General features: G+C 38.0%; 11 protein-coding genes across 12 annotated transcripts; 5 read left to right on the forward strand and 6 right to left on the reverse strand.

Moving 5' to 3' along the window:
* Nucleotides 1-12421: 12421 nt before the first annotated feature.
* Nucleotides 12422-15510, forward strand: cox4i2 (cytochrome c oxidase subunit 4I2). Its single transcript, XM_084098455.1, has 5 exons — nucleotides 12422-12636; nucleotides 14021-14149; nucleotides 14383-14550; nucleotides 14936-15067; nucleotides 15166-15510. Exons 2-5 carry the CDS (start codon nucleotides 14050-14052, stop codon nucleotides 15297-15299), a joined length of 534 nt encoding a protein of 177 aa, XP_083954581.1. The 5' UTR covers nucleotides 12422-12636; nucleotides 14021-14049; the 3' UTR covers nucleotides 15300-15510.
* A 61-nt stretch (nucleotides 15511-15571) lies between these two features.
* bcl2l1 (BCL2 like 1) lies at nucleotides 15572-41253 on the reverse strand. 2 transcript variants are annotated; one of them, XM_084098454.1, is made up of 3 exons: nucleotides 41113-41253; nucleotides 38028-38708; nucleotides 15572-18861 (listed from the first exon to the last, which is right to left on the reverse strand). In XM_084098454.1, the coding sequence occupies exons 2-3, from the start codon at nucleotides 38577-38579 to the stop codon at nucleotides 18718-18720; spliced, it is 696 nt and encodes a 231-aa protein (XP_083954580.1). In that variant the 5' UTR covers nucleotides 38580-38708; nucleotides 41113-41253; the 3' UTR covers nucleotides 15572-18717. The 2 variants fall into 2 exon arrangements, with proteins under 2 accessions (XP_083954580.1, XP_083954579.1); XM_084098453.1 differs by lacking the exon at nucleotides 41113-41253 and adding an exon at nucleotides 40207-40549.
* Nucleotides 41254-41859: 606 nt separating this feature from the next.
* On the reverse strand, nucleotides 41860-74877 carry arfgef2 (ADP-ribosylation factor guanine nucleotide-exchange factor 2 (brefeldin A-inhibited)). Its single transcript, XM_084098694.1, has 39 exons — nucleotides 74516-74877; nucleotides 70816-70846; nucleotides 70361-70484; nucleotides 70087-70233; nucleotides 66856-67035; nucleotides 66369-66684; nucleotides 64367-64513; nucleotides 64169-64287; nucleotides 61806-61939; nucleotides 61198-61432; nucleotides 60946-61045; nucleotides 60697-60836; nucleotides 59975-60083; nucleotides 59705-59894; nucleotides 59514-59625; nucleotides 59218-59423; nucleotides 59040-59124; nucleotides 58654-58825; nucleotides 58397-58548; nucleotides 58002-58130; nucleotides 57739-57897; nucleotides 56340-56487; nucleotides 56102-56198; nucleotides 55967-56007; nucleotides 54190-54359; nucleotides 53644-53795; nucleotides 52568-52740; nucleotides 52311-52471; nucleotides 52098-52228; nucleotides 51538-51667; nucleotides 50666-50801; nucleotides 50295-50433; nucleotides 49085-49142; nucleotides 48745-48859; nucleotides 47473-47612; nucleotides 47032-47203; nucleotides 46791-46929; nucleotides 46326-46443; nucleotides 41860-43446 (listed from the first exon to the last, which is right to left on the reverse strand). Exons 1-39 carry the CDS (start codon nucleotides 74679-74681, stop codon nucleotides 43282-43284), a joined length of 5538 nt encoding a protein of 1845 aa, XP_083954820.1. The 5' UTR covers nucleotides 74682-74877; the 3' UTR covers nucleotides 41860-43281.
* Nucleotides 74878-77145: 2268 nt separating this feature from the next.
* pard6b (par-6 partitioning defective 6 homolog beta (C. elegans)) lies at nucleotides 77146-97157 on the reverse strand. The gene is made up of 3 exons (XM_084099007.1): nucleotides 96832-97157; nucleotides 93907-94129; nucleotides 77146-81183 (listed from the first exon to the last, which is right to left on the reverse strand). Exons 1-3 carry the CDS (start codon nucleotides 96892-96894, stop codon nucleotides 80312-80314), a joined length of 1158 nt encoding a protein of 385 aa, XP_083955133.1. The 5' UTR covers nucleotides 96895-97157; the 3' UTR covers nucleotides 77146-80311.
* A 2784-nt stretch (nucleotides 97158-99941) lies between these two features.
* On the forward strand, nucleotides 99942-104354 carry fkbpl (FKBP prolyl isomerase like). Its single transcript, XM_084100039.1, has 3 exons — nucleotides 99942-100001; nucleotides 100217-100617; nucleotides 103057-104354. Exons 2-3 carry the CDS (start codon nucleotides 100237-100239, stop codon nucleotides 103804-103806), a joined length of 1131 nt encoding a protein of 376 aa, XP_083956165.1. The 5' UTR covers nucleotides 99942-100001; nucleotides 100217-100236; the 3' UTR covers nucleotides 103807-104354.
* A 5292-nt stretch (nucleotides 104355-109646) lies between these two features.
* Nucleotides 109647-112490, reverse strand: ebp (EBP cholestenol delta-isomerase). Its single transcript, XM_084099229.1, has 5 exons — nucleotides 112293-112490; nucleotides 111826-112132; nucleotides 110569-110605; nucleotides 110349-110479; nucleotides 109647-110212 (listed from the first exon to the last, which is right to left on the reverse strand). Exons 2-5 carry the CDS (start codon nucleotides 112130-112132, stop codon nucleotides 109989-109991), a joined length of 699 nt encoding a protein of 232 aa, XP_083955355.1. The 5' UTR covers nucleotides 112293-112490; the 3' UTR covers nucleotides 109647-109988.
* Nucleotides 112491-113627: 1137 nt separating this feature from the next.
* Nucleotides 113628-116759, forward strand: vma22 (vacuolar ATPase assembly factor VMA22). The gene is made up of 5 exons (XM_084099231.1): nucleotides 113628-113866; nucleotides 113996-114099; nucleotides 114188-114291; nucleotides 116073-116249; nucleotides 116481-116759. The coding sequence occupies exons 1-5, from the start codon at nucleotides 113750-113752 to the stop codon at nucleotides 116600-116602; spliced, it is 624 nt and encodes a 207-aa protein (XP_083955357.1). The 5' UTR covers nucleotides 113628-113749; the 3' UTR covers nucleotides 116603-116759.
* An 823-nt stretch (nucleotides 116760-117582) lies between these two features.
* Nucleotides 117583-121020, forward strand: LOC311073455 (zinc finger BED domain-containing protein 4). The gene is made up of 2 exons (XM_084099230.1): nucleotides 117583-118089; nucleotides 118461-121020. The coding sequence occupies exons 1-2, from the start codon at nucleotides 117940-117942 to the stop codon at nucleotides 120201-120203; spliced, it is 1893 nt and encodes a 630-aa protein (XP_083955356.1). The 5' UTR covers nucleotides 117583-117939; the 3' UTR covers nucleotides 120204-121020.
* Nucleotides 121021-122955: 1935 nt separating this feature from the next.
* On the forward strand, nucleotides 122956-127487 carry apobec2b (apolipoprotein B mRNA editing enzyme, catalytic polypeptide-like 2b). Its single transcript, XM_084099994.1, has 2 exons — nucleotides 122956-124030; nucleotides 126272-127487. Exons 1-2 carry the CDS (start codon nucleotides 123735-123737, stop codon nucleotides 126804-126806), a joined length of 831 nt encoding a protein of 276 aa, XP_083956120.1. The 5' UTR covers nucleotides 122956-123734; the 3' UTR covers nucleotides 126807-127487.
* Nucleotides 127488-127996: 509 nt separating this feature from the next.
* oard1 (O-acyl-ADP-ribose deacylase 1) lies at nucleotides 127997-129964 on the reverse strand. The gene is made up of 6 exons (XM_084099995.1): nucleotides 129860-129964; nucleotides 129553-129628; nucleotides 129075-129243; nucleotides 128932-128990; nucleotides 128673-128785; nucleotides 127997-128483 (listed from the first exon to the last, which is right to left on the reverse strand). The coding sequence occupies exons 2-6, from the start codon at nucleotides 129574-129576 to the stop codon at nucleotides 128381-128383; spliced, it is 468 nt and encodes a 155-aa protein (XP_083956121.1). The 5' UTR covers nucleotides 129577-129628; nucleotides 129860-129964; the 3' UTR covers nucleotides 127997-128380.
* A 1023-nt stretch (nucleotides 129965-130987) lies between these two features.
* On the reverse strand, nucleotides 130988-133214 carry guca1b (guanylate cyclase activator 1B). Its single transcript, XM_084099996.1, has 4 exons — nucleotides 132554-133214; nucleotides 132205-132354; nucleotides 131781-131895; nucleotides 130988-131634 (listed from the first exon to the last, which is right to left on the reverse strand). Exons 1-4 carry the CDS (start codon nucleotides 132752-132754, stop codon nucleotides 131495-131497), a joined length of 606 nt encoding a protein of 201 aa, XP_083956122.1. The 5' UTR covers nucleotides 132755-133214; the 3' UTR covers nucleotides 130988-131494.
* Between the last annotated feature and the right edge of the window lie 10965 nt (nucleotides 133215-144179).

Consider the following 144179-nt stretch of genomic DNA (forward strand, 5'->3'; position numbering starts at 1 on the left):
GCTATAAAGTACCTACTCTTTTAGCGCTCGTTAAGTAAGTACTCATTGAAATTAAGTACCTACTCAATGAGTATGCGGTTTCGAACGCAGCCATGCTCAAATTTCCCACGAAAATCCACCAGTACCACTGGAATTAAAAACATTATTACAAGCTTACCGTTTTGAATCGACCTAAGGCCAGCAGATAGTTTTGAGCACTGGCTGGTTATGTACTTGCTCAAAAATGTATTTAGGACAATTTTTAACCCAAAAAAGTTACGGAATGCAGCTTTAAATGCAGTGACGCGAAACCCCTCGTGGAAGAACACCGTCATGTTTACAACTGTGACAATGAGCGCTCATCAGGATCAACTGAAGGCTTGATTTTCAAAAGTACGTGAGGTTCGCGGCTCTATTGTTGCAGTAAACTTGCACAACGTTCACTATTCTCGAATGAATAATTTATTAGATGTACTCCGGTCTGTTATTGTATGGACATCGACATTTTCACACTAAACATGACGCGGAACAAATAACGAACTGTGATTGGTTGCGTTATGTCAGTCAGTCCTTGGTTGATATTTTTATTCTTAAATACTGTACATGTAAGTGAATGTGTTTTGTCATTTAAGAAACCTTTATAATGATCATGATTCATGTTAGCTGATCTATAACGAACAATTAGCCAACGCACCACAGTTGACAGAGAATTGTATCTGTCAACACGTCAATTCATCCACTTCTCCCGAAATACATTTAGGCTACTTTAATGTTTTTCGGGAGAAGTGGATGAATTGACGTGTTCATGGCTGGTGAAGTGTGAGAAGAATAGAGTCAATTTTATAGTTACCAACACAATGTATCTAAACACGTCATCAATTTATAATTTAAAAACACTGAATAGTTGTGATATATGACAGCGCTGAGAGCGTCTGTCTCTGGCTCAGCGCCAGCCAACGCGCGAACGCAGATTTGAATTTAGAAGTTGATGATCACGCGATCTGAACGTTCTAATCACAGCGGTGTGAACGATTGTACGCGTCAAGGGTTAACTAGCGATCACATGCGGTGATGATGCTTCTTACGTCCGTTTTGGAGAACCAGAGGGCAGATATTTCAACCGACAGCTGAAGCATTTAACTGGCACTGAAATCTGCGTTTTGATTCGGTCTGGTTACATACCGGTTACTTAAGTGGTACCGGTTTCATATCGGTGCCCGGTTTCGGTACCTAACCCTAATTTTAAGCTTTTTGCAATATGTTTTATTATATTATATTGTGCTGAAATGGAACCACTTCAAGTACATTTAGTGCATTTAAGTGTATTTCTTTACAGTTAATTTAAAATATACTTTCATATTTCTTAAACTACAGTTATAATATATTTGAAGCTTCATTTTAATGTACTTCAAGGACATTTAAATAGCATTTTAGTGCATTAAAATGTATTAGCATTACACTAAGTTTATTGTAAAGCTGTTGTATTCAGTATTCAAAATGGTGTGCAAAAATAATTAAATATAGCCTAAATGTTAAGACATACACAGACTTTGAAATCAAGAAAACTTTAATATACTATCTTGTTGTGTACATTGCGAAATAAATACATAAGAGTACATTAAAAAAGTACAGCACCATATATAATCTCTTGAACAAAATACATTATAACAAAGATCATTGAAATGCTATGGCAGAGCTATATTTATACATTTTTTTTTGTAGAACATTTCAGTTATACCTGTATTACTGAAAAGTACACTATATTACATCACTAAATAAATAAGCATCACAATGCAATTTTCTGAAAAAATGAAAATAAAAGTTACGGAAAAACAATGTGCAGAAGTGAATAATGCATTATTTATTTACAAACTTAGGCCTACAAATGGCTGAACCAAAGAAACAGAAGAGTTTGAATGTCACATCTTCATCTTCAAGTGGACGGTCACTTCTTTGAGTGCGACTCATTTTCTGCAACTGAGGGCTTGTGGTTCAGACACTGTAGTATTTGAAGACCGCTTTATCACAGGAAAAAAGTACAGAGAAGTAATTCTTCTGAAAAGGAAGAAGAATTGTTCTAAAATTAACCAATGATTAACATTTTTGTAATCATGTTTGAATAAATGTATAATAATTTGCATAGAAATGCATTAGAATTCCGTTGACTTCTCAGTTTACCTTTGAAAGCTTTGATTATTTCCTCATCAAGCTAGACATGAGTGTCCATTATTATCCTCTTGTTTGTCGTCACTATACAGCACTCGATGAGTTACATTGAACATGAGATTAGAAGAAACCCAACACAACTTACAGTCAGCAGAGTTCAATCAAAAAGTCACTGATATAGTTATTTGCAGCAATAAAGCAACCTGTAAGTATTAGAGGGTATGTTGTATATTGATAATTGTGGTTTTATTTAAACCTAGGGTATTTCCCATGAACGTGTCTATTGTGGTCATGCACTCTCTTCACCTCTGTTAAATAGATTTAAGGAAATTGGAAGTTGTGCAAAATATTGTATGCCAGGACAACTAGGACAAATGATTTGCAGCTTTACCATAAAAACAATTAAATAAACAGATTTTTACATGAATGACTCAAAGGAAGCACAAATTAGACACCTGAAATGGACACGTTGCTAACATTTTCCTACCAAGACTGAATGAATAACCTTTCAATAGGCCTGATTCAAAATTCTCTATAACAGAAGTGATATGAGCTTAAACCATACTACTCTCTTCTTCGCTTGTCTCTGCACTCAGATTTCAGTTTTTCTTCTAGAGCAGCTGGTCTGAAAAACAACAAATATTAATATAAAAAAAAGAGATATTAATATTAAAAAAAGAGAACCCTTCACAGACTCAGCAGTTTCAAATGTATGCTCATAAGCATCCCTTTTAACAATTTAATATTTGTACTTATTTGTAATAAGAAATATATATTAGAAAGTAATCAAAAAGGGAATAGGGTTGTCAAGCTTGAACAAATATAAAAACCAATCAACAAACACTATAAGTGGGTGGTCAGCTCAAGACAAAGTAACTTTATGTTCATAACACGTTTGTACTTATAAAAGACAACAGGCTTTTAAGTAACCTTTTACAAGTAGCCTACAAACAAGTAAAAAGTGAACAACATTCATTTTAAGCATGCTTATTGCAATGCTTAATAATAGTTGACAAATGTTTATAATACATTATAAGTTGGTACATTGTAAATGAAAAAATGTTTTTCAAAATATTAAAATGATAAATACATAAATATTTAAAATATATTGCAGTAGGCCTAAGTGTTTATAAAGTACATATTTTAAACACACTAAAAGCTTAATCATTTTGCTATGTTCTTACACAAAGTACACAATGTACTTTAAAGCAACACTAAGGAACCTTTCCTCTTCGGTCGCCCTACAGGTTGGAAGCAGAATTGTCTATTACCGCTGTCGTAAATAATTTCGCCGCCCGCAGCCTACCGTCGCACGCACACTCGCTGTTTATCTAGCACTGGCTTTGGAATGAACGATGTCCACAGACAAGGTAGAGTATGTTGCATGATTTCATGAAAGTATGATGTATTGCGACGAAGGAAAACTAAATAATGACTATTGTAACACTTGACGTAAAGCAAGTCAAATTTGTAGTTTTCTTATGTCTCATTCGAACTACAGAAACGCGACACGGTTTGGCAAACTTGCATAGTGTGGTTATAGCAGATATAGGGCTGCAAAGCGAATCCAGAACTGCCTTTCACCCTTTTACGACTTGATGAACCACAGACACGATTTTGGAAACATTATTTTAAGGTAAAAAATGTTACTTAGTGTTGCTTTAAAGGCACAATATGTAACTTTTTTTTAGTTGTGTACTTACATTATCCCGACTGTTTCCAACAACTTTCAAACCAGGAGAAATTTTAATTTAATTTTTAGACACGGCACGTTTCTTTATTTCCGGTTTGTCGCAGTCAATGGCGTCATATCCGCGTTGTCCCTGGTTTCCGCCTATGATTTCCGCTTGTACTGCCATGGTAACCAGAGCTATGAGCAGAGCCCTCTGATTAACCAAAGCGACAGACGCAGACAACTGGAGTTCGCAATGTCTATTTGCACGCTGTTGTTGTTTCGTTCAAACATTATGGACCATGGCAAGCAGACTTTGGATAAAAAAGGAGAACTAAAACGAGAATCAATATCAGCGCGGTGTTTTCGAGATGCCGAGAGCTCCCATAGACAGTATATAAACGAGAGCTCCACGTCCGAGACTTCGACCGCTCCTACATGTACTTTATTAAACAGGTGAGCACATTTACATAAAACTAATCAATGTTATATAGTTCAACAATGATAAAATGTCAGAATATGATCTGTATGTTATTCTAATGTTGATCTAGTTTACTGCTAGTCTCATACAGACAAACTAACACATAGCCTACATTACAACACATTCAAATGCAGTTTAGTGTGATAGTGTAGGCTAATGTTAGACCAATGAAACAGCGCTGCGTTACCTCACAAGTTTAATTTGTCTAATAAACTGACCTGTGAGTTGTAATTCTGCTCTTGCGTGTAGTTCGGTAGAATGAAATGTCCATTCCTTTTATATCCGCGGGACTCGCGTCGCGTTTGGAGCTGATAGCTGTCTCTTAGCAATCCCGAACTGCTTCATATCACAGTCATGATAAAAGCATCGATGTATTCAGTCATCCATAAACATTATTAGATCGGTCGGCTTGACGTTGACGACAATATCCATAATTCTTAGCATGTGTTGCGTCATCAAACTACGCCTTTGTTATTGTACAGAGGTTAGCGACCCCTAGTGGAGAAAAATTCCATACTGTGGCTTTAAGTAAAACATAAGTATGTTTTCTTTAAATACACTAAAACTTCACTAAAAGTATGCTTGTGTTTAGCATATTTCTTAAAAGTGTAACTAAGCATATATTTATTACCAATGTACTTCTAGTATATATTTTTTTGAAATATATTAAAATGCAATTCAATGTATTTTTAATGCACTTCAAATAAGCATGTTGGGAATACAAATGTATTATAAACACTACTTGAATTTCAAGTATATTTTTAATACATTTAATACTACGTGTCGTGTTTTTCACCTGGGATAATAAGCGGATTTTGATTTCTCTAGCTCAAAAATAAAAAGGACAGGATTTTTTTTCTTAAATGTAGAGAAAACCATCAGACATGCTTCGAAATGTAATGTTTATTTGTTCTGTTTGTCAGAGAAAACTTGTTAGACCGGCAAATGGTGCATTTTAATGCCTAAAAGATTTGAAGAAAGATATCTCATCGTGAATAATTCACTTAAAAATTTAAATTCTGTCATTATTTACTCACCCTTAAGTTGTTTCAAAACTGTATGGATTTCTGTGTTCTGCTGAACACAAAGGAAGATATTTTAAAGAATGTCAGTAACTAAACAGTTAATGTACCCCATTGACTTCCATTTCAGAAAAAAAAATGACAATGGAAGTCAGTGGGATGCATCCACTGTCATCAGTACACGACACGTACACGTAGATGTAAGGATTTTTTAAGATTATGTAGAAATGATTTGCATATGCATGAAAGAAATCTCTTTGGTATGATGTTGAACTTGTTGCTTATGTTCACAGTGGTTCTTTAGGGGGAAGGGCGCTAATGTTACACCCTGAAGCCAAATGCTTAACCTCATTTGCCTCATTACATCTCCTGCCAACAGATAATATGGAAAACTCTAAGCAAGGTAGCTCAGCCTGATAATCCTGTCACGATACTAAAACTGAAGGCCATTATTGTCGCCAAACGTTTGGCGGTGCCAGTTTGAATCGAGAAAACAAACAGTGAGAAGCTCTAATTGGTGTGTAATGCAGGTCATTGTCCCATCATCCATCAGGGCCATCATGGAGTGCATCACCTGACATAATGTGCACTGTTCAGAAGCATAACATCATTGAACAAGAGCCAGCAGAGGAGGAGAGGGTGCAGATCAAACACAAAGCTGTAACCACACATGACATGAGCGGCAAAAAGAGCAGCCACGCTTCTAACGAAAGGCGGTGGGAGAATGACCCATTTACCCAGCATGTCCTGGAGGGCTGAAAGGAAAAGACTGTCTTATGGTGCCAGTATGCAAAGTAGGTTGGATGTGAATGGAAGAAGGAAAGGAACAGGGAGAGAGGTGTCTCAGGAAACCAGGACACTGGCAGAAGAAGGTCTAGGTCAAAGCTGGCACTGTATGTATGGCATCCGCCCTTGGCCATATTTTGAGGGCAGAGCTTGTTAGGTTCACCCTCATATTTATGGCCTCCCAGGCGTTGGCGTAAAGAGAGGGAATGATATATCATCACTAAAGTAGTGCTCTTGCAGATTTTGGCATGAGAAGGCATTTCCCTACAAGGTTGAATGAACCACACACAGAAAGTAATGAAGCATCTCTTTAAATTTGACAAAAAATATCTCATTGCTAGGTCCATTTCTCAGCATGGTGAAGTCTGTGGTCATTTTGCAGTTAAAATATAGCTTTAATAACTCAGTGTTTATAACATACATTCATACGTGTGTGTGTGTTACATTATATAATTTCACCAAATTTATCTGCTACAAATTTGAATAAAGTTTTAATATATATAAAATTATATAAAATTTATCCGTAAACATGAACATAAATTACTGTCAAATATATGCGCTGTACTTAAACCTCAGTTTACATTGTTCAAAATGATTTTTATACCCACCTCCTTCCCCAAATTGCTCCCCATTATGCATTTTCATTTACAAATTTACAAAAAGTAAACATTTTGTTCTAAAACAAACAAGTTATAAAAAGATATCACACACTCACACACTCGCTCACTCACTCTCTCACACACTCACACACACTCACTCACTCATATTGTGTGTTTTTTAACTGATTAAGCACGGTCACAATTAAAAAACATAACAGACGGTGTATGTGTGTTAGTTTCTTGATTTAGTAAATAACTGATAAGCTTTTTTTTTGCAGATAAACTGTTAGCGAGTTTCATCTGTTTGGATGTGGACATATATGGGGAGCGCAATGATTCAAGCTAACGGTCAATAGGGTAATTTCTCCGTCAATCTTCATCTTTGGCTTTTTGTTGTTAAGGGACAAGACAATGCAAGAAGCATTGAATGGGAAGGGCAAAGACAAATGGCATATGAGTTTTCTCTAGAGAGTAAAAAATGCAAAATTTGAGCATATAATAGGACTGAGCTGGAGGAAGGGGTCTAGGAGATAACAATGGTGTAACGACAATAGCAGGGGGGATGTGTCCTCTCGTTTTAAGCTGTGTTTAGTTGGGGGTGCGCAGGGACACGTGCCACTCTTGGTAGGAGGGGACCGGGTGGAATTGAGGGAGCACAGCCAGTGGTGCCCGATCCGGCCCTTTGCTTTGTTCTGCCAGCTGTTGGTGTCACGGTCAACACCCAAGAATCAATAGACCCACAAAGGGACAGTCACCACCTTAATACTCATTAACACACAGATCTCTGCTAGGGAGGGGTTGATTAATCTTGAAATAGTGAGGCTTCCAATTGAAAAAAATTATCAAGCATAAATGTTTTATTAAAAGTGCTCTACAGGAGATTTTTAGGGCAAAAATAATTATAAAATTACATTACTGAGTGTTCAAAAAAACTGCTCTGCATGTAACTTGCAATTTTATGTTTCAACCACAGATGGCGATAGTGAGGCCAAAGATCCATAGTGCAGCAGTGATTAATGATTATTTATCTAGCGTGATCATACATTTATATTATAAATTTAAGAATCACAAGAAAATATGTACTTTTGCACATAGTTGTGAAAGAAAAGACCTATGTTCCCTCCACTCTTTTCAGCATTTAAACAGAGATTGCAGTGCAATGACAACGAAAAGAAGCATCATCTGGAGGTGTTTCAATTAACTAAATAAATAATAACCTAAACGAGGCATTTACTGTAGGCTTATAGGTTTGCATGCTGTTTGGTATAACTTTAAACTTTAGAAGTTGTCGAATGCTTGACAGTGTTTTATAATCGTAGTTAAATGGAAAGAGCATTAAATGGAGGTATCATTTAAAGTTTGCAGTCATAAAATCGTGAAGACTGTTTTCATTTTCCAGACATGGAATCCCTCAGGAATTTCCTATGGGTTTTTGAGCAGCAGTTTTGATTTACGAGTGAAATAAGATCTGTGGTTAACATTAGCCTACTTGAAGACTTTAAGGTTTTTCTATAACATAAATTAGACAGTACCTCAAGCTTTAATTTTGCGATTGTTAAAAATGTAAGTTGGTAAGTAAATAACTAGGCTACCACAAGAATGTGAGATTATGTGCTTGAAAAATCAGACAATCAGTGTAGTCCTTTATAGCAACTCAACACCTAACAGTTTCAAATTTCACATTTGAGATTGGACTGTGTGTAATTTATGTTGTAGATCTAAATGTCAAAGTCTGATGTCTTTTTTCCTGTCTGTGTTCAAAGTAAACAAGCCTTAAAGCCCATCTTAACCATAACAATGCAGCTCCTTATTTGTTCGTCACATTTGAAGACATGCTCAGCATGTGAGGCTTACTGCTGCCATCTAGAGGCTTCTGAAGCTTTTCACAATCGCACTCTTACTATTTCTGTCAAAAAGACCTTAATGCCCTGTTCTCTTTAATTTAATCACTGTCTTGTTGACAGTCTGCAACTGGTGTGACAGCTTTAGTTTGAGTTGCATCCAAAGAAAACTGTCCCAACTTGTCCTGCGTTTTTTTGTCGTTGGTTTGAGGTAATAGTAACAGTGACAGCCCATATTCAAAAGTTGCTGTCATCAACACACAGTAGCTCAGTTTCAGCATGCTTGAATGGCTGATGAAAACAGATAAAATTCAGTTGTACACACAAATGCTAGCTTATATGGGAAAAGATAAGCACTGAGCAGGTACTTTCAGGTTAATCAGAGTTCAAGCATAAATATCTGCGCATGCTTCAGTTTGTTTTTTAATTAACACATGGTTATGAAGAGTAGATTAGTATGTCTATAAACCAAGCACTGTAACATAAATATGCTAGTTTAAAACTAACTTATGCTCTATCAATATCATCGGTGACATTCTGCTGATATATTAGGCTACGTTCACGTTGGGATATTCTGGTCGTTGGGAACTTGTGATGGGTGGAGTATGACAAGGTGAAACATTTCAAAAGAAAAGGATTGCTGCTCTCCTGGTTATGAGGTTATGGTTAACGACTTTATTTATTTTATTTTTATTTTATTTTTACTTTTTTGGTTTTTGTAAAAAGTAGTTTACATATATTACATATTTTAGCTCAACTTTTTGCCATTTTCTAACTTAGCTTAAAATTTCAATTGTCAACATCATAGCCTACTTTTTTTTTAAAGAAATATTTTATAGGCCTATGGATTTTCTAAGACTGGTAATTACTTTCTAATACTTTATTTATAATATTTGTAATATAAAAATACAGCATCACATGGAATCACAGTTTTTATAGATATGGGTTATTATTAATTTTAAATCAATATATTTAAGATTGCACATTGCAAATAGTTACATCACATATTTTCTTTGGTATTCATGTGTGTATCATTTCCTTAACCCAAAGACTTACATTGATTTTTTTTTCTCTTTTCACAAATAAAAGGATGCGTGTGTGTGTGTGTGTGTGTACCTGTTTTTCTATCCAGGTGGGGACTTCAATCTGAATGCACACAGACTCATGGGAACTCGTGTCACAGTGGGGCCCTAATTTGAGGTCCCCATGGGTACACAAGCTTATAAATCATACAGAATGAGTTTTTTTGTAAATGTAAAAATGCAGAGTGTTCTGTGATGGGTTTAGGGGTCGGGTTAGTGTAAGGAGATAGATTATACAGTTTGTACAGTATAAACACCATTAAGTCTATGGAGAGTCCCCACAAAGATAGTGTGTGTGTGTGTGTGTGTGTGTGTGTGTGTGTGTGTGTGTGTGTGTGTGTGTGTGTGTGTAAAGCCCTATTCGGACGGGACTAGTTTAGAGGTGGGGTAAAGTAATAATTACCAGAGCTTCTCTGTGATTTTAGTCCCGTCCAAATGTGCCATCTCAGTAGGGGAGCGCGGGGCACAACGTAACATGGGGCTAGTTGTAACACACTTGTTTTAAATACTTCCACGCATGCTAGGATGACGAAACTTAGTGTATTTACTAGTTGCCATATCAACACTATATAGAGAAAAAATTGCACCAAAATTATAATTTTTTTGTAAAATATCCATAGACATTTATTAAACCATAGCAAAAGTACATTTCTTACTTAAGATAATTTTTCATCTCTATTTTTTGTGTTTATTTAAAATTAGACAAATCTGATATTATTTTAATCTCCAATATGTTATTTAACAGTTGAGATAGTTCTTTAATGCTTCGCTAACTAGCAGAAGACACTAGCAGGGTTTAAATCCCAGTTGTGCAGGCGGGGCATGTTGTAACACTGCGTTACAAAGTGCCCCTATTAGAAAAATGCTATTATATTCTATACTTTTATTAATTTTATTGAGAAAACGTGAGAAAAAGGTGAATAAAGACTGAGAGTCAATGTTCAGAAATTACTAATTATTTATTTGTTTTGAATTGTGTTGTATAGCTGTGTTTTCCTGTGTTCGTAGTCAAAACTCAAAAATGAGTTTATATTTAATTATTAAAAATTGGCATTATTTTATATAAAATAGTTTTTTAATTGTATTTTATTTAGAAAATATTTTAGTTTGTCTTGTATATTTTTTTTATTAGATCAGATAACATTTTAAGCTGTCATATATCATGTTACAATGTGCCCCTCACATGTTACAATGTACCCCACCTATGGGGCATGTTGTCACATTTCACTTCCATTCTTTCAGGGTATATCCAGAAAAAAGTATATACTGTATTAATAAAACAAAACCACATAATTGTACTAGACGTGGGAAATTAATGTGGGAAAAAATAAATACTCTGAACCATAAGTAGATTTACACAAACTGAGAAAGTCAAAAAGCTTACTTTGTGCCCCGCTCTCCCCTAATCATTACGGACAATGTCAGTAAAGATTATGGCGACTTTTACCTTAAGTAAAAATGTCGGAAAAAATTACCTCAGGAAGCCTAATACTAATCCCGTGCGAATAGACCTGCTGTAAATATGTACGTAAATATTTCGTCATTTCGTGTTTAAAAGTAGTTTTCCACGGTTTCCACGGAAAAAGCATTCAGTTGCGTTCTAGACGCTGGGACAAGTCTGTGGCAATAACATAGCCTACCATTCAGATCAGAAAGATCGAAAGCACTTGTTAGAGGCACGAAACATCTTTTAGCGTTAGGTAATTGGTGCCTATTACCAACACAATCCAATCTGAAATTAATTAATACATTGTTCGACCGGACATAACTGTTTTTTATATATATAAATATAGGTGATATGTGTTTGCGCACGTGATATCAGGAAGCAACGTAATACGCACATGACGACAGGAGGTTGACGGCAATACGCATCGAGTTACTCTCCCACTTCTGCTAGTTTTACTGAGATATCTTATCCCGTGCGAATTGGCCATTAATAGTAGTCTACAGAGTGACGTCCTGTGGTAAAATTACATTACTCCATCTACCCTTGTAAAGTTAATCCCGTCCGAAGAGGGCAGATGATGTTGATAGAGATTCAGTTGTATTTAACAAGGCATTGAGCTTTTTCAAATGTGTCACAACAAAAATGTTGCATAAAGCAGAAGAGCATGAAACCTGCAGTTATTGCTAACAAATTGTCACTTTTCTAAAACACTTATAGCCTAAATTACAGTAAAGCAAAGGATTTTTTTATTTTTTTTTTACTGATAATAGGAAATTTGAAGAAAGGACAATTAAGGACACAATTTTACCATATTTGTTTAATAACATCTTTCTCTATATATCTTTATTTGTGCTGAGGGGTTGAAGGCATGTGCTGGAGCAGATGGATATTTCACAGCAAGGTTGTCCTTATTTGACCTTTAACAGGGAGTATTCCTAAAAAAATTCTGATGTCTTTCTCCATCTTTCACAGCTAGTTGAGCGTTGAAGTATTCCCATTCGCAAGCTCACTGCCAGACTTCTGAGGCAGACTTTAGTTCAGGTTGCATTGGGCTAAACCTAGATCAGGACTGGACATGAGCCAGATGAACTCCCGCCTCTCTCTCCCCCTCATGTTATCTTCAGGGTTGCTTCCATTTCCTGTTCTCTGAAAGTTTGATTCTGAGAACTATAATCATAAATGAAATTGCCTATGGATTCAAAAACAAGTCTTTTGGGGATGAAAACTAAAAACTGCCAAAAAAGTAAAAATCACCAACAACAATCAAAAGACACAGAGTTTTGGATACTAAGAGTTAAACTTCAGCACTGACGTCCCAGTGAACAGTAAAGTCACATGCTTGTTTTAGATTGTTTACTTGCACAGTCTCTCACAGTTTGAAATCCCTACTAAACTCAATACCTCCCACCAGCTCTCTCTCTCTCTCTCTCTCCTTTCTCCACCCACCCTGGTCAGTCTTGAAACAGCCCACACAGTGGGAAAAAGCATAAAACGAAGTGTGCACGTTTTCTTTTTTGCACATTTTTGTGATTTTGTCATCATCTAATCTCTCAGGAAAACTGTGAGTACGATGAGGGAACTTTCTAGAAGCAGCAGGGGGAGAAGGGTAGTAACCGTGGACTGAAAAACGGGGGGAAATGCATCTGTGCACTTAAATATGAAAATTGTGTAGAACTGAAACATATGAAAATATATTTTAGAGCAAAATACTGTAGATTCCTGTCTTTATAAATCACTTGTTAATTTGTGTGAGAGTTCAGAGGGATCATTGTGAACTGTTGGCTTGAGCTTTTGCCAGTTTCAGCCATTTTAATGACAGCATATTTGTGTCTCTCCCACTGCACATGGAGGGTGCAGAAAGTTTCAGCTTTGATAATAAAGCATTCAAAAAAAGTTTAATCTTTGCACAGATAAATAAAGAATGTTGTATTATAGCATGACCATTTGCATTTTAAATAAAATAGGGAAAAAAACATTCAATAAAAAATATGGTAACACCTTACAATAAGGTTCTATTGACTAACATTAACACATGTATTCTTGTATTCTAACACGTTAATCTTTGATAATGTTAGTTAATAAAAATACAACTGTTCATTGTTAGTTCATAGCTCAGATCCATTTAACAATATTAACAGATTTGTTATCTCTTGTCAAGTATTGTAGTTAACTAACAGAACCTTATTGTAAAATGTTACCAATAATTAATATAAAGATTTTTATATGGCTCTGTTCAACCGAACTCCAGACTTCCCACCCAACTGCGTATATAGCAAGACTGTGTATCATGAACGTGTGGATGGTGGAGACTTACTGTAATTAACAGCAAAAGATGATTATGTGACCAGACTGTACAAGCTGGGATTTGGATTTGATCCAGAGCAGGAGAAACTAAAGGATCATGGAGTTTATATATACCTTTATCGACAGTATATGCAGAAATAAATAGCAAAAGGTCCTAAACTCAAGACCTTTCCCTTTACATAGGGCTTTGACAGTACTAAAACTACTGAAGACAGTAGAATTATAGTCAGTCCACAAAGATGAGAGTAGTCATACATCAAATAGTCAAGCAAATTTAATAAAATAACAGCAGGATCAACATAACATTATGTGTCTAAACAACACCAGACAATGAACAGAAAGAAATGAAGGGCTTAGATACACAGGCTAATGAACTAGGTGCAAAACAGGTGTGCTCTAATTAGCAACATACTTAGTAGCCATGACAACTAATGATGGTGGGAATATATAAGAACAAAGACAAGCAAACTAAACGTCCACGAAAAACAAGAAAGTGAAACAAAGGTAAAATGTGACAATGTAATATGCAAGCATATGGAAGTTAAGAGGATGACATTCAACGTGGTTTTAAGAAGATGCAGGCTCCAGCTAATAATGTATAGATCAGTCCATTTGTATTATATTTAACCTCAATCTGCCAGGTGCCGTGGTCTTTCTGAGTGGTTTTGAGATGCTGCACTTGACAGCGGGACGTGTAGGGGGGCTTTTGTCCAGACGGGGAGTGGCTGCATTCAGCGCCAGCAGTGTCAAGATGGCCAGCCACGGGCATGGTAATGTCAATGTCCTTTTGAAGCCAAAAATATCATACAAATTTGGAAATAAAAATAAAAAGATGATTATGATTAACAACTTTGACTATGTCAACTTGTGTAATCAATGAGTGGCCACTGCATCAGTATATTTTTATAAAATGCCACTTTCTTCAAGAGATTTCTACTTCATGTCTGAAATGCCTGCATTTTTCTCTCAATACTCAATTGATTATTTCTTTCTGTTCTCCCAGGTGATGTGACCGAACAGGCGGACATGTCTGTACCCATGTACTGGGACCGTCTGGACACTCCTCTTCCAGACAAACCATACCAAGACCCCCTCAGTGATGCAGACAAGAGCCTGAAGCAGAAGGAGAAAGGCCCCTGGAATAACCTCTCCAAAGAGGAGAAACTTGCCTGTTGGTATACTTCTTCCTTATTGTCCGTTCTCCTTCTGGTTCTGTGTCTTTTATACTTGTATTCGAAGGTAAACGAACATATAGAGAACACATTTTATGTGACTTTCCATCTATAGTTTTGTGAGTCCATCTAAATTCTTGTAGTTGATAGATCAAATCCTGATACGTGACACACCCTGGTTCGTGGTATGTGATGTAAACCCAAGGCTATTGGCTAAAAATCACAAAAGCAAGCCCTTTGACGCATCCAACGTCAAGATCTGGCCATTTTATTGGGTTATTAAGGGAAATTTTCCTGAGCGGGCAAAGCACAGTATAGATAAAAATCATGGAGAACAATTTAAATGTTGTATTTTTATTTATCTATTGTGATCCTCAATGGCAGTGTACAGGATGATGTTTAAAGAGTCATTCGCTGAGATGAAGAAGCCAACGGGTGAGTGGAAGACTGTGATGGGTGGCATCTTTTTCTTCATTGGTTTCACTGGCCTGGTTGTTCTGTGGCAAAGGTACTATGGTAAGGGATCATCGTAATTTTTTATTTTATTTAATGATTGTTTAATATTAGGATTAAAATAAGTGATAGTTTAGGTTCAACATTTTTTGCTTTCTCAGTGTATCCTCCTCATCCTCGTACCCTTGATGATGAATGGCAGGCCAAGCAGGTGCAGCGGATGCTGGACATGCGGGTGAACCCTGTGGAGGGCTTCTCAGCCAAATGGGACTATGAGAAGGGCCAGTGGAAATAAGTGTAGGGAATGCAGCTGTGAGCATCACGTCAACCCCTTGCCAATTATCTGCCATTTGTCTCTGGCAGTCTTCATGCCATCCTTTATGCAAACGTATGAATATTATCCAATGGGCATCAATGTAAAATATGTATCAGTGACACCGTCCATAACACTGAGTGAGTCAGTGTTAATTCTTGACTAAACAGACATAAAACCTGAAAGAATAACGTATTGTGTCTTTGTATTCATTCAACAAGATAAACAGACGCATAATAACCACAAGAGAGGTCTTGTGAATTCAAATGGGTCTTTATTTAATTTAAATGATATCAGACATTTAAAAAAGTCTTAAGACATAAAACAATTCAGGGGTGAAGCGTTTAAATAAACCCAAAACCTTAAAAAAATAGTTTTCATTTTTGTCCCCTTATGTTGAAGGTTAAGTTGGCTAAATACAAACACAATGAGCAACAAATACACTTCAAAAGAAATTATGGAGTTTAAGGCCATAGGAAGGAACAATATGCGTTTACACGAAATATCATAAATAATTTCAAATCAACAAACGCCTTAAATATTTTTACTAATCTATGATGAGCTAGTCTAATTGTTATTTAAGTTAACTAGTTTACATAGTGTCGTGCCAATGCTGGTACATTTCACTCTTAAGCATACTGTCAAACTCCGTAACCACCACACAGCGCGCGCGCACACACACACAAACATGACAGACAAACATAGACTAAGCATGCAAGCAGCAAATTTCATAACACGGAATGTATTCTGTGAAATCAGTGTCTATAGAGCAGCAAAAGGTGTACATCTCGGCAATTTCAATCTGCTAAGACTCGCCAACTATAAATGTTTACATCGTTATTTAAACAGTTCACTCGCGACTTTGGGATTCAAAGGTGGCTTACCGGATCTAATGTTGCCATATACAACCTTTACATTTCTAACTTTATTTACTTTAAGTCAACATAACAGCAAACATAATAGCAAATTCAGATTGTAACAATTTTCAAATGCAGCCTTAGTCTATTGTATGTTATTGTACATTATCGTCATTGAGTTATTGTAAACAATAAAGCAATTGGCCATTTCAGAAAAGCTGTATTTATTAAAAGAGAAGGATTGAATAATTAGCAAATGACCATTATTCCCTCTTTGGATTAATGAGCACTGATTAATCGTTGACAAAAAAAATAAAAAAATTGTTGATGTTAATTTTAAAACAAATCCCTCGAGCTGAGAGAAATTTAATTTAGTTCCTCTGGGAGTAAATCGGGAAGAATAAATCTTTTCTCATACCTGCTTAATGTTAACTTCCCGCGGAGCCCTACGGCAGACATCTCTTTTCTAGGTTAGGTCTCAGAAGACGTGACGTTTAGGATTGGTAACTTATCTTTTGATTGACGCACCAAAAGATCTCGGCTTTCCCACGTGATCTCAAAGCAGGGTTGAAGGCTGGAAACACACCTGTACCACCACTGCTTTCATCACTTCTGTTTGAATTACCCCGCTCGTCAATCATTACTAGTCGAAAAAAGGCGATGAATATTCAAGTTGACGTCCTGTTTGAATAACTAATGGTTTGAAGCCTAAAGATCATTTCTCCACATCTCCGAGAGCTTAAACGAGTGTGACACGAGCCGAGTGTAAAGCAGCAGGTGCGCGCGCGGAGTGACACTCGCGCTTAACGTCCCTGACAGGAAAGCGTTTAAAATGAGATTCGACAGGAATCAGGAGCTGTGAGAAGACAGAGAAGATTAGAGAGCTTTATCCCAACTATTTCTAAGGTTTGCTTTTGAAAACATGAATTACAATAATAATAATAATAATAAAAAAACAATAAAAAAACGATGAAGCATAAAATTTACTCTTTAACGGTTTAAAACAATGAGTTTAGTCAAACACTATATTTTTTGTTTGTTTTTCCATGGCAGCACCATGATGTTATCTGACCCAATATATGTCTGTCAGCCAGGGTTCCAAACATTGTGGACCGTTACACAGTAAGACCCAACTCAACAAATCTATGAATGCTCTAATATCTGTGGAAATAACATTTACACTTGGAAATGTGAATGCTAAAAGACCAGAATTGAGATTAGCATTTTAGCTTGGCTCTGTACATTTAAATGTGCTGCAAGTGTCAAACTAACTTTTGCTTACTGAAAAAAACCCACTGCATATATCATTTCATACCTCAGATTCCAGATAAAACAAAAACTCAATGACTATTAGCTTGTTACAAATGCTAGGCCAGTATTCCCAGAACTGGTTGCATCCTCATTCCAAAGACCATACAAGACACCAAGCACTCTTGTGGCAATATGGTTTAATCTAATTACTTTCAGCTTAAAGTGTTACATTTTCTGTGTATAAAACACAGTTAAGTGTAGTCACAGATACAACAGGAGTGATCTACGCACTCGTTGTGTATCCGTGTCTCTTCTAGCTCTAGTTACAACAATCTCAAAGGTATAAAGAGTTATACGTGATACCACATCTGAAGCTGAAACTTAGGTTTAATAAGGTTTAATAAATCAAACGGCACCAAACATACAGAACTTTCTCTCAAACTGTTGGCCGTCTCATAACTGTTGGTCCCTCAGACAATTTAGATGCTTTAGAGGATTTCAAACCTGCCCATGCAGGTAGTCACACAGTTAACGCTCATCAAATCCGAAAAAGAAACAGAACAATAATGGGAAAACAACAACAACAACAACATAAAAACACTCAGACATATTTTATCTGTTCTCCACATTTTTCTATAATGGTAGAGAGATTGCAGAGGAAGCAGGCGCTCAAGTGTAGTGAGATGCCTCTGCTCTCGAGCTAATATCTGGCACTCCAGACAGGAATAACGCTCCTCAGAAATGTCAGTGCTGATTTACCGACTGAATACTTCAAATTCAGTTCAGATTAAACTTCTTTATCATTCGGTTAACTCAAGAATTACAAATGAGCTTAAATTAGATTTAAAGATAAAATTTTTGTATCCTTGTCAGTTTTGCAAGTCTCTTTGAAAATGAGAGAATAATAAGGATACTTAAAAGATTAATGATAGAGATGAAAAAAAAAAAAAAAATTACAGACAAAGAAGCAAGATTTGAAACTTTTTTTCTCTTGACTGTTTTAGTCATTTTTCTCATTTCGTTGAACATGGTGTAAGGATACGTGGCTTTGCCTTTTCCAAGTCAGCTAAAACCAAAGCACCCTCATGCAGTCTGGGTCATGTGATGTGACATCACAGATGCACTCCACTCAGTCAACAGTACACGGTGGGACGGGGGATGTAAACATGACATTTCTTGGCAATAAAAGGGAAACAAATAAATCCAAAACAAGTATTTTTGAAGTTCCTTCATTTCAGCTGGAGGTCTAAATGAAGCAGTAGGTATATTTGGATCTTCAGTAATTCTGATCCTCACAGGCGTTTCTGTGCAATGAGTGACCCGACCACGACACCTGTGAGCAAGGTCATTCCCGCCAGCAACCACTTCTTGAAGCTTTCTTGTGACTTTCTGCTCTCTGCTGCTGCATCTTTTCCAAAGATCTCCGCGAATCGCTCCTGCACAAAACACACAGAGAATATAATCAGATTTATTTCTACAACAGCGAATCTATGAAAATATCCACACATGTACTATATTATGTTATTAATGACTGAAATTGGCAGAATATTTAGATTTTGGGGTAAAATCTAATTGACAGGTTATGACAACTTCCGCTTCTGAGAAATCCGGAAATGTGAAAAAGGTCAATTGTCAGTAGATATTCATAAATCAGAGGAAAATATTACAATGATCAACCACCCAATAATTACACTTCAGATACTAACCGACAAGCTCATTCCAGCCAACCACTGAACTCCTTCAAGTGTCCCTTCCCATCAGGCCTTTCATTAATCCCACCCTTCCTGTGACAAGTGTGTGTGCAATAATGTGTTCATGCAATGACCACCAGGGGGCGAGATTTACCATGCCTGTTTCAAAGACTTCACTAACCTCATTTCTCAGCAGGATTCTGTAGCAACCCCAATTTTATTTGAAAAGCTGAGAGGGGATTTCAGGCTTTATAACATAACCCGTTTCCTCAGGGAACACGCACAAAAGTAGAGCTCACCAACTGCACATGGAGGCTGAAATAACTCAACCAGAGCGCTGCAGTAAAAAGCAAATATGACTCATAAAAATGCATGAGTTCATACCACCCCGACAATTTCTGAGGACAGAAATGTTTTTTTCTTTTTCAATTGGATCTTCAGTGTAGATTCAGGGTCAATACGATTTGTTTCACTGACATTTTTGTCAGCGGTATTACAGCAATGCAGTGATCAAGCCAAAAATAATTCAGTGCATGCAGTCGATTACAAAACACACACACACACACACACACACACACACACACACACACACACACACACACACACACACACACACACACACACACACACACACACACACACACACACACACACACACACACACACACACACACACACACACACACACACACACACACACACACACACACACACACACACACACACACACACACACCCCTCAGACGCCCACCCCTGTTTTCCACTCAAGAAGACTGATGTCATCCTCCAGTCTTTCCCTTTGCCCTAGTTATCTACACAAGCTTGAAAATATGGGAAGAAGAATGTGGAGGACTGGGTAAAACCATCCGACACTTAACACGTGCACTGTGGCAACATTTGTCAGTCACAGCAGAACTGGGTTTCTCTTTACAGTGAAACAAAACTGAATGTCATAGCATGTAGCAGAATGAAGTTTTGACAATTTATTTAATTTGGTATTTTTAAGCATATATTTTTTAGCCTTTTTAGTGCATATATATATATATATATATATATATATATATATATATATATATATATATATATATATATATATATATATATATAAACTTTGTATATTTAAAGGCTAACAGAATTATAGGAATTAAGATTTAGGCCTACATAAAAAAATACCCATATGTGTTGCACATCAGTTTAGTTGTGTTGAGAACATGTTTACCACTAGGCCACAGCTCCAATACTTTGTGGCCATTTTTCTGCATATTAATACTCATCCGTGCTAGCTAGCTACTAAAGCAATCTGTCATGTTTCATATGAATTGAGAAGGATTGCTAAAGCTGAAACATTACAAATATAAAAAAGGAGCAGCTAGGAGAGGTCAAATGGGTGTCTGTCAGAAGGACAATGCACAACAAAAATGCAAATGACCTATGGTAAATGACTGCATTCCACAGTGTGTATAATCTGGGGAGGAGTTGTCAAATTTGTTGACGGGTACATTGTTTTAACTGACAAAGAGGATGAAAGGGAGATTAATAAGAAGGAAGTAATAGACAGAGTCAAATAGGCTTGTTTTGGATATGAAATGTGTGACATTGTAGTCAAAGTGATGTCAGGCACATAGTGTGCATAGGAACAAGATCAATTTCATAGGAAATGATATCGTAAGTGTGAGGGAGGGGTGATGGGAGTGGCAGAAGCTGATAACAGACATGCAGTTCCAGAGCAGAGGGGTTATCACAACCAGTGACGCAGCACATGACATCACAAGTCAAGACTGTAACTCACTTTCACTTACGGTTAACACAGATACCTAAAAACCACCTCAAAAACACCTTATGCTCAAATCTATGATAAACAACAACAAAAATAATAATAATATTTGATTAGAATTATTAATATAGCTAACAACTACTCATGGCCCGAGTGTTTAGAAAAGTAATACTTCTCAACAAATCACACAATTGGATGTATGATTCCTATCAGTAGCATGAACAGTGCGGAATGAGTGTCAAACAACCCCTCCAATAGGATAGTGATGCGCGAATTGAGCAAACACCACATAAAACACACACACACACAATCCAACACAAAACTGTACATCCTACAGAGTTCAATATCCTACTAGAACAATTAACCATATAAGCAAACTACCGTTTCACCGCACAGTGACTTGAGTAAATATCATTTCTATCATGCACTTCCTCAGGCACACCTTTGTCAACCTTGGGTAGTTTAAACATGACCCATGCCGACCTGATCATGAATGATGAACAGAGAAGGCGTGCTACAGTCAATACAATCAGACGGCAGAGGAATTTGCATCATGCTTTAACAGGTACATGAGTAACCCCTGCAGGAATGCTAACAGTATGACTTGGCAGCAGAGCCAAGCCTAATGCACACACGTTAGAGAGTATCAGTGTGAGAAACTGTGAGAACAAGGTAGGAACAATGTACACTGGTATGACAAGAATGTGGCTCTTTGATTACAGTCCAAATCATAAATCTAAGACCTGTTAAGGCATGCTTGTTGGCAGTAAGATTATGGTGCAACGCATAGCCTAGGCTAAAACACTGTAGGCTATGTGCAATCATGTACAAGCACAGGCTATACGTGATGGGTGAATCCAGGAGGGGCACATATGGAGGTGTGTCTTAACCTTTTGAGCAGACATCTTTCATGCTGGAGTGAGTAAGCAAAATATTTGTCATGCATAATAAGCTTTAATTAACTAATCATCAGATGAAATATCACAGGGCTTTGTCTAAATATCCAAGAATAAGCAATAGTGATGCTTGCTTTAGAAAACTACTAATAAGCCTCTGTGTTCCAATTAGATATTGCATGAGTAAGCATTACGCAATTAAAAGTATCTCTCATGTTCAAACTAATTTCATAATCATCTTTGTATTGTCCTTTGTCAGTTTCTTAGTTTCTATTTCACCAGGCAGCAGGGGTTATTTCTGATGCTTCCATCAAAAGTGAATGTTGTCTGTGTGTTCAGATCTTCCCGATGTTTAACCCTCCAAGACCGACGTGTGTCTGTTTAAGAGCCTATAGAAACTGAAACCAAATGGCTAGCTCAATAATTCTTTTTGCATACAAAACCAGAGATGTAACATGTTCAGATCAAGCCTCCAACATGCTCCTGTTGCGTTGTTTTCACCCTCTAATGAGTCTGTACAAATTGCGTAATATGCGTTTACAAAAAAACCCACAAAAATGCATTGCACGTCTTTGCACACATGTTCTGTAGATCTGCGATTGATAGTTACATCTTCCGATGCTCATTGACGTATCACGTTCTGTGCACTATGACCCCAGGAGTTGTCACATGTTGTGACGTCACAAGCTGCGTCATTTGACCATGCATTTGACTCCCGTTTGACTCCCATTTGCTGTACCGGTATGTTTCTTTCTTTTTGTTATTGTCTTTTTATCATTGCTTCATTTTATCATTTATTTCTCCTTTACACACTCACAAATACACTTTTACAAATGCAAGCACATTCACACGTACACATGCGCGCGCACGTAACGTTATGTCTAGTCTAAACGAAAGTACACGGACGCGGAGGTTTTGGCAATTACTAATTGCGTCCGATGACGATGAACTCTCCGTCTGCTCATCGGCTCCAGATTCCATTTCAAGGACGAAACCGACTTTCTTGAAGGAATAGATCCGTCCCAGGAAGAAAGCCAGGTGTGCAGCCAAAGAAAGAAATGACGTGCAATGCATTTTTGTGTTTTTTGTTTTTGTTTTTGTTCTGTATTTGTAAACGCATATTACGCAATTTGTACAGACTCATTAAATGAGTGTATATCAAAAACTAATTTATGTAAACAGTTCAAATCAATTCTGTATAGTTTTATGCACGGTTTTCACATTGACAAGTTTGAGGTTGACATTTATCAAATTTCTGTATTGAATAAAATATGTAGAAAAAAAATATTAAAAATTGTTTTTCTTTTTGTTTATTGCACTTTTGAGATATTTATCTAGTTACTATTGATTTATTACAAACATAGCCTTCAAATTGGGAGAGTAAGGATTATTTTGATGTATGGCATACGAAAATGCTCAAAAGAATGACAGCACAGCATGTAAAAATACAAAGATATACTCTGGCAGAACTGTTCTATGGTAGGTCATAAAGGGTTACCATTATTATATTAAAAGGATTGTTCACCCAAAATTAAAATTATGTCATCAGTTTCTTACCCTCATGTCTTTCCAAACACATAAGACTTTTTCAGTTTTGAAACACAAATGAATATATTTTTAATGAAACCAGAGAGATTTCTGTCCCTTAATTGAAAATCCATTCACCCAAAACTTTGACACATCAGTTATGATCATAAAATAGATCATACAAGAAATTCATATGAATCAAGCTGTTAATCCATTTTCTGAAAAGACACTATGACTTACATGACATACATGGCTTAATCTGCGAATCATTTGGATTAGATTCATATGGATTTATTTAAGTTTTGGTTGCATGGGCTTCCAATGGAGGGACAGAAATATCTCAGGTTTCATTAAAAATATCTTAGTTTCTCAAAAATGGATGAAAATCTTATGGGTTTGGAACAACATGAGAATGACTAACTGAATTTTCATTTTTGGGTGAACAATGTAGGGGCTTATTAATCCCATCCCCACCAAGCCAGGTACAGCACATGCCCTAACATGTCTCTAACAACACTGCAATATGCCTGACCATCATGACAACATTTATGACTCAGTTTTTGAACAGTTCATTAACTAATGTGACTCTTTGTATATCTTGCAACTACACCTTAAAAGATCCACTCCAAAACTCACACTGATTCACTATAGGTGTGACCAAGTGAAAAGCATTTGTACACAAACACAATCTGTCAAGAAAACCTGACTTTGCTGGCTCCAAACAGTGCTGAGGTTGTGTGAATGCTCCCAAGAGACACCGGCTGCTAGGCAGCGGGGACTGCCAGGCGTTTTCCACAACCCTATCTAAACAAAGAGCACATACAAACCTGGCCCTACAGGACAGAGTGAAACCAGGTGCAAGGTGCCTACGTTTGTTAGTTAGCATAGGCTAATATCCAAATAGAGGCCAAGAAAGGGGCTGATTCTGATCTTAAAAGGAGCACGGTGGATGAAGGAGTTACTGGAGGGGTATAAAAGCTGGCACAGACGAACAGAGGTGGACCACAGAAACACAAATTCATCCTTACCACTGTTACTACAGTTATAATACAGACTACTGAGCTACTCTGTTGACATCAATGTATTACATCAAGTACATCCAACCTCATCCTGTTGAAGATGAGCAATTTGTATGTGTGAGAGAGAGTAGTATGTGTGTTTGGGAAGTTATGAGAGGATCGTACAGAGAGTTAAGTTTGGTTCGGTTGAGTCAGAGCACTGGGTTTCTCCACTGTTACACCATCCTGACCCCTTAACCCTCACCATGGTGTTTGTGAAACCAGTGACTTGCTTTCCAGAATAGCCTGTCCGGTTTTTAGCCAGATGATTGATGATACACACACTCAGAACATAACACGTTTTATTCAAAACACAGCATGGTGTGTATGTACAGGAGCTAGTTTCTTATCAATACTTCTGTTTTAGCCTTTTCTCACTTGGTTGACCAATAAGAGTCATTTGAGAAACAATGAGAACAACATATTGTACATAAAATGCCCATGCAAGCCTCTATGCTGGATGTTCTGAAAGGTTGCTTATTGACGCAAGTCCCATTATAGCAAATCCCCAGGAAGCTATAATCTATGTGGGTAATAGCAGCTGTACTTATATACCTATTTCAGTGAATTACCGAAAGCTCCAAAAATGTCAAAGCAACTTTTAAAATGTGTGTCAAATCTGACAACAATGGTATCATAAATGCATCTTTTAAATCACACTAAAAAACTATTTTGCAGGCTAGTCCAATTAATATGAATGAACAAGTAAATAAACTCCGGTAAATTATAGAGTAAATCCAAATCATATAATAACCTCTTATAAAGAGCAGGGGTTTTCAAAAGCGGGGTCTGCGGACCCCCGAGGGTCCTGTTGCCAGGAGGTCTGCGAAATACGATTTATATTCCAAAGTGACTTATATAGTGCATATAACGTCAAATAAGCAAAACGTAGACACTTCAAGATTTCTATAGATATATTTTTTTTCTTGTCTGGTGACAAGTAGGCAGTAATCTCTGCTGAGTTTTGGTTCATTTGTTATGTGCTTCAGAAAGTTGTTCACAGAGACCAAAACGGCAAGCGCATTTTGTTGGTTTTCTTTATTTTACAAAAGTACAACGTTTTGCTGTTATTTTGAAGGTGCACAAATAAAAATACACTCTTTACCATTTTGAATGATGCCTTACTCTTATCTGATGGAGTATTTTAAGATGTTTGCAGTGCACTGATATAATCCAAGCGATCGCACTGGCGCCTCATGCGCACACCCAACATTCGAATAGTTCTCCTCACATCGCTAACTTAAAGGCTGTATCAACCAATCACCGACAGGGGTGGGTGTTGTGAGGTTTTCGCATACAGCCATCATAGGCAGCCGTGCACGAGCGCAAAACCTCACAACACCCACCCCTGTCAGTGATTGGTTGGAACACTATTTATTTTGGTTTTGAGTGGTGGTGAAACCAACTGTTTTTGTGTGCAGATCTCAGAGCCTAGGCTGCCTACAGAGACGCGTTTTTTTGACGGCATGCTTATGGCGGGTAGCTAGCGGATCGTTAGGAAAGATTAGATGAATGTGATCATTTATGTTTGGGCATGAAATCGCTGATACAACCTTTAACATGACATCGCAGCCTCTTATGAGACAACTAAACAGAAAAGTTATTCGGTTACTCTATTTAGTCTGTTGTACAGTATGTAGGATGTGTCGGTCAGCGGGAGCATGCTGTGGTGTTTTTTCAAACACTTTTTTTGTGTGTATTTGAAGGAAGCTATTTTGAGTGGATATTGGGAGACGAGAGAAGTACAAAGCCTTCTTTACATAATACATTTAGCAACCAAATGTTACACTGCGACTATTCATTCATGGAAACGATTCATGCCGAATGAGAGGTACGCGAGCAGTTTCACTTTCACTTTCACTTAAAAAAAGTTTGTTAAATGCCAAGTTATAGCTTGGCATTTAAAATAAATGGTGTTTGTAATGAATGGCTGTTACGACCTGCGTAACAATGGAACTAAAATTTATTTAAATTTTATCATGTTTACTTCAATTTTCTTTAGAGAGAAGTATTATTTTTCATATTTTTACCCAAAATAGGGTGTGGTGTGAGCATTGAGCACTATAAACACATGCAATGTTGGTTTCATTCATACTGGAAGCCAGAAAGCTTACTTTGTGCAGAAAGAAACACCAGCACAGTGCAGAACAATTACAGACAGACCGGAAGGGCAGGATTTCCTAACAAATCGCTGAGGAATGCTGGACACCCTCATTCCTGTGTGGAAATCAGCTGATTTGAAACGTGCTTTAGGATAGGGGGGGGGGGGAATGAATTCCAACTGTGTGGCGTCAATAACTGGCCTTGCTGTTTCTCACTCAATCTCTGCTGAGTCATTCAGACTTCAAGCTGAAACCAGAAATTTCCAGTCCTTGATTAAAGGGATGGTGGAGAGAGTGAGAAAGAAAGAAAAAAGAAAAGAGGTAAACAAAAAAACAAACAAATGGACAGAAGCAAGACAAAACCCAGTTAAACATTCACAAGGCATGTAACAGTCACGGTGAATTTGAAAATTACACAAATGTTACAAAACAAACAGGATGTCAATTTTTTTGGAAGGTGAAATCACGTTGCAACATTTTTCAGTGTAAAAAGAAACAACAAGAGGGTCAAAGACTGTATTTGCCAGTTACTTTATCTCGATCTCAATTTGAGTCTGATCAAATTGATGGTCATCTCTTTGGTTCATGACGACAATGTGATCTCACTTACTCTAAGAGGGAGGCAGATGCTTCACAGCAAATGGGATTTCTGATGTCAGCCTGGTTATTTACCATTTAAATGTCAATGACATCAGCCCACACCTACAGGCCAGGGAAACATTTATTATAGAGTCTCTCACTTTTTATAGAGAGCTGTCTCTCTCTGGTTTATGACATGTGGTTTTAGTGGTTCACAGTTAGAGTAGCACATTCTGCATCCTCTCCTTAATGGTCCCTTAAATCTCAATAAAATGATTGAAAGACAGTCAACCTTGTTCAGGCCACTTCTGGCCACTCAGGCCTCGTATCCTGGGTTAAGATCCTTTTTTTTTTTTTTTTACACTTGAAATTTTGAAAGGATGTTAGCACTGCTTTTAACCCGTTGAATTTTGAATGATCTGAATTATCCTGAATTGTGTTGCCTAATGTATAATGTGAAACAAGGAATGCAATGCTAAATGTTGAGTTGTTTACTGACAGACAACCAAATATGAACTGCCTCAGCCTCATTCATTTTTAAGTTCAAACAACCCCAAGATTAACATTTTAAGACCAAAAGATCAAGTTCTAAATAGGGATCCACAAATATTAAATACAAATATTATAATACAAATATAAATAATTATTTTCATGTCATGGCTAATATTAAAATACTATACTATTTTGTCCGAATAAAAAAAAAAAAAAGAATGATTATAAACTAAAATCAATTGCTTTAAATGCTACAAGTGAATTTAGGCATCATATTATAAATGTACAGTATGCAAAATGGTTATTCAGTTCCTAACGATTACATTTAACAGTGGTCTTAGATGACAGTAAATGTAATTAGTAAATTGGTGATTTTAGATGAAAGACAGTAAAAGTAAGATTACTAAATGTAAAAACGGAAATAAGCAAGCCAAATGAAATATCCAATATTGACCAATAAACAAATAAATAGATAAAAATATCAACCAGTTCTGAACACTTATAGTCTGGCAAAACAGAAGGAAATCAATGGAAAGGTTCTCTAACTGTTCACCATTTGTTAATTAATCCAAATACAGGAACCAGCACCCTTGATGTAAACCAAACATCAGTTTCCCAAGCACAGCAACACTGGTCTGGACAGATGATGTTTCATGCAACTCTATTGCTTCATTCACATTAACCGTACTAACTGTTCTCAGCATGTACAGACTTTATTATCTATTCTCCTACATCCAATTTTCCTAATTACATCAGTCTTTGTCCAGAAACATTAGCGTTTCATTATGTAATAATTTAGTGTGAGGACACCTGATACATTAAACTGGTTTAAAACCCTCCGCCTGAAATTTTGCTGACAATTAGAGCAACAAAACAGACTCCACTAAACCCTCAGCCCAAATTAAATTTAGATCACAGAACATCCAATCAGATCACAGCATGTAAAGTAATTTGAGCAATACACCTCCCCGTTTTATTTTAGGTCATATATCTGGAGGATCTGTCTGTGGCAGGTGTCCTTTGTACCCGCCTGGCAATGTGGCCATGTTTGTGCGTACCGTAAATGAATTAAAGAGAAGATTAATGAGTCAGGAGAGTGGGGCTCAGACTCCAATCTGTTCCGTATCTCATCGGGGAGACATCAGCTCCCATTCTGTCAAGCAAATCCCAGTGAGCTGGGACACACACAGACCACATACATCCACATACATACAGACCAAAGCATTCATGCATGTTCTTGGACACACGTGCAGCCAGATTTACCAGTCTCTGACCTAAACCGGCGCTTAGAGGCAGACACGGCCTCTGGGGATATTTGTCAGGAAACAGACTGCAAGACTTATGCATATTGGATGGCGCACCAGCCTGAAACAGAGCATGCAAGTACATGAATGGTATGGTGCCAAGATATAGTCATGATTTTCAAATCACAAACGTTGCACCATCTTGGTCAATTCCATTTGTAGGATGATTCCCCTAAAAAGTAAACACTGTGGTAGTGTTAATTTCGTTAACAAAATCCATGACGAAAAATGGTCGTTAATGACCTTTTTTCCCCATGACTAAGATGAGACGATGATGAGATGACACCAATGTCATTGAATTTTGACTATATCATTTGAGTACATCAACATGCAAGATCGTTGACGAAAAAAGACGAGACTGAAATGTTATCATCTTTCATGCTTTCAATCTTTCATGTAGTTATCTTTCATTACTTTCATGCTTGCGGTTACCAGATGTCAAGATTTTAAATCCCCAAATCAGAACTTTTCGGTTTTACTTCATATTTGCATTCTGGCAACCATGTGCATTTGCTCTCTCTACACTGCGGAAGTGATGATCAGATGATCAGAAAACACAGACAAAAACAAATAAGCTGGAGTTTAGCGATCTCCATTGAGATATTTTGGTTAAATGGAAGTATCATTCTGTGTTCTGTCACGAGCCGCTTGCGCTGTTTGCTGCAACAAAATCTGCGATCCAACCTTCTCAATGATGAACTGTAATAAATCCAAACATGGATCTCGACTATTGTTTGAGATTGTAGTTGAATAATTGCACTTGATTATGTAACCTTTGTGTGACAATACAAGTCTTTTTTGCTGTTGTTTTAAAGGTAGGGTAGGCAAAGCCACGCCTCCTTCAAAACTTATGAACGCACACAGAGTCTGCACAGGTAGAACATCGTATCATTGCATTCGGACTGATTCAATGATTGGACGAAAATGATTTGGTCTTGAGACTGGCAGACGAAAGGAGAGTTCGTTAAAATTGTCCTGTTAAAAATTGTCATTATTTTTGCAATTCCATTTGGTGATGTTAATGGAGCAGAATAGATACATTTCTGCAAAATCTTAGGTGGTGAACAAGGTGGAACCTAGAAAAAAACAACATGACTGATGGCAATCAGAGATAATATCAACACACTTTATCAGTAACTTTGAATCCCTGCGACTCCATCGTCATGGCCTTTATTCACAACTTCATCCTACTGATGATGATAATCTGATCTCAACTAGAAGCTATACAAGAATGAGAGAAAGCCGAATAGAAAGAGAGAGGCTTTACTGAAGACAGAGAGAAAGAGATGGACAGAATATAAAACAGAGGATAAATAAATGAGAGAGAGAGAAAGTGAGAGTGAGAGAGTGAGAGAGAGAGAGAGAGAGAGAGAGAGAGAGAGAGAGAGAGAGAGAGAGAGAGAGAGAGAGAGAGAGAGAGAGAGAGAGAGAGAGAGAGAGAGAGAGAGAGAGAGAGAGAGAGCGGGGGGGGGGGGATTGCTCATGACCTGATTTTCCAGCATAAGCCAGTTCAGTCAGAGCAGAGCAACAGTCATGCTATGTCCAGAGCGGCACAGGCGAGAAGATGATCTGAGCTTTAGCACCCCCAGCTCCTCATCTGCTATCAGCCTGGCGTCACACACTCAGACTGAGCTTCCATTCTGAGTTCTCTTTCAGTCCTACCTGAGACATCTCTGAAGCACTGTGGTGATCTCATGACTCAAATGACTCCATCTCTTCATCTCAAAACTACAGACATGCTTATACAAACTCAAGTGCAATCATACTATACTGACTGATGTCGGTTAATTGATTTTAATCAATCTTCAATTTGTTTTAATATTGATTTTTAAATCTCAAGATCAATCTTTGCCGTTTTCAGTTGACGCATGAACAAAACATCACTTGTAACTTTTAATATTAAACAAAGGTCTTAGCTTTCAAATTCTGTCAATTTTATCACAAAATTCAAACAATTAATGTCGTTTTGCCGCTCTTTTAATGCGACGTGACAGATCGCTGTAGCCACCACAGTTCAAGCAGCAGCACAGAGTGCGATTTGAATTTATACATATTTATTTATTATATCTAGTGCTGATATCTAGTGCTCAATTCAGACTATATTGTTAATTTTAACCTTTAATATTATATGCATCAACTGACAGGGTTCCCTGTATAGTTTACAGCATTGAGAGATCAAAGATTGAGATTGAAAAATTTGATATGTACTGTACCTGACATATCTAAATGAATTGAAATCGAATCAAGAGCTTGTGAATTGAGATTGAACTGATTTGTGAAATCTGTCAATAACCAGACCTATTATTTTGCGTGATTTACACTAAAGACATAATTTTCAAATATGGCATGCTGAATGACTGAATAAATACTTTATGTAAGCATATGACTTTAATAACAAAATTTAAATTTCTTCCATCCATATTTCTGAGTCGTCGTCCTCTTCCTCCTTAAATAGTCTACTATATGATTCACACATTTGGACCCTGCGCTCTGTCTAGCTAGAGGCTGTTCAGAGCAGTACATTATGAGCTAAAGTGAAGAGGCAGACGAGTCGACCCATTACAAAAACATAAAACACAGTTGCTTTTTAAAAGTCATAATTCTGTCAGATGAACAAGGAGCTTAATGTCGTCCACCGCTCAGTGGAATGGCGACAGAGCCACTAAAAGGTTGGCCGTTATTTGTGTTATTAGAGGCTAATTGCAGTGCGGTTCGATGATGCTGGCTAATCTTGGCTAAAGTGCATTAGGAGAACTGGGCTTAAAAGGTGCAGGTCGCTCTTCCACATGATTGACCAACACACCAAGTGTGTGTGTTGTTAAGATTTTTAATTAGCTAAGAGGAGCTGCAGTTAAGAAGCTAAATCCACTGGAATTGAACATCACACATGTAAACAAACACTGGCAGCGTAAAAGAACAAGAATGTGGGTGAAACTTTGCTAAAAATACACTAGGTGTATTCACAAACACTTAGGTGAGAGAAAAACTAGTGACAAGACCGATAATTGACTCAAATGTGCTTAAGTTGTGCACGTGCACTTATGCATTTTCATGCATTCAAACAGACAGTTCACCCAAAAATGAAAATCCTGTCATTTACTCACTCTCTTATTGTTTCAAACTATCTTTCTTTACTCCATGGAGCAAAAGAAGAACATTTTTGAAAAATGTTGATGCTGCTTTTTTCCATACAAACGACTGGAGTTCATACTGTCATACATCTCCTTTTATGTTTCACAGAAGTCAAATGTTTGGAAACAATTAATTCACAGAATTTTCACTTTTGGGTGAACAACCTCTTTAAAATCTCTAAAAATTCAACATAATTTTGCCTCTACTATTAGCTACATGGACCAAAACAATCCTTCTCTCTCCCTCTCCAAACATTCCGTTTGGGATGCTCCGTCTCCCCCCGTGACCCTGGCAGAATGGAACAGCCCAACCTTCCTTGAAGGTGAGGCCAGAACCCCCCCGCCCCCCTCTCCCCCTGCCCCCCTCTCCCCCTGCCTCCCTCTCCCCCTGCCTGTGACATAAGAGGAGTGCACTACCATAGCATAAGTCCTTTTCTCATTCTCTCTCCTCCCTCTTTTTCTCTTTTGCTGGTGACGAGGCTGCTGGAACAGACTGAATCCCACCATCTGTTTACTGCCATTTTCACTCAGTCAGCCACACATAAACCAAGCACACATATAAAGACATGTGCATGTAGTGCAAAAATGGAATTGCCCTGTGAAATCATTTCAAATGCTGGTGATGCATAAATCTGAACCAAAAGGTCAGGGGTGAACTACAACCTTGAAGATAGCAACATGAGGCGCCACTGACAACAGCAGCAAATACCACAAACATTATCTTAAAGCACTAACTGACTAGGGTATAAATGATGTATCTTAGCGTCTATAGAGGACAACATCAAATCTGGATCACAGTCTCCACTGCTGTCATCACTGTGTGTTTACAGCCAAGCTCCTCACCTGGCCTCTGCAGGCGTGCATGTGTGTGTTCACCCGCAGCTCCATTGTTTAAGGTAATCACATGCTCAGCGTGTGCTATACCTTCAAATAATTGCACAAATGAGAGGCACATGCGTGTAAACATGCATGAAATGGAACAATAATGCACATATTGCATTTTAAATGTGATGTGTTTGATCACAAACTCAGACACAATTGACCAAGGAGCACAAAAGCAGATGTATAGTCTGTCACGCGACAGACACAGGCGCAGAGTGGGTGGTGCTGATGTATCGAAGCTTGACGAATGATTGCGGGAGGCGTGCCACAAACACGCATGGTCTTTGCGCCTGCCAAATCAATAGAGATGACCAGTAAGGTGGAGGGATGATGGATGGATGGATGGACGTAGAACGAACGAGACCGAATAAAGGGGTGAACGGGGACACTATCGGCGGTGACGCTGGCATGTTGTTGCATGTCTGATCTGCAACACGTCCGACCACGTGAGACCGAGGGAAAGGCGGGGGAGAGCGACCGAAAGAAAGAAAGAAAGAAACAGAGAATCGAAAGAAAGGAAGGACACGAGCTGGAGGCGGGAGAAAAAGTAAAAGTGATGGAGGATGGGGAGTAAGGGGTGGTCCCGTGGGTGTTCCTTGTGCAAACATGATAGACAATGGGACGAGGGTGTGTGTGTACGGTGTGAGCATGTTTGTATTTGCACGCATATACGTTTGATGAAACCCCCGGTAATAGCCCTACGTCACACAAAGACTTCTGTTGTGGTGACAGTGATTAAAACGTGATAAAGGCGGGCCATTGTTTATCAGCATGCATGAGCGCTTTACTGCTAAGTGTGTATGTGAAGTTTGTGATTAATGATTCGTTGTGTTTGGAAGTCACTGTTATAGTTAGGTGCAGACTGATAGTGAAGGAACCTTTGCTGGACGCTAATGAGGGTTTCTGAGGGACTACTGCAACACACACACACACACACTAAAACAGCAATAATGAACAAAGCAGGTGTAATAAGATTGAAAAGGTATGGACCCCCTCCCCCTCCCCCTCCGTATCGTTATTTTGCCCTCAACTCTCATCGACTACAAATAATTTATCCTGTACTAGGCTAGCCTATCTGAACAAAGGCAGTTACCCTGAGCATTCACATATAATTCAAGCCTAATTGGTAATATCCCCACCCCCTCAGGCACCGGACTCCACTAGTGGCAACTAGACTAGACTCATTTACGTCAGTCAATCCTCTTTCTACATCCCTCTGTAGAATAGGACTTTTTTTTTTTTTTTATATCAGAACCGAATGACTTGCCAATGCATTCTTCTCCAGATGCAGACAGTGTAGGAAGAGTATTTTAGTACAGAGTTCTATTTATTCAGAGGTACCACAACAACGCTTCTGAACGTATGGCACGAAACAGACAGTGTGACAAATTTAGAGCGATTACAGAACAAATGACTTATGAACAGGTTAATTTTAGTGAATCAATAGCATACAGTGCAACTAATCCAATTCCTTGATTTATGGAGTTGACTGTAATGCAGTGTTTTATTAAATATTTTGAATTAGCTTTTATTTTAGTTTAAGTTTTTAATTATTTTGTTTGTGCTTTTGTCATTTATTACTTTGTTTTTATTTAGCTTTAATTCATTTTTACTTCAGTTTTAGTAATTTTAGATCTTCAACTTATTTAATTTCAATCAGTTGCCAAGGCAACATTTGTGATTTTTTTATTCATTTAATTTAAGTCTAAGTTTTTCCATTTAATATTTTTTTAATTTCAATTAATAAAAAGGATTTTTTAAATTGTTTTAGTTAATAACACTACTGCTCCGAGTCTGTTCTTTTTAGTAAATTAAACACATACGGCTTTTAACTAACTGTGAGACTTCAGTGTAGATACCAACTGGTTATACACAACATGTATTTAGATACACATTTTGTTTTTGGTTAGTAGTATAAGGAACTGGAATAGTAACTGAACTCTTTAGAATTCTTATCTATATGCCTCCATGTCCTTTCTGTATATGTCAACTTTACTCAGTTTATTCCCATTCACAATTTTCTGTCCAACGATCTTTACCACCACTCACCAAACCATCATGGCAAACATACAGAAGGAAATAGACCTGGTGTGGCCACACCTCTGGGCGTTATTACAGTATAAGAGCAGATCTCCCCAAAGCAGGAGAGAGACCCAGTAATAACACAGCCTGACGTGTGGTTACTGCCATACACCTGCATCATACAGCTGCCAGACACTGCGAAACTCTGCGTAGGCAAAGAGAATGAGATCAAAAAGTGGTTGAAAATGTGCCTGCATGTGGGAGGGGAGAAACACACGCACAAAAAAAATCTTGAATATGCGAGAAATGTTTGAGTGAGAACTAAACTTGAAATGGGCATTCCCAGCTTCTTCCCGCACCGAGGGGACGTCCTACCGATGGTACCCTTTGGTTTTCGTGAGAGCTGCTTTTAAATCTTACTACAAAGCAGAAACTGAGATGAATAAATAGCATGAGAACCCACTGCCACCGCAACGCTTCGATGTGTGGTAAATGCTCACTAGAGAGACTATTCTGTTCGACCATGAAATCGAGCGTGCATGTGTGCTTATGCGTGCCCCCCACCGCCACAGCACACAGATGAACTACACTGGCCTGATTGAGACCGAGCATCCGCAAGACAACCGAACTGAAATTGATGCCGAATGCAACCGAGATGAAGAGGGTTGAGTGGGAGTCTGCAGAAAGGCGGCCTACATTCATGTAACACGTGCACGTCTGCTTTTTGTATGACACGCAGACCTCATTTTCCTTCCCCATTGAGGAAGTGACATAAAGAGAACGCTTTTACAATTTCTGCTCAAGATGAACCAAAACTGCAGCTGGGTGCAAAACCTCAGGATGTGAAACCTCAAAACTTCATTCATTAGCCCACTGTAGTGCCATTCAAAATCAACTCTCGAACTCAGCATAATAAATCGCCCGACACTTCCCTCGTCCTAAACAGTCCACAGGGTGGCGTCTAAAATGGCATAGATGCAAAGATCTTCTTAAAGCTAGACTGTGTAATTTTTTAAGTTGATTCTTAGCAAAAAACACTTTGTTCTTTCAAAATATGTGCTCATTAATGTGTAATTACTTCTACCAACTAATCAAGTATTCTCGTAAGCATAGAATCTGCCATTTAGAATACGAGCGAGTCGCTTGAATGGCGGCAGCCATGTTGCGCCTCCATCTTGAAAACACATTAGCCAAAGAGGGACATACCTGGAAATTCAAGCTTCGCCTTTCGCATTTTGACACTCAGTGGCACCGTGACGAATGCGAGGGGGAGATTACTCACGACTGCCGGCAGATTTGAAATAATACGGCCACCGTAGGAGACATGACAATAATTATGACAATAATTAAACTATTTTAATTAATACATACTGCTTAGTGCTGACAAAAATATGCAAGATAGTAACAATGCATTCATGTTTTTAAAGAAGAAAAATCTAGGTTAACAACAACAAAGTTTTTAAATGTTGTTGTAAAATTTTGAGATTAATAAATAAAATGTCTGAATATTTGGTTTATTTATGCACTGGCAACTAAAATGTTATTTTTGTAGACAAAAATGAGATGACCTGTTAGTCCATAAAATTGAATTAAATATTAATTGAATTCTATTCGTCAGAAGTTGTCAAAGTTACTTTAGAAGTTAAAAAACGTACAAATAAAAAAGATAAAATAGACTGAAGACCAATGGCAGAGCTCAGAAAACATGTTTAAAACTCTTTTTAATTGCTCAATCTTTAAGGACTGTTTGTTGTGTTTCATAATGTTCTCATTCCTGTGATCACATGATGAGAGATTCAAGATCCAAATTTAGATAATGACGTGTTGACTTATGCTTTCTACACAGTTCCAGATTTTTTTGTGCAATCAAGACATCACAAGATAGCAAAGATGAATGTCAAGGGAAAAAAAAAAAATGCACGTCTCAGACAAAACAAGATTTTGTAAAATGACACATTGGCAAATGAAAATAAGCGTCTAATGTTGAATAAACAACAGTGACAAAACCAACCTGCCAATCAGAGAGTCTGTTCTCTGCACCATCCAATAAACCAGCTGTGTTAAAAAAATGACCTTTACAATCCACTTCCACATCTCACCCCCCCCCCCCCACCCACCCAGCCAATCACATCACAGCCCTGATCACAAAGAGAAAAAGCTGACTTGGCCAGGACCTCTCCATTACCTGCCACTCATCCAGCATACATAAAGAAGAGAACCAGCACAAAGGGTTTTCACATGACTTTACTCATTCCTGCCTTTCATCTACTGGAAAGCTGACCGACGGGGAAAAAACATGAAGAGAAAAAGTGAAAACAAACAAACAAAACAAAAACAATGACCTATCAGTGCATCCTACTGCATTCTCAACCATATGTCTCATCTCCCACACGCTCTTGACTCTTGACTTCTTGACTCTTATTTTGGGAAATAAGACTACGGAGATCAATAATCAGCTGACCAGTGGTTGTGGCTCTGCTATCTTATCTCCCATTCCTTTCCCCTCCGCAGAGTTAGAGCATCCCCACCCAGGCCCAAGAGAAGACAGGCGCTAAAAACAGCCCCCGTCTGGACCCAAGGGAAGCAGCTGATTTGGCAATGCAAAACACACTCTTTCATCAATAACATCCACATTTCCTGGACTATTACAGTCTTTTAAAAGCGTCACAAAGTATTTGAATCACAAATGACTACAGAAGTCTTGAAGTGATACCCAAATATTAATCATATCTCTTCGCAAGACTTTATCTATGCTGCTTTATTCATATAGATTCATTTTATGATGCATTTATGACCTTTTTGGAGCTTCTAAGTTTTAGTTACCTGGACTTTAAGCAGAGGGACAGAAATCTTGGTTTCATTAAAAATATTTTAATTTGTGTTGTGTTGCGAAGATTACCCAGAATCTTCATTTTTGGGTGTGAAGTTGAGTCTGTTAAAGAGACTTTTTTTTTTACATCAAGGTTGCTAAGGGAGGTTTAAATCCAATTAACAGATAGGCTATCTTCTGATCAAACAGGATAAGTTGAGGCATAAATCATTTGAGATCAATCATAAACCTAAACAGGTTAACAAAGGCTGTTTGTGATTAAACTGAAGAAAGCTAACAAGGCAGGAGAGAAATTAAAGTCATTTTCCACTCACCCATCCTCCTTGGCTCTGGATCCAGGGCTGAATGTGGTTGTCCAGGTAGACGGTCATCCATTCTGCAATGCGTCCCACTAGTGGGCTCATCTCCTTCTCCACACACTCGACGCACAGAGCCCCTCCGAAGGCAAACAGTCCCACGATGCGGCCCCAGTTGACGCCGTCGCGGAACACCTCATCCATCACGCTCTCGAAGCTCTGGTATGCTGTGGCGGGTGTGATGTGGAGCTGTGAGGAGAGGTCGTTGAACGCTCGGGAATAACGCAGCTCAAACTCGTTGGCAGAATCACGGAGCGCCTCCTTCACCGCGTCCAGACCCCCAGTCCCGTTTGTCTGATGCTGTGGGGATGAAGCGGGGGATCGTGGTGGGGTTCTGTTCATGGAGCCGTTAACAAGGGTCGTCGTTCCTGCCGCCCCCTCACCATTCTCTTCGGCCCCATCAGTCCGATTTGTGTCTTCTGTAAGTCCAATGTGGTTGCAGGGGTAGTTCCTCTGTGAGAGTTTATATTTAATAAAAAATACCACCAGTTCTCGGTTATAGTAAGACATAATTCACGTCGTTGCTTGTCGCTCTCCGATGTCTGGATATCCACTTGCTTGTTCTTAGAACAAAGTGCACACCCTTGCGTCCTTCTCAGGCTTCTGCCGACGCTCAGGGATGGTGCAATGGCTCATACCCTGTTGTAAGACAACAGTGCAATGAATTGATCCGTAAATACGCAATCATTTTCACAAACAGCAAGAGGAGGGGGTAAGGGTGAAACTTTGGAAGAGGTTAAGGGGCATTGAAGATAAACAGCTTTTTTTCGCCCTCTAAAACCCTCTTACTAAATGGAGAAGCTTGATCAAAGAAACAGATGGTAGCGCCTCATCACCTGCCTCCTATGAAAAACATGGACAATTTCCCCTCTCTCCTTGTCCAAGACAAGGCTAAATGTACACTGACCTTGACATGAGTGAATTTTAAACAGCAGGGGGCACGAACAGCCAGCGTGGCTAGAATTATGATTCCCTCATTTAAACAAATCTATAATGGATCGTAACTGTGGTGCCAGAAGAACCAACCAGGAGTCACAGACAAAAGATACCCAAGTGATTCATGGCATTTTTCATTAGGAACTCCTTTTAAAATGTTCTGACAACTCATGTCTAACCTATTTACTCCTTAATTTATTTGATAGAATAGACTCATAAATGTATTATTATAGATCAAATCTATACAGTAATCTTTTACAATTATAATTTCTGATCAATAAGATCACTTATTTTGAGCCTACAAATCTGGATGGATGCATGCTGTAGATAGACAGACAGATCTAACAAGTAAAGAGATTTTTTTTTTACTGAATTATTAAATAAACAGATTAAGTGACTAATTTCTGCTGATTTCGTATTTTTGACTACATCACGAGCGCGGGGTGTTCACGCGCTGCATTATTTGATCCCTAGTTGGGAAGAGCGCGAGAGTTATCAGGAAACACTGGATCAGCCAAACACGTGCTGACAACAACGAGGCTTCGAGCACAACACATGGCCGTTTCAAAAGCTCTGTCTGTCGCGGGAAAATGACTAATAATATATATATATATATATTATTATTATTATATACACACATTATATTAATTCGCATCTTTGGTACTTAACAAGAAATTACTCATTCTCAGTCCGAATATGACGCACACTGTCATTATCTAAGAACCACAACCTTTGTTTCACGTTTATATTACATGTATGTGTAATATTATGTGTATTCAGTGATGTTGTACCACTTATTGTCTCTGGACTGATCAGCGCACACTTCCAGAAGTGAATTCATTAAAATTCTATTTCTAATCATAAGGCTACACGCAGTGTTTACAAACACAATGTCAAAAACACATTCCTACACACAGCACATCCGCAACAGCAAGCGTGTATGAATATCTCCTTGACGAACACAAAGCTATTCAGTGTTTTATGAGTAATCTCGAGACACAACACTTAAAAAACAGAATAGTCTAATACAGTAGTGGATAATATAGTACATTTACTGAACCAAAGTTTGTATCGACCAACTAGTTAGAAATTAACAGAAACAAAGTCTAACGTTAGCATTTTCTACTTTATCTTACGTTATCGTGCTTATTGACAATGTTTACGATACTGACAACACAGAGTAAAAGAGCATTCAGCTTACCATCCATAACACAATCTGCTTACTGTTCTCGTAGATTAAGCCAACCAAGCAAACAACTCTTGAGAGTCTGTGTTAATGTTAGCTATGGATTAAGCGACAATATCAAACGGCGGTAGATCAAAAGTAATACTGTATGTGAGGAAAAATTGAGCAAGTGCTGGATATTTCTCTTTAAAAACAGACCTCCCCTCTCTGTGATAGGATATGATCATCTATTCATGACGCTCGCTCGCGCTGCCTACCAGCCATTACGTAATAATAAACCTCCATTCTACTAGGGCCCATTACATAGGCCGATCGGAAACAACCAGTCAGTTCTGTTGGGCAAGCAACCGCAACACGTATCAGTTTCAGAGAAGTGATCGCACAGAATCACTCCAGCACGAGAACACGCACATAAAAGGACAAAATCCAGAATGATTAGCCAAACATTGCCGCCAATCAAAGGCAGAGCGCGAGAGCTTTCCAAACCTCGCGCTGTCTATGCTGAGGGGAAACGCTGGATGTAGATTATTTCATAATTTCTACATTTTATCGGTCATACAATTTGCATAAATGACTTTACGCATGTAAATAAAATTAAACACCCCTTCATGTTTTATTTACGAATGAATGCAATACATGCACTGCATTTCTGCACGCATTAAAATCACAAAAACACTAGCAAGAGGGCAAATTAATATCAAGCCCTATCTGATGTAACGTTAGGGTTCTTTCTAGCCAAGAATGCATTTCCTGTAAAATAAAAACCAACTACGTCAATCTTTCCTCCCTTCGGCTAGTTAGCCGTGTAGCTAGCGTCATGGAACATGGATAGGCTGTACAGGGAAACACGGAATCATTTGGGAAGCTGCTATAAAGATAAAGCTCCAATTTCAAAACGCATCACAGACCTTTGGTACTTACTCGGATATTTGGAAAGGCAAATTCGTGATTTCCCGCATGATCGATGTCGGCGTGTTTCTCCTCGATCAGAGTGCAGTCGGTGTAGAGAGAGCCGCTGTCAGCAGCAGCGCTCAGTTCAGTTCCGCCCCTTCACAGCTCTGCTCTTTAAACCAAGGGCCTATTCATGTTTTACAGCAGCTACATCTGATGTGGACTTAGTTTCTGGACTAACTATTTTACTCACTCACTCCAAAGTCTGTTAATTAAAGCTTAAAATCATTCAAAAAGCAACACTCTTTTCGACATGTTTCAAATTGTTGAGACGCGCCATTCAGCGTAACTGCTACTAAATACTGAAGACTAAATCTTAACGAACTTTTACACGTAAATTACTGATATAAAGTCCACCCTAATAATTTTCTTAATCTAACTACAGGTATTTTGATATACATACTTAACTGCGTTGTGAATGTAAATGTTATAAGGCTCGCGCTCACTAAACAAAGAGTGGCAGAATTACTATGGTAACCTTTGTTACCCAAAAACGCTCGTTATGCCTCTAACTGTTACAGCGACATCATGTGGCGTATTCAAATGAGTACAAATAATCTCTTTACTAACATCACACTTATCCTTCCTTTATTGGAAATGTTGTATTTTGCCGAGATAAAGCTGTAAAGATATAAATATGTTTTTTAAAAATCCGTTTTAAATCTTCACAGACCCCTCAGTGAAAACCTTAATATAGAAGAATCAAAATATAGAATATTTAATGGTTCAGAATTCAAACTTTATTGATTACTTCACCAAATGCTTTGAAGATTACATCACAATATGTATAGAGTTGAACATTATTCTGTATATTTTACATGAAAACTTTACACTGTATTTATTCATATACTATGTATTTATATTTCCCAGTCTCAAGGGAGGCGAAGTAGACATCCATAGTTGCAAGGGAAGGAATGCTTTTCAGAAAATATTTAAATGCACTTCAAGAATGAAATACATCCTTAATGAAAATGAATTGGGATTCAAATCTACACTGGCAATACACTACTAAGCCATATGCTGCTTGGGTTCAATGAAGATATACCTGGATTATACAGTACATTTGTATTCCTGTATTTCTCCCGCTTCACTCATTTTTTTTATAATGACATCATCAGTGACTGCCGTCCATCGCGTAAACTTGCCGATTCAGTCCGACTCCGAATCAAGAGCGAACAGCACTCACAAAAATTCAAGATTAAAAAAAAAAAGATCAATTGATCAACTTTAGTGCACTAAAATAATATTCTTTAGATGTCTTAAGATTTAAATGATAAATATGAAAAAAAAAATTAAACCTCTCAAAAAATAAACTGGAAACTAAACGAGCATGGTGTATGGCATGTAAGGAATGGTAGTGTCTGCCTGGTCTGGATTAACAAGCGTAAGTACCGACACATGTGAAATAAACACCAAATGCTTTGAAAGCAGCTATTACATTCTTAGGACAATTTGGGTTCTTTTTTAATTTGGGAAAATTCAAGTCTTTTACCCCAAACTAAAAGCATTTTAAATGCAAAAACCTCTGTGGGGTTGCTTGAATGAATTTGATTCAGAAATTATCGTTTAATTGTATGATGAATCAATAAAGGACAACGACAATGGCCGTTTTTGGACCAATCGGTAAACCAATATATCACTGCTTACTGGCACAAGCCCATTGCACACTGGGTGTCACTTACAAGCTCTTAATAACAGGGGTAGATCTCAGTTTTTTATGTTTTTGAGATGTCTAGATTTGTTCAGCCTTTAAAAGACAAAAATTTAACAGATAGGACAAAAGCCAACAAAATGAAGTCAACAGACGATCAGAAACCAGATATACAGCAGTACTGGTAATAAATTATTGTCGCAGTCATCCAGAAAAAGTGTCAAAATAAAAATAAACAAATATGACTCATGACACTAACACAGACGGATGACACAGCAGAAGCGGCACCCTGCTGTTCACTCATAGGGAAGCGACCGACGGCTGATGAGTCAGGACTGGTAGAGGAAAGTACTGGACAGTCAGTTCTGTGTTCCTGTACAGTCCTTCAGATCACAGGAGAGCCTTATACGCTCTGACCATACATTCACTCTACAGCCCCGCTTTCCCCCCAGTTCATCTCAGAGCTGTGTTCCCAGTTCTGATCTACTTTATGATGACGAAGGCTGCGCTCGGCCCAATTCAGGAGCGGCGATGTGGAAGACGGAACCGATGCGGAGGAAAAATCGCCGCAAAGCAGCACGGAGCTCTGGAATGAGGTCGAACTGCATCATCTCGCACAGATGGTGGTAGTAGCAGGAGGCATGAGGCTTGAACTGAGGGAGAAATGACAGTGTTAGACGTTCATGGAAAGATGCTTCGAGTCATTTTAAAATAAAATGTAATTTTAATTTAAGTCTTTTTGTTCCCTAAAGACCTTTATGGAGTGTCAGTATGGAGTGGAACGTCGCTGGGAATGCCTGATGTTATCAACAGTGATGAATGGAAAAGCATATTTTAGTTATGAACAGGGAAGATCCCCAGGGCTGCCAGTGGTCTGACTGCGTAATGGCACAGGTCTCTTTTACATTTAAAGGTCATCACACTGACAAGCTGACATTTCAGCAGGATGCTTCCTGTAATAAAAGCCTTAACTCAGACCCCTGAAGGATAAGAGAAATATCCAACACATTGTCTTTTCCTACAGGAAATAACACCTATTGGGTTAATTGGGTATCAGCCCACCTGTATGGTTAATAAGGGCACTATTTTTACAGTCTGTTTCTTCTCATTCTTAATTGGGACATGTCAATATTTAACATTATAAAACCAAGATCAAGATCAAGGCTGAACCCAAGCGGATGTCTACTGAACATGAAAGATAAAAAGTGTACTATTTTTAACCTTCTAATTAGGGACCTTGAGTTGAACTAAGATAAGAGATTTAAAGGGATAGTTCACCTAAAAATAAGAATTGTCATCATTTACTCACCCTCGTGTTGGAACTCTTTACTGTCAGAACATGACAAACACTTGCCAAACAGGTGAACATTTTACCAGTCTGAGGTAGAACATTCAAACATTTTCCTTAACAAAATAAATATCTTAATAGGAAAATGAATTTCTCAGATTCTGCATGTTCTAATGGATGATATTGTTTCAAATCATGAAACAGATTTGTGTTGCCTGGTTTTTATGGCACGTATCTTCAGCACAGTTAGCAGTGCAGGCTGCGATCTTAATAATAATATTACATTTCCTATGGTATTTGTATGAAAAACAATGCATAAGGCTGAATTAAAGCGCATCCCACTGGATCTCACTGCACTGTTTATTGGTCACGTGATCAAGACCAATCAGCGAGTAAACGCATCCGCTCTAGTAAACTCGCGCTGCGCTGCCATTTGAGCCGAGCGGATAAGTAGCGCAGTTACGTTCTGCTTTTGGTGCATAAACATATCGACATTTTGTTATTTTATCGAGGAAAATTATATCATGATAAGTATCATTATCGTTTTAATCGCCCAGCCCTACCTCTGACCTTTTCCTCTTTGGTAATATCTCAGCTTTCTCTCTTTCTACAGTCCCGCTTGCTGATTGGCTACAAGACTGTTTTGGTGCTCCGCAGATCAGTCCGATCCACTTAGTTTTTTCTCCTATTAATATTCTTTTTTCAGCACACACACAGAACAAAAACAGCAAATATTCACAAAATTGTTTGCTTAGGTTGATCTATTGCGGTCAAACATAACTTTAGAGCAGTGATCTCAAACCCTTCAATTCCATCCCTGCTCCAACACACCTGCCTGTAATTATCAAGTTACCCTAAACACCTTGTTTAGCTGGTTTAGGTGTGTTTGATTGCGGTTGGAGCTGAAATCTGCAGGACTGTAGCTCTCCAGGAGCAGGGCTGGTTATCAAGTCTGATACTTTCTAGGCACCGACCGAATTGCCTCGATTCCATCGAGTATCAAAAAATGTCTTGTTGTTCGGTACCAAATTTCGATACCTAAGGGGTTAATCTCGTCAGTGAGCCAATAAGCATCCAGCATGATTGGCTGTGGTGAGGCATCAAGGAAAAACACTAGTTTACACCGGTTACGCCCAGAGACATGGCTGTAGTGTGTAAGCGTCCCAACCCCATAGATGGAAAAGATGTGGAAAAGAAAAGTGTGGCTACATTTTACCAGGCTCAATGCCAACACTGCGCAATGCAATATTTGAGACAAAATAATTGCTGCCAAGACCAGCAACACAACAAATCTGATGAAGCACTTGACAGTGCACAGAATAAGCTTAAGACCAGAAAGTTGCTCCGTCTTCAACTGCAAGAAGAACTGGAGCGCGTCACAACTGAACCGAAATTTAGCAAATAGGCTACTTGCCTAGGCACATAGAAAGCTTGAAGTGTCTACTTTTAAATGAACCAATTTGAATAAAAAAACCAAATACTCTCTAATTATGTAATCCAAATGAAAGGTGCATTTCATTCTATAGGCGCGTGTTCACTATACTGCGGAGATGAGGAGTCAGCAACGTCAACATCTTTGTAGTCAACACTGACTCAGAAAACACTAGTTTATTAATAAACAATTAAAATGTCTCCTTGCTATTTTTTCCAGACACATTCATAATCATTACTTTTGCCAGTTTGCGGCAAGCTTTATGCGTATTAAGCGCGAGGCATATAGTCAATTGAGTCTGTAAAAAGTCAACAAACCAAAGTTTTTTTTAGGTAATATGTAATGTAATCTTGTTAAAACGGATTTCATAAAATTGGTATCGAAAAAAGTATCGTTCAGGAACAGGTATCGAAGTCAAGGTATCGGTATTGAAAATATTTTATCGATACTCAGCCCAAGTTGGAGACCCCTGCTTTAGAGTAAACAAACATGGTGGATGATGGGCAAGAATACATGGTGATAATAGTGTTTGGATTGCTTCTAACAGAAAATTCACGGAAACAAGTTTAGATGAAGACGTGTAATGCTTCCGTCTTCTTGTGTTTGTCACAAATTTTCAAGGAAAAATAGCGGAATCATTTATTTAAATAAAACTATATTTTAAATATAATTATTTGAATAAAAATAGGGGAAAACCATTTCATTGCTGGTAAAAAGTATTTGTTGGCACACAAGACAAAAAGTTCATTCTGATCCCTGTGTCCAATGTTCTGGATCAGTGAGAGGGTGTGTTTGTTTATGCATGTTATTACTTTGTCATCAGGCAGTCTGAGTGTCCGGGTGAGGAGCAGCAGAAGGAGACTTGTCCAGGCTTCCCGGTGGCTCTCTGAGGTAAGACTGATGAAGTAAGCCAGCGCTTCACTACAAACTCTAAATAAAACACACACATGCACATCATTACTGTCCAAAAACGGTACAGCACATGTAAATCTATGATGTAAAACTTGATTATGTGACTCATCCCTCAGTGTTTTACATAAAACAGTTCCTTTTTTTTTTTTTTTTTTTTTAAGAGTCATACATCTATTTTGTATGCATTATAGTGATGAGTGTAGCATCTATATTTAATGCTTTCTAATTGTTAATAACGTTAGTGTAATTTAAATAATCACAGAATAATAGTCAATCAACTGAAGTGCAATTTCTTCAAATAATAGGTGCATCTGAACACATAGCACAGATGCACTGTATAGAACCAGGCAGACGGCTGCACTCACTGCAAAAGGCGTGTCTGGATATCTAGCCAGGAGTCTTGCAGCTGCGTGTCGGAGTACATGCGAAAGAGGATTCTCAGACTGCAGGCCAGACTGCTGGTCTCCTGTTTTAGCAGATTCGGTTTTGACTTCCCCTTAAAGCCTACACGAAAGATTAATAAAAGAAATGCATAATAAAAAAAGACTGTCTCCTATAAATGACAGCATTACCACAACCCAGACGATGAAATAAAAGAGTCCAGACCTGCTCTCCAGAGCGCAGTCCTCTGCTCATTGTTGGAGTTGAAGTCCTTGGCAAACCTGTGAGACTCAAGGAGGCAGTCAAGCAGTTTGAAGAGGTGCTGTGACGACAGGTGTCTGTACATACCCTGATCGGGCTCCGTCTCTCCCTCCTCTGCTTGCTCAAGTGCATCTCGCTATTAGGAAACACAAAGAGATGGAACAAATGACACTTAAAGTTAGCATGCTACGAAGTCGTTCCTTGGCTGATTTCTCCAAATCACTGTGTATCTGTTTCAATACCGCTGTGTATTTTGTCAACACCATAAGGAGCTGTTCACACAGGCCACATTGCTGCCACATTTGTCTGTGCTGTTTATTAGTTATATTTCAATGTAATCATGTCAATTATCAGTTATACTTTATAAAGCAGATATTTGAACGGATTTGGGTTAAGTGAACAAACCTGAGCAGCAGCCATGTTCTCAGCATCCTCCCTCTTGCTGGTAGCCGGGTAGAATACAATATTATCTATGGTCTGAATCAACTCCAGCTGTACGACGCACTTTATTAGCAGCCCTGCAAACAGCTTGTGGTCCGAGACCCCTAGGACAGAACATGTAAGAGAGTTATAAGTCACAGAAGGACAGAGAACTCTGGACAGAAAGGTGAAGTGTAAAATGGCTCAAGAGCTGGGCAACAAGGTCGTCCAATGGAGTTTTAATCCACATTCAGATATGCTTTCATTTAGTTCATTTAACTAAGTGTTCCAATCAAATCTTGATAAAAAATTTTTTTTTACTGGGACTAAATTTAAACTTTTTAGATTTGGAAGCAGTTTTACTTAGATAAATGCCACAATAGGGAACAAAAGTTGTGACGTCAGTTTCATGATGACTTTAAAAGAGGAAGAGGTCATATAGTTCAAAGAGAATGTGGCTGTAGGTGGAAACTCTAGATGATTAGGTTTCGTGGGCAGCTTATCAGACGTCTTTCTACTTCAGACAAAGTAGGCAAGTTGAGTGGCATGAGGTCAGGTTACGATGTTCTGCGGAAAACTAAGAAAAACTGATGTAGTCATATGGTGGTTTCTCAGTACAGGGGCGAATCTCATGAAAATTCCAAAGGGGTTTTCTGTTTTAAGACAAAAAAACAAATAGCTTAAAAAGAAAAAGGTTAAAATTAATTAGATTTTTTTGCATTACGCCAATGGGAAAATTAAGGCTTCATTTTCTTTAGGCAAATATAATTTTTAAATATACTTTTTGGGTCAATAGGTTTTTTAAATGTTTTTGAAAGAAGTCTCTTATGCTCACCAAGACTGCAATTATTTTGAAATATTTTTATATTATTTATTACAGTTTAAAATAATTGGGGTTTTTTTGTATATATTTTAAAAAGAAATGTATTCCTGTGATGGCAAAACAGTCTTCAGTGTCACATGATCCTTCAGAAATCATTATACGGTAATATGATGATTTGGGGCTCAAGAAACATTTCTTATTATCATCAATGTTGAAAACCGTTGTGCTTTTTTGGAAACTGATTTTTTTTTTTACAGGATTATTTGATGAATAGAAAGTTCAAAAGAACAGCATTTATTTGAAACAGAAATCTTTTGTATTTTCTGTCACATTTAATGCATCCTTGCTGAATGAAAATAATGGTAATGAGTGACTCAAACATTCTCATGAGAATCACCATAAAAGTCAGAGAGAGGCATTGCAGCTGTACATACTGGTGTGGGACCTTCCTTTCCAGGTTTCATCACTGGCGGTGGACATCTGGCTATGGCCTCTCTCTGATAGAGTCCTCTCAAAGCTGCTCTGCGACTGAGAATCTACCTCAACATCCTAAAAAACACAGAGACAAACACACACACAGACGCATATGAAAACCAGAGCCTAATATGCAAACGACTAGTATAAATAGCAAGCAAAGTCTGATGGGTGTGTCAGTGTTAACAGAAGGGTAGGACACAACAATGTATAACAGAATAAGGGCTTAGTGGTGCTTGATTATGGTTTATTTGTGTGTGTATTCGCAATATTTATTTATTTATGTGTTTGTGATCTCACCATGTGTTTCCCCTCTCCCACCTCCTCCTCCTGTCCAGCTGGTCGCCATGTCAGCAAGCTGTTAAGAGCAAAGTCAAAACCAAACTGAGAGAGCATTTCATAAGCAGAACTACTGGAGCTTGAATCTGTTTAAACAAGCTCAGATTTCAATATCAGTGATTAAGAGTGGGCGATATACCGGTAGAAATTTGTCAACCGGTAGAGATTTTAGACTATCGTCTCTATCGTGGTTACACTCACATAAAGTCACTGTGCTGCGCAGTCACGAAAGCTTATCATCTGCATGCGTTTTTAAGCATTGCTGTTTAAAAACAAGTGATTTTGAACCATTGAAGCGCAATAAGCAGTGAAAGATAACTAATTTCGGTATACGCGCATAGTCATTCATGTTTTAAGAGTCTGTAAACAGTTGAGAAAGAAAGTGCATGTGTATCCATATATTGGATCTGTGCATTCTGTCTTAAAGTTACAGCAGCCTAATATTCCTGCTGTCTTTAATGTTAATCAAACAACAAAAGACAAGAGAAAATCACTCACTGTTCCTGTTAAATCACTTTCGTAACTTTAGTAAGAATACAGTTTGTATTTAATGTATACAGTGAAGACTATGCAGTGTTTTTGTACATATAATTACTTTATACAATTTATGTAGTATTTCTTATTTCTAGTGCTCGAGTCTACTTCATCTTTTTCTATTGTAGTTTGTTTTCTTATATGTTTGTAATTAGTTTCTTTGTTCTTATTTCATCACTGACTGTTTACTTGTCTCCAGTAAGCTTGAGAGTTTTTACTTAGGCTAATTATGAAATGTCAGTGGTTTAAAAAAAAAAAAAAAAATCATAAAAAACCTTATTTAAAGCAAAAATAACTATATTATTGTATCGTCTATATCGTTATCGTGAAATAAAATTACTCATCTCGTAATCATAAGATTTTGATCATATTGCCCACCCCTATCAGTGGTCATATCAACACCTGTCAAGAATTTGATACATGTTGGCACGTCTTACAGACCAAAAAAACGTGGGAAAAAAACTCTTTTAAATTATGCTAAAAAAAATTTATTTAGACATGGTATTAATTAGCATACCTTATAATTTATTTGATAATTAGATTTTTTTTATCGATTGACAACTCTAATGAAAACGCATCCAGATGGAAGGCCATTAAGTGTCACTGAAACAGATGGTGGTGTGCAAGAGTGTCATACGCATGAGGGCTGGTGGTCTGGAAGATATCCAGCATGCAAGCGCAGGTGACGTCCCACACCTCCGGACTGAACTTCTCCCCGTTCAGGATCACCAGGTTCTCCAGACAGTTTGTGCCTGACCGCGCCAGCTGCTCATTATCTAAAAACAGAGGCGAAGTTTTAAGTGTAACACTTTCCCTGTGTCACCACACCCTGATGATTTAAAACACTACCACCCACTGGGTCAATATGTTTCCCCAAATGTGACATGTGTAGGCGTCACATTTGAATTGTCCATCTGGAATAAAAGTACAGCAAGTAGCAGGACAGGTTTTAAAATTGACAAACTCTCCTTCCTCATGATTAGCGCAACAGATTAGCAAAATCCCCACCTTGTTTCACACACCACTGCAGCTGTGCAAAAATGTCTGCCAGCAGCACCTCGCTGAGAGGCTCGTAAAATTGCGTGAAAACATCACAGATAGCGTAGAGGGCGTGGTTACATGTTGTCGTCATCCACTCCGTTTTCTATGAAAGAAAAAAAATAGAAAATTATGAATGTGTGAATGTGTTTTTCTTGTGAATTCATTAGCCGCTACAACTAGAAGACTAACAAAGTGCAGCAAAACTATTTGCGCAACAAACCAGTATGATTACAATAATACATTACAATAATGTATTATCGTATTATACCAGACAGCAACATCAAGATGTTTTAGTACCGTTAAAATAACTGGAAGCAAACGAGACCAGAAGCCTCAACATTTAAGTTACACATGACTGTGTCTGCTCTTATGTTAAAAATATGGTGGATACAACTAACAAAAAAATTCAAATCATCTCGCTACATTCAAGCTAGGGAAAAGCATAATAATAATAGCAAAACATAATTTTTTTTTAAATGTATATAACTAAATAGCAAAATTTTAGTGCAGGGACTTCTAGGAATACAAATGAGACCGTTTTTTAATCAGTTCATTAAAAAGAACCCACCGAACTAACAGACTCTAAATGAATCAGACTTTTCAATGCTACTACTCTAGTAGACAATAGACATGCTACTGCTAGTAAAGAATGTTTGATTATTACTTCAGCTCGCTCGGTTGCAAGCACAAAATAATGTGACAAAAACAGTGATGTAACATCTTGTGCTGTTATACTGCTATTGGTAAAAAGTAGCTTGTTATTGGATAAGCTCAAGTAGATTAAATATAATGAACAAAAATGTAATGTTGGGAGTATTAAAGTTGTGATTGACACTCACTTCAGTTTGCTGCTCAGGGAGCTTCATGTTGTCGAATATTCGAAAGATGATCCGAAAGAGGTCATGCCACCAGTGCTTCTCAAATGTGTGTCCGTAACTCTTCATGATCTCAAACATGACAGTCAGACCCCTGAAACACCAAAACACACCCTCTTGAATAAGCTTTAAATGTGTTATTTAAAGTCGTCATGGAATCAAAATTTACTTTGTTTGCACATTACTAGTCTTGTGGTGAACAAATAAGATGTGCAAGTTAATACACAGATTTTTTTTTTGTTATCTTGAATCAAAATCTGAACATTTGGAATGGAGTTCCTTCTCTGATGACGTCAGTTTGACGGCTTGGGTTGAATATCCTTAACCACTCCCCTCCAACCGTCAGTTTCCTTTGAGCGAGGGATGGAGAGGAGGTGCACTAAACTAAAACCCCACCCTCTATTCAATATTCCTTTTCACTTGGAAATACGTCACTACAATGGAGAAAAGTCGGTTGCAATTTGTGGTTCACAGGGACTTTAAAAGATATGAAGAGAGTAGCAAGGTTGATGATGGGGACCCACCTGGTTCTGACGTCTAGTTTGCAGCGGTTGATTATGCAGGAAAGCTCAAACAGGATGGGGAACCAGCCTCTCACCCAAACGCGGTCACCAGGGGCAACGTTCATATCGTCACTAGTGTACTCCCTCAGAGCCTAGAAAGGGGAAGAGTGACTAAAATGTAATCTTTGAAGCTCAGATGTCATGGGTAACAAAGACTGAGCTGACAGCACTCACCTGCGGCCTGTCAGACACGTATTTAGCGCAGTGGCGGATGAGCCGAATGGCTTCCATACTGGTGTCGGGAAATGCAGCATTACACACAAACTCCGACAAACACTTCACTGCATCCTGGAAAGAGTCAATGGCCGCCGCAAAATGCTGCTGAAACGTGTTCACTGTGAGGAAACAGAAAGGATAGACATGAGAATGAGTTTTTTATTTTTTATATTCAAGATCAAGTTTGAAAATAATGTGCAATTGCCGGTACTTACTAACAATGTGCCCCGTGGTCTGAAATGCGAGGTCCACAATGTTCTCATCATGATCTGACGCTGCTTGATGGAACACAGAGAAGATGTTCTTCCAGCCAGAGCGAATATTAGCAGCCTGGGAGTTCACCATCTGGGCCACACAACGTATCACCATGTCCCGGATGGTGGGCGACCTTTAGAAAGGATGTGGGAGTTAGTGTAGAAGAAAGCAAAATGCATGGTTTAAAATGGAAAAATATACTAAAATAATGACTTCAAATAGGTTTCCTGAACACTTTATCCATCTTTATAATGGTCAGACAAATAGCTCGTTCTGCCCCGAACTCATGCCATTAATTGAGCTAAAGTTGCTGTGTCAGACAGGTCGAGTCTCTCTAACAAACATAATTTTGATGGCACCACATTTGATGGCAGCCAGAGTTTGGGCTGCATGATTAATCGATATAAAACCGAAATTATGATATGGCTTAGTGCGCTCGTCAAATCGCAAAGACTGCAATTTATTTAAATAAATATATGCACTGTGTAAGGGTTCCCTGCATTTTTCTGCAAGTTTGAAGGCTTAACGTTTTGAAAATGAAGAAATTAAGACAACCACAAATATTAGTATAGTAATTTTTTTGTTGTAATTATGATTTTTCATAAATACTCAGTTTTTTATTTATACAGTGAAATATAAAATTTTCTAATTTTTTGTTTAGTGACTTATATTTTTATTTAGTAATAGTAGTAATTATTATTATTATTTTAACAGCCATATTTATATATAAACACAAAAGTTTGGCCAAATTGTGCAGTGTTGCAAACAAGCACAGCAAATATGGAATTATTGCATTTTAAATCACAAATCAAAGTTTTTATCAGAAAATGTGACTTTTTCCAACGAAATCATGCAATCCAAGCAGTGTAACACTTTTTGGGGAAAACAACCTACAAATGGCCTACTTATAGTTGCTTCTGCATAATAAGCTGGGATTGCAGGAAGTATTTTAACTCTGACACAGTTAACCTCAAGTGTTTCCTCATTCTTTCTTCATCTCCTCAATCACTCACATTTCTAACTCCCTCCTCCTCACCTGTTCTTCTTCATGATGTGTTCAAATGGCCTTAAAAAGTCCTTTTGGAAGCGGAAATTGGCCAGTTCTCCTTTCTCTAAAAACTTCATTGAAAGTTGTCTCAGGGAGTCCACAGCAAAGATGGCCACATCCTCATTAGGGTTACAACCCACCTGTCAAACCAGAAATATTGTTTTACAGTGTTTTACGGATTTATCAAATCAAGAAAAAAAATTCACTATCAGCTTTAAGGTACGGTCACATTAGCGACATTTTGGCAACATTTTGCTAGCAAAAAATGTCCATTGTCTATAGTGTTACAATGTTACAATGTATGAAGCACAGCTTATACAAAAGTCAATTTCAAACCAAGCTGCTTTCTGTTGCTCAATGTGGTGAATCCGTGACACCACATTGAAATCGTTGCGAAATCTGCGTGGTGAAATCGTTCGCCTTTACATGCAAATCATGATTGCATGGATTCGTATTGAAATGACTGGATTTTGCCCATGAACATTCACAGGACAATAATGAATGTGACAGCACCTTTAGATAAAGGCCACAGACCTTGTTGAAGTGATCTCCGATGACCTGCCAAATGCGTGACCACTGCAAACGGATGCGGTTCATGTTGTAATAGGAGATCTCCACTATCTTCTGCAGACTGAACATGCGCGGCTGGTGCGCAGAGGCCAGCTCGTCCATGGACACCGCACATAGCCAACGTACAAAGTCAACTGGAGATGGAGCAGAGTTTAGAATTCACAAAAACATCAAGTGACATTTTGCCCTCAAATACATTATCTACATGTTCATGTCTGTGTGCATTAACGTGGGTTGGAAGAGTGAGTCAGTCCAGAGGGCCATTTTGTGTGGCAGTCACCTAATGGTTAGGCTACAATAAAAGTAACTAAATAAACTGTGTCCACCCAAACAGTCTGAAACAGATCATTTTCATCCATTTATACACCTTCTTACATCATTCTAACGTCATTTCTGAATTTAAACGGCCTATTGTCTTCTATTAAAGAGAACCTCCGTCATGTTACTATGCGTGTATGAATTACATGAATGAGGGAAGTTTATATTTACTTTTTAACAACCACCATCCCTTATAGTTCACTTCCTTATGATGTAATGGACCAAACGAATGAATATCAGACAAAGAACAAATCCAAGCTATTGCGAACAGGATCACAGCATGGACGCCCACTTAGACTAAAAACCGACTTTCCACTGCTCATGGAGATAAAGATATGTAAGGAATGCAGTCGTTCTAGCTCATTTCTCTGTAATTTCAAAACAAAACTCAGAACCCAGTTTCGTCATAATCAACCCACACAGATATGCTCTCAAACTACTAACTACTAATAAATACTAATAACTATGCTAAACTCCTCAGTAGCGTGACAGTAGCTCAATTGTTTTCAAAATAGCGTTGCTTTTTCAGTAGCAAGCTTGTTTATTCCGAGTAACAGTGGCGTGACACAACCGTTTATGTTGCATTGTATTGCGTATGTATGTAAGGATTACAAAAGTTGTTTGATTTGCCAAGCATGTAAATTCAATCCTCATCGTTGTTGTAAGTCTTTATTTAGCAGGTTTGACTATGTAAATCATGTTGTAGAACAAAACGTGAAAGTCTTTTCATGTTTACCACAGACATTATTTAACTCACAAACCCAAAACCCCTACTATAAAACTATTTAATCATTTCTGAGAAATTATACTAACTATGATAACCCATGCTATTTCCTCCCCCATGTTTTACAACTAAAAACGCTCTATAAAATCAAACCTCGAAATATTTTTTAATATCTTTTATTTTTCTACTTTTCTGTAATTCTACTTTTAATCTGCAAGGATGCATTACATTGATCAAAAGTGACGGTAAAGACAATGTACAAATATTTCAAATAAATGCTGTTATTTTGAACTTTCTATTGATCAAAGAATCCTCAGGAAAATGCATCATGGTTTACACAAAACTATGAAGCAGCACAACTATTTTCAACACTGATAATTATCAGAAATGTTTCTTGAGCACCAACTCATCATTATAGAATGATTTCTAAAAGATCATATGGCACTGAAGACTGGTGTCTTAAATTACATGTTAAAATATATTTAAATAGAAAATAGCTATTTTAAGTGATAATAATATTTCACAATATTACTGTTTTTACAGTATTTTTGATCAAATAAATGCAGTCTTGGTGAGCATAAGGGGACTTTTTCTACCCACCCCAAATTTTAGAACAGTAATGTGTATATTTATATTGCCCCCTTAATAATTAAACAAAAATGTTACATTAAAACAAAAAGCAAAACAAAGAAACCCTACCAATTGCATTTCCATCAAGCCTGGTGGATCCAGTGAAGATTCTGGCACACAAAACAGAGAGACAGAAGGTCAGACATGGGATTATAAACACCAAGAACAACACTGTGTTTGTATTGTCCTGTGATTTCAATGCACCTGTCCACAGCCACCACAACACTCTGAGAGCTGGTCTCCCCCACTGACTCCTGGATATGAGCCATCTGACGCTTGTCTGGACCTCCAACCAAAGTACCTGCAGGAGACCAATAATATGGTTTTGCTCCATAAGCAACGCTGTCCAAACGATCCACACACATCAATAAACAAAGAAAAAACAGACTGAACACTTGGGCCCCATCCGTAAGCTATTAACTGCAGTCATACAATGGCTTACCTAAACCCAGGGACATGAATTCCTCTCCCCCTGTTGGGAAGCCCTTTATGCTGCCTCCCTGGTCCCGGACCACACCAGAGATATAACGCGTCTTCACCCCTGTTCCAATCAACTGAGCCAACTCCAGCTGACTGATACAACGCAGAATCTACACCGGGAAACAGAGCAGGCAGATATATAGAGTCTACAAAGAAACTTTATCAATTCAGTGGTTTTGGAAGAAAGCAGGGGTTCAATGCCCACCAGTGGAGTGGAGTTGCATGACTTTACAGGGCTCAACAATAAGGATGACCTGCTGGCCGGGGGTGAGTGTGAGTGTTTCAGACCAGTTGTGCAACCACTGAAAATGTTTAATTCATCGATCTTCTACATCCATTTTTCATACCTTGTAAATCGTTTGGTTTTATGTGATGTATTCTACACTGCTGTTGCAAAATTCTGCTGATTTGTCAGGAAGACCATATTGACTAGCTAGAAAACAGATTGTCAATTTATTTTAATTAGCAAAAATGATTTGTGATTGTCTTGAAATTATTAGTAAGAATGTGCTGAAAACTACAAACCAATCAGGAATGTTTTGCATTGCAGCATGCCACAGTTTTCCAGTAAAAGTGTATATATATATATATATATATATATATATATATATATATATATATATATATATATATAAACACACATCTGTTTGTATATCAATGCAAATATAAAAATTAATTGCTTAAAATAAAAATAGATTTTTTGTGGGCCACTGAAAATGCTGGCAATACATATTTTATATTATATTAGCATGTTATATAAACAAAAAAAACCCCCAAAAAATTATATATATATATATATATATATATATAATTTTTTTTTTTCATAATATATACTGTATAGTCCATGCCCATTATACGTTTTCAAGCAGAGGCAGACAAGTTCTGATTTTTTTTTATTAAGATGGAACTTTTTAATTATTGCCCTGATGGTGGAAATGGGGAATTTCATTTGTGAAGCTCAATAATCTTTTGTTGCACATCAGAACTATATTCTTTGGTTTTACCTATTCTGATGAATGATTAAGGGAATTTGGCCTTCGAGTTACCTCATATTCATACTCTTGTGAAACAGGAAGTCATGGCTGGATAATTTCATGTTCCTAGTCAGGGGAATATACTTCAGAGATATTTTACTCTGGGAATTTCTCGGGGTACCAATAATTGTGGCCAACGTGTATTAGAGAAAAACATTTATTTCATAATGTGATTTTCTGCCCCACATTCACATTAAGAGTTCAGATTTATTTGTACAGCCTTCTTTGATATCTATCAAGCGTGCCAATAAGTCTGACCATGACTGTGTATATATAGGAGAAAAATGGCTAACACTCGGCTCCACGCTCACATGCTCTGATGCCCACCTCATGCCAAGAGTTGCCCAAGTAATTTCCATCGGTGTGGGCGACCATGATGAGAGTCTTAATGGTGTCAATGTTCTTCTGCTTCATCTCTGTGATACTTGAACTGGCTGTGAGCAGCGTAAACCGGGCCAAGGCCTGGATGTAGGCGTCTCTCTCCAACTGCAAAGAGAGTGAAACAGAAAAGAAAATAAGACTTGGCAGAAGGAACTAAATAAAGCAGACTTGAATAAGATGCATCACATTTAAACAGTAAAAACACAAACCTGCATGTTGAAGATGCAGGCGATCCTGATAGCACAGCGAATTCCCTCCAGACAAAGAGAAGCCACATCCTGGTCGTCACAATCCTGGAGTCCTACACTGAACGCCGCCAGCAGGGGAGTCCAGGCCAGCTGTTTTAGATAAGCATTCAAGTATCGAGAAATTAACCTAAGCAGAACATACTTCCATTTCAAAGTTTAACTTCCTTTTGACCTTTCTAGACTCATGTGTGAAACCACCTCCTGAAACACTTTCAGATTATGTCTCTTCCATGACCTGCTCATGATCCTTTTGACCTATCAATGCTCTTGTGATCCAGTGCTCAACGACACCAAACTGTTCAGATGTGTGGTTTTGCACCTGAAAATTGTGAAAAACTGTAGAGGGATGTTGTTACCTTGAACATGGGCCGGACGTGCTCTAGGTGAGTGGCACTGAAGAAGGGAGCCTGAGCGTGACTTACAGCCTCCATCAGAGCTTTAGCCGTTTTGGCCATCTGCTCCATCTCCATGTTATACAGCAACCTTCTCTGCTTCTCACTGGCTACATCTAACAGGAAGACAAACAGCTCGCATCAGCATCCAGCATGGTTTCATTTAATCCCAACAAAGGGAATTAGACGTTAAAGATCAATATCATCTATACAGCTCTTACTCTGTTTGCTGGATTTGGGAGTGATGGAGTATTCTTTGCTCTCCTTCATGGCGATCTTCTTGCCTGCGATTTCATCATAGATGGACGAGAGATACTCCTCGGGCAGATCCTTGCTGTCATTAATGCCACGGTTCATTTTTATGTACTGCTCCTTCGTCATCTTGTTCTTTACCTGAAGAGAGAGAAAAAAAGATTTTGACATTTTCTAGAGATAAAATAAGCTTCTTTTTTTTTTGCACGTTGGTATACAGTTGCAACCACCTAGCAAACATCCAGAACACCCTAGCATCTGGACATCAGCAACCTTACAACCACCTATGCAGTTGCTGGTTAGTTGTCAAGGTATCTTAGCAAGTAGAAAGCAAAGCAAAAATAAGAAGTCTTACCTGTGGACTGTGCAGGTCGGTGGTTAACATGATGATGGAGTAGGCCAGAACGTAAGCGGTGTCTGCGCTGGCAAACAGAGTCTGCCTACAGAGCAACAGACAGGTCAGCACATAGGCTACACAAAACCCCAAGCAAGCCTCAGAAATATAAAACTCCTCCTCAGACTACAAAACTCACCCCTGATTGCACTCCAGGTAGCGGGCGGCAAACTTCTCCATCAGCCTATCAATTTTCTGGGCTTCACCCGGAAGCCTGAAGCCTTCCAAGAAGGCACGGAGTGCTGACACAAAGTCTTTGCCACAAAAGTCCAACCGGTCCACGTAGCAGTACATCACCTCCTTATTAAACTTCACATTCTCTCCCAGGTACTCACCAACCTGAGTCTGATCACATGACACATCAGAGCCTAAGTAGCTGGAGCACAAAATATCTTGGTTTACTAATTTATCCATGTAAAACAAGCATGAACTTACTGTGTCCAATCGCTCCTCTTGTTGCAGGAACTGTGCGATGTCTTCTGGTGAGGTTCCCAGCATGCCTTGCTCCTGCAGGTATTGTAATCCCCTTTTTGGTTTCTTGTTAAACCTTTAAGAAACATAGAAATGATCACACACACAAAAAAAAAAGTAAGAAAGGAGATGACAGAGGTAAAAAGACAACTCACAGCTCAATGCCATGCTCGATGATCTCTTTCTGCTGCTTGATGACCTCATACTGTTCAGGGTGATCTGGCTGAGACTGCTGAACTCCAGAGGACACAGTGGAGTCCAGAGAGCTCACACTATCTCTGCGAGAGGAAAGATGCTCAAGGAGCTTAACATCAGCACTGTCACCCTCTGCTGGACGTTCCTGACCTACAGCACAACACAGTCTATTAGACATGCAAAATTATGTTGTAAAAGATAATACAGATTAAAACAGATTATTCTCTTACCGAGGTTGGCCTGCAGGTTGGGGTTGACGTACATGTCTCTGCTCCACTCCACCATGCACTTCAAAATGGACACCAGACACTCCAGCCCTTTCTTTCTCAAACTCAGCTCCTGCAAATGAATCATTAACCGATCAACTTTTATTATTACACACAGTGAATCAAGCACCTGTTTTTACTGGATATGGTTGCAATATTCTGGAATTATATTTGAAATGTAATTGTCTGGCACTACTAATATTCTTAGCTTCTTATGATTAATCACTTGATTTAAAAAAAAAATATATATTTTACCAAGTCATTTCAGATTAAATACGTTTGTTAAATGAAATCTAAATTATGATATATACACTATTCTGGCTTTCTTTTGAAATATTTTTTTTTTCCCCACTACTAATATTGTTGGTTCCATATGATTAATCATTAATATATATTTTATTTCATTTTGAATTAAAGCATCCGCTAAATGAAATCAACATTTTATGACATATACTGCAATTATACAATAGCATGCCCCCTTTTTTTTACTAGAGATGTTTATATTATTCTGGTTTCAGTTTGTAATATAGTTTCTGTGTTGATATTTTTATCTCATTTAAGTTGTTTCAGACTAAAGCATCTGCTAACAAAATCGAAATCGTATGACATGCTGTATCGTGTACATTTAAAAAGAACAGCATGCCTTGTAAGTACTAATGTTGTAGTTCGAACATGACGATAGCTACCTGTAATGGAGTCATGCCGAGCTCCTGTCCACTCCTTCCCTGGGCGATTTTAGACAGGTCATTTACCAGCCGCTCAAAAATATTGGCAGCGTTGAGATCACAGTCATAGTTCACATAAATGTCCACCACACATTGTGCATCTGTGAGAAGAACAGCAGACTGATTTACCATTGAGTTTGACATTTGAGCTAATTATCTAAGAGATGCTTCTATGTATGTGTCTGCAAGTGTACACTGAGGTGCGCCAACCTGCACATATTCGAGTAAGAGTCTGAATGACCATCCACTTGTGCTCAAAGGAGCTGGATGACGTCTCCAGGATTGTTAGAAAGATCTCCCTGAAGAACACCTGAGCAAAAAGTGGTTTCCATTTGTTTTGTTTTTTAATCACATAAGCAAAATGTATATTTGTCTCCAAAACGAATACGTTTTTGAATATCACGAGAATTTTTTTTTAGTCAAGTGTATCCAAGCGTATCTGAACATCTGATCATTTTTTACCTCAATCTGCATCTTTAGGTGAACCTTGAAATGGGAGAGCAGGGTAAGGAAGATGGCAAGAGACAGTTCAAATACTTCAGGCACAGAGGAGACCCCGTTTTTAGAGAGCGCCACACACAGGTACTGTTTGATGGCGTTCACAAACATCTCATGGGTTCGAAACAAAGGTCCAGCACCCTGCAGCACTGAGAGCAACAGCTGCAGGGAAACCACCTTAGAGCGCAACTCATGGGACCTGAAAGAGAGGATAGAAAAATGACAGCAGTCATCCAAATGTTCATGATCTGTTTGCATAAACTGAATACCTTCCAAAATAATGGTGAATGAATTCAAAATCATTCTCCAGGAAGTGTCCATTGTGGAACCAGAGCACTCAAATTTCCTCCAGCAACATCTCCGTTTTTATCGTCACATCACATATTCATTATTTACAGGCTTGATTATCAGTTTATAAGTCTTTTACATAAAAACAAGCTTAACTAGATTAAAAAAAAGTTTGTAGACAAACTTTAAGTTGGCTTGAAAAAGCCTACAAGCTTAAAAATACTTTCTTGACTGATTCAACTTCTGTTTCTAATCTTACATTCATTTTCTCTCCAGGTTCTTACTTTGGGTCTGGCGGTCCATCAGCCAGGGGCTTCATTGACAGCTTGCAGAGGGAGCGGAACACGAGGAAGGCATCTTTCTGTAGGATGTGTGAGAAGCGGGCAGCTGTTTGACTGCCCTGAATGCCTTCTACATCCTGCTCAGACAAGAAACAAAAGACCAGTCAGACCACAATTAACCCTAAAACAGGCAAGAGTGGAAAATAAGCAAAAAATCATTTCAAGTCACTTTTTATATCATCTGGAATTTTTGATATATTTTGGATTTTATGAGTTGTATTTTCCAGGATACGTTGCCCTATTAGGGTATAAAGTCATACATTTTTCTATGATTTATTTGATGCAAAAAAAAAATGTAATATGCAAAATATGCTGCAAGTATAACATGCAGGACTAACTGTCCTAAAATTTGAGGCATATACATTTCTTGTATTTTTACACTGCTGAAGTGTCTCATCTTCAACCTCAGGGGTGGGAAACTCTAGCCCTTGAGGTTCACTGTCCTGCAGGGTTTAGCTCCATCCCTAATCAATCAAATAATGTAGTTTATGATACAAAAATAATAATTTTCTAAGTAATCCTGAAGACTTTGGTTAGATTTTTCAGGTGTGTTTAAACGGTAGCCCTCCAGGAAGAAAATACCTTAAAACTGCAAAGATATAGTCAACTAAACATAATAACATCAGTTTTACATGTGAAAATGAACGTGCACATTTTTTTTAAAACTCAAAATACATAGATTGAGAAAGGCCAGGAGGGCCTATAAGGATCTTCCCTAAGGGTCCCAGCCCTGGAATGCAATTTCTACTGAGGGGGATCCCCCCCCCCTCAAATCGTTTTATTTTTAATCCGTTTACCTTGCGACACCTCTTTGTCAATATTGTGGCATAACCTTTTTTCTTACCCTAATCTGGCAACGTATCTAATGGGATACAGACATTTCAAAATGTGGTAAATTACAGCATGAACATCATGTGACTTAATTTTCTTTTTCAACATCTCAATCTTCACAATTAATATTAGCAGTTGTACTGCATTTTTTTTTCGTAGAAAAAAGTAAGATTAATATATGCCTACTTTCTACAAAGTCAGAATGTCCAGCTCCATGGATAGACGTGTTGGCTTTAGGTCAAACTGACAAAATGAGCACAGAAAATTTGAACCAGGTCATGTGACCCACATAATCCAAACAGATTTAACTATGATGATAACAGATTTGAATGAAAAATTCTTTCTCATGTCTCCTACAAGAGACTAAAGAGTATGTATTCTGTGGCGCACGTTGCCCGTTTATGGGTTAAAAAAACCTATAATCCAGTTATGTGTCTTTTGTGGATAATGGGCCTCATTCATGAAATTTTCGTAAATGTAATTTGTGTGTAAAACCGTCCTTCCCGAAAACTCTCCTCCGGATTCACAAACGCTTCGTAAACATCAGATTTGTATTTGTACACTGTGATTGGACGGCTGGGTAATGTGACAGTGACGAACAGTTTTCAACTCTCAAAAAAAAAAAAAAAAAAAGACAGGGCAAACTTGTGAAATATTATTATGGGACATCAAAATCCAGTGTCATCAGTTTGCCTAAAAGAACATAGAAGGTTTAAATGTTTTACGCAGGACTTACACATGGTAGGGAGCAGGTGTAAAATTCTTTCATACCAACTAATGTTTTGAAAATACGAACATTTTCATGAATCCAAAAATATATGTCTGAACTGAAATGCGTTTCATGAATGAGGCCCATTGTCTTTATACACTTTTATTTAAAATGTTTTTAAATGTCACTTATTCTCACCAAGGCTGCACTTATTTGATCAAAAATAGAGTAATACAGTAATATTGTGAAATATAATTTCAATTTAAAATAACCGTTTCTATTTAAAAATATTTTTAAATTGTGATTTATTCCTGTGATGGCAAAGCTGAATTTTTGTCATTACTGCAGTCTTCAGTGTCACATGATCCTTTTGAAATCATTCTAATATGCTGATCTGCTGCTCAAGAAACATACTATTAACATTTATTATAAACATCTGTGCTGCTTAATAACTAGTTCTCTTTCAAAAGATTTTTTTAAAATGAAAATGCTTTGACATTATACATGCATTTACTGTCACTTTTGATCAATTAAATGCGTTTAATGTGTAATTTAATTGCTGAATAAAACTATGAATTGCAATCTTAAGATGGCGGAATACCCTTTTAAGTCCACTTTGCAGAGCACTTACGGTCAAATGCAACCCACCCCACAACTGAGCGTGTCAGATTAGAGAGACATATAAAATGTGCAGAGTGGGGAGGCGCAAGGGCTGGAATTGGGAACCCCTGTCCAACATCAAAAAACAGTAATCCAAGAAACACACCAGAATGTCTGTCGAGGACTCTGAGCCACGGTCGTCCACCATTCCATTCATCTGCTGCGTGTCTAATCGGACAACAGGGGGCGGCACTTTGGTCTCAGAGTCAGAATGTTGATCTAATCCTGTAGTAGAAACAGAACAGGAGTGACTATGTTGTAGGTCCACATAAAGGTACAGTAACCTATTTCCAATGTGACGCACCTCCTTCCACAGAGCTATCTCCCAATCCACTGTCCGGCTCAGTCTCTTCCAGAACCCCAGTGCCTGCTTCTGTTCCAGGCTGCGGATGGGCTTCCTCTCCCTCAGATGGATCAGCAGTTATTTGGTCTGACTCCTGAATCTCTTTGTCTTTAAGAAGTCAAATGAAATAGTTTCTACTACCCAAATGAAACGCATTAAAACAACTATTAAAAACATAACAGGACAAAACTAGACTTAGCTATAATCAAACATATTTCACAACATGAGATATTTTATTTCACGTTAACGTTATACATCACAATATAGATATTTTTGTTTGATTTTCATAAGCAAAAATAATTTTTCTATTTGTCATTAATGACACAGACAGGAGAAGGTTTTAGGAAATCAGGCTGCTGTCACTGAATGCTCGGATCTAATATACTGACACTGTGACACAACCGTTATTACCCAACTGTTTATGTTCATTTGAGACATAACTGACTGTGTTTATGTGAATACTACACACAATGGGCAGTTTGACAAGATGGTGTGTATTTGACTACTTAAAGTCCCCCTGTGGTGAAAATCAAGTTTTAATGTTTTTTATATGTCTATGTGGTGTTTTTAATATGCTTTAAAACAACCCATGTGCAAATTATTAAGTCAACACCATTGCTTTTCAGTATTTTCTTCTTAAAACTTCACTGAAAATGCAGTTTGACATCACTGGTGTTCCTTACTTCACCAACTACCTTGTAACCAATCACGTCAAAATGCTGGCGAGCTTTAGCATATCATTACTATGCCGCGAGTCTCAAGAGAAGCCAGGTTATCCTGGTATATTTACTGTTGATATGAAAAATGACGTATATTACGATGTTATGATGAACTATCTGCCTTTCTCCACTGAGGTCCTGAGTTGTTCAAAGTGTTTCTAAGAATGTTGATTGTTGATTGATCAACACATTTGATAACATAGTCAAGCAAAAGGCTAATCATATTAATTACCGTTATGTGTCCGACATTGTAAAGAGCGATTCCATTGTGCAGCGTTTACCTCAGTAAGCTGACCGAGTGGATCTCTGAGCTGGCGTGAGTGAGTAGAGGCGGGGCTAATTAGCATTTTCATGGATTCGTGTATACTAATGAAGCAAGGGTGTAGAGTTACATTCAAGCTATTTTAAGCTATTTTCACAGGAAAAACATTTAAATATGTAATTTTGGTGATCAAAGATGAGTTTTAAGGGATACAATTATTGACTACAGGGGGACTTTAAGCACATTATGCCATGAAAGACATCGGGTTCGCATCATGTGCGTGTCATTCAATGCGAGTGCCACATTGAGATATTTTTATGGCTTATTGAGCTTAAAAACCCACTCTTATTTTTTATCACTCTAAAGTTTCAGTAACTAAGTAGTACTGTGCTATGCGTATACATTTACATTTCAAGATTAGTGCAGTCAATCGATTAAAAATATTAACTAGATTAATCACACATTTTTTCTGATTAATTGCGATTAAAAACACTTACGTTCATTTAAGAATTTATTTAACTAATTTAAGACTGCTCTAATGAGGATACTCGACAAAATGGACATTTTCCATATGAAGCCATTCAAGCGCGAAAGAGAACTCGATTCTGGCACGCTGTCTGTGTGCACGATGCTGGTGCGAGTCTTTCTGTGTGTCGCGTGTGTGTCATATAGACAGGACATTCACAGGCAGCGAGTTCTCTTTTGTCTTATCGCGCTTGAATGGTTTAAAAGTATTTGCATGGATAAAAGCGTGATCATATAATAAAACACTAACCAAAGGATGACAGAAAAAAACAGGTGCTGCTTTAATTGCCTTAAATATATTTTTAACGCGTTAAACTGAAAAAAATTAATTGCATGCATTAACGTGTTAACGTTGACAGCACTAATCAAGATATAAACGATATAGCAAAATCTCTACCGTCATTCCAGCCCTTTTTGAAGTCATATCTCATATCCTGACCCCAGTGATTCACCATACCTGGGTGTTCAATTTCATTTGTGCTCTGTTGATTTGTGGCAAACTCCTCCTCTGACTTTGACTCCTCTGGCTGGCCATTGATGGAAGATGAGTCTTGGGGGGTGGAAGGAGTGGATGGGATCCCAGACGGGCTGAGAGACGGGGATGGTGGCCCGTTCTGTTCTAAGCGGGTTCGTCCGAACCATGGAGATCCGGACCCCCGTCCAGGAGTTGGAGAAGGGTTTTGGGTCACAGGTGAAGGGTTACTGGACTCTGTGGAAGGATTGCACAGCTGCAGACGTTGTCTGTCCTTCTCTGCTTCCTGAGCTTCCAGAGCCTGCAAGACAGTCATCAGAAAGTCAAACCTAGTTTCCTAGATTTAGTGAATTTTTCCCAACCCATAATGGCACCCATAGTTCCACTAGGGTGTGATAACATACCACACATTGAAAAAGAAGAGTTGTTTTGAGTCTGCAAAGTGCAGCAGCCTAAAATGCTTCATACTAACCGCCTGGTTCTCCATCCGGGTGAAGATGACATTAAGCATCTGTGTTAGAGTGGCCTTGGCTGTAGTCTGGTTGATTAGGTTGCGGCTGGCAAGGTAGATGTTGTAGCAGGTGCGCACAGTAAGAAGAATCGTTCCCTCATGGATCTCTATGTGTGGTGATGTCACGGCAGTCAGCAGAGCCTATAGAGCAACACAATGATCTGCATCATGAAATTACAGATCTGAAATTAAACCCATTTTTTCATGTACAGTGGGGCTAAAAATTCTGAGATGACATTGAAAATCTATTTAAAGCTATAACTAAATAGAAAGTATTAAGATTTTGAAAAATATAAAAGATACATTATAGATTCTGCACACTGTGACATTTATCATGTGAATTCTTTGTCTAGAATGGTCAGATGCTCTTCCACTGAAGCTCAAAATGCTCTCTGGATCATCATTTGTATCTCAAAACTTGTGGAGTTCATGCAGCTCGAGGGCTGCTGTCATTAAAGCAAAAGAGGGACAAACAAAATACTAATACATTCTCAAATTCATGTTATACTTTTTCCTTCGAATTGTTGTTCAAACCAAAATTGCAATAAAAAACTGGGAAACACAAATAAAAGTATTTTGCCTTGCAATGCACCTTATAATGTTTTGTATGGTCTCATAAATAATTGTAACCACAGTTATAATCTTTAGCAATTATAATGCATTAAAACACATGGCAACAACCAATTTCAGATCTAACAAGGAATCTGCAAATATTATAATTAATTTTAACTTTGGTTACAATTATTTATAAAAAATATATAATGCATTATACATTTACATTGTGAATAGCTTCATAATGCATTATACATGGAAGGCTTTAAGTAAAGTGTTAACAAAAAATGTATTCAATTCTAAATGTATTAAAAACATTCTGAACCCCACTTATAAGCATGTAAATAAAGACACTGATGAAAATGAGATCTTAAACAGGAGGCCCTCTCATGTGATTATATGTACACAGTGGTAAAACTAAATCTTACAGCAAGTTAATGTTGTTTAAGAGGCTGCCCAACCCCCTTATGCAAACCATTACTCTCTATGTACTGTACGCTGCCTTTTCTCACCATTTATAGAGAATAGAATACAGGGTGCTTCAAAAAGATGGACCCAATTTCATTGCCATCTAGCGAACAATTAAGGCTAGAGGCTGTTGGCGCGATGGGAGAGATATCCAGTGGTGCTCATTGAAACCCTATACCCTGCCCTTTCAAGTGGTGAGAGTTTTATTCATGGACGGTTTGTGGTTGATATATAGCGATTTCAAATCAAGTCCATCTATTTGAAACATGCTGTACTTGTAGATTTGTCACGCAGCATGTTTATCTATGATGATAAGAGTTAGGCTTGGATAAAAGAAAAGACTTTGTACTTTACTGCTCAGCTTATGTTGCAAATGCTGTAGTAAAGTAATGACAATGTTCTCAACGTAAATCATCATTTAGCTGCCTGTTATCTACGTGTCTTGTGTGACTCAAGTGGGTTGACAGAAGCAGCTTTGATTATTTTGGCATGATCTCCACTGCAGTGACCAGGTGAACTTACTGCAAGGTCAAACAGAGATGTATTACGAATAGGGTTGCAAAGGGGCGGAAAATTTCCGGTAAATTTCCATGGGAAGTTAAGCTGGGGAATTTTGGAAATATGGAATAAAATAATATAGCTGGGGAATTTACGGCAACCGCTTGCGCGTCCACTCTGAAAGTAACTGTACACATAAGAGACGGATAGATACATTATTTAAGGTTATTTCTATTCGTTAGAATATTGATATATGAACTTGTTGTCAAGTAAGCCCCGTTGCGAGCAAGAGCAAAGGCTCTCTAAACTTTCAGTGTGCTGCACTGCTATAGTTGACTTCTGCGCCTTCCCCCCCGAAAATATCACGTTAATTTTGAAAACATAATTCCTTTTGTGGATCCTCTTGGTCTTTCTTCATGTTTCTTTGACAAATATCAGTGTCTCAGTCTCACGCATGCTGCACGCGAGTTAACCACGCCTACTTATTTACATGTTGCGGTATACACGGAATAAAAAAATCTGTTGTGGTTGACATTTTCTTCCGCGGTAACGATATATACCGTCATACCGCCCAGCCCTACTTATGTGGTAGTTATGCTAGCTTATTTAGCATCTAACTTATCAGCTTGCTATCTACTAGATGAATACATTTGTATGTGATATTTGCAATTTAAACATTTAATAAATATATTTCCCCATAATATCATCAAAACTTACTTCACTTTGTTTAGTCCACAGGCTCAAATGTGTGCCTTCAATAGTCTTGTGCTTTGGGCTTCTGTACATGTGATGGAGGCATGCACAGTGCCAGTAGGGGGTGTGGTCTCAATAGCCATGCAGTAAGCAGTGTGCTATGTGCATGTGATTGAGGAATGGCATGGATATTCAAGTATATTTGAATGGCATCTGTTTGTTTTAGTCAAGATTATGCTAAAATATACTTTCCTCAACTATATTTAAGTTCCCTATGAAGAGCCAACCTTCAAATTTGAAAATTCCCAGTTTATTCCCGTTTATTCCTATAAATTCCTGTTAATTCCCTTAAATTCCCATTAATTCCCATGGAAAGTTTCCATCTTTGAAAATTCCCAGAATTTTGCAACCCAAATTACGAATGATGAAACTATAAATTGACCAATGTTGCAACTTTTCTTCCAAAATAGATTAGATTAAAACAGTTCAAAACAATGCAATTTCTTGAAAAAAATATTCAATTAATACCTATATGTAATATTTTGTAATATACATACACCGTTTTGGGATCTCCTATGCTCACCAAGGCTGCAATTATTTGATCAAAAATACAGTAAAAACAGTAATACTGTGAAATATTATTACAATTTAAATAATTTTCTATTTGAATACATTTTAAAACTATTTATTATGAATTTTAAGCTGAATTTTAGTACTACAATGATCCTTCAGAAATCATTGTAATGCTGATTTGGCGCTCAAGAAATATTTCTTATTATCAATGGTTATTTTTGCTGAAAACCTCATGTAATCTTTTTTTAGGATTCTTTGATGAACAGAAAGTACAAAAGAACAGCATTTATAACTTCTAAACAGTTGTGTATGTATGTTTGCCCTATACATCAGCCATCAAATATGGATTTCAATAAGAAGTGCCTGTCTGGAAAAACATGGAGAGACAACAATGGAGCGTTGTCTCACCTTAATGATCTGTAGTTGTACCCCCTCGTCAGTCTGGGGTCCCTGAAAGCAGTTACAGATGGTCTCCAGCAGCCGGTCAATCAGCCGTTTTCCTGGAGCTCCGCTGTCAGGGGCGTTTCCCGTGATGTGCCCATACGCAATGAGTTTCTGTGACGAATGGAATGGAGGTATTACTGTATTATAAACACATCTATTCATACAGTGTGTTTAAAACCACACTTAAATAGATTTGTCACACATAGCAAAAACTATAAACTACGAGAACTCTGCATACCTGTAGGCAGTCGAGAGACGTACTGACAATACGTGGAGACTTGGACTGACATGCCAGCTCAAAAGGCAGGACGTACTTGTCAGCCTCAATGTAGTTGGCTCTTGGAGGAACAACAGTGCCGTCCCTGGAACATACAGGATTCACAGCACAATTCAGTCAACGGAAATAACAATGCAGCACTGAAACCCTTTAGTCACTAGTTAAACGACAGCAAACATTTAGAACATCTTCCTGTCGGTAATCAGGTAAGCATGGACTTGAGAGTGACCAGTATCTGAAATTATTACATAACCAAGATGGTTCACAATAAAGATGATGCATTACGCTTCAGAGAGCCTTTTCAGAAAAAACACAATAAGTGTTCTTACAAAATAACTCTTAACGTTACAAAAAATGTTCATGACAGGAGACTTTTGGATGGATGGTGCATGTAGGCAAATGAGATGTAAACTTACTTCTGCTTTTCCAGTTCATGTTTAATTTCATCTAAAAAATAAATAAAGAGAGAGAGAGAGAGTGAGACAATTTAACACATCAACTCAAGACCATTTGTGACTCCTCCTTCAAAGCAAACAAACTTTAAAAAAAGAAGAAAAATTCAGAATATTTACTTTTACATGAGTATTACTCAGTCTGGACCCTAGGTTTTTTTTTTAGGTATTCAGATTATGCATTCAGAAGGACATCAAAGTGAAGTGGATGATGGGGTAGAAATAACATCTACAGCACAGCAGCAGGAACATGTGCCCTCATACTGCCAAGGCAAAAAATATACAAGCTATTCCTAATATAAAACACTATCACCTACTCAGCAAGATACAGAACCAGGACAGTCTTGTGCTTAACATCTATAATTTTCATTGAAGGTAGATGAGAAACCTATTTGCAGTTAAGGTGCAGTAAAAGGTAAAGACAAATTTCCCATTTTATCAGTTGCTCAAAAAAAAAAAAAAGTGATAAAACCAATAATTCACCCAGAAATTAAGCGGGGCCTCTGATGCGGTTAGGGTTAGGGATAGGGATAGGGTTAGCCCTAAGGACGACTCTGGTTATAATTTACTCAACCTCGTCCTCATGTGATCTAAACCTGTATAAAAAAAATAAAAAATCTCTTATGTGGAATTTTTGTAAAATGAGCTGGTTGCTCTTTTTTACACAATAACAATGAATGGGGACTGGAACTTTCAAGCTTCAAAAAGGACACAAAAGGACCACAAAATATCATAAAAATGTCCATATGAATTACCACATAAAAGTAAAATTAGACATATTTTATGTGTGCCAGTGTATGCGAAAGCCATTTATTCCTAGGACTATTTTTGCATTCTGAGTTCTTTGTATTGTGTCTTTTTTCAATGAATCATTTGATCTGGTCCACAAAGCAGGTCTAAATGATTCAGTCACAAATCAGACAGATGTAGTTCTCGAGTTCAACTCACTGATTCAATGATCCAGTCACAGTGGTTAACAGATCACTGGAGGGGAAAATCATCTTAAAGGGTTAGTTCACCCAAAAATTAAGATAAACTAAAGTATAATGGGTTTGGAATAAAATGAGGTTGAGGAATTATAGGGTTAGTTCACCCAAAAATGAAAATTCTGTCAGTAATTACTCACCCTCATGTTGTTCCAACCCCGTCAGACTTTCGTTCATCTTCGGAACGCAAATTAAGATATTTTTGATGAAATCTGAGAGCTGGCTCACTCCTTCATAGGCTGCAAGGTAATTTATATCTGCCATCCCAGAAAAGTTAGTAAAGACATCGTTAAAATAGTCCAAGTGACTACAGTGGCTCAACCTTAAGTTTATCAAGCGACGAGAATCATTTTTGTGCGCAAAAACACAAAAATAATGACTTTATTCAACTATTCATTTTCTTCTGTGTGGGCCTCTGAGTGAGTTCACGTAGTGTAACAGCGCAGCGCTTCTGGGTTGTACGTAAGAACGTAGGCTCACTATTGGCCAGCATCACACGCATCACACACATGACCAGCGTCGCCCAATAGTGAGCCTACGTTCTGAAGTACAACCCAGAAGCGCTGCGATGATACACTACATCAACAGCTTAGGAGAATGACATGGAAGAGAAGATATGGTTGAATAAAGTCATTATTTTTGTTTGTTTTTGCGCACAAAAAGTATTCTTGTCACTTGATAAACTTAAGGTTGAGCCACTGTAGTCACTTAGACTATTTTAACGATGTCTTTACTAACTTTTCTGGGCTGGCAGATATCAATTACCTTGCAGCCTATGGAGGAGTGAGCCAGCTCTCAGATTTCATCAAAAATATCTTAATTTGTGTTCCGAAGATGAACGAAAGTCTGACGGGGTTGGAACAACATGACGGTGAGTAATTACTGACAGAATATTCATTTTTGGGTGAACTAACCCTTTAAGTCTCTCACACAAAGCTATTGTATCACTTTCGAAGATCTGGAAACCCACAAACCATTCTTTAAAATTTCTACCTTTTTTCAAATGGAACAAAAACATGGGGGGTGAATAAATCATAACCATTTTCATATCTGGGAGAACTAGCCTATTGCTTTAAAATAAAAAAAACCAAAGTTATTACACATGGATCATTATTCATTATCAGACAGCCATCTGCTCACAAGAAAGCACAGGAAACTGAGCTTAAGCAACAACACATTTCATAAGATGCACATTTTAAGAACTATGTTTTTAAAAACCTGTATCCGGCTACCTGTAGTACTTAAACATGCCACGTGTATTCAGGCATCACAACGAAAAAACTAAATAAGCCATTGCCTAGCAGTGAATCCGGGTGGCCAATGGACTGTGTAAATAGGTCTGTATGGTAATCAACCTCATTCACTCACACGACAGGGTTATGAGGGAGTGTCTGTTTGAATGAAGTGCCACTGAGAGCATTCAAACAAACCCACGGTGAAGTAGCATTACTGGAGCAAAACCTCAAATATACCAAAAGACGAAACAACACAAGTTTACAATAAAACACAATGTGTTTTTTTATGGATTGTGTGCAAATTAAGCAATTTTTGTTTTAGATTGACACTCCAGACCAAAGGTTAGAGTTTGGAAAAGCTCACGAAGAAACCAGATCCTCCCGTCTCAACATGTGCTCATTAACTTAGTAAATAAGTAATACAGCACAGACGGGACGAGTCAAATGAGTCCAACCTGCCTATCCAGCTCACTTATTAAAAAAGGGATGGATTTTCCGGAAAACAAGGGGAATGTTATACTACAAATTAAAGAGACAGTCACCTTAAAAATTAACATTCTGCTATTATTAACTTACCCTCATGTCATAAATCATAAAAGAAGATATTGTGAGAAATGTTTAGGTAATTTTCTTTCTTTCTTTTTCTCCATACAATGGTGACCAAAACTGTTTGGTTACCAACATTCTTAAAAACATCTTCTTTAATGTTCCACAAAAGAACAACAATTGGGGTGAGTAAATGACAGAATTTTAATTTTTGGATTAAATATTCCTTTATTAACTAACAGTAGAAACATAAAATGTGCCCAATACCAGGGACAGCCTCAGTAACTATTCAATGTCACTGTATGGCGCAAAAAAAAAAAAAAAAAAAACCGCAAAGTGAATGGTGACTGATGCTGTCAGTACTGAACATTGTGCCTGAAAAAAGATAATCACACATGTAGGCTATAAAACAACTCTTTGAGGGTGAGAAAATGACACATTTTTAATTTTATTTTAGGGTGAACTGTTTCTTTAAAGTGTCACTCACAATAGAGATCGATTCGGTAAATCAATGAATGATCTTTAATAAATAAGAGAGCAGTAAATCGCCAATCTGTCAATTCGCCATAACAGCTGAGCAACAATATAGCAACGATTCCAGCTAACACATGCTAACAGCTCCGGATAAACAAAGCAAGAGGTGCTGAACACCAAGACATGTCATTTACTCTGTTGCCAAAATCTCATTCATCATAATGTAACATTATATAGCCTATGGGACGGATGACAGTGTGAGCTTAAGAAAAAATGAAACCACAGATTCCTGACACTGACTCGTGCTGAGATGACGTTAGCTCGCTAAGCAGACTTTAAGGTTAATTTAGGATATCAGGGGGCAGTGGAGGATCTCAAAGATATGTTTGAGGCCTGAGAGGAGATACATAAAGAGTAGCTCACCTAATGCCACTTGACAAGCCTTGCGCAGCTGGTTGTGCTGGCTCCGCTTCACCTCCTTATCCGCGAGGATTTTCTCCAGCGCTCGAGACAGAAACATGCTCTTGGTGCTCAGGGTTTCTGTCTGCGTATGCCGTCGATGGGTTTCCAGCGCTTCCTGTTCTTTCATCTCTCGGTCGACTTGTTTAAGTAGTCCGTCAGGCCGTCATCGCTGGCCCGTTCCCTGCGGTTTGGCAGGGGCGTGAGGGTGCCGGGAGTGGGCCGATGTTGTCGCTGGTTCAGTCGGGGCCAGTTGGACGCTGATGCTACTATCTCAGCACTGCGTCGCCATGTTGGCTGCACGTCACGTCACGTGACCCGCAGGCGCTTACACTGATGTGTACATTCAGAGCTCAAACACCAACCGGCTGAGGTGGAAATGAATGGAGCATGTGTTTGGTGGGCAGTTTGGTACTTTCAGGTAGTTAGAATGGGAGGGGGTCCTCAAAAAAAATGCAGGCATGCAGTGGACATTTTAGGACTTTAATGTTTCACAGTGTGATTACCAATAATGTATTGAAGTAATCCCTTAAATAGTCTTTCAGATGAAATGCCAATGAATTCATTTTTTAATAATACGTATTCATTTCAATAATTGATTATTATTTAAAAAATAGTGAAATTAGCTTTGTTCAAAGTTGTAGGTGTCTATAAATATTTTGTAATTTGGAATCATATACATATTTTAGTTAGTTATAATAACAAAGGATTGCTAATATAGTAGCCTATACATTTATACAATGATATAACAGTAAAAAATATTTAATAGTAATAGTATAAATTACCTTACATTTACAGAACAAAATTATGTAAGCATGAACTAAACACACACACTCAAGTTGTATATTGACCATTAATGCTGGACAGGATCATTTGGAATAACTTTGTCATCATATGGCCTTCCTTGTACCCTCCGTGTTATTATGAGTATATTCGTAATTATTGGTCAGGAAATTATCAAAATGTAATCAAAAACACTACTTAAAAAGCCATTGCTGTCTCAGAAAAGCATCAAAGACAGAATAACGTTTTTTCTGAATATGGGAAGTTGTCTGTGGAGTGATGAATCACAATGAAACGCGAGTTGCATGATAATGTTCGGTGTCTTTGACAATCTGCTGAGAAATATAATAATAAATACATCTCTACCACAGTGAAGCATGGAGGAAGAGACTGTTATTGTATTAGGAGTCTTTTTATCTGCTGTATTGGTGAACTACTTGGGGAAAAGTAATTTAATGCTTTGAAGTGCAGGAGAATATTGCAGAATGACTTGCTTCCCACAAATGAAAAGTTGTTAGAGGAATGATCAGGTGTTATTTTTCAATGAGACAATACTCCTGCCCAAGTTGCAAAGACAAGTAGTGGCTTGAGAACAAGTCCATCAGGCTCATGTTTGGCCTGGTCAGAGTCCAGATTTGAACCCTATAGTGAATATTTGGTCTGACATTAAACTCAAACGGACTGGGTAAAAAACTGTCTTCAAGTTGGGGAAAGCTATTCAGTGCTGTTACTTTATCTACAGTATTTGTGCAGTTTTTGTTAACTTCCTGTCCAGGGATTTGTGATTGAAATGGTTAAGACCATTAAAAGACCAATAAACATTTTGCCATTTTTGGCTTGGCCCATTTTCCCCCAATTGGCCAATTTTAATTTTCATTTGCTGACAATTCCAGTGCAAAAATATTTTAATAATCTTTAACCAGCTTTATAAAGACACTTGCCATGTCAGACAAATCACAATAAATAATAACCTCAAAATAACTGTTTATAGAAGAATGGTGAACGTGATTTCACCAAGTACAGCAACATTCCAATCAACCAATCAGATTTGAGGGGCAAGTTTACAGTTTATGTCAGGTTCAGGCTTACAAAGGGTTAGGTGCTTCTACATCAGTGTTATTCACCATCATTTCCCTCTGATTTTAAGGAGAAGTTATGGGTAGGGTTAGGGGGAAGGGATAAGGCTAGGACTCAATTTTCAGATGGGAATGTTGTTCCAGGAACGTGTCTTACTTGGCAAAATCACAGTGACCAGAGAGGAATATAATTTTATTCAACTGAATTCAGATGTTGTAGCATTTTACCACTTGTCAAAGAACTGCATTTAAACAAGATGTTATAAGGGAATTATACTGACATGTATTGCACTTATTGCAAAAAAAAAAAATATATATATATATATATATATATATATATATATTTTTTTTTCTTTTCTTTTTTTTTTCTTCTGAATTTCAGAAAATTAATCCTTTCTAAAGTGAGTTAAAGCTACACTTTTGAAGAAGTCTGGATGCAGTTACATGCTTCAACCACAGGGTGTCCTCCTGACAGCAGCGTTCAGAGGTTGAGTTTGCTCTCTCAGCACTATGGTGTAGAAGAAAAGTAACTTGTAAAAGTTGAAAAAAGTAGTTTGAATTTTGTAAAGCAGCACTAAAACGGCTTTTATGTCAAGTTATGTATTTTAGAACAATCACTGGCTGCAATAATCAAGTTTTAACATGAAGCTAAATAGTTGAAAGGATTTCATGAAATACTGGACAATTATTTTGGACAACAGTCTATGGCCAAGTCATCCAATAATTTAACAATGGTAACTGTAGCATAATATATTTATTGGCTCCTTCATTCCTCATAACATTGTTATGTTAAAGCATTTACTGGACAAATACATTGAAACATTGAGAAAATACATTTCTGTAAAGCTGCTTTGAAAAAAATATGCATTGTAAAAAGCGCTATATAAATAAACGTAACTTATGTTAATGCTGGTCCTCCAGTATACATTTCAAAATGTCACAATTTTCGTCATGACCGGTACACCAAACTATTAAGAAAGGAACAGCATCTGTAGTTTTCTTCATATTAGTTTATTTCATCCAAGATTTGACTATAATACATGTGCAGCTATGTCGTAATATAGTATTTATCCTTTTAAAAGTTTCATTATGTGAAACAAATTTACATCAAGTAGTACTAATAAGAAAATACTGATAATTTCAGTACAAATCTATACCTTAAGATTTATCTGACAAGCTCATTATCAAAAAGAGGAATTGACAAATGAATGATAATGCTTAAAAGCCTATCTCTAGGTCTCTCAAAGCATGTGCTCATATGATCTCCTTTAGAAATGCAAAGATATTCACAGTTTGGAAAATAGCAAGTTATTCTTCATATTTAGATTTCCCCTAAAGGTCTGAGCATTAAGTTCCACCAAAGATACAAGGAGAAAAATTAAAACACCATTTTTGTAGAGATGATCTAAAATAAAAAATGAAAATCATGAGGTTTTTATGTCAGCTAAAACAAAAGCAAGTAAAAAAATACATAGAGTCTATTTTAAAATAAATAAAACTTCTGTGGTTACAATCCCAAATCGTATGTAGTGGTTAATGTGAAATTAATTACCACAGCTAAAGACTCCATTCAATATGTCGTTTGTATATGAACGATCTGGATGAAGTGTGTATGATCACAGCTACAGTGCGTGTGCTACTCCAAGCAGGTTTTGGTAATGTAAGTGCCATGAAAAGCTCCGTGTGATGATGGGTAGAGGAACCGAGCAGACGTGTGCTTTGCTCACAGATGCCCAGTGTTTAGGATTCTCATCAGCAATTATAAAGAGAGAAAGGGGAGATAACGAAAGGCTACTTTGGCTAAATCTCCATCAGCAGGTCGTACTGTAAGAGAATAGGCACATCCGTCTCTTGTCAGTCTCTTCCAGTGCATCTGCTGACACAAACTCTGAGATCTTTAAAGTTCGTATTGAAGCTTACAGCTGTGACGTCATGCATATCATTATGATATGTATGCGTAAGGACAAGAAGGGGAGACATGTACCAACAGTCATATGGACTTAAATGAATGATTTGATTTTGAAAGTAAGAGCTTAATATTTGTTCATTTGTCCAGTCATTCATAAAAGAGGTCATTTTTTAGTAATTAGAATTATCACTCAAGTAGGAAGGCCCCACTCACTATTTTGGAGATGACAATATGATGATGATATTGTGCATTTTTGCCAGGACTGAACAGAGGGTTTTGTCGCTGAGACTTCAACCAGTTGAATGTACAAAAAACAACAACAACAACAACACATCAGTGAAGTCTACATAGACCAAATCATGCCTATCCCATAGTTGAAACTAATCCCATCATCACATAATTTCTGAAGGGTTTGGCTGGTATGCTGCTGACGCAAAAAACCCCAATAAAAACTAAAATATTTTGACAGATATTCAATATTCATAGTGGTTCAATAATCACAATAAATCAAGGGTTGTTTTCACCAGGATTCATTTGCAACGCTTATTTTTAAAGAGGTAACACTTTAAAATAAGGTTCAACTTGTTAATATTAATTAATGCATTATGTATCATAAATCAAAAACGAACAACAATTTTTACATTTTAGCAAGGTTAATATTAATTTATTCATAAATATACTATTGTTCATTGTTCATAACATGTTAACTTTATACAATTTGAAATGTTAAAAAAGTACACGGAAATATTGTTAATTGTTACTTCATGATACCTAATGCATTAAATGTATTGTTTGCCCAAAAATGTAAATTATGTCATCATTTACTCACCACCACTTTGTCCCAAACCTGTAGGACTGATAATGTCTTTGAATACGTTTTGTTTTTGTCCATACAATGAAAAGCAATGGGATCCAAAATAACACTGGACCCCATTGACTTTCAATGTATGAACAAAAACAAACAAACACAAATACATTTTGTTGTCTTCCACAGAATAAATAAAGTCATACATGTTTGGAATGACATTAAAGAGAGTAAATGATGACAATGTTCATTTTTGGTTGAACTATCCCTTTAAATAATTTCAACAAACTGACCCTTATTGCAAAGCATCACAGGACGCTCTTCATAAATGAAACAGCTTAGTGTCCACTTCAGAGCGCTCCTTTGAAACATCACAGCTAATGATGATCTATTCCAAAGGGTTATCAAGTAGATATCGTGGGTCAAATAAACCACAGGTAGCAGGAAGATAGCCCTTGTCATAAAGAAACATATGCGGTACAAATAAAACATAGCACAATGAAAAATATGACATTAATAATTTGTCTTTTTTGGCTATGAATAAAAACTTTTGAGATAATAAAAGACATCTGCAGTCTACAACTGTTCTGAAATGTCCGATCAAGTGAAAATACCTCCTAATCATTCGCTCGAGTGCCACAAAAGTTCAGAGAATAGGTAAGCTGGGTGTGTTAGTGTTGCAGACAGGAATGGATGAGGAGCCTATTTCAGTTCCTTCTGAAGTTCTGTAGCTCAGACTCAGTTACCATGGTAACGCACACAGGCTGGTTAAGCCCATTGTACTTTGTTCTCTGTCATAATGCTGGAGCCGCATGGCTCGAAAGGGAGTGGTTGTCAAAGTAAAAAAAAAAAAAAAGATTGTCATGATTCATACGCAGCAAAGTGAGTATCTGTTCTCAGTCACGTGATGGGCATCTTCATTCATTCAATCGCACTGACTCATGAAGTTCATTATTACTCAAGAAGCAGCTATTTTTGGTGCTGTGCCATTCTCCATGGGTTCAATGATGGGGACTACCTGGTCCCTGCGGTTATAGAGAAGTGCTGTAAGGTGCTGTGGTGACTGTCCTGCTCTTTTGGTCCTGGACTCACTGGTCACCCAAGTATAAAGACATGCATTTTCAGTCCTATGGCACACAAGAGTGTGTATTGGCATGTGTGTGTGATTATATGCGGCGTGTGCGTCTCTACAGTGTAATGACTGTGCCGTCCTCCTCTAGATTACGCCCCTCCAAACCCCTGTCGCGGGCATTTAGAGACCCTACGCTTGCGCTGGTCGCCATGGTACCATTCGAGGGGCGGAGGTCGAGGTGAGGCTCATATCGGGGCAGAGCGGGCATGCTAGAGCTTGCCATCGCCCGTGCCGCTGCCTGCGGATTGAGTTTAGTCCCTCCGACCGCCTCGATCACCAGATCCTCCTCGTCCTCGCTCTCCTCGTCCGGCTCAAAGTTCTGGATAATATGGGACGGGGTCATAGCCATGGAGCCTGGTGTCGAGTAACCGTAAACACTGGTGCTGCTGTCCGAAGATCGTCCTGAGCTGCCGGATGTGGCTCCGCCTCCACTGCTGCGTACCACGTTATTGCGCTGATTGGCCGGTTTGACGGTTATAATGAGGTTGTGGCTATTAGCAATCATCATGTCCGTTACTTGGTCCAAAGACTTTCCGCTCACCTCAATGCCGTTGACTTCGAGCACCTCGTCATTGACGGCCAGCAGTCCTGTGCTCTCTGCCAGGCCCCCAGGGACCATGCGGGAGATGAAGATGCCCGGGACCTTTTCCAGGCCCTGGGGCGTAACGCGAACGCTGGAACCGTCGCGGATGTAGAAGCCCAGTGGTTTCTCCTGACCATGTTTGTATAGACGGACACGTCGATGAGTCTCTGGGAGGATGTCCACATCGATGATGGAGGACACTGGGCGGAAATCTTTGGGCAGGCTGATGATGATTGGAGGCTTCTTCTTGTTGGCGTCCGGGCGAAGGAGGACTGCTGCAAGCACCGCCGGGGTCTTCTTACGGGTCACAGTGTCCGTACCGAATGAAGAGTAATCTGCCTCCTCTGCACAAAAGGAGGAAAGAGAGAAAGAGAATGTAATATGTAAAGCTTATGTTAGGCATTGCAATTGAAGAATAACTGAGGGTTAAAAACAAGTTATGTTCTATTAGGAATGGATTACAATAGTCAACTAGTCTATTAAACAAAGGTCATTAAAATTACACTGTTATGATAGTTTGATTATAAAGTAGCCTATATTTGAGACTATAGGCTAATATAGATCTGACTGTGAGAGACTATAGTTTGACTTCTAGTTACACATTGACATTACATTACAGAATAGCTCTTTCGGCACTATCCTGAATAATGTAAAAGCATTAGTTTCATGTGTGATTGAACGGAAGAGAGGCTCTCGGGAGCGCATGCAAATATCACATCCTTTTGATTTTCCCGGCAAAAACGTCCTGAGTCCTTCACATAAAATCAGTCTACAGGCTTTAATACACAACCTAAAAAGTAGGGGAAGGTCTTGTTTTTTAAGTTTTGTTACAAGCTGTTCACATATTGGCAATAAAAAAGTGATTATGCATGAAAATTCATACATATAGACCCTTTAAATGATAAATGAAAATCATAATTTAAAATAACTATTTTTTTGCTTTTACTTTATTAAAAATAAATTGTAATAAAAAAAAAACTAAAACGCATTGACACTTTTCAGTGGCTCAGTCAACAGTTCAATATCAGCGTATTGTTGTGCATGTAAACACGCATATTATCTGTGCAAGTTCATTATTTAACATGTACAAATTATCACGTTTTTTTTTTGTTGCACTTGTACTACTATTCCCACAGCTTTGTAAGTAGAGACCTGCAGGGGATACCGTGGTAGAGAATGCCTGCTTGTTAGTTTCCCTCCGCCTCTCAGCTAATGTGTAATCTACTGTAAATCCAAGCCTCCTTTCAACCTCGCTCTCTTTCTCTCTCTCTCAGCTGCCCTTTATGAATTCCTCAGAGGCTTAATCACAGCCTGGACTTTCACCTGCAAGACATTCATACTCAAGATCAAAAAGGAGAATAGAGTAGGAAGAGCGAGAGGATATAAATGTACGTAGGTAAAAAGGCTAGAAATGTCTGAGAGAGTTCAAAGCAGTACCAAGTGTTTTTCTGAACTCCATTTACATGAGCAAACAATGGTTAACCTAAGAGATGTAATTATTAACAAAACCAACCATGTTATGAGTTTATTACTAACATCTCAATTATGTTATTTACTGATCTTTTGTATCTAGGTCCGACAAGGTTTGTGACTTAAAGCCATGCATTTTTATGGATTGTTTTATGCCATAAACCTGAATTGTACCTCTAAAATGAAACTATCTTCCTGTACGGTGTTTGTTTAACCAGGACTATGTTAGCAAGGATGAGGCTGTGTGATCTAGCATGCGAATAGATTTCACTTCAGCCCAAATATAGTCAAAACACACAAGATTGATTGTTCAGTGAGAGAGAGTAAAGGTCCCCCTGCCAGTTCCCACAAGAAAACTACCTGGATCGTCCTTGTGTTTTGTTTCAACGTGAATAGGCAGACCTGTGTTGAAATTTTAACAATCATTTGGCAACATGCCTTCCATACCTGCAGACATAATAAAAAATCTCATTCTGACCTAACAGAGCTGAGATTTATTCACAAACACGCAGCATGCACACACAAGTTTCAGCAATGCAAGTTTGGCAGAAGCAGTCGAGCATGTATGGAGGTCTCTTTTCATCTCCTCCAGCGTTCTTCTCCTCTCTTCTCCTCTCTTCCTTCCTTATCTGCTCCACTCTTCCATATTAAAGCTTAACAATGGCTTCATAGTCAGTGTTGAAGGGCAGCATGGGAAGTGCCTGAGGGCCACTCAAATAAGCACAAACTAGCATTTCTGTTAGCTCAGAGGTCCACAGGAGAAAAAGCGAGTGGATTGCAGTGATGTATGAAAACTGCATCATGCTGACAGACACACAACTTCATCATCAACTCACTCCTGAACACAACACAGTTTGTTCTTTGTGAAACCTGATGTTATCACTAGATAAACTAGTCTAGTCATAATGGCTCATCACAAATATGATAGAGACGATCATGTGTTTTAGTCAAACATAGACACGCAAACATACAGGTCTTATTACACCCCGTCATGCATTGGGCTCTCTACAATCAGGGGATACAATCAATTCTCAACACGAACAAATAGTTGACATGAATTTCCAAGATTTTGCTACAAATTTTCCAGATGTTCATGATTACAGCATGAATACTTATTTTCACTAAACTTTACAATATTTTTAATGCAGAAAAGTTTTCTTAAGAGACTTTTTAAGTAAATTGAAGACATTTATGTTACAAAATATTTCCATTTCAAATAAATGCTGTAGTTTTAAATTTTCTATTCAAAAAATGTATCACGGTTTCCACAAAATATTAAGCTGCACAACGGTTTTCAACATTGATAATAATAATAATAAATGTTCCTTGAGCATCAAATCAGCATATTAGACTGATTTCTGGAGGATCATGTGACTGAAGACTGAAGTAATGATGCTGAAAATTCAGCTTTGCCATCACAGGAATAAATTACTTTTTAAATATATATTATAATAGAAACTATTTATTTTAAACTGTAATAATATTTCACAATATTACTGTTTTTACTGTATTTTAGATAAAATAATTGCAGCCTTGGTGAGCCGCTCTTTCTCTTTCTCATCTTGGATTTCTCTGCAGTTGTGTGTTAATATGGCAGCTGAAATGTGACACTGGCTTTATCTGATACTGTGGTCACCACTGACCGTGGCTTGTGGAAGCACCTTCCTCACTTCCTGTCAGAGGACACCAGGATGCAGTCTGTGTGATCAGTCTGTCATGTCAACCAGTGAGAGTAGTGTGCGTGTGTGTAAGAGCTTAGTGAAATGCAGCCCCAACTTTGCTAGATGATCAGTATCCCATTACGCAGGGTCTTACAGTCCCAAGGTCAGGTGACCGTTTGTGTATTCTTAACTGTTCTGCATTTAAGTAATTAATAAAGAGTTAATATTAAAATAAAAAAATACTATTAAATCTAAATAAACTAAATATAAAACACTAAAAGTAAATGCTACAAGTGAATTTGGGCATCGCAATAATGCGCATTATAAAAAAAGAATAGGCCTGTTTATTTTGAGATTTGCTAACGATCATTATTTGTGTTTTTAAAGATTAACTTTAAGTGTGTTAGATGATTGCAAAGGTAAACTAAATGTAAAAATAGGGCAAATGAACAATTAAATACCAGGTATCTGCCGATACCGAAAAATCTTTAATATCGTCCGATAATTAGCGATACAATATCAATATATTGTGTATCACTTAAAAAGAATAAAATACTTTTTTCTAGGCCACTGATATGACACGCATCAGGAAATCATATTAAACATATCTACTTTTCATGTCTATAGGTGTAAGAACAAAGTACCTTCACACTAGGGCTGTCACTTTTGTGAAAAAATCCTGTTCGATTTTTGAGACATAATGTTCATTGAATCGATTGTAAAATCGATTTTCCATGTCTAAAGACGTTTCCATTTTAAACGCAAAATATGGGCAAATCCACGGACAACGAACAGACATTAGGACGAACGTAAAGAGGGCGCTTTAGACACGCACAAGTCTGCAATATTTCTGATGATTTATTGGCGTGAAGTTTCGTACACAATGACAAACAGGAGTGCAACATTCTCGAAAAACAATAAGCAGAGTGAACTGCCATAGCATAAATGAAAAACATTACCTCAGTCTTCAACATGGCTGCGTTTACGATTAGAAATGTCAAACAAATTTCGCCTACGTAGGCGATTGTAGACGCGTAGCCCGGATTTGTATCTGAGTGCATGAGACTGTCTGCATACCGGCAGAATTCAGTTTTATAGTAAAAAGAGACGCATTATGCAGAAGGATAATTTGCTGTTATGCGTGTTTGTCAGAGCCTGCAGTTGCTGTATGACGCGCGTTCGCTGCGGGCGTATCGTGACGAGCTGGACGCGCTCCGAGAAAAGACCGTTAAAATCGATTCCCTATTTTCGTTTTCGAAACTTGCGTTGGTTGGTCCAATCGATTGTGCAATCGTTTTTCGAACGTAAAGTGACAGCCCTACTTCACACTCTGTTCTTACACCTATATACTTGGTGCACCTTCCAAACATTACGAATACATAAAATATACTCTGAACATTGAACACTGAAATCTGCAACTTATGTAATTTGTTTAGATGACACCTATTTGATTAGTGACTATTGATTGTCAGTTCAGAAGTTTGCAGGCATGTTCGTGAGTAGCATCCCACGAGGAGCGTGAAAACAATAGAGATGTCACACCGTGTCTCTGCTCACCGCAAACTGTGAGAGACTCATCTCATCCAATATTCAGCAGGCCTTATGAAGGCCGCGATGGCTCATGTTTCACTTTTGTGAATGTCTCATTCAGTTTTCTTTTTTGCATGTGCTACTTTCTGTTTACAGTCTCGCTCCACAAAGCTGCTTGCAGAGAATTGTGCAACCAGATTAGTCAGACGAGCAGCCGCTGACATTTCTGCTTCTTTAAGGTTAAGTCCAGACGTCTCCCACATGAGGAGTGTGTACCATCCCGTTCCAGTCACGGCACGATAGAGGAGAAGGGAGAAGAGCGGGTGGAGAAAGGGCTATAATGAGTGCTTATTATTAGGAATGAGAACGAGAATGAGTGATGGTTGATGGGTAAAAAACTTTTGAATAGAGAAACTTTATGAGGTGATTATATTCTGCATACTTCTGCGACACAGCTATACGATAAAGTTAGACCTCTTCTGATAACAGAGGTAGACAGCAAAGGCTGAGAGCAATGAAACATGGGAAAATCCCTTGAGAATAAGATACAGAGAGAACATGTAGAAAAAATAAGGTGCACTGTGTATGAAACTTGCATGGGAATCATTACAGCAGTTTCTAATGTAAGCAAAAAATTCAAGCAATTCAAATGGCTTATTATGTGTAAACAACCTTGAGCCGCCAACGCATCATCGTCATCATCATGCATTTCCTGTGAACTGTACGGACAGCAGAACACCTGGTGTCAAGCATTAGGTCTTCAAACTAAGATCTTTAAGTCTTATATGCACAGAGCCAGGACTGTTGACTATATGCACATCAAATTTGATCCATTTAGCAACTTACACTGAGAGAACATCTGAATGATATGTACAGCGGCCACAATTCATTTAGTTTTTATGTGCTAGGGAGCAGGTAAATGAGAAATAGTTTCAGCGTTATTCATTCAAAAGCATTCAATCGAATTTCATCATGTGTCTATAAGAAAATGAAGAAATTATATGGTAAAAGGGTTATTCCATCTCAAGTGGTTCAATGGTTCATTTTTAATTTTTCAATTATTGGACCACTTAATATGGAAAGATCTAAAACGTTGTGAAATTTGTTTTTTTATTTCTACATTTGAGGCAAGCCAATATTTTTTTCTGTAGTAATCAACAAAACTGTGTCATGTTGTTGATTACCACAGGAAATAAATTCTAAGTAATGTTGCATAGCACAGGACTGCTTTCACATATAGTTCCTTTATAATGCTCTGTGAACACCTTTATGGACACATTTAAGACCGAGCAGTATGTGTGTTTAATAAGAGTGTGCGTGGGTAGAATGACTCCTTGATGTCATGTAACTACTGCTGCCTTCAGTTTAATTAATGCTGACGCTGCTCATTCTTCTCTCTCCCACTCTTTTCCTTCAGTGCATCATCTTTATCCCTCTGACACATTCTCTATCTCTCTCTGGTCCCACAGACCACCTAAAGGTTCTTATTGACATCGATGGTTCCATGAAGAACCTTTTACATGCATGACATTGCACAAAAGGTTCTTTAGTTTATTAAAATGTTCTTCAAACTAAGAAAAAAATGGTTCTTTTCTGTTTACCGAAAAGTTCTTTGGGGAACCAAAAATGGCTATTCTATGGCATTGCTCCAAAAACCCTCATTTGGAAGCTTTATTGTTAAGAGTGTACAGTCTATTCAGATCATTCTGATGCATACTGTACACAAACATTGCAAACTCCAATATGATTGGCTGGGTTTAAGCAATTTTCAGGAATCAGAGTGCTCAGGCTTTAATTAGTCTGCCTGTAAATAAATTTGTACTTAAGTACATGAGTAAACTAGATATACATGAGCAGAACTATACTGTATACCTTTCTGTTTTGGTTATGCCTGTGAAATAATTTGGATAGAAATTCTGATCAGTCTACACACATTTTCACTCTTTTTCCATGTAAAAGATGATGGAATTGTGGAACAGAGACTTCCTGCAGTCAATAGTAGCTGGGACACCCTGTCAGCAAGGACCTGTCTGATAACCTGCACCTTCTCTTGCATTTGACTCTGTGAAGAATATGAATTGCACTGTAAAGGTCACATGGTCAGAGTTCAGTTTGGAAGGTGTTTTACCGCTCTGAGGTTAATCATACACAGAAGCCTCATAAAACACTAAAGTCATCAGCATTCCAGACTTGTGACAGAGGCAATAAAGAACAGATGATCCTACATCAGGGGTCGGTTTCACAAAGATAGACTTTGACTATGGCTTAGATATAGTAGATAGTCAGACTTCAGATAGACATCTAAATCAGACCGTTGCACAAAGCACTTAAGACTCTGACTATCTTAAGTAGGACTACACTGCAATGCATTCTGGGTAAAATAAGACACTTTTCAAAACAAAAAACATGGCGGATCGAGTTATGGTGTGTTCACACCAAACGCGAATTTAATTATTTGCGCGAGTAGATTACATACAGAGTCAATGCAAGGGCGGCGCGAATGACGCGAATTGGGCGACGCGTTTGCCGCGAACGCTCGATAATCGCCTCAATCGCGTCTTCCGCGCAAGTTGAAATATTTCAACTCGAGCGGAAAATTCGCGTGAAGATAATTAGTCATTTTTGGCGAACAGGTGAAATATCTGAGAAAAGAAGACAAAAGGGACTGCAGTATGCATTCGAGGGATATATCCACGACATAATATGCAACAGATTAGAGAATAATTTAATCAAAATTGAAGCTAAAGCCTATAGGTCCCAGCACAAGCAACAGCCGCCTCATATGCTGACCATTCAAATGGGAAACACACAAATTGAGGAACAGCTATGTGCATGCACAGCGGGGTGAGTTAAATTTGAAAATAATATAATAATTATAAATCAAACAGCTTATGCATAAATCTTGTGGAATAAACACAAGACATTAGCCTGACCACTTTGCAATGATAACATTCTCCCGCTTATATTTTTAGCGCACCAGGCTACTGCTCACACGTCGTGGAGCAAAGATAGGTGTTTTTGTTAATCCTATCATCCCGGAATTTCTCCCCTTGGGTTTTAGGTTTCGAGAAGGAAAAAAAATTCCACCCCTCTGTCCAAACTTTTAGGATACCGGGTATCAGATTTGCACAATCCATACGCACAACGCTTCGGCAAGTTTCCCTCGCTCGAAAGCTTGCCAGACCTCCCGCGCCTAGTTACAATTGCTAAGCCACAATTGGCCTGTGGCGTTTTTCGGGCGTGGCTTAGCGAAGGGTCAATTAATACTTTTATTCAACAAGGATGCATTATATTCATCAAAAGTGACAGTAAAGATATTTATAATGTAATAAAAGATTTCTATTTCAAATAACTGCTTTTTTTTAAACTATTAATTAAAGAATCCTGAAAAAAAATAAAAAAAATAATCAGTTTCCTAAAATACTTTTAAATCATAATATCTCCCAATATTACTGCTTTTTTCCCCCAATCAAATACAAGCAGCCTTATTGAATATGAGAGACTTTCAAATACATTAAAAAAATCGTACTGATCCCAAGCTTTTGAACGGTAGTGTATATTAAAATAAGCATCTAAAGTATCGACACATACAATACCATGAGAAAAAGTACCAATATAAGATGATATCGAGACCTCTTATGAAGCACAAGAACAACTCAATTTGAACAAGAGTTGACAACAAATACTGTGTTTGTGAATGTCTTGCCCTTTTATCCAATACAGGACTAATCAGTGACCAGGGTCCGGTTGCATAAACCGTTAAGACTACTCATCACATTTTTTTCTGTAAGACTGTTCATAACTGTTTCAACAAGTCAGTTATACAAAAATGTAGATTGGTCTAATTTGTTATTCGAAAGTAAGACTGATTGCCCCTTGATTCAATGCTGGTTGGTCAAAGTACTTAAGACACAGTCTTAACATAAGGGCTAAGGCTATGTTTATGCAACTGACCCCAGGTCTACGCTATTTCTTTTTCATCAATCAGGTAATAGCAGAGTGTTTTCCCACTAATATCACCTCCTTACACTCCCACCTTTTCCCATCACCTCCTTCCTGATCTGGTCCCTCTCTACACCTCCATATGTTCACAAACTTCTTCATTCCTCGCACCCATGTGCAGCCATCCTGTCCTGTCTAATCTAATCAGCAGAGGTGATCAGAGTCTGACCACATTCCACACAGTGTGACGCCTCCCCCAAATCCTGCAGCTAACTGCCCCTTCCCCCCAGAAGTACAACCTCTTCCACCCTCCACCCCTCCTTCATCCCGCTCCGCTTCATTGACAACACCAGAGAGGCACTGGGCCGAACGCACTGGCCCTCTCTATCCAGGCATGATGACATAACAGTGTCCCAGTGCTTCTGTGTATCAGTCTGACATTCCTTGACCCTGGAATTCCTCCCTCTTATTAAAGCGGCTCCTCCTAAAACTGAAACGGCAATAAAAGCTGCAGACGTCACAGGTGTCAATAAAACTCAAGCCCACTCCTGTGCCCTGATTCAGCTGATGACATGAATGGAAAAGTAAACAAATTAGTGGTTTCAGCAAAGAAGAGGAGTGGTAAAGCGAAAGAGAGAGGGAAAGAGTGGGCAGATTCCTAAAACGTAAGTCACGGCACTCTCTAGAAACTATTCCATTTGCTTTCCAGAACCACACCTCTCAGACAGGTGAGGCCAGCAGGGAGGATCCCAAAACATGCTAAGAAAACTATGAAAGGAATGGAAATAATGTGTAATGAATGACACAATGAAATGAATCACAGGGCTATTATTAGAAACAGATGAAAGTTTTAATTTTAGTGAACAAAAGACGGATTAATGCTAATACTATTAACCGACTCGTATATTAATCTCAGCAGAAATACTCAACTACAACCTCCTTCAAAACAAGATTTTGTAATTTGGTTTAAATGTTAAAGCTATCAAGTAAATGTGTGGATGCTCAAATTGAAGCTTTGCTCAAAACCTAGTGAGCTGTCAGCTGCCACCTAGGGAGCTTTCTTCTAAGTTCTAAGGCAGCATCCTAACCGAAATGGAACCTCATAAGTGACAGATTTAGAACGCTATGCAGAGGCAGCAAGTCCACACTCCACATAAATAATGATCCTTGCGCGAAGAGCTCGGGAGACTCGACTCTTTAATCTCTGCATGTTGATAACAGGTCGCAACAATGCAATTTTTAGGGTGAACGCAAAGAAAGATTTGGGACCCCCATGCCAAAGGAAGGTGGTGTAGGTGTGGAGATTGAGCAGGATGTGTTTATGATACTTATGCAACGCATATGTTGCATACCCCTTTTCTGTCCTGCTGGTTGCTAAGCTACACTGTATAAAATGTAATTTTTCCAGAAAAATACCTGTTGACTGGTTAACCGTAAATTGTAAATCAACTGCATTGTATGTGAAAGTGACATGTGAAGGCCAAGTAAGGTAACCCATACTTGAAATTTTAGCTTCAAGTGAGTTATACATTTAGCACCTGTATTATTATGGTGGTTATTATCAGTAAAAAAAATAAAATGTTTTGGCAGTTCAAGTAGATCTACAAGTAGACCAACCAAAGTGCCTTGAGAAGCTGCTTTAATCACGCTATATAAAATAAAATATGCCATCCCATAATACTTTTTTTTACTACATTAACAATTTATTTTCTAGTGTATAAACATGATCTTAATAAGCATATAAATATATCACATTGGGAAAAACAGTTTTGTCTTTCTGTATTTAATTAACTATTGAGAAAAGAGGTTGCTGCAACAATGCTGCCCAAAATGAGGTATTTTAGAGGGCTGCATAACATTGAAGGAACATTTCACATCAGGAGCATTCCTATGATGCCTTAAAACACTGTCCAAGGAGGTTTTGTAACAGAGATTATTTCCTGAAATCAGTTGGTATCAATGTAGAGCACAGAAAATATAGAGCAAAGAGCCAATATTATGACATAGCAGCTGAGCAGGATGTCTGATCAGGAAATCAATGATGATGCAAATAGACACACAGGTGGCAACACCCCTTAAGCCAGCAAACGTGTATCCACAATAGACAGACAGTGCCGTAACCACCATAGACACTGAGGGTGGAGGGACGTCCCACTCAGTATTCAGACAGAGGATTCACCATTTTCAATGGTTGAGTCTTAAATGATTAAATTTGGTCCGGTCCTCCACAATCCTGATTCCTGAATATCTAATATCTATTTCCAGCACGCTACAATCACCACTCAAGAATCTCGTCATTAACCCCAATCAGCTTGGGCTCTTCACTGCTGCCATGGTAGCAGGTAAACAAGCATGGGTATTGGTGTATTGTAGTATTCCTGATGTTGTCTGAAAAAGCATGCATGTCTGTGTTGGGACGGGACACCTATAGAAACACATAAACCCTCATTTGGAGTGTTTAGATGTACATTTACACCCTACAAAACATCCTCATTAAAGATCCAGTAAGCTGAGCTCAAGTCAAGCCACTTGAATATGCAAAACAGGCTACGACAGAACAAAACCCAGAATTCCAAACACAATCCACAGACGAGGCGCACCGCTCAAGAATGCTCCCGTCCCCCCCATCCCCCACGTAAACTCCAACCACAACGAAGGCTATCTTAACCCAGATCACTGAATGTGTGCCATTCAACGACGGCAAGACGCTGCACAAAAGATTTCAGTTAGTTTGACAGTCTTACTGTGCACCTTGATGTGATTTCAAAAATAGTGTGCTGGTTCCCTACAAAGTGCAAAAAACACTCTGGATCTGATGTGGTCACATTTTTATTAGTCTTTATTTCTCATAACGTGTGCTTTTTCTGGGCAAGTCAGAATGAACTGCAGAACTAATAGGGTCTCAAGAACGAGCACGTCGCGTAGCTGTGCACAGAAGACCAACGGTCAAGTTTAGGATTTTAAATAATACATTAAATTTCAGTTTGTTTTTCACTAAACCTTATCGTATACTGCAAGAACACTTGGAATATATGGCACGCGTTGCAAGGGATCATTCTGTGACACTTTTGCATCTTTTTTAAAGCTTGATGCCGGCCACTATTCACTGCCATTATATGGATGAGCACAACAGGACATTTTTTAACTTTTAACATTTCTCCTTTTGTGGTCCGAAAAAGAAAGAAGGGCATACAGCATTAGAACAACACCAGGGTGAGTAAATGATGACTTCATTTTCATTTTAGGGTGAACTATCCTTTGAAGAATATTGAGATTGAGAGCCAATCAAAATCTACCTAACTTTAAAGGAGCATTTATTGCCCGTTGGTATGAGCACTAATATGGTTATCGTTATAGTTCTTGTTCTTGGTTTACCATGTTCAGAATTTCTACATAAAATGCAAAAAATGTATTAAAAAAAGGCTTCAGATTTCATTTGGACTTACTTAATCAGCCTATAACAAGTGTGCATATTAATCTATGTTGCATTTAGGGTACCAGCCTAAACATCACATCTAGCCTTTGGAATAATGTCTGCGTACCCCCTACATACACACGCATGCACTCAAAGAACTAAAACATGTGACAAGATAGGACTCCCTATGCAGAGTTAAAGTGGGCGGGTCCTCATGTGCTTCCGTGACATATTCTGCCATAGCAACAGGTCACAGCATGAAGCTAGCGTCACCGTGTAATTGAAACGCAGGCCACACAATGTTACACAGTGACCCCTCTAATCTCCACCTGACAAAGTGGCTTACCATCTACAGGTCATATGGCACACAGACACAGCTTAGAGTGGGGCACCCCACAGTCTGGGGCCACAACACTCCAAAACCACACAACAACTGTGAACTGCGTTACTTTAACTTTATATTGTTCCTTTCAAATAAGCTTAGCCAAGGGTTCAAAGTCTAGAAGTCTGAAGGCGTTTAACCCAAATGAAGAAACACTTGGCCACATTATTTTAAGAAAAACACATAGGCCTGAAGGAAGATTATGCAATATAATAAGCCTTGCGAAATGTCTTAAATATCATAGGCTAAACGTAAAACAGTAAATAACTTTAAGATACAATATCAATCAAATAAGCAATGATAAACATTTAGGAAAGATAAACAATGAATATTTAAATTCAGCTGTGTTGACAAAGAATGAGAATGAGAAGAATGAGACCTTACCCAGCTAGCAACCAAGTTACCACACAGATATACTCGCTTCCCTTAGAACAACATAACCTGTCACATTATAATCTGATATAACTGATATATAAACAAAAGCACCACTTCTGGTCTAACAGCTTCCTGAAGCACAGCTACTGCCTCCACATAGGCCTATATTATCAGTTGAAACACATTTGTGCATATTATTCAACTACATATAAATCATACAGATGGACAAATGAACTACAACTGTGAGTGTTGAAGTTTGACCAATAACCCACTTAAAAAAAACAACCCTCACCTTTCCGCTGCAAGAAGAGACGGAGCAGGGGCGCTGCCACGGACATTGCTTTATGGTAGTTGTCATCGTTGTTGATTGGCAGCAGGTCCCCGTGAACATCGGCGTAACCCACAAGCAGGTCGACGTTAGGGATCCGATGCACATGCTGCAGCAAGCCATAGAACTCATCAAAGCGTCCCGGCTTGGACCGGTCCAAAGAGAACCGCCTGAATTCTGCTCCAAACTAACAACATTGAACAGACATCAGTACGCACAAATGACATGGTAAAACAAGAAGTACAACAACAAACATTTCACAAAGTTTTCATTGTATAACTACAGAAAATTCCGAGTTGCCATTCATTGTAATTGATAAATATAGCTATAATCGATAAATGTCTGATATTAAAAATGTATACTACTTTTTCGAAAAGAAAATGAAAACACACTGAAAACTATTACGTCACACAGCAACTCACTCCAACATGCGCTCTTAATGGGAAAGCGCTCTTCCAGAGATATCTCTTTAAATTCGTTTTAGACTATGATCTAAATCTTAAAATAAGCAGAGACCATTAAAAATCCAAAACCTATAAATTAAACAATTGCTATTATCAGCCAAGAAACGATATGGTGCCAACATACGGTGCATCACTAGAAAAAAAGCAACAAGAACTATTTAAATGACCCCCTTTTTGCTAACTTATAAGTTACAAGATTCTTCATTTTTGAGTGAACTATCCCTTTAAGGGGAAGAAAGCATTAAATTTTAGTATAGAGTAACTAAATATAGAACAGCAGCATGAGTAGCAATCAAAATAATTATAAATTATTTATAAACCAGGAAAATCATGGGGAAAAAATCTGATGCAAAAAAATTAAATGATTAAAATGTGACTCCTTAAATTCTTTCACTATTAATAACTTATGAAACGGATTGGTAGCCTAATTAAAAAAAAACATAATGTGAGTGGGAGGACTGAGACTTAGTCAGCTGTACCGTCATCACTAGCCAAGCATGGCTTGTCCATTATAAAGTAGCCCTGTAAATCTTTGTGTTGGTGGAGTGAGTATGACCAGACTCTTGTTTACAGTGTCATCCATAATTATCAACACAAGAAAAACATGAATAAACATTTACTAAACAGCACATACATTCCTCTGGCGGTGAACAACTATCCCTACTTACAATAACATGGGCATGAACAAGAAAAAGCTATAAATGAGATTGAACCGTCTACCTAGACAAATTCCCAGAACCCTGTATACTGTATGTAGACATGTTATTCGTTTTGAGAGACAAAACCAACATTTGGTTTGTACATCAGACTACAGCGGTACTATGAAGTTATAAATATCTTCTGTATTGTTGTTCAGGCATGTATAATGCCTGTCAAACTGCTCTCACATCACAGTTGAGATAAAGGCTCACTGTGTGAGACTGGTTAAGTAACAGTTATCTTATTTATCACATGTGCAGCTTGGTATTTGATGTAACTTATTTTTGTTGAGAAGAGTCAATATTTAATTTCCTCAAACATGATCTTGTCATGTGGATGTGAAGTTTGGAATCATCCGCTTGTTTACCAAAAGACTGAGGGAACACAAGTTTGGAAGCAAGAAAGACTTTTGATAAACTGATACATTACACAAGGCATTTTAGCACTTATTCCTTAAAACAAACTAGTATCTAGGCTACCTGTGTTACTAGCACTTTTAAAAATTAACTGCACTTTATCCGATAGGAATTAGAATCTATTCAATCAGTCTTTGCTAATAGTCTCTATTCTGTTGTTACTGGTAAACAAATTATGAGTTTTTCCATTGAATTCTATGGGGATCTGTGGTTCAGATATTTATTTCCAACTTATTTTGGTTTTACTAGAAAATAAGCATTAGTTAGATACCTTTTCTTTTGTTACTGGTAACTGTTCTAATAATAGTAGTACTAGTATCTATTCCAGTTTTTCAAGTATTATTTGAATAGACACAAGTACCTGTTTATTAGTCATTACTCATTAGCATGGATACCAGTTGGCAATAACAACATTTTAAATAGAACTACAAAATAATCATAATTGCATAATAATAACTTCATTTTTAACATCATTAAAAAATATGACAAATAAAAAGTAATAATATATATATATATAACTTTTTTTTTTTTTTATTAGATAAGAAGTGTTACTAGTAACAACTGAGAAAGATACTTGTGTCTCATACTGGCATAGTTCCTAATGAATAATAGCCTCTAGTAACACTGGAACGGGGACCAGCAAGAACTAGGCTACTACATAGTCTGACATGAGCACTTGATATCTGAACCACAGATCCCAATAGATTTCAATGGTAACAGCAATTTGTATAGGCAAACACGAATAGTTATTCGTCACTATTGGGATTTTGACTAAAGGAATAAGTGCTTGTAGCCTATATGTAATGAATGATTATTAGTTTGAAAAAAAAATTATGCTAATAAATATTAAATTACTTATTAGTACTTAAAATAAGTAACAGGAAAATAAAATAGATAGTGAACTAGTTAGTTTAAATGAATAATTATTAAACGGCTTGCCATAGACTGGGAGATATTGTGACTAAACAGACTGGTCAAACACGCACGAGTTGTGTAAGTTAACATTTACAAAACAACTCAAATAAAAACTTTAAGGCATTATATTTATAACATAATAAATATCTGACAACATGAAATAAGAGCACCTGTCAAAACACTCCGATTCTCCCCAACAACTACGGACATACTGTGTCCTCATAGTAGGCTAAGTTACTAAAGCAACGGTCGATTGAAAGGTTGGCAAAACTTACCAGGACAGTGTGATTGTGTCTTAACACCCAAATGTACTGTTAAGTCTATTCCTAACACAAAGACTTATCATTCTTTGATTGAACACTAATTAATTAGTAATTGGCCCGCTGGCTACGCACCTTGCTCTTCACCTCCACGGCGTTCAGAGTTCGGTTGCTCGGCACTCGGTGGTTTTTGTTCATCTTTCGCTACCTGGACCCCGCCGCAGAAACACACTTGCCCTCCCGCGGGCTGCGCTCATCCGCCTTGAGCTCGGTCCGTCCAAAACGGCTTTTCTCGGCTTAATCCAGTTAAAGGCGCGTATCTCGCGACAGCTCCGGGTCTTTGCTTGTGTTGTTATCGGAATCGAGTAGCAACGGCGACGCCTGTCAACTGAACGTGCTCCGAAACTCTGCCTCTACCCCAACCCGCCTCTCTCACATGCACGCGCACACACACACGCTCTGCCACATAGTGTGGACGGCATGACCGTGACGCTGCGTGTGCACCCAGGAAACAGCTCAGCGTGAAGACACGATAGCAAGCGCGCCCCCTCTGGTCACAACAGCCATTCTTTTCTTCTTTATTTTGTTATGAACAAGTGAAGTGAGGCTCGTTGCACACAGAGGTGGACAAAGTGGCCTACACAACTTCCATCCTTACTTGAGTGAAAGTACAGATACTACTGGTCAAATATTAAAAACCGTTACTTGTTAACGTTACAAGTAAAAGTTGTAAAGACCGATTTTTATTTAAGTTAAAGTACAAAAGTAGGCTACTCGTTTTTAAAAGTAGCCTACTTAAGTATCAAAAGTAGCCTAAAAAGTAAATGTCAATGCATTGTTTTATTATTGTTGCATTGTTGTATGTAATACTTACACCTTATGCCTCTAAATCTATGCCTGCATACCTACCCTCATATCAATATAAAATTTATTTCTAGAACACATTTCCAGTTGTGGAATTGAATGTGAGATTGAATAAGTGCACTTATTCAATCTCACAAGTCTAAAAAGCGACTTTCATTTCCAATCAAAATCCAATGTCTGTCCGATTCTGTCAATTCGACGGTGGGTTATGACGTTAATCCGACGTCTGGTTCTGACGTCAAACCGACTTTCATTTCCAACCAAAATGCAACCCCTGCGACCAAAATCATCCCCTGACTGACGTTACTAATTTCTATAAGGACCTTGACAGAAATGTAGTGTAGTAAAACGTACGATATTTGTCTTTCAAATGTAGTGAAGTTAAAGTAAAAAGTTTCCAGAAAATATAATACTCAAGTAAAGTACAGATACTCAAAAAGTGTAAGTTCAGTACAGTAAATGTACTTTGTCACTGTCCACCTCTGTGTAAATAGCACGAATGCTCTAGGGTCCACCATCTAATACCACCAGTAATTTTAAAGGTAAACACAGAAAAAACTCATTGCCCTAGTCTTCTACTTCCAAAAGACACATATACTGCACTTTCAAACATAATTTCTTCTGAAAAGTAGCCTATATTAGTTTATACTTCTTTGCTTTTTGCATTTCCATTCTACAATGGACTGCATATAAAATATTGCACTGTATATTCAATGTACACTGTACAGCAGTGCCAACTTTTTTTTTTTTATTATAGATAAAAACTGGCAGATGTGGTTGCCAGAAATTCACCTTAAAAATACAGTCACATTGTTTCAGGCATTACAAGCAGGTATTTTGGTACCTGAATATTTTACTCTTCATAACCTTGTATTTTATACTATAATATTAATACACTTGCAGTCTTTTATACTTGTGGTACTAAAATTCACTTAAAATACTCTGATAACCACCTTAGTAAACAGAAGAACTCAGGATGAATAAAAGTTGATCAAAAAGACCATGAGCAATGTCTAAAAACATTGAAAGCATGCATGCACATTCAACAATATCTGTGCATGACCAAAACTTCATAAAAAGTATCAGCACACTGTTGCTCACATTTTATTTTACTGAGTACACCAGCAGCGTTGGATAAGTTACTCTAAAAAGTAATTAATTACTATAATTACATCTTCAACAGAATAATGAGATTACTGTACTAATTACTCTCTCTATAAACTATTGCATTACTCTTTGCTAATTATTTTCTAAATTAATTTTTATTCCTGCTCTTTTAATTTTTTCAAAAAAAAATATTATAAAATTGCATAAATTATTCTTGAACTGACCAAAGTATTTAAAGGGAGAAGTAAGTTTAAGTTCACTGTCCTTTCGGAAATTCTTTTTCTTTTTAGGTTACATAAAAAATGAAAAAAAATAAAAAAATAATTTGATGTTAAATTCACTAATGTTTTATATAGAATTGTTATATAATCTATATTTAATGCAATTACATGATAAGTAACTAATTAAATTACAGAAAAAATAGGTGTAATCCCTTACTTTACTTTTTCAAGGGAGAAAAAATCAATTACAATGAGTCATGAGTCATTAATTATGAGTCAAACCCAACATTGCTCACCAGAGTATTTTAATGTGACTTTTCGAGCAGCACAACTCTTCATCAGATTAAAATGCCACTAATAGAATCACACTTAAATAAAAAAGGATAAAAATTAAGTAATGTAAGAGAGTTATGCACAAAACTGTTTACAAAGACATTTTAAACAAAATGTAATCCAATGATGTGTCACAGGGACACTTGTTTTTCACCATAAAATATGGACTTGGATATATATAAAACAAAAAAGCTAAAGCTTTTAAATATAAAAAATAAATAAAATAGCTCACTCTGTAGTCTATTTTTTTAATATATATTAAGAGTAGGCTATATGCATCTTGTCAGTTAGTATTTTACCATGCAGGGCATATATATATATATATATTTATTTATTTTTTAGCACAGGTTAATGAAAACTTTTGCATGCAGCAACTTGCATCCTTTTTGGCCCCAAAGAACGACATCTAGGTCTGGCTTCACAGACAGGGCTTAGATTAAGCCAGGATTAGGCTTTAGTTAAATTAGGACATTTAAGTAGCTTTTTAAAACATGTCTTATGAAAAAAATCAATTCCTGGTGTGCATTTTGAGACAAAACAATGAGACTGACATATTTTAAGTTATGTCAGTGCAAGTTGCTTTCCGTTAAAACCGCTCAAACATGCATTTTAGTCTGGGACTAGCCTTGTCAATGAAACCGTGTAAACAAGTCAAACTCTAAGTACAAATGTAAAGTAGACGTTCATTCCATGCCGCACCTGTAGAGGGCGATTGAAGGCATTCATTGTGAGATATTTGCTGTGGAAGAAGAGAGTCTGACAGCAACAACCATCACTAAAGTAGGTACACTAATGTTTCCTAATAACTAAAGAGTTCACTAATGTGTCATTATAAACGTGTTCTGTTTTAAATTCTCATGCATGTCTGAAGCTATTGATGCGCTAGGTTTAAAATAAGTGCAAAATACTTTGCATCACAGTGCTAACAGGTCTCCTGATAGCATTCCCTTTAGTCTGCAGTTATTTATTCCATCAAATAATAATTGTTATTTTAGGTCTTTTAGAATTCTTCGTCATGACAACATTCCAAGTGCCTGATCATTTCCCCGCTGAGACGTCATGGATCTCCGCGTGTCCCGGTGGTCTATGGGAGGTGCGCCGAAGGTGGCTTAGAGAAAGACAACGAGGGGACAGCACGCCTATGATGGGGTCACTATGTAAGGTCAAGGTGCGGCGAAAGACTGTTACAGGGGAAAACACACTGCATACCGCTTCTCAAGAGCAAGAATCAGCAGCTAGCGTTGATTCTAGCGAGCAAGCCTCCTCATATCCCCGCTCGCAGGACTCTGTACTGCAGGTCCAACTGGATGAGTGGTTCGTGTTGCGCATGGGCGAAGGACAGTGTGACATTACTGAGGGCTGCCTGGAAGGGATGAGGGCTGGAGAGATGTGTGAGGTAAGGGCAAATCAAAAATATGGACTTACACTAAAACACAATTTTAAGATATTTTACTGTAAAATGACACGTATTGTTAAATATGTTGTTATTTTATTTTTTTCGCAGAGATTGGTAGGTCTATTAGTTAAATATGTTTACTTTAACAATCTTTGTTGTATTATATGCCATTGGTGAGTTTGCATGCCTGTAACTCAAAAAGTTTTTAAATATATCTTAATATCCTCTTAGATTCTGGATCTTAACACACTTTTCTTTTAGTATCTTTTTAAATGCCCTATATGGTTCATTCCCAGAGAGATGGAGATCATAATGCAGCTCCATGAGTAAATTTGTAAATTCTACACATTTTCAATCAATGGTCAAAAACCAAATGTGGGTCACTTTGCATACAGGTGATACTGTTTTCTTTTAAAGAGTAATCAACATAACCCTCTGAGTGACAAAAAAAAATAAAAAATTCTGAGGTTTACATGTCTGTAACTCAAGTATTAAAGATATCTTAATATAATTGTCGAATCTTTTTCCTATGAAACTTTTCTTTTGGAATCTTTATTTTTAAGCCTCTATATGATTCAGTCCCAGAGATATTGGGATGTCAATGTGTTAACATGTTGTTACATACTCATGAACAAATTCCAAATTCTTCCAAATATCCCTGAAACTGATTCAAATACAGATTCTTATAAATACACATTTTAGAGGAGCAAGCCTCAACTTGACCATTTCAGTGGATTTTTGGCACTCAGAGTGTGATGTTGTATGCAATTATTTTGAAAGAGGGAAACAAGATACATTTCTAGTTTCAACATAATTTATTCTTCAGACATTCCTCTTTAAATACAATAAGTATCAGCTGTGTGCAAAGTGAATCACATTTGGTTTTGACCATTGAAAATGGGTACAATTCAACAAACTGAACATAGAGCTGCACTGAGATCCCCATATCTATGGGACTGAACCACATAGGGCCTTGAAAATTAAGTTTCAAAAGAACAATTTGTTAAAAACTACAATCTAAAAAATCTTAAGTTACAGTCATACAAACTTGGGGCAAAAGACAATTTTTGAACAGTCACCATTGGCATATAATGCAACAAAGATTGCTAAAGTAAACAGATTTAACTAATAGACCTACCAATCTCTGCGTAAAAATAAAATAATGATGCTGCCATCTTTCTAACGTCATTTTTACCCCCCTCTAATTTAGCTCCAAATCCCAGGCGAAAATTGTCATTTTGACCCCCTCTTCAAAATAGTGGATTACTCAGTTAATATACATTCATGACATTTAATATTTTGGCTTTCATCACTATTTATGTTTGCCTTTCTCCGGAAAAAATATTAACAAAAAGTTTCCAAAATTAGTTTGATCTGAATGATCCATTTATCCTCCACAAATAACTGCAAACTGGCATTCAGAAATGCATCCATGTAGTTAGCAACACCCAATTACCTACGATCCAATCAACTCCCGAGGATGAAATCAAGTCCCGCCCTAGTTTTTTTTCTTTCTTTTCATTCCAGAAGCCGATTCTGATTCCCGATTTTTTACAAGCAAATAGGCCGATCCCGATACCGGTTGCTGATTTTTTTTCTTTCTTTGAATAAGCAAATTTATTTGTAGTTTATTTGGCCAAACTGTATCCATTTGTAATTAGAGGCAACCACTGCATTTTAATCACGATCCAAACAAAGATGCTGCACACATGTAGCATGACCAGTTGTTTTTGATTTAAATTAGATTGTATAATTTCAAGATTTAAAGAAAAAAAAAGAGTGGTCTGACTTTAGATTTGTCAAATGATGCTACATAAAAATACCTACACAAAACAACAGCAGACAGACTGAATGAAAATGCAAATTCACTCTCTGACAGTGGGTGGTACTTATAAACTACTTTAATACGCATTTATACGGAGGTAGTGGAAAAGAAAATGCAATCGAAACTTTTCTGAAGACAGTCAGTTCCCTTCAGAGATACGTTCATATGAACTCCACACCCAATTCAAAATATTTTAAGCATCGCAAACAATGAGCTTGCTGTGTCTGGTACAGTATTTTCTCTGCAGACGTGTCTGTGCTCTTTGTGTCCGTCTTCAGCATTTTCTATCTCTGGCCTGTTAACAGATTTCACAGTTCACAGATTTCATAATATTTCCACACAAATTACATTTTGGGAAATTATTGCAATGCAGTTTGTGTGCAAGCCCAGAACAGAGATCAACTGAATCTCAAAAGAAACAAAATCGAGTGTTTAGAGTAAAAAAACATCCGGTTCCGATCAATGGCCGGTCGACCGACCGGTGCATCTCTAGATATACGTCACAATAGTGAAGAAAAGACTATTGCAACTTCCGTTTCATGTCAACTATAACATATTATGTATATCATGGGAAAATGTGATGTTCTCATCTATAAACATTTTTTTTATTGCAGTTCACAATAAGTGCCTGGAATACAAAGAACTCCAAAGCAGCATGCAGTGATGCTAATGGTACCCAGATTGAAAATACAACAGGGCAAGGATTGTCACAGCAAGCCGACTGCTTTACTCTTCAACTTCACTCTTTGACCCCTGGGCAGGAGTCTTGGCAGATGACACCTGGAGAGAAGTGGGCTTGGGTGCTGTCTCACAAGCAGAGGGGTGGTCAGCGGTTTGGGAATGGAGATATCTGGGGTGCGGCAGACTGCTATTGCAGAGCTGTAAAGCTGGCAATAACTTTAAACGGCCAGACAAGAGGAAACCCAGGAGACGAGATGTCTGAAGAAGGTGTGGATGGAGATGATAATGATGCAGCTTTGACACCATGCTATGATAAAGAAAATGAGCTGGCAGAAAGTGCTGATGATTCCTCCATTCCAACTGAGGAGGAATACAAAAATGTAAAAGCAGAGCTTCACTGCAATCTCTCTTTATGCCAACTTAAGTTAGGCCAGCTTGGTAAATCCAGAGACAGCAGTATCAAGGCCACCGAGCTGAACCCAAAGAGCACTAAGGCCTGGTACCGGCTTGGGCAAGCTTGCATGCAGCTGGGCGAACTGGAGGAATCCCGCATGGCCTTTGGAAAGATTCTGGAACTCCAACCGGATTCTGCATCAGCTCGCGCTGCTCTGAAACAAGTGAACTCCCAATTAAAAGACCTAAACAGTAAACTTGGTCAAAGGCTGAGCAAGATGTTTAACTAGGAAATAACTGAAAGTTAGCTATTACAGAAAACAGAATTATAAAAATTATATTGTGAAACTGATTACTGTAAAGTGCCCATAAGTTATGTTTTTGGTCCTTCCTTGCAGACCAGTTTCAGTTTTTAAAACTTCTTTACTGTATGGGTAGTATATCTTAAATGTTCAATGTTGTAATTTGTTAATGTTTAAATCTACATAAACTTGAAAGTCATGAGGCTACTTAAGACATTTACTGAATGTACTTAAAGAATTTTTTTTTTGTAAAATAAGAATATACTGCTTTGATGTTTTGTTCTAAACAAATGTGTGTTTTTTTTTATTCTGGATTTATAACTGCTGTAGAAAATTATAAAATGCCAAGTATAACTCATTCTTGCATAAAATGACATTAAACAATGTTATTTATATTAAAAAAAAGGATTTTTATTAACAAACAAGGCATAGCATTACCCATTTCAAACAAAATGAATATATTATGATAATGCAATCATTGAATTTTTTGTTTTTAATCATTTAAAATGAGATAATTTCAAATTATATTATAATACAAAAATGAAAAAAATATTTTTTCTTACGAATAAAAATTTAAAAGCGTTTTTGATGAGGTAATTGCGTAGCCAATGACATCACATTCTTCAGGTGGAGGCGGCCAATCAGACGACGCCTCCTCACTACATTCACATTAGAAAGATGCAGATGACAACGAATAAAACCAGAAGAATAACTACGTTTGTAATCTCTGCAAAGCATAAGATAATTGGAGAGGTAAGATTCTTGTACCCTAATTAAGTATAAAACAACAACAACAATCTATTAATTCGGTTATTACAGTGATGTTTCTTGATTTTTGCTGTGTGGTGACGTGTGTGACGAGAACTGGTTGTAAACTAAAATATATATATATATATATATATTTATATATATATATATATATATATATTTTAGTTTACAACCAGTTCTCGTCACACACGTCACCATATATCAGTTACAATGTGACAAGTAATAGAGTAAGTAATAGACATAGCATGTAAGTGAAAGTTGTTATTAATATAAAGTATTAATGTACGATTGTAATGGCGGCCCAGCACGGACAGTAAACTTTGAAATGTCGGAAATGAACCAATACCCGATGCCAAGAAAACGTTATGCATGTCCTGAGGATGTATACTCAACAATGACGAATATAAACTGTTTTAATAAGCGTAAACGGCATAAAACAAAATACATTAATACATACACCTCGTGTTATTGTTTTTTTATATATATATAAATTTTTATTTGCATTGTTAAAAACATTTCCTCATAGTGTTTAAAGCGGCATAATTTCTTCGCCACTTCCACCCCCAATTGGAAAATGACTGAAGGGAATTGGAAAATAATGACGGTTTCCAAACACGTTTTCCAAACCCTGTAGCCTACCGTCGCCGCCCTTTTCAGAGTCAGTCAACATGTACTTCACCGCCACGGCCACACTGACGCCATGTTGAGCCAGTGTTGTTTGTTTCAGTCATTGCGAGAGTTTGGTTTAACTAATATTACTTAATAATATTCTTAATTAATTCGCTGTATATAAGACTATCAATAAAAGAACACATGAACAAACAACGTTTTGGCCTATTCGTATTTAAATTATAAAAATAAGATGTGATCACATCTGTAGTCCGGTTCATTTGGTCCGGACCAAGGGCGAAAAATGATACTTTGTAGCATTTTTAAGGCGTTTTGGTTCCTTTTCACACCACACTGATCGCTCTGGTCCGAATCAGTTTATGAGTTGATAAAGCGAACCAAAATGCAGTCACGTGACAACATCCACATCACTCGGAACGCATTTCCATAACTGCACTTCGTTTGGTCAGAATTAACGACACAACAACAACAACACGCTGCTGTTTACTATGGAGAGACGACTGCGTGGGCTGATTGTATCCTTGGTCATATTTTATTAGTTTGTCTACACCACTTTAGACAAACAATAATATTTGAGAATGAACCGAGGATGCGGCTCGAAAATATTGTTAATAATAATTTCTATTAGGCTCCGCACCTCCTAAAAACTCCAAATTTGTCCGCGAGCTGCAAACTGTCAACAAACATTTCTCCTCATCCTATAATGCACAGCGCAGCTGACTACGGCAACTGGCTTAGTCCAAAAATGCGCAGTTTTTTGGCAGTTGGTTCTGTTCGAGGTCGGATCACGTTCTCACCACAAACGAACCGCTCCAGAGTTCGTTTGAAAGCGTACCGAGACCAAATCTTCCAGGAGGTCTCGATACGCTTGTTTGGTCCGCGTTTGGTGCGCACTCGAGTGCGATTGCCGCATTCACACCTGCCCAAACGAACCGCACCAACGGGGAAAACGAACTCTAGTGCGATTCAACCGAACTAAACGAGGCAGGTGTGAAAGCACCCTAGAAGACACGTTCACATTAACTGCAAAGAAGTCGTTATATGAGCTGAAATAAAGTTTGGTTATTTATTTATTTATTTATTTGCAATAAAACTTCTTAAGATGATGTGTTTAGTGGAGAGTTGCATAAACTCAGCCTCTATTTTAAGACTGTTTGACCAACTAGTAGTTAGGGGTTATTATTCTTAATTTATTTTTCAATTCAGAGTAGACCCATCTACCTTTTTATGTAAGTTAACTGACTTTACAAAGTTAGGACCAGTCTTGATGGAAAAAAAATTAGATTGCATAAGTTTTAAGACTGGTCCAAGCAGTTTATGCAACTGGCCACAGTACTCTCTGGAGGTATGAGGAGCTATGGTTATTTGACTGGAAAATAAACAAAAATGTTCACTCTCTTTGTTTACAGATAAAAGCTGTTTGAACTACCTTTACTGGCAACCCTGCGGCTTGAAGTGGTATGTATTGAAACAAGGTATATAATTCAGGATTTCAAAAGTGGTTTTTCTTGTTCTTCTTCTTGTGGAATCATTCCAGAAGGACACACCAGTCTCTGTGGCGCAATCGGTTAGCGCGTTCGGCTGTTAACCGAAAGGTTGGTGGTTCGAGCCCACCCAGGGACGAAAAGATTTTGTTTTTATGCCTGAATGTTGTATTGACACAGCAACATTTATTCACAACACTTTTCCAGAAATTTACTGTTGCGCCTTGTAGTGGTTCACTAGTGATGTCTCTGTACATTTAATGAGTGCAATCAGCTAGTAATTAGTAATCCTAGCCAATAGGTAATCTCAGTGATTCTGAAAGTAATACTGATTTTTAGTTTATACACATTTACCCTCAAAGACAGATGGCTAAACCATTGAATACAAAGCCTAATTAACATTTACACTTAATTCGCAGTACACAGTGTACATAGTGCACTGTTATGAATTAATAGTATGTATGTTGGGCTGTTAGTCATGATTTTAAACATGCATTAGACCTGACAGGCATGACATGATCCAAGTTAGCAGTTCATGTTACAAATGTAGAACTCCAAATTTGGTGATTTCATTCCTCATGCATTATTGAAGAGCGGCATCTAGTGTCAAGTTCAGTGTAACTACACCTACTACAAAACAGCGTTGAAGCATGAAGGACTTAGGACCTCAGAATTTCTTTATGCACAATTCATCTTCATAATGTGTGATTTGTTTCAGGCTACGTTTTGTAGACAGAAGAACTTTCTTCTTAATGAAACATACCAGTAGCTATGACCACCAGTCTCTGTGGCGCAATCGGTTAGCGCGTTCGGCTGTTAACCGAAAGGTTGGTGGTTCGAGCCCACCCAGGGACGAAAAGCTTTTGTTTTTATGCTTTATTTTTTTGTAATTGATGTAAATGTTGCACAGACACTCTAAAGGAACAACCTAATAAGACATGGCATTAATTGAGATTAAATGTTAACATTTTTTGAATGCAAACTGAAAGGGCTGCAGTTGGTACTCTCTTTCTCTTTTTTTTTTTTAAACATCTGTTCATCATAAAAATGAGCACAATGTTTTTATAAATCAAAGCCTGAATGTAATTGGCAGAAGTAAAAAGCAACAACTCTTTCAGTCTTGATTTAAAACCATTTTCTTTGAAAGTTTAAATTGGAATAGTTTGCAAGAACACGATTATAAACTGTGAAAGTGAATTAGTGAATTTTTCCTTTTCACCGTGATAATGTTTAATGTCCCCAGCAAACCATGTAGTCCCATTTAGCCACTTGTTAGCGACTGCCTTTTTCAAGACAATTAATTAAAGCTTTTTAAAAAATCACAAAGGAATATTACTGATGTATTTTATGTGGTTTATGTGGTAGAATAAAACATGAAAATATCTTTCACATACCTTCAATACCTTATTTCAGGCATTTAACCAAAAACCCATTGACTTCAGGACAATGGAACTGGAAGTACTAAAATGTTAACTAATTTTGGGGTTTGACCTTCAAAAATACGTCACCCCAGCCAGCACTTTATATAGATTGCAAAAAAAAAGCTACACTTTGTCAAAAACATTTATACAAATACACCAATAGCCTACTTGATGCAATTTTTTTCATATATATATATATATATTTTTTTTTAAATTTGCCAGGTAGAATTATAATTTTTAAAGAAATTTTTAAGAAGGAAAGGTGACAAAATGAACCTAAACCCTTAGTAATTCATGATAGGAATTTATGATTCAATTCAGCTCACTTTTGAGGGCTGCTTCAAACGTTATGAAAGAGCGACCTCTTGTGTTAAGCTCTGAGTAAAACTATAATGTATAAGTTCGCCCCTTGCTTTTCCTGTAGAGGGCGATAGACCACCAGTAGATTTCTTTGCTTGTCGCAAGACCGTTTTGAATGGGTCGCGGAGTGTGCAATCAAAGAAACAAAAAAAAAACAGTTCTGAATCAAGATTTTTATTTTGAATGACGTGAGTGAAAACTTTTGACTTTTATGTCAGTCTCCATTTAAGTAGCCTAAACAATGCCTGAGAAAAACTCTTTGTATTCAGTATCTGCGGTCAGAATGAGATTATATGTCAGTGTCATTATTCTAACGTTATTTTCGTAACTTGATGTTACGAAATAAATAAAAAAAAGTCTCTCACTTCAGAAAAACGAACTTTCCTGTCCTGCCAGCAGTTATAGGTACTCCTGTGCTCGCGCAAATGCGGATGAGCGTGCTGCATATTACTTCAATAGCTATATGTTTAATTAACAGTTCATGTTATGTTAGTATTGTGTATTTACCATGGTAACTGCCTGGTGTTTCCGTAACCCCATAATACCACTTATTTTTCACTTTGTGTTATTTTGTATATTTTTTAAATGACTGTGGTGTCTTTATCTTGAAGATCAAGTCCTCCTAAAGGAGTAGGACATGTGAATTAGATACCATACATGATTTAATTACTAAAATTGTCTTTTGGGAATGAGAATGAATGGTGTGTTTCTGAATAGTATTAAAAATGACTATTAGTAACTGTCAAAAAATTATGGCTTCAGTCCATTAGGGGTCTTCACAGCCGAAATAGCTCAGTTGGGAGAGCGTTAGACTGAAGATCTAAAGGTCCCTGGTTCGATCCCGGGTTTCGGCATTTTGATTCTTAAAACTCTTATGTTGTGTTTTATATATTTATGTATGTATGTATGTATATATAAATCTAATTTTATATATATATATATATATATATATATATATATATATATATATATATATATATATATATATATATATATATATATAAATCTCCACAAAGCCAACACAAGGCAATTGTGTATTAATTGATGGATATATAATAAAATCAAATATATTTCATACTCTAAGAGTTATTTCATAACTCTTATTTTAGGCACCCGCTCTCATTGTGTGTGGCTCTTGAAAAGTGACCAGCCAGGTGACAGTGATATGAGCAGAATTGGATCAGCTTATTTATTTGCAACAGAACATAAAGAAAGGCACCCAAGCAGAGTGAATCGATATAGTGCAACTGTTTTAAAAACAGAGATAAATATGACGCAACCCTGTTGGAACAGTATTATGAGCATTTAATCAACATCATATTTTCATTAATGTAATGAATATGACACATTACACTTCAAGCTTTTTCAATTTTCTTCTATGAGCGAATCGCTGTAATATTATAAAATTACATAATTAAAATATATCTCAACATATTGTAGATGTTATCAAGAACTGTACAGAATTTCAGTTCTTTTCTTTTCCATGTTCCTTCTATTTTCTACTGGTCTAGCTTCTTTTAGACTTCCCTTTTTGTGCTGCTTTATCAAACATGGATTGACAGGTAGATAGCTGACACCACGAGTCTGCTATAAGAATGAGAGGTATGACAATCCACAAAATATTCATAAACACAAAGTAGAACCAGAAATAGATGGGGTGACCATATTCACTGTGAATATATCCATCTCTGTGTTCAGTGAAGAAGTAGAGGACTGCACCATACAGCTGACCTGCAAGTAATGTTGAACGTTAGACTGAATTGTTCCCTCTAACACACACTGTTTCTCAAGTTGACAAGATGTGGAATAAATAACTATATCATAAATATTTAAAATTCCATATGCAGTAGGAGGACACATGTCTTACCTAGAGATACGATGAGCTGCAGGACAAATCTATAAGAATGGTTATAAAGGAAGGCCAGAACAATCCATATGCTGAAAGGACCCCACAGGCACGCGGTCACTGTCTCCATACTAACGGTGAAATTATCCGCTCTGAAAAGAAGATCCCATAAAAGAAGTTTAGGTATAATGCAATCTATAGACATTTTTAATACATAAACATACAAACGTGTATAACTTACATTGCATATCTGCTGTCTCCTTTGGAATATTCTTTCCCTATATAGGATGAAAAAGCATTTTCAGTATTCAAACGTATAAATAATGTGAGTGGGAGACTGCAAACTAGATGCAATATATGCAGCGTCTGTAGTACATTTGTTGTGGAATTACTTTTTGTTAATTTACAATAAAACTATCAAATTTTATTTACAAAATACAACATATTTTTATAATTATAAATTCTATAATTACGAAAGAATACATAACGATTAAATTTGCCACAGAATAAAAAAAAAGTAATTGCGACTTTTTATCTCGCAATAAAAGTCAGAATTGCGAGATATAAAGCCAGAATTGCGTGATATAAACTCTGACTTTTCTCGCAATTGCAAGTTTACATATAATTCACAATTGTGAGAAAAAAAGTTGCAATTACCTTTTTTATTTTTTATTCAGTCGCGGAAACAAGCTTTATACCATCTTGCTGCGACCAACACCTAACGTCGTAATTACGTCGCCTTTACGTGCTATCGTAAAATTTAGTTTTCTAGAAGGAAATCCTAGTTTTCTAGTAAATCAAGTTGTATTTACTACTGGGAATCTCTGAGACCAATTTGATACCCAAGTTCTCAAGTTAGATGAATTTAAACATGGGGGAGGGGATAAAGATTGATGCTGTGACTGCTATTCTTTAACTACATTAACTTGTATTGACGTTAAAATAGTGCATATATGCACTATATATATATATATATATATATATATATATATGAATAATCATTTAAAGCATATTGTATGTTTTATACACAGCGAAAATAGCCTGTATTTAACCTAAATTCCAAAAATGTAGGCAAGCTGACTATGTAGAAAGCGCAGTGAATGTTTAAACCGCTGTCAACGAATGGGACACTACATTTTATTAAGAATTAAATTTTCCCCAAGAAACAGACAAGAATAAACCTGGTGTCCTCCATGATTCCTAATCTTTCCAACATCAGGCCACTTGAACATGACAAGCTTGTAATCATGACTTCAGTGGGAAGTAGGACATTTCCAATAGCATGTAAAGACAGCATTAGGACTTCACAACTCGTAAATACGAACTTCCCGGGAGGGGACTTGAACTCAGCTTATGTTCACAATTCTTGGACTGTGCATGGGAAATGTAGGTCTTTGTAATGATAATGTTCACGAGACATTGAGGAAAAAGTTTCAAAGTATTATCTCAAAACATACTAATGATATATTAAGTGAAATAGACTTTGAACCTCACTCACACAGTTGAGAAAGGAAACTCTGGTCTTCAGGAATGATAGTGTAGTATAAAGAGAACCATCCCTCGATGACCCCGTGGATGAAGCCACACACAGTGAACCAGCACAGAGCTAACCTTCTCCCTCCGCTAAGCCTGCTCCCAGCCACCTTACGCCCAGTCAATGACCAGGTGGCAAGCAGCAGTATCCCAGACACAGAGAACAGGAATATGAGAATCTCTGACATTGAACGGTCATTAGCCACATAGTTGGGAATAGACAGGTTGCGTGGCCAATAGGGATGATTTATAGTTTCTGCTTCCTTCAACATCTGGAAAGGTGGATGAAAGGGAAAAAAAACCTTTATGAGACAAAATGTATAAATAGTAGCATCATAAAAACTAACTCCTAATCTCGAAGGTACATGTTTGCACCAGATAACGTGGCAGTAACATAATACAATCGATTTGGCTTGATACGTCTGTACTTACTTTGTGATGAGTTGTGGAATATCCTAGAAATGTGATTATTTCCCGCGTTTGAAAAATTGCTCTCTATGTTGCATATAAGTGTCCTCTTGGAGCTGGAGAACGCGGAAATGAACCGTGTTAATATCTACTCTATGGAACTACATAATCAAATTGCAGAAACATCGCGCCACCGAGTCACATCATACTGTAAGCCCACGTGATTCTCGCTACCCAATCACCATTAGCCTCTGTGGGAGGAACAACCCCTCGTGATATTTACAAGGCTTGCAGTTGGACGATCTCCTCGGAACATGCATGTCGTCACATCTGACTGCGAATAGTGTATGCTCGTGAAATGCACATTTTGTGAATGAATACGTTTTGTTTTTATAATTTTTAGGTGAAACGAGACATAACAAAGTGAAGCTTACAATAGATAGAGGGGGGAAAAAATCACACTCCTAAGCCGTGATAGGGACATTTCCCTGCCGTGACCCGGATTCGAACCGGGGTTGCTGCGGCCACAACGCAGAGTACTAACCACTATACGATCACGGCGAGCTACCGGAGGTGGTGATTGTGTGTGGAGGAATTGGGCTTCAATACTTATGCACTATTTTGTATATTCAGTTTTCTATGTCGGTGGTTTCCAATTTTTATTTTGGTGATACATGAGAACACTGCCTTTTTTTGCCAACTATTATTTTTAGTACTAACTCAACGATTTACCATCATACAACAACGCAGCATGTTTGCATCTTTAGAGTGGCTAGTGAAAATAATGTGAACGTCTGCCATTGAGCTTTAAGTTTAATCATTGACTTTTGCAACGCTGGATACGATATTGAAAGAATGAAAACGAATGTCGGTCACTATGACAAATACACCTTTTATTTTGAAGCTTGTGTATGTACATGTTGCTTTAAATTGCCTGCTCTCAACGTAGTGTATATCTCCCATATGGTCTAGCGGTTAGGATTCCTGGTTTTCACCCAGGCGGCCCGGGTTCGACTCCCGGTATGGGAAGTAAAGTTTTTTTTTTTTTTTTTTGAATATCGTATGCACGATTACAAAAAAACAAAACAAAAACAACAATAAAAACCCGATATTATTTTCAACCGAGATATTCAGCAAATTAAGATTACACACAAAACACACTGGGTAAATATTAATTACAACTCAATCGTTTGGGTAATATTTTGTGTAAATTATATACGTGCTTGAATAATGATTTCATCAGAAAGCACAAACAAATAATACAAAATCTGTAAAGTATAATGGTTTTCACCATGGTATTCACAGAAATCATACTAACCTACGCAATCTCAACGTAACAAATCGAACTGATGTCATGTGACTTCTTGTCACATGACCGGTAAAGGTTCTAAACATCTCTCTGTTTGCGTTCAACCGGAATAGCTACATCTCTGATTCTTTATTAAATCGTTTGTTTTCTACTGTCTGTCTAGTCGAATAAAATGACAGAAATGCGTGCTGATCAACATCTTCGTTTGGACGAGCAGTTGCTGCTTTTCATGGACCAGCTCGAGGCTCTTGAGGAGAAGCGACATAAACTCAATTCCCTTATAGAAGAGGTGAAACGTGCAATTACACTTGATTACAAATTTAATGGATGGAATCAAACCTTTTTAGTTGCGTGTTGTACACGAAACATTTTCATTTGTATTTATTCTGAATATAATTCCTTTAATTTTGTTCCACAGGGATGGTTTTCTATTGCCAAGACACGTTATTCAATGGGAAATAAGCAAGTATCTGCTCTGCAGTACGCTAGTGAGATGGAGCCGCTTGTTCACGTTGAAGCCAGGTCCGTATGTCATCATATGCATTTAAATATTCGCTTGTGCATAAGTCTTAATTATTTATATAGATCCATGTGCTTGCCTTAATAACAGCTTGTTGGAAGGTGGAACAGCTGAGTTCAAATGTGAGAGAAGAAAAAATAAAACAGAAGAACCGAAAAATAACACAGTAGAAGACATTGGTGCGAAAGAGACGGGTAGGCATGACTTGCTGACTTGTAAATTAAAGGGTTAGCTCACCCAAAAATGAAAAATTTGTAATTAATTACTCACCCTCATGTTGTTCCCCATAACACTTTTGTTCATCTTTTGTTCAACACAAAAAAGATATTTTGTCGTGAAATCTGAGTAATTTCTGTCCCTCCATAGACCGCTATGCAACTGACACTTTGATGCTTCAAAAATCTCATAAAAAGATTGTAAAACTAATCCATATGAATTGAGTGGTTTAAAATTTTCTGAAGACACATGATCGCTTTATACGCTAAACAGATTGAATTTAGGCTTTTATTCACATATAGCTAAACATTCATCAACTCACACGTCAGTTGTGGAAACGGAAGCTCAAGCATTGCTTAAAGGGTTAGTTCACCCAAAAATTAAAATTCTGTCAGTAATTACTCACCCTCATGTTGTTCCAACCCCGTCAGACTTTCGTTCATCTTCGGAAAACAAATTAAGATATTTTTGATTAAATCTGAGAGCTGGCTCACTTCTCCATAGGCTTCTCTGTAATTGAAACTTGCCAGCCCAAAAAGATAGTAAAGTAAATGTTTAAATAGTCCAAGTGACTACAGTGGCTCAACCATAAGTTTATCAAGCGACGAGAATACTTTTTGTGTGCAAAAAAAACTAAAATAACGACTTTATTCAACTATTCATTTTCTTCAGTGTGGGCCTCTGAGTGAGTTCACGTAGTGTAACAGCGCAGCGCTTCTGGGTTGTACATCAGAACGTAGGCTTACTATTGGCCAGCATCACACGCATCACACACATGACCAGCGTCAGCCAATAATGAGCCTACATTCTGACGTACAACCCAGAAGCGCTGCGCTGTTACACTACGTGAACTCACTCAGAGGCCCACATTGTCTTTACTAACTTTCTGGGCTGGCAAGTTTCAATTACAGAGAAGCCTATGGAGGAGTGAGCCAGCTCTCAGATTTAATCAAAAATATCTTAATTTGTGTTCCGATAGTTAAACGAAAGTCTTACGGGGTTGGAACAACATGAGAGTGAGTAATTACTGACAGAATATTCATTTTTGGGTGAACTAACCCTTTAACGTGCGAGAACCAATGAGGTACATCCTTGTGTTACGCAGCACGTTTGAGCTTCAACAAGAACCACTGAGGTTAATTCTTGTGTTACGCAGCATGTTTGAGCTTCTGTAAGAACCAACGAGGTTCATTCTCGTGTGTTACACAACAGTTTGAGCTTCCTCAAGAACAAATGAGGTTCATTCTTGTGTGTCACACAGAGGTTTGTTCTCGTGGTGGCAAGCAGGTTCGGTTGAGCTTCTGTTTATGTTCGCTGATCAATGTTTATATGCGAAAAAAGCCTAAATTCAATCTATTCATCATAGAAAATGATTGTGTCTCTTCAGGAAAATTGACTAAACCATTCAATTCATATGGATTAGTTTTACGGTCTTTTTATGAGCTTTTTGAAGTGTCAAAGTGGTAGTTGCCTAGCTGTTAATGGAGGGACAGAAATCGCTCCGATTTCATAAAAAATATCTCCATTTGTGTTTCGAAGATGAACGAAAGTCTTGCGGGTTTGGAACGACATGAGGGTGAGTAATTACTGACAGAATTTTTATGTTTGGGTGAACTATCCCTTAAACATTTTAATTTATTATTTATTTAGAGTCTTTCCACAGATTTTTTTTTACCATACCATTTATATGATACATTTAGGGACCTACAACTGTAATGAGGAATTGTACGATTTGTGACAAAATCATTGAATGTTTCAGGTCTTAGGAGGCGAATAAATGCCAAACAAAAGGGGGTTAAAGAGGAGGAAGAAGAGACAGACCCTCAAGTAAAAACAAAGGCAGAATCATCCACACCAGAGCACAGAGAACCTTTGAAGTGGTTTGGGATCCTTGTACCACAAAGTCTGAAACAAGCTCAGTCTGCTTTTAAAGAGGGTGAGCTCTTTTGTGATGTCTTCTGTAACTATGGCTTGCTTATGCTGTATTTGATTTGATCCCTGTGCATTATATTTAAATATTGTGCTTTGCTGCACATTTGCTGTGTGGCTTAAATTTGAAGTATTTCAGCACAATTTTGTTGTTTTTAGGGAAATGTTATTTCTTGTATTTTGGGTTTATTTAACTGTTTACACTTTATGTAACTAAAGCACATTTTCTTTCCCCCAGTCATCACTCTCTCAGCTGAGATTGCATCCCTACAAAGTGAAATACTTGCTACAAGGAAAGAGATGCAGGCCCAGGTGAAGGAGAAACAAGAGAAGACTCAACCAGAAATAAAAGAGGAATAACAGTGACCTTAATTACGTTCATCTATAATCTTTATTTATTGATTTTTTTATTAACCATATGTATAGACCCTTAGTTCTTAGAACAATTTCGCTATGTTGAATGTTGAAATCACTCTTACTGTATAAAATAGTTTACCTAATAAAAATGTTTGATGAACCATGTTAGCTTTTGAGCAGTAATGCAGTTGAAACCAGACAAATTATAAATGTATATATTTACTGCAGATTTGATTTTGTTCTCAGTTTTTAGAACCTGCTCTGCTCGAACATTTCATCCAAAATGCAATAACTATAACAACTGCCTTTATTGTATGCTTTTATCAGATAATTTCAGTTATTTTAGTCTACATCTACATCAGTAAATAAAGTAATTGTTCTAGCAGTTTCTATGTGGCTGAATCATACCTGTCAGATAATTAAATTTCATAGTAAATGTCCTCTGTTTCCTTTTAAAGTTGGGAAACAGTTGTAAAAGGTGGAAAATCCATTATGGTTTAATGGTTTAATGATAGTTTCATTATGTTTTTATTAGAGAACGTTTTCTGTGTCATGCAAGCCATAAACTGCGCTTACCTGAAAGGAATCCAAGCAGCAAACCATTACATTTAGTAATCATGTTAAGTGTAATTCTTCTACCCAGCACCTACAGAGAAACATTTTCTTGTCATCAAAAATTCCTGCTGAAACCTAAAAACAATAACAACAACATAAGACGCGAACGTGCACGAGCAGAAGTATCAGGCGCGTCCTCGCCTTCGTGCCTATTTTAGCTACAGTAAGATTATATTAAATCACTGCATTCGATTGGCGTAACGTTATGTACAAAACGAAAAATATAAGAAATGCCGGCCTTTATTGTGGTTACTTCATTACCCTTTTATCAATTTGTGGGTGCCTGTTCACGAATAGAATCAAAACAGACAAATAGAGGCAGAATGATAAATAAATAAATAAATTGTCCATTCTACTTCCTGGTGTTCATCTCAAAAGAGCTGCTAGCGGATAGCGATGTTTACGGTCGGAGCTGACACCGGGCAAAATACATAATTTGCTCTCTCCCGCAGATCTGAGGGACGTGTGTAATGTTTTTATTGAGACGTGTATCCGAGAAGACATTTTCACAACGATAGGACGATGCGATCAGTGTCAGATCAGGTGAACACGGCGCTATCTTGGTCAGATTACTATGCTTTTATCTCAATGCTGAGACGAGGCTATTGAATCCCAAAGCTAGACTGATATTTCGGAAAACAAAAGAGCATATCAAATTTTTTTCATTTTTATTCGGTGTTATTCTTACTGTATTGTTCATATCGTGGAAGATAACAAGATCACTGATGGCGTCAAAATCTAGGGTCTCCATTCTGGATTATTTCAATATCGTCTGTGAGGGAGAAAATGGCAAAATTGAATCTAACTGCAAGGCTTGCGGCACAAGGATTCAGGCTAAACGGACAGTTACTTCTAACTTTGTTACACATTTAAAGGTAAGGGTTAATTTTGGTATGTAACAGTGTTTTGTATCTAATAACGAGACAAATGAGGAGATGTTTACCCATCTATGCATGAGCACTTTTAATGCACTATTCAGAGTCCCCACAGTCATGGACATTTAAAGATGAATAAAAAATAAAAACTTCCTGGTAAAAAGTCATATAAATAAATAAAAAATATATAATTAATAGCATACAGTATTTTGATAAAATGTGCTTTGTGCAATTTGAAAAAGAAAAAAAGATTCTTAAAAAGTCCCCCAGAACCCTTAATATTCTGTTTGTGTGTGTTTACATATTTTATGTGTTTTATATATTGGGTTCTACATGTATTTTACCTGTATATAATCATGTCACATCCACAGCGCAAACATCAGGCCATGTACGATGAGTTTGTGAGGAAGAAAGATGTGAAAAGAGAGGCAATGCAGAATTGTACTGGCCCACCAAGTGGTCGAGTGATCTCTCAAAGCAGTCCTGGGATGAACAAGTTTGACTACAGTGATCCTCGGCAATCCCTCATCTCGGAAGCCATCGCCAAGATGATCATCCGAGACCTGCAGCCGACACAGATAGTTGAATATGAGGGCTTCCGTGAGCTTCTTCAGCTCCTGGAGCCCCGATACATACCGGTACCATGCCATTACATACAGCAGCAGCTCCTGCCAGCCTATGTCTCCCAAGTGCAACTAGCAGCCAAACAGGCTCTAAAAGGAGCAGAGTCCTGCAGCGTGACCCTTGACCTGTGGAGAAGCAGCTTTGTGGGTGCTGGGTATCTTGGAGTGACTTGCCACTTCATAAACGCAGACTGGCACATTAGATCCGCTCTTTTGGCTTGCTTACCGCTAACAGACCACAGCAACACTCAGCAAATGCTCAGTGAATTTGATGAGATCTCTGAATCCTATGGTGTGTCTGGAAAAGTGTTCAGAGTCGTCGCTGACCTTTCGCCTTGTGAAAACAGATCTCCTTTTCGTCTTCCTGGGTTCAATCTCATTGGAAACGGTGAAGAAGATGAGGAAGGGGAGGAAGATTGTAGCGATGAAAAGCCTGGAGCAGGAGAAGCCATCAGTAACAACGAGAACTGCAAGTCTTTAGATCATTGTCTTGGTCGAAGTAGGATAGACTGTTTTGCTCGATTGCTAGCTCAGTGTGTTAAAGAAGGAGTTTGCGCTTCCCCTCAGATATCACTTCCTCTAAGTAAAGCAGCCCACCTCTATAACTACGTAATTGCTACAGTGGCTCCTGAAAAACTTGTCCAAGTGTTTGGCTCCAATACCTCAACAAATTGGCAAAGACCCTCTTCCATGGACAAGTGGAACGCTCAGTTAAAGATATTGCGCCAAATGGTGGAGTCAATGGATTTTCTTGAAGACATTGTGGATAGAAATGACCTAGTTCTCGGTAACTTAGAAAAAGCGGTGCTGCGGGAGCTGGTTGAAGTGTTGGAGCCTTTCGAAGAGGCATCAGACATGGTACAAGGAGACAAGCACGTGTCCATCAGCCTAGGCCTGCCCTGTGTTTTGGGTCTGCGCAAGCACCTGGCTGAGGTCGTAACTCACCAGTGCTCTGTGATCGTGATGGGATTGTCTCAAGCTCTGGACCGCAGACTGGCAGGCATTCTTGAGGACCCTCTTTACGTAACCGCCACCACCCTGGACCCACAGTTCAAGTTGTCCTGGAGCAGTGACAGCGACTGGCACAAACAGGTGCTGCTGGAAGAAGTTGGAAAGCATACTCCTTTGAGTCCACTAGAACATCACTCAGAGGCCCAGCCGTCACCGTCCAAACGCTGTAAGCTGTTCTCTTTCATTAAGCAGCGGCCAACCGCCCAGGCCAAGACAGTGGAGCAGGAGCTGTCCACATATCTCCACGAAGAACCCACAGATGAGGATCCACTACAATACTGGAAGCGCAAGTCCATCGATTTCCCATTGCTCTCACAAGTAGCCAAGAAAGTTTTTACCGTGCCAGCAACAACCACATCAGTGGACCAGATATTTAACCTGGTTAGCAAGACTCTCAGACCAGAACAAAGCAGATTTCTGCCCAAAAACTTGGACACTCTGATTTACTTGAAGGCTAACTATAGGATACTTTGGTCCTAACTGCAAAGAGAGCTTTACAGAATTTTCTTTTTACTGATATCAAACCAAACACCTCAAAAATGCAAAACAGGGATTGTGCCTGATATGTATCTCACTATAAATACTGTAGAATTACCCAAAAGGAAGCAACCTACTTTTGTCAGCAAATAATTCCTTTTTCATGTTAAAAAGGCTAGACTTAAATGATATAAAATTAACTTATTATGGGTAAAAATGTATAATAATTTTCAAACGTTCATATATATATATGTAATGAAAGTTATTATATAGTGTTAACCTATTATATCTTTACTCCTAATCAGATGCTCGTTGCCTTTTTTGCAGACTGCAGATTGCAGTTCTGTGTACTAACTTTCACTCCCCCAAAATGCAACAGGATCAGATAAGTACAGTGCACACTTGATTCATGGTCAAATATTTATAGAATAATTCGCCTTCCATCAGCATGTTGTAGAACCCCAGAAAAAAATTCTTGCAGCCAAATGCTTTCTCAGAACACCTGTAAGAAAAAGTGTTACATTTCCAGTAAAACATTATTAAACATTTTATGTATATTAGTTAGCTTTATATTTATTTAAGGAAAGAAGGGGGGGGTTCTTTGTGTACAAAACCTACCCCCTAGAAAGCTGCAGGCAGGTTCAGTAATTGAAAATAATTACATTTCAGGAATATGGGAAATTGGAGAACACTGATGGTGGACTGTAGTCTCTCCTATCTTACAGAGCTGTGGGATATCAAGAAGAGTTGGTGTGTGTTAAAGACTTTTTGTGTGAAAAAGACTTTTCCATTTCAGTAAAAAGTGTTTTATCAAACCTGACTTCTTGTCCTGTCATAAATACTTTGCCATGCAATAATATGCCAAAGGTCAAGCAATTTCACTGTCTTCATAGCACAATCATGTCAGTGTGTGTGTATTTACAGTAATAAGTACAGCACACATATGCTAGGTTCTGTATCTTAACAGTGGAGTTTATGTGTGCTTGTATTCTGATCATGTGGAGGAGAAAATAAGAGACATTCAATCAATAAACTCAATTTCAAACAGATTTATGTGTAAGGCAGGGTGGCACTGCTGCAGTGCAGAAATAATGAACATTTGTGAGTGTGTATATGGGATGTGAATCCTGATATCAGTTTCCCACTCAGTCTCAGTAATACTACAGTATCATATTCTGGGCAAAATTGTACTTGCAGTTGCATTTTCTATTTGTGCACACGTCTGCCAAATTTCAAATGGAAAAGCAAAGTCCATTTGACATTTCATTTCCATCATTCGTGCAGGAATGGCAAAGCCATATTGAAATAGCAGTAGCAATGGCTCCGATTGCAATTTCATTTTCTCATTGTCACGCTCCCTTCTTGCCAAACCTCACAAGAAATTGCCATCCTGCCTATAATTGCAATCTCTATGCCAACAAAGGAGTCATTTGCTGCGAATGTGATGTGTAGGTGTGTTTATACCACATAAACACACCTACACATCACATTCGCAGCAAATGATGGTCAGTTTTATTTGCTATGAAAATAACATTTAGAACTGGCATGGGGCGTTATTATACATCATGGGCTGAATACAACATCCATTTTAAATAAAGATATACTGTGAACTCATTAAGTCATTCCAGTTAAACTATGCATATAACATATTTCAAGCCATTAAATGTTAAATATTTCCAGTAGACTGGAACATTTGATTTGACAAATGTAGGCTAGTGTTTAATTAATTTTAAAACTAATCTCTGTTATGCATAACAAAGAGCTTATAAAATTTATGCTGCTTTAGGGGCCGTTTACATGACACCGTTTTCAACTAAAAACAGAAACTTTTTATGCGTTTTGGCCATTCAGTTAACATTCAGTTACTGGAGTCTATAGGAGCGTGCACAAAAAACCCAAAAGAAAAACTTTTTAGATTTTAGTACATCAGACCACAGTATACCACCAAAAAGATGGTTATACCCATAATGCACTTCAGTTATCAAGAGTTTGACGTTATCTGTCAAAGGCAGATAAAATAAATCTAGCCTACTGATATAATTAATTAATGTGAAAGAAAAACGTCCCATAGCTCTTCAGCTAAATACTGTGGCTCAGGGGAGGTGAGATTGTATTTTACTAAACAATGTGTACGTCCACTTTTATAATGGACGATACATGACCCAACACCAGCTACTCAGGTCTATATTTAAACAATTCATAACTGATCAAACATTTCTGTTCTCAGGATGTGTTCTGTATTCATACAACCTTTATAGCAATTGACTTAATATGACTCTTAAAATAAATACCCTAGTAATGCACCTGCTTTTTATGGTCAATAACCATTTTAGCCTACAAGTCAGAGATGTGGGACTGCTATACTCTTACTATTGCTGCAGTATTATGTATACTATGCACATTATGTTAAGGACTCGAATGGCATACTACATTTGCTAAAAATGTGAAGTAGCCTAACGACTAAATCATCATATCCCATTCACTGATCTTCCATTTCTTCTTTGTTCTATTGTTATGGATGAACCAGAATATTAGCCAAAAGATGCTGGGCAGATTTGTGGAATTAAACATGTGATGATAATTTTTAACATGAAAAATGCCTTCTGTTTCACATAGTATTTTTTATTTTATTTTTTAAAATAGTAGTACATAGTGTATACTGTGCAGTATTCAGTAAGTATGCTAGTATTCTAAACATAGCCAAAACCATTGGACTTTCCCAGGTTTCCCGGCTCTGGAAGAAGTTCAAGAATGTGTACAAAAGCTGGAAGGGAACTAGTAATGACTCTAATGGGTAGAGTAGGGACATCAGCACTCTGTACAAGAATATAACCTTAAAATACAAGGGGTTATCTTCTAGAAAGTGACTCAGTTCCTCCAACACAACTCAAGTATCTGTAAACAATAATGACACAGTTTACCAATAGGTAAGTAAATGCAAAAAAAAAAGAAGAGATTTTCAGGGACTGGTCAGTGCAATGCTGACCTTTAGACGACCTTGATGTGAGGGTCGTAAGGGCCTAAACTGAATATGGCATTCACTATGTGAAGAGACTGAGTCATTCTGAACTCTCTGCCAAACTACAGTTATTAATAAACTGCCTGTTGTTGGTGTGTAAACAGCAATAATATCCTGATTAGAAGGGAAGGGAAATGCCTGGTTATATACCTGGTTATATGTCAATGCTCATTAAATATTTGAAACTGAGCTGGAAAAAAGGCTAGTTGAAGCACTTGTTGAACAAATGGGTGGTGGTGTGTTTAAACAATGAATGTATGAAAACCCCCCTCTTCATTATACTTTAGCCTTTTTATAGCATTGAAACAAGAGAGCAGCTGCCTTTTCAGTCTCCCTCCCTTGTGCGTTCTCTGACCAGCTCCTGTTTGTGACAGTGAGTTATCTTTATCTTCATCTCCAACTCTCAGACTTAGGAACATATTTTGGCTGTCATCTCTCTGACTCACACACACTGAATCAACAGCACCCCTCACACGCTCCCACCTAGCAGACTCATTTCATCGCACAGCTAAATCATGGCGGACAAAAAGGACAGCAAGACTCCCAGTAAAGGCAGTGTGATGAAAAAGAAAGAGAAGAAAGTGGAGAAAGTGGAGAAAGTAGAGAGTAAACCTCAAAAGGAGAAAGAAAAGAACAAGGTTAAAGATGAAAAGATGACGAAGAAGCCGGAGAAGACCCCAGAAAATCAGCAAAAAGATGAGGAGATGCCACAAGGAAATGGGGAGATAGCAGAAGGAGCCAAAGGCCCTGTCAAAGATGAGGAGTTTGAGCTGGAGCCTATGGAGCTTCCTCCATTTGAGATCATTGTAGGGTACGTCACACATCTTTCACTTATACTAACTGGAACCCATAGTAATAGCCCTATTTCTATCACTCAGTGAGAACAGTCATACACCCTAAGAATTTTTTTTATTGCAAAAATAGCTTTTCACTGGGTCAGTAGCCTACCTTTAATGGGACAGCTTTGTACCCTATAGTTACCCCTAAATGGCTCCACCTTAGTACCTCAAAGGCGAACTGAAGCGCCTTGAAACACAGCATTATTCAATGTGTTGGTAATTTCCACTGAAACAGGAAGAGCCTTTTTAAAGGACTTTTTAAAAAAATAGCCAATTGCATTTCGTTTATATCATATTGGCAAGAGCCATTGAGCTCGTTAAGGCAGCAGATTCCTAACCGTTTCTTCTCTAATCTCCTCCATATCATTTTAAAATATAGCATTGCAGAGTTCAAATGTGTCCGATAGATTTGCGCATATGATCCGTGTCTGTGGACCGGAGCAGACTGTGTGCGCGTTGCGGCGGTTCACGTGACACTAATGCCAAACCAGACTTCATTCACCCCAATGAAACGCATATTTACACTGTCTAAATCGCTCCCTTATCCCCTAGTGCACTATGTGCCATTCACCATGTAGAAAATAGTAAATAGTAACAAGTGACCGATTTTAAATCATTGATCCATATTGGCGGAAGTAAGTGACTACGTTTTGAATGCTTATATCTTCTAAACACGAATTTTGGCGTTGTTTTGGAGCACACTAGCTTATAGATAACCTTAAGGCTAAAATTCATACTAAAAGCCAAAAAACTTCAATTTCAATTTAATGGGAACTTTTTTTTTACTACTTTATTACTACTTTAAGGTACTAAAATGCGCCTTTAAGGGGTAGAGTATCTTTTCACAACAGCATGGTATAAATGTTGCATTTCATCTAATATCAAGGTAGAAGAATGTTCTCTATACAACATTGTAGATAAACTGTTTCACATTTTATTATTCAGCATGAATGACACCACAATCGATTTTAAGATTACTTCACTTAAAATACATTTTAACAAATTAAAACTTTATGATAGACTAGAACTTAATGCATAAGTATTTATCACTCTAGAAATAATACATGGTTGGATCACCTCTGACAACAGATACATCTCAAATTCCATCCTGCTGGGCAACAGTGTGAATTAGACCAATCCAGGGCATTGCTTTAAACCCCAGTGATTTTTTTCTTTTTTTTTTCTTTAGGATTTATATGTGTGCTATTCAGCGCAATCAATTTCTCTTTTTTGTCTTTATGATTTTTCCTGTTCTTGCCACAGACTAGTAGGCGTATCCCTAAACCATGATGCTTTTGGCACTTAATGACTAAGTATGTGGACACCGCCTAATAATTAACGTTTCACTATTTCAGCTACACCCACAGTAACAACGGTAGCATAAAAGCAAGCATACAGATTTACAGGGCAGAAGAGCTCTGTGACTTCACTAAGTGAGGTCTATAAGGTTTACTGAGCCTAATGTGAAAAAACTTCAAATCTCCACAACCATGATCCAACTTAGTGCAAATCCTTCTCTGAAGAGTAAAAGCTGTTAGGACCTGTTTACCATTAATGTCTGGTTTTGAAGTTCAGTGTTCAGCAAGCACATAGGTGTGGTGTTTAAGTGGCCATTGACTTTGTCTTGTAGTGTCATGAGGCTAAAAGTTCAGTTTTTGTCTTATCAGACAATCGGTTCTTCCAAATATCACAATTAAACTCTAGATTTTATAAGAATATATTTCAACAAAGAGCTCTATACAAGCCTATTAACTCCCTTTGAGTCACTGTAGGCCTATTAGTGGCCTCCCAAGCAAAAACACTTCTTGCTTAATGGGTTGATGGGATTTCATCAGTCGGAGAATATGTGTTTGAGAACACGTTTGATATTTTATAACACATATTATTTTCATCTGTCATGTGTCTCCTAGCAGCGAGGTGCATGTCTCTACATGAGTATGTTCGTTCAGAAGAACTAGTCTAGTAATGTGTGAATCTCAGTCTTGTATGATGCCCAGTTTTTCTCTGTAACCATTTACAAACGTGTATGATGCCTAGTGTTTTAAAAATTGGTTTGTGTGGTGTATTCCAGTTTTCTCACAATGGAATGTGTGAGTTTATGTCTTAGGCATTGTTTGCACTAATTGCTGGAATTCTGCTGAAATCAGAAAACAGGAAAGGTTATAAAAGTCAGGCATTACTTAAGACTCCAAATGTCCTCCTTCTTCCCACAGAGACAGAATCAACCCCACCTTCTTCAAGTTCCAGTTTAAAAACGTGGAATATTCTTCCGGGCGCAATAAGACCTTCCTGTGCTACCAGGTAGACATTCAAGGGGGCGCTACAGAGGCAGACGGCCTTCGTGGTTACCTGGAGGATGAGCATACGGGTTCACACGCTGAAGAGGCCTTCTTTCAACTGGTGCTGGCCTATTACGACAAGTCACTCCAGTACACAGTGACCTGGTACACGTCCTCGAGCCCTTGCGCAGCCTGCGCCGCTAAGCTTATCGAGATCTTGCAAGCACGCAAGTCACTGCGCCTTAATATCCACTGCTCCCGCCTTTTCCAGTGGGAGGAACCAGAGATACAGGCCGGACTTCAGGCGCTAGCTAGGGCGGGATGTAAACTACGCATGATGAGGCCTTTGGATTTTGCGTATGTTTGGTCTACTTTCGTTGAGAATGAGGAAGATAACTTTGCACCATGGGAAGACTGTCAAGATAGCTATGATTATTATGATGAGAAGTTGCGTGATATTTTAAAGTAGGATAAAGAACTGCTGCTGGCCAATGATTAAGATTGTTTAATACCGCAAATGAACTGCCTTTAAGGAAATTGGTACTTAAAAGCAAATTATTACAATCAACCTGTCATTTTAGCAGTGTTGTTTCTTCTGTCAACACTATTTCTCTTGTAACATCACATGGGTGACTTTACATAAGTTTATAATCCAATTAATGAATTCAAACCACACTCACATGTAGTATTTAGTGAGGTATCTCAAATATAAGGGATATCATACATTCTTAGAAAAAATGCGCAAAAAATTTACCTTTAACTTGTAACTTGTCTCTTAATGTCTTTTAACTCTGCAGCTTATTTACCCATAAAAGTTGATAGTAATACCTTAAGGGTATGTATTAATACTCTAAGGTATTAAAATTCACCTTTTAGGGGTAGATGAGGTACAAAGTAGCAAAGGAACAAGCTGTTGTTAATATTCCTATTTTATAGAGTCAAATTTTAGGAAAATCTTTAGATGGCAAACATCTGGGTGTAATGTAAATTCCAAGCATGAAACTGATTATTTTCCAGTTAATTCCAAGTATATTCTTTTGCAAACCAAAATATAGTTTGCTTTGCTCTAAGCATCATGGTTAAATATTCTAATTTTGTCTAATATTTTGAAATCCTATATGTTAATGCAATAAACATGAGTCAATTTCCTATCATGAGTACAATCTAAAGACAGCGGTATAAAGGTATGATGCTTTTCAACGCTGCTTATGATATACTAAAGCAGTGGATCAAAACTGCACATAGCTGCGTCTCATTTCGAAGGCTACACGCACAGGTTACATTTGTTTCCAAAGTAAGAAAGAAATGACAGTAATTATGCCTCACGAGGAATAACTGTAGTTTTTATAATGGTTGCTTCACTGAAACGATAGCCTCGATGATCCATGTGGCCGACTAAGGCGACCTTTGGAGGGCATAGCCTTCGAAATGACTGCAGAACTGCATACTACTCTTACCATTTCTGCCATAGAAAGACATGGTAAAAGTAGAATGCTAGTAAGCAACAACTTTTGAACGTCTCCAGGAACTGCTATACTAAAGAATCAATTGGAAATAAGAATTTCAGAATAATGGTGAAATCATTATTTATGGGTCATTTATAGTGCATTTATATTGTGGTACACTTAATTAGTAATATTTTACTGGAAAAATATGAACTTGAAGACATACTGAACTTTATTTACAAAATTAAACAATTTCTTCATTTTAAGATTCAAGCAATCCAATAAAACAATCATTTTTACCCCCATTGAGGATCATTTCTAAATGCTTTTGCAGAGGTAATCTGGGACAATATTGACAGATTTGAAAAGTCAAATAGTAAGACATGCACCCTCTAGTGGTGAAAAGAACATCGAAAATTCTTAGTGTATATAAACAGAACAGTCTTTTCACATTCTTTAGCGCTTATGCAATCCAGAACAAGACTAATTAACACCCACCACACAGCATGTTGTGAAATTCCATTGGAACAAAAAGCAAACCGTAGACCATTCTTTAAGAAGGGTTTAGAAATAATGTGAGTTTCAGACCTGCTGTGGTCTAGATTGAGTACACAGTGATGGTGATTTTTGTGTCCTGGAAGACTTCTGTAATAATGGAAGACACATTTTCCCATTCCAGTTTATCCAGACCACAGCCAATCCTAGCAAGAGAAAATTACGTTAGTTATTGCAGTCTATTCAGCAGAACAATAAAAAGTAATTTCAAAGAAAAGTTACGCAAAATTGGTATTGAAAAATGCAATTATCAAGCTATATATGAGTATTGAGCAAAAAGTCATTTAGGTAGATTCATATTCAAAATAGCGCTATTATTAAACGTGTCGGTTTACCGAGGCATGGATATACTGTTAACGGCATTGGCCAAGCAGTGTTCCCTCATAGACACAAGGCTCTTTCTGAGAGTGTCATAGGTGGGTTTTTGGTTGTACTTTTTCTTTGTGACCTAATGCAGGAAAAAGGTGGAAAAGGTCATTTCTGCTGAACAAAGAAAGCTGTAAGTCCAGAAAACTCTACTCTCATCCTAATTTATTTAGAAAAACATAGAACAGATGTGAATTAAAGTGAAATAAACGCTAAAAGCCATCTTACCAGGTAATACACAAAACGATCAGATCTTTTAAGGACTGCACATTCCCCAGGATGCTTATCTACGCAAAACAGAAGGCAGCAAAGAAAACTGAGAATCAAATGTGTGTGATTTGAGTGTTATATGAAGTGCACTTCACACTTACTCTGAGCCAGAAGCTCCTTAGCTCCACGAAAACGTCTCTTGAAGAGCACAGCGATCCCTGCCCCCATGCGGCAGTCTTCACTGATGCAGTGCGCCAGGGCATCGGTGGACGGACAGGTGAACAAATCTCCTCTCATGTAGAGCAGCCGCCACCCTGTGCTGCACGGGAGCTGCAACAAATGAGGAAGAACATAAAAGCCTGATTTCACAGACAGGGCTTAGATTAAGCCAGGATTAGACCTTAGTTTAATTAGGACATTTAAGTAGCTTTTATAAAAGTGCCATAGAAAAAACATTTCCTGATGTGCATCTTGAGACAAAACAATGGCAATGACATATTTTAAGGTCAGTGCAAGTTGCTTTCATTTTCATTTTGAGGATCATTTCCAAATGTTTTTGCAGGGGCAATCTTTACACAGATTTGAAAAGTAAAACAGTAAAAAAAACTAATGTTACACGAATAAAAACATCTGCCATACCTTCATCCGCACGATCTTGTCCATCTTTGACGTTTGAGCAGGGACTTCACTGTGGGTATTTTTCCACTATCTATATCTAAAATGTATCACAGGCTCATAGTCAATCAATACATCATGAAACCTTAAAAAAAATGTTTTGGGTCAACAGAAAATGCAATTAATCATTGTTTAAAGTACATACAAAAAACAGTGACAACCTAACATTTACGAAGAGTTAAGGTGCACAAACATAACATGTTCAAGTACTTAGAGATTCCCTGGTTAGATACGTTGTGTGTTGGTTAGAGCTGGTGGTTTGATAACTTACCTCAACAACAAAGCTGAACGTGTGTTCTGTATCCTTTTAAACAACGAAAACACTGGTTTCACTTTGGCTTCTAGCTCAGGTTTAAATTGGTTGTATTGAAAGGCTTGAGTGCCATCTAGCGTCAGGGAGTCCTGTCTATATATCCATTTTAATCAATAAATATTAATTCATATTTTAAACCCTAAAATGGGCGACGTTTCCTGGGGGATACAAACATTTGAGAGTGTAGGTCTCGTTTCTTGGTTTCATGTTGAAAGGGTGTTTGTTGAGAATATTTAGATCTTGTGACTTTGTTCATTCATTTCACGGGCATAATTAAAAACAACATGACCACCTGGGATATACTTGCCTTCAGATAAAAGTTGATATATTTCACATATTTACTATATTTGGAGGGTATTTACATGTTTAAAAAGTTGTTGTTAAGCGTTAGCTTATGTTTGTTTTGAAATTTTATGAATTTAATTTGTAAATTTTTCATAATAGCCTATATCTGTAAATGTTTGTATCTCCCAGGATATGTCGCCAGTTTGGGGGTAGGCCTATATATATAAATAGGCATTATGCTTATTGTTCAACAGAATTTTACAAAGAATGTTTAAGTTTAAGTAATGAGCGAATAAATGTTTTTCAAATTTGGTTATAATGTGTTGTAACACGCATTGCCAAAAAAGCTTTCTTTTTTCAATGATTATATACCTGGCGACGTGTCCGGATACAAATAAAATCAAAAAGTCATGTTTTAAAAAAAAATCATGAAATTGTATTATTTGTGTCCTAAGAATATGGAAAATAGCAATAAATAAATGTTCTGATTCCTCTTTATGGTCTAGCCATTTTTAGGGTTAAAATAGGCCTACTTAAAATACAATTTTATGTTTCACCATTGATATTAAAAAAGTGACAATCCTGGGGCTAAAAGTTATTTGCAGTGAGGGGATAGCAATATAGCAGATTATAACACAGTTTTAATAAAATAGTCTGCAATATGATTGGCAGTGCAGTTACTGTAGAATTGCTTTTTCTTTTTGCCATTGATTATATGTAACACAACTGACAAAAATGCATGTCACCAAATTTTATCTAATTCTATAGCGTGAGCTTGAAAGAAATGAGAAAAAGGTAAAATTAATTCATAGTATATTTAATATATGATTGATGAGTTTTATTTTTGAGAAATGTACAGATGCAAATACTTTTACAATTTTGACCTTCAAGAGGCTTATATTCAAGAGGCAATATTCATATATTTACAAACATCAGATATGCCCATTTGTAACTGATGGCTGTTATTTATAAACAGAGTAATATGCCGCAAAAAGTTAAACAAATGCACCTTATCTGCAGAATAATAGATCAATATTTAAAGTGAGCCATCCACAGATCCTAGCAACAAGAACGAAAGAAACAATAAAGAAAACATGAATATATACATCCAGATAAACTGAATTCTGTTGGTCAAAAAATAAACGTGAGATAGACACTGGTAAAATAATAAATAAATAAAAATAGGCTATATATAATTTGTACTGATAACTCAAGATTCACTTTCATGAACCATGCCTAAAACTGTAGTTGAGAAACTGCACATGTATATGTCGGTTAATTTAAGGGTTGTTTTGGTGAATGTAGAGTTCAGGAGTTGGAGTTGGAGTTGGAGCTGCGGCGTCTCTGTTCATTGATCCAGTCCCCGGGGTTCACGTCCATTTGCAGCATCTTCATGACCCACTTGTCACGTCGCGCCCCGTCAATGAACTCATCCAGAGACAACTCCCCTGTGGACGCAGGACAGAAACTCAGCATCAGCTTCTTTATAAAGGCTGCCTTTAAGCACAGATATGTAAAGAAGGAAAAAGCCTAGAGTTTGGCTATAGCCGTTTAGTGACTGTCTAGAAAAATAATGAATCATAGTAGGTTTTACCATCTCCGTTCTCATCCACTAGCTCAAATATTCGGTCCACCACCTGATCTGGGGTCAGTAGGTTACACTCCTCATCAAGTTCACCATGGCAGGCTTTCTTTAGTCGGTAGATTGACTATAAAAGTAAAGTAAAAGGTGCCTATTTTAATCATAAATGCATAAATGTCTTCTTTACAGTGTTATATCATCTCTGCACACAAATGTCCTGCTATCATCTGGATTAATCCCATGTAAACATCTCACTTGAAAGTGATGAAACCAGTCGTGAAATTGTAATCTCAGTACAAATGCAACCAGAATACATGGTTATGGCTTTCATTCTATTTTCTTAAATCAAGTAAACCACTGAAGAATTGTAATCTCAACCGTTTAATGTTTAAGTCGGTGTGATTGACAATGGGAAAAGGACACAAGGGATGATTACCTCCACAATCTCCTTGAGCTCTGTTTTGTCGATGCAGCCACTCCCATCCTTGTCATACATTTTAAAAGTCCATTTCAGTTTGTGCTCCAACTTTCCTCGCAGCACTAGATTCAAGGCTGCAACGTATTCCAGAAAATCAATAGTGTTGTCCTACGAAAAAATGAATGAGAAAATAAGAATGAACTGCCAAAAATGAATGAGAATTCTAAGTTCATGTACATATATTACATATGCCTCTATAGGGATATACATTATATTATAGTCTTAAGTTATTTTTGAGTGTCTACACAGTCTCCTACAGAGTGTTTATGCCTACTTTGTGTAAGGTAACTGAAATTGAATCACTTACCCCATTTTTATCAAAAGCACGGAACATGTTTTCTATGTAATCTGCCGCTTCCTGGTTTCCAGTTACACCGAAGAAGCTCTTGAACTCGTGCATGAAGAGGGTTCCACTCGGACATTCCACCACAAACTTTTTATACCACTCCTGCAGTTCAGCAACATCAATTTCTTTGTCGTCAGAATCCTCACTGAGTCGTTGACCCATCACGAAAAGATGACAATAAAAAACACAAGCTTCTCTGCTGATCACATCGGGCAGTTTCACTTTCCTGGAGTTCTCCCTGATTCAGACATCCCAATAAACCTTTAAGCCCCACAAGATGATGATACAACACTGAATAAGTCTGATTTAGGACACAAACGTATATCCCCTTTAGAAATATCCGAAAAAAACGTAGTTAAACTAAGTTAAAATTGACCAAAGTGTAAAAGAAACCTCAACCTTTCAGTGAAGGTGCTCTACTGGCTTGGGATTCAGCACAAGGACTATTTTGGATGACATGACAGTAAGAGATTATTCATATCAATCCATGTCTGAATCAATTAGCTTGAAACGAGATCAAGAGCTTTGCTATAATTCAACATTTAGTGCACAGAATGTTCCATATATAGAGTCTTGCATATCAAACCATCATTTATGGTCTGTGGTGTAAAAAAAGTCGCATCTGCAATTAAAGAAAAAAAAAAACATGGTCAGGTCAAAGAGTCTGAACAATTTTTGGTCCCAAATTTTTATACATTTTACTGGTAATCCACTGTATGAAGACTGTATGTATTTTTGGGTATAATATGTAACAGTTTACTTTATTTTGCTATCCTCACTGACATAAATGAACTATCAGAAATTTTGAGATATCAAAAATTATATCTGGTGTCTGAATAATTTTTGGTTTGACTGTATATTCTATATATTTCAAATAATAAATGTGGTACATTAATGATATGCATTTTTACATTTAGGGTCCCTTATTTGGCTGAGAGCCTGGATGGGGAGAGGGTCCCTGGATCATGAAACCCCTGCCCGACCGTATACATCTCTCGATCACTCCAGCCTGTGAATCATTCAGACAATCTGAGTCATAATCCCTTCTGCCCTCTGCTCTTACTATTTATAGTTTTTCAAAAATAGGATCTAGAGAAGTCTGGCCTAGTTCATGAGGGTGCTGCATTTTGTCTGGACTCGTACCACTTCAGACCGCAGTGAAAAGTAAAAATCCAAAAAAGGTTTTTCATTGGTATCTGGTTCCATGAAGAACCTTTAGCATGCATGGGAACTTTCCCTTGCACAAAAGGTTCTTTACAGAGGAAAAAGATTCTTCAGATTATTAAAATGTTCCTCACACTAAGAATAAATGTGGTTCCTTTAAGAACTGTTCACTTAAATTTCTTTGGGGAACCAAAAATGTATCCTCTAGACATTGCCACAAAAACCTCCTTTTGGAAACTTATATGTGATATTAAAGGATATAAATGCAACATTGATGGTATGATTTCAATATTCTCGTTATATACAGTATGTAGTGGAGAAGTGCCTGTCTTATGTTCTCTCTATGTTCACAATGCTTTGATGCATTTTACTGTTTAAACACGCACCTGCATGTCAACATACTCGTCAAAGACAGTCATTTGTGTTAAAGTACTAGTTTAACAGGCTATAAGGTGTGTGTTTTGTCAGTTGGTGAACTTTAAAGACCTTTTCCAAAATGCTGACTGCATACTTCACGAGGATAAGCTACTCTGGCCTAGAGGTATCCAGGCCACTCATTGCACAAATAATTACTAATCTTATTGGATTAATTCAGAATACAATAACAAATATGGAGAACTTGTACACTAGGCTACATATTAGGGGTGGGCGATATGGCAAAAATATCATATCACGATTTTTTTCAGGAAAATCACGATTCATGATTTTATCACGATTCTTTTTCATGTTGGTTTTACTATTTTGCAAGTGACTGAGCATTACACCGTGTCCTAACTACACGCGCGATAAAAGGTATCTTTTCCATGTTAATCAGTTTTTGTACTAACCAGCCGCGACGGCGACACGCGACGATTCTATTTTAGAAACGGTTTCTATTTTTCTGCGACGTCGCGTTGAAACAACAAACACAAAGGGCCCTATCTTGCACCCAGCGCAATTGACTTTGTACACCGACGCATGTTTCATTCCTATTTTGCACCCGCGCAAAGCGCGCTTTTCCCTCCACAAAAGCACGTCGCTAAACTAGGGAATGAACTTGCGCTCCCTGGGCGGTTCAGCGCAAAAAAGGAGGCGTGTCCCGGCGCAAACAATCCCTGGTGCTATTTTACTGTTCCATAAAACAATTGCGCCACTGGCCAGAAAAAACCTAGTCTAAAGTCAGTGGCGCGTCGCGCGTTGTTCATTATGCTATTTTAAGGGCGCATGCTTGACCATAATGTATAGCGTGCACAACGCGCATACACTTTGATTCTCTAATCTACACAGAAGCAGCAGTTTTCATTTTTGCAAATCATATTATTACAAACGATAGATAGATAGATAGATAGATAGATAGATAGATAGATAGATAGATAGACAATTGATTATAAAAGCATACATCTAGCTTACACATTTACCCACATTATTATATGCCTGTTTAATTTGGGTGTGTTTCTCCATCCCCAGTGTTACTTCTCTCTCTTTTACGGCCGTGACGAGAGCGTTGCTCTCCTCGGCTGTGAACCGCTCCTGGCGCGCGCCTGGCAAATCCGCCGTTATAATAGCAATACGCCAAGGAAAAGGCGCGTCTGCTCTTAAAGGTAATGTGAGATGACGCTCTGATTGGTTTATTTCACGTTACGCCCAAACCACACCTATGAATAATGAAGCTACTTCAGACCAACCCCTTTTAGATTTGCGCCGGGCGCAAGAGCCATTTATCCCGCCGGGAAAATAGCAACAGCGCCGAGACCCGCCCACAAAGTTACTTGCGCTTTGCGCTTTGACACTTGCATTTCAGATCGTTAAAATAGGGCCCAAAGTGTGGCAATGGTAATCTCAGGTAGCCTACTGTTTATGTGCTTTGTTTAATGTTAAAAGCATGCAATGTGACTTTGAGGGCCCTATTTTAACGATCTGAAACGCAAGTGTCAAAGCGCAAAGTGCAAGTAACTTTGTGGGCGGGTCTTGGCGCTGTTGCTATTTTCACAGCGGGATAAATGACTCTTGCGCCAGGCGCAAATCTAAAATGGGTTGGTCTGAAGTAGCTTCATTATTCATAGGTGTGGTTTGGGCGTATCGTGAAATAAACCAATCAGAGCGACATCTCACATTCCCTTTAAGAGCAGGCGCGCTTTGTTCTAAAGCGGATTCCTATTATAACGGCGGATTTGCCAGACGCGCACCAGGAGCGGTTCACAGCCAAGGAGAGCAACGCTCTCGTCAGGGACGTTGGGGATGGAGAAACCCACCCAAATTAACTTCGGTTAAAAAGGCGTATGATAATTTGGGTAAATGTGTAAGCTAGATGTATGCTTTTATAATAAATTGTCTATCTATCTATCTATCTATCTATCTATCTATCTATCTATCTATCTATCTATCTATCTATCGTAATAATATATGATTTCAAAAATGAAAACTGCTGCTTCTGTGTAGATGAGAGAATCAAAGTGTATGCGCGTTGTGCACACGCTACATTGATTATGGCCAAGCATGCGCCCTTAAAATAGCATATGAATAACATGCGCAACCCGCCACTGACTTTAAACTATTTTTTCCTGGTTAGTGGCGCAATTGTTTTCTAAACCTGCAAAATAGCACGAAGGAACGTTTGCGCCGGGACACGCCTCCTTTTTTGCGCTGAACCGCCCAGGGAGCGCAAGTTCATTCCCTAGTTTAGTGACGTGCTTTTGTGGAGGGAAAAGCGCGCTTTGCGCGGGTGCAAAATAGGAATGATACATGCGTCGGTGTACAAAGTCAATTGCGCTGGGTGCAAGATAGGGCCCTGAATATCATTTAGTGCTTCCCAGCTTTGTAGCTGTAAAAGCAACAATGGATAATTCACCTCAGATCTTGAAATTAATCAAATGGAAACAAGAACGTTCAAACTGTGAACAAACAAGTGTATTCTTTGACAAAGATTGTTTTAGTAACTCAGTAGCCTATGTATTTTTAATAATGTTTAAATGGTGTAATATTTGTGAATATGATTATGTAGCTTTCTTGCTTTTGCCGTCAAGATTACTCTCTGGTGCTGTGCACTTGCCGCGAGAGCCCGCCCATACGCTGTTCTGAGTGGCTGTGGGTTTTGATTGATTTTGACGCATCTCGCAGTGGCGTCGCGTCTACTATGGAGAGACAAATTATTTGTCGCTGGAATTTTATAGCATCGCGTCTGGTTAGGACACGGTGTTACAACCAAACTAATGTCCCTATTCTAAAAACAAAGGACATGGACACCACCACACCGACATGGACACTGGCACGTACTCCAACACGGACACCGGCACAGGCAACGGCACGGGCAACGGCACGGACTCCAACACGGACTAAACTGCTTTCTATAACGGCACGGACACCGGCACGGTCAAGGACACGGACACCGGCACGGACACTGGCACGGACAAGGACACGGACACTGGCACGGACACTGGCATGTACTCCAGCACGGACTCCAACACGGACACCGGTACGGACACTGGCACATATTCCAACACGGACACCGGCACGGACTCCGGCATGAACACTGGCACGGGCACGGACGAGAAAACGGACACCGGCAAGGACACCAGCACGGACACCGGCACGGACACGGCATGTACTCCAGCACGGACATCGGCACGGACTCCAACACGGACACCGGCACGGACTCCTGCACGATCACTGGCAAGGACTCCGGCATGTGACATGGACACAGGCACACCGGCACGGACACCGGCATGGGCACACTGACACGGACACGGGCACGGACAACTGGTATGGACTAAATAACTGCTTTCTATAACGGCACGGACACCGGCACGAACACTGGCACGGACAAGGACATGGGCTCGGACTCTGGCACGGACACCAGCATGGACACCGGCACGGACTCTGGCCCGGACACTAGCACGGACAAGGACACAGACACTGGCACTGGCACTGGCACTGACAAGGACAAGGACAAGGACAAGGACAAGGCACGGACACCAGCATGGACACCGGCACGGACTCTGGCCCGGACACTAGCACGGACAAGGACACGGACACTGGCACTGGCACTGGCACTGGCACTGGCACTGACAAGGACAAGGACAAGGACAAGGACACGGACACTGGCACTGGCACTGACAAGGACACGGACACGGACACTGGCACGGACTCTGGCATGGACATGGGCACGGACAAGGACACCGACATGGACTCCGGCAATGAATCTGGCGTGGACCCTGGCATAGACCCTGGCACGGACGCTGGCACGGACGCTGGCACGGACACACTGGCACGGACAACGGCACGGACATAGCATGGACAATGGCACGGACACTGGACCGGACTCTGGACCGGACACCGGCATGGACACGGGCACACTGGCACGGACAACAGCACGGACACTAGCATGGACAATGGCACGGACACTGGCACGAGCAGAGACACGAACACCGACATGGACACTGGCACAGACACCAGCACGACACCGACATGGACACCGACACGGACACCAGCACGGACTCCGGCATGGACACTGGACACCGGCATGGGCACACCAACACGAAAAAAACATGTCACTATTTTTTTCAGGAAAATTACGATTCACGATTCTTTTTCATGTTTTTTTTACTATTTTGCAAGTGACTGAGCATTACAGCCAAACTAATGTCCCTATTTTAAAAACAAAGCCTTACAAGGTAACAAAATTTAAAATAAAAAAGAATGGCAGACATTTAGACCGAAGTGGCGAAGATAAAAATCTTTGTCATTATTTTCTTTGTTATTAAAAGATAAGGACAAAGATACACATTACATTTACACAACATATAATATACAAATTAAATAAACGGTGCTTCATTTTTCAGCTACAGTAGATGTATTTAACAGAAGCATTCAAGAAAGAAGGCGGAGGCTCCAGAACTGCAACTCATAGAATGCACTCTAGAAAGATACTACAATATTTCTTCAAAATCAGATCGTGGAGACATTTTTATTGTTATTAAAAATGCAAATCATGTTTAAGCCTATAAAACTCTTTTACTATTCATTTCACTCATGGATTACTTATATTTTCACCAGGTGACAAATGTTTGTCAGTGTTATTACAATGCCTTTAGATCTGAAAATGATTTAGTGGCTGTAAAGTCACAATAACTCCAAATGAAGCAGTAATCAGGGCTGACTGATGGAGAAATTGGCACTGAGTTCACTCTGAATGTGCTTAATTACAAGTCATACGTGGATTTTAATATCTTTAGTTTTAATAAACTGCTGAGCTGTGCTGATTTGTATATAACATTATTCATCACTGATCTAATCTGATATGACACTAAATCAGTTTTCATGACACAAATATAGCCTGCCAATCATTAACATGGACAAGAGGAGAAAGCACAAATGTAATTAAAATTTAAACAAAGTTCTTTCTATATGGTAGTTCCACTTTACAAAAATAAACAAATACTAACAGATGCCCCTGGGTGTCAGTGTTACAAAGGCTACAGTTTCAGACGGTGATTGGTTGGGTGATCGTTTTCTTTTTAGCCCATTTCCTTTAAACACAGTGAATACTTAGTGTTGATTGATTTACACACAAAATATAGCCTATTTATAATTGCTCGGATTAAAGACTGCAAAGTCAAAATAGTATTGTGAGGATTTAACATAGGCTATTTATTTAATGCGATTACTAACGTAAAAGCAGGCCCTACCTCAGAATGATACATCTCTCTCGGCATTAGTCAGCGAACTGACCGCGGGTGTCAACATTATGCAATCAAAAAAGACACAGAGAGGAAAGTTATTCATGGCCGTGAATTGAGATTAATGCCTGATCCAGTTGCCAGGGCAGTGAATAAATATTTCCCTGTCTCTCATCCCACCTCCACAAGCCCCTCACCCAAAAACACAGCAGGGAACCGAGAGTAATATTTCTGAAGTTACATCTCGCTCCTTTAATCAGAATGAGTAATAATGATCCACAGCACATACACACTGCAGGGAAATTAAAAAGCAAAAATTAGGATAAGTACTGGCTGCTGCTGTTTAATTAGGGTATCAGCAGTTACCTGAGAACAGATTCAAAGGCTTATTAAAACACTTCACTGTTTACTGTTAATTAATTTTTGATGCAAATGAATGAATTATTTGGCCACGTCCTTCATCTAATTAGTTGTGCAGCCTGTTTAAAATAAAATAATTAATTATTATTATTATTTTAAATATTAAAGAAAGATATGAGGTGGGGAAAAACAAAAGATCAGTGTCTTTTAGACAGCTGCCAGACCACAAATTCGTAAATCAACTCCAACAGGCGAGGCGAGAAACAAGACATCTTTAATCTCTGTCTTGCCATGAGGTTATAGTGACATTTAAAGATGTCCTGGTTGTGTCCATCCAAAAATTAATGGAAGTGACTTTTTGGGGCAATTCGTTTATCTTTGTTTTGGAAACCAGTCAATAAAGAAAATATAAATCACAATTCATTTGGTCCAGATCACACAGAATGCATTTGTTTTATTACACTGAGCCTGTTTTTAATTATTTTTGTTGCCTGTTGTGCCACATCACACATTAGCGACCAGTGTTGGGGTAATGCATTACAAGTAACTAGTAAAGTAATATTACTTTTAAATTTACAACAAAATATCTGAGTTACTTTTTCAAATAAGTAACGCAAGTTATTTTGTTCTCCCATGAATTGACAGATACCTCTTCTGTCCCCATGTTGAGGGAAATCAGGAGTAAGTGCAAAGGTGTTGTGTGCGCTGTGTATGGATGTTATAGATGTTAAACCATACCATACCATCTTCTTCCGCTTATCCGGGGCCGGGTCGCGGGGGCAGCAGTCTAAGCAGAGACGCCCAGACTTCCCTCTCCCTAGACACTTCCTCCAGCTCTTCCGGGGGGATACCGAGGCGTTCCCAGGCCAGCCGGGAGACATAATCCCTCCAGCGTGTCCTATGTCTTCCCCGGGGTCTCCTCTTGGTGGGACGTGCCTGGAACACCTCCCCAGGAAGGTGTCCAGGAGGCATCCGGAACAGATGCCCGAGCCACCTCAGCTGACTCCTCTCGATGTGGAGGAGCAGCGGCTCTACTCTGTGCTCCTCCCGAGTGACCGAGCTTCTCACCCTATCTCTAAGGGATCGCCCAGCCACCCTGCGGAGAAAGGTCATTTCGGTCATGATCCACAGCTCATGACCATAGGTGAGAGTAGGAAAGTAGATTGACCGGTAAATCGAGAGCTTCGCCTTGCAGCTCAGCTCCTTCACCACGACAGACCGGTACATCAACCGCATTACTGCAGAAGCTGCACCGATCCGTCTGTCATTCTCCCGTTCCATCCTTCCCTCACTCGTGAACAAGACCCCGAGATACTTGAACTCCTCCACTTGAGGCAGGAACTCTCCACCAACCTGAAGCGGGCAAGCCACCCTTTTCCGACTGAGGACCATGGCCTCGGATTTGGAGGTGCTGATTCTCATCCCAGCCGCTTCACACTCGGCTGCAAACCGTCCCAGTGCACGCTGAAGGTCCTGGTCTGAAGGGGCCAACACGACAACATCATCTGCAAAAACCAGAGACGTGTGATCCCCAAACCGGACACCCTCCGGCCCCTGGCTGCGCCTAGAAATTCTGTCCATAAAAATTATGATATTACGTAAATGTTAAACATGATGGATATTATAGTTCTAGACTAAATGTGAGCAGGCATTTACTCATCTTACTTGCACAAAAACAGACTTGGCATTCCTCAAAATGAATAAGAACAGTGAAATGAAAACTCAAAATAGTATACAAACCTGCAATAATTAAATGTTACATTACACAAATTTACATAATGTATTTAATCTTGCTTTATTAACCAATGTCTTTGCTGCAGACCTTCGATGATCCAATACAGCCACAACACGCAAAAATTACTTTAGATAAACATCACGTTATTTTATTTATTTATTTTTTTAATGCTGAAGTAAGAACTTTCTTGTCCTGCATCCTTTTCTTCTGCAATCCAGAATGGCAGCACAGCTGAAAGAAGGTGTTTTTTGTTGGATGTAAGAGTGAACATAGCAGTCTTCATCTACTCCTGACATCAGAGCCGCTGAAGACGCAGTGGACTTTTGTGCTAAAACTTCAAACACACACTCTGGGGACATCAGAGACTTATTTTACGTATTGTAAAAAGGGGCAAAATGCCCAGCCCTTTCAATTCAAGAATCTGTTGTATGTGAACGACACCTTAAGGTCAAGGAAGAAACACTGAACCACACAGGATCACATATGTTCAAAGAGTTTATTACAGAAATCGCAGTAGAGGCACTACCTCACATATATAGGCACTGAACTACTGAACTGGACTCGCAATTGTGTGTAAACACGGTTCAACACAATTCAGATTTAAATCCAAACCATGTCAACCCATCTATTAAGTTTCAAGTGAAGTTCTCCGTGTGATATGCAGCTCAAATGTCTGCTAACATACCATGGGGGCTTTAACCGGTGTCAAGAGATTTCACTGATAATCTGTGCATTTTATATATTGCTTTCAAACTATTCTTCATTCTGATGACAACATTAAAGGTGCTGTAAGCACCTGGGAATACCACACTTGAAAATGTAACTATAATCTGACAGATATACACTGAAATAGGCCTAGGTGTCCTGAGAAATCACAATCACAAAAAAATAAAATACAAATAAAAATCAGGGGGTGTCCTGCTCTATTTGAGCCAATTAGCCTCTGTCAATCATTTTGCACATTTGTGGCTTTGCATGGTTGAGAAGTTTCAACAGAGATTGTGTGGCTTAAAATAGCAAAATACCGGAACACTAGCAATTACAGTACAGCACCTTTAACGAAATAGTTCACCCAAAAATGAAAATTCTGTCATAATTTACTAAGCCTTATGTCGTTTCAAATCTGTGGAACTTTCTTCTGTGGAACACGAAATGAAGATATTTTGAAATAAAATTTCACTTTTGAGTTTTCAAACAATTTAAGTTTTGGACCCCATTGACTTTCAATGTATAGACGGTTGTAAAACTGTTTTTTTCAAAATGTCGTCTTCTGTGTTCCACAGAATAAAGTAAGCCATACAGGTTTAGAATGACGTGAGGGTGAAATTTATTTTTTATTTTTGGGTGATTCTATCCCACTAAGACAGGTAAATGAGATTTGTTTCAAATATTAGCAGTTTTATATAAAGCTTCAATCAACAGCCATCAATAGCCTAGTTATGAATAAATGTTGTCCAAATTCACGCAGGTTCATGCCTACAGTGCTCATACAACATCAATTCGACTGTCCCCATAGTTCTTCACAGAATAAACATGGATAACAGTTAGCTGTTTTTCAAAGTGTAACAACAGAGGTTGAATCAGTGTGTGGTCGACAACAGTATGCTAGAGGGTAAAACAGCTTTCGCTGTGTGGATGAGTGCAGTGTAATCTCATGGGACATTGTGAGTTCCCCTGGGCCGACCGTGTGTCTCTGCTCATCTACCTCAGTGTGAAACAATCCTTCGTGGCAATATTTCAGATGTGGAAAAACAACCTAAAATTGTATTTTCTGCTCAGAGCTAAAACCAAGACTTATCAGTCTAGATTAGCGATTATGCAGTGAAATAATGTGGATTTTTATTGATTTTTTTTATGGAGATTATGAGTCAGAAGCTGAAATGCGCTCAGAGTATCGGCACTGCATATTGAAGACTGTCAGAGGCCATCGGCTACCACTAGTACACCACTATATGACGGCACAACATCATATTGAAACAACAGACCATCTCTACGGCTCCTCGTATTACAAGTCAACATGACAACCTGTCACCTCACAAATCAACAAAACAAACCCACGAGACACTGAAGAAACTGCATTATTTTAACAACCCACCACAGAGAATAATATCCAGCACATGGAGAAACATGAAAAATCACTGCAAAACAACTGCTACTTAGAGTTTAGGTGATCATACACAGCGTTTACTCCAAAGTGGTTTACATACAAATAAGGGTAAAAGGAACGAAATGCATTGGAACATGTTTGTATAATAAAAAAATCTGAATTCCCTAAAGTAATTTAAAGCACTGTGGAGAGGTCTGAACTGAAATGACACCTCAGAAATAAACTTGAGTAAAACATTTCGCACCTCTAGATATGAAAATATGAGCTCACTCCCCCACTGAAGCCCCTCATCCACCAACTCTCAGCTCGTGGTCAAATGAATTCAGAAAACAGCATGTTTAACATCTTGAGACATTTTTTCAAGAGTAAAGATGTTACCATTTCGTAGAGGCAGCAGAAATGAGACTCGAGTGAAAGCGAAAAGTATAATGTGTCGTGTCTTGTTGCAGAATTCGTAGACAAGAAAAATAGAGGTATATTTCTCTCGGCATTATCTCTTTCCCTCAGATCATCTATTCACACATTGTCGTCTGTTGCAGTGCTGGAGGGTGTTTCAGATTTGAACCT

This window comes from Abramis brama (assembly GCF_963993115.1).
Source record: "Abramis brama genome assembly, chromosome: 22".
NCBI classification, from domain to species: domain Eukaryota; kingdom Metazoa; phylum Chordata; class Actinopteri; order Cypriniformes; family Leuciscidae; genus Abramis; species Abramis brama.

Excerpts from the sequence above, each read along its gene's own strand:
- apobec2b (XM_084099994.1), top strand. The coding sequence starts at position 123,735 with ATGGCGGACAAAAAGGACAGCAAGACTCCCAGTAAAGGCAGTGTGATG. Across the intron at positions 124,031-126,271 it reads CCATTTGAGATCATTGTAGG|AGACAGAATCAACCCCACCT; the intron begins GTACGTCACACA and ends TTCTTCCCACAG.
- ebp (XM_084099229.1), bottom strand. The coding sequence starts at position 112,132 with ATGTTGAAGGAAGCAGAAACTATAAATCATCCCTATTGGCCACGCAAC. Across the intron at positions 110,480-110,568 it reads GGAGACAGCAGATATGCAAT|AGCGGATAATTTCACCGTTA; the intron begins GTAAGTTATACA and ends TCTTCTTTTCAG. Across the intron at positions 110,213-110,348 it reads GCAGCTCATCGTATCTCTAG|GTCAGCTGTATGGTGCAGTC; the intron begins GTAAGACATGTG and ends CATTACTTGCAG.
- vma22 (XM_084099231.1), top strand. The coding sequence starts at position 113,750 with ATGACAGAAATGCGTGCTGATCAACATCTTCGTTTGGACGAGCAGTTG. Across the intron at positions 113,867-113,995 it reads TCAATTCCCTTATAGAAGAG|GGATGGTTTTCTATTGCCAA; the intron begins GTGAAACGTGCA and ends TTTGTTCCACAG. Across the intron at positions 114,100-114,187 it reads CTTGTTCACGTTGAAGCCAG|CTTGTTGGAAGGTGGAACAG; the intron begins GTCCGTATGTCA and ends CCTTAATAACAG.
- oard1 (XM_084099995.1), bottom strand. The coding sequence starts at position 129,576 with ATGGACAAGATCGTGCGGATGAAG. Across the intron at positions 128,786-128,931 it reads ATCGTTTTGTGTATTACCTG|GTCACAAAGAAAAAGTACAA; the intron begins GTAAGATGGCTT and ends TTCCTGCATTAG. Across the intron at positions 128,484-128,672 it reads AACAGTATATCCATGCCTCG|GATTGGCTGTGGTCTGGATA; the intron begins GTAAACCGACAC and ends TTCTCTTGCTAG.
- arfgef2 (XM_084098694.1), bottom strand. The coding sequence starts at position 74,681 with ATGAAAGAACAGGAAGCGCTGGAAACCCATCGACGGCATACGCAGACA. Across the intron at positions 66,685-66,855 it reads CCCGGATGGAGAACCAGGCG|GCTCTGGAAGCTCAGGAAGC; the intron begins GTTAGTATGAAG and ends ACTGTCTTGCAG. Across the intron at positions 43,447-46,325 it reads TCAGACTGCCTGATGACAAA|TTCAAGCCTCATGCCTCCTG; the intron begins GTAATAACATGC and ends TTTCTCCCTCAG.
- bcl2l1 (XM_084098454.1), bottom strand. The coding sequence starts at position 38,579 with ATGTCTTACTATAACCGAGAACTGGTGGTATTTTTTATTAAATATAAA. Across the intron at positions 18,862-38,027 it reads TCCAGAGCCAAGGAGGATGG|GAGCGATTCGCGGAGATCTT; the intron begins GTGAGTGGAAAA and ends TGTTTTGTGCAG.
- cox4i2 (XM_084098455.1), top strand. The coding sequence starts at position 14,050 with ATGCTGCACTTGACAGCGGGACGTGTAGGGGGGCTTTTGTCCAGACGG. Across the intron at positions 14,150-14,382 it reads GATGGCCAGCCACGGGCATG|GTGATGTGACCGAACAGGCG; the intron begins GTAATGTCAATG and ends CTGTTCTCCCAG. Across the intron at positions 14,551-14,935 it reads CAAAGAGGAGAAACTTGCCT|TGTACAGGATGATGTTTAAA; the intron begins GTTGGTATACTT and ends CCTCAATGGCAG.
- fkbpl (XM_084100039.1), top strand. The coding sequence starts at position 100,237 with ATGACAACATTCCAAGTGCCTGATCATTTCCCCGCTGAGACGTCATGG. Across the intron at positions 100,618-103,056 it reads GGGCTGGAGAGATGTGTGAG|TTCACAATAAGTGCCTGGAA; the intron begins GTAAGGGCAAAT and ends TTTTTATTGCAG.
- LOC311073455 (XM_084099230.1), top strand. The coding sequence starts at position 117,940 with ATGGCGTCAAAATCTAGGGTCTCCATTCTGGATTATTTCAATATCGTC. Across the intron at positions 118,090-118,460 it reads ACTTTGTTACACATTTAAAG|CGCAAACATCAGGCCATGTA; the intron begins GTAAGGGTTAAT and ends TCACATCCACAG.
- guca1b (XM_084099996.1), bottom strand. The coding sequence starts at position 132,754 with ATGGGTCAACGACTCAGTGAGGATTCTGACGACAAAGAAATTGATGTT. Across the intron at positions 132,355-132,553 it reads GTGCTTTTGATAAAAATGGG|GACAACACTATTGATTTTCT; the intron begins GTAAGTGATTCA and ends ATTTTTTCGTAG. Across the intron at positions 131,635-131,780 it reads AGTGGATGAGAACGGAGATG|GGGAGTTGTCTCTGGATGAG; the intron begins GTAAAACCTACT and ends CTGCGTCCACAG.
- pard6b (XM_084099007.1), bottom strand. The coding sequence starts at position 96,894 with ATGAACAAAAACCACCGAGTGCCGAGCAACCGAACTCTGAACGCCGTG. Across the intron at positions 94,130-96,831 it reads CCGTGGAGGTGAAGAGCAAG|TTTGGAGCAGAATTCAGGCG; the intron begins GTGCGTAGCCAG and ends CAATGTTGTTAG. Across the intron at positions 81,184-93,906 it reads TCTCTTCTTGCAGCGGAAAG|AGGAGGCAGATTACTCTTCA; the intron begins GTGAGGGTTGTT and ends CCTTTTGTGCAG.